A 144179-nucleotide genomic window follows, 5' to 3' on the forward strand; every position below is an offset into this window, starting at 1 on the left:
AAGTGTGCACTGGAGGGGGGTGTTGTGTTCTTTTTAAGTATAACTTCTTAGTAAACAGCATAATCATTTTAAAATGCGAGAGTTCATAGAATAATTTAACTTTCTACAATGAAATTATATGGTACATTTCTTTCTCTAGAATAGGTCTCTGAATACAGTGCTGAACAAATCCATGCCTCCCCAAGTCCCCTGCCAGAATCTATCAATCACAGCTTTTGGTGCATTTGGAGGTGCCAAACAGAGCCTGGATGGAAACCCTTTTAGGGGAGGTAGACACAAAGCAGTCTTGTAAGAGATGAACCCATGACTAATTTTAAGACTACATGGTGAAGGATTACCCTGATTTGAAACATCCGCTTCTATTCAATTAACTATACATAATAGTAATAGATAACACTTTATTTGAAAGCTTAGAGACAGTTGTCTAGACTTCTCTCTAGCGCCATATTAGACTTTGCTAATCAAAACATTTTTACATTAGAAAGCTCACAAGGGCTACAACATTATACCTTCTGAACCACTGCTGCCCAGTCAGTGCCTGGGCTCTGCCACCCTCAGGCTGCCCAGGAGCATGCCTGTGTGCTCCGAAGTAATGTCAATGCTGCGCCTGGAACTCCAGGTGAGCAATCAGCCATAGCCACCCTCAGTAATTCACGCTGCTCTTCCATACCATCCACTCAAATTCAGTGACTAATAATAAATCGGTTTCTACAAGGACAGTAGTAAGTGCATTTACTAAGCAGCCAAGTCCTTAAGGTTAGATATAAAGTAATGATAATGACCATCGTTTGACCATTATTGGCAACAGCTTCCCTTCAACATACACCCTAAAATAAGCAATTCGGGAAATACAGGAAATGTTTTTGCTTTCTAGAAAGAGATACCTTGATTTTACTCCTCAGTAACTGCAGGCTTGAGAGACGTTAAAGTTAAGATTTTTGCTCTGTTCTTTTTTACTGGTCATTTCTGCTGGGACTTCCCCTCCCTTACTATTACCAAGCACATTTGGAACCACAGCCATACAAAAAGGTCTACCTAACCCCACTCTCCAAGGTGTGTATTGGCCAACACAGAGGAAGAATGGAAAGAACAGAGTGAACATACTACAATATTTCTCTAAAGGTTTCTCCCAGCCTCAAACAGCTCGTAGCTGTGGAAGACTTGAGCCAGAAGAAATTACATTTTTGGAGGTAGGAATTGGGGTATTATCTGGCTTCTGGATAAAAAGAAAAGCAGGGGAAAGATTAAACATAGTGATCTAGCACACCTCGTATTTCAGAGATCAAAGCGTTTTGTAGCTATCAATCACAATGATTATTTTTGTTTGCTTCTACTAATAAGGGCTAAATAAAAGAAAATTAGCATTGTAAGAACTTAACAAAAGAAAACTGGTATTCTTTCTGCTGTGCCAACAGTTCAAGTGAAATGACACACAGCACATGCTAAAGAATCAGCTAAAAAAAAAAAGCCAATTTTCAAAAAGGGAAGGTTCTTGCATCTTTGCTTAGTTTAACAAGACTAAAATGACTTTTGCTTATTCCACTGACTTTGGACAAGGACAGCTGAAATCACTGCTTGGTTACAGATTCTTCTAACATACGTGGCAGAAGGAGTTCTGGAGAAAGCACCAAGACTGCTGTTTTGCCCAAGGTCAAGTGACAGACTCAGACATTTTATTTTTTTTCAGCAATGGCTTGTGATGAGATTACATAAAGCAATTGATTCCTCAGCACAGCTAAATATAGCAAGCGTGCTGTGCAGCAGAGCAGAAGTAAGAGCGCTTTTATATTCTGATGTATGACTACTGTTCTATTAAGGCAACTGAATTTTAAAAAGTTTTCAGGAAATATTTGGTTTTACTGGGTAGGTAAAGATGAGGTACCTATAAGGGCAGCAGAAGGAACATACTTTAACAGTTTGATCATATTGTCTCTCAGTTTAGCATTAATCTGCTGCTGATTTGTTCACTTTTCCTTTTCACAAATGCAAGTCCATGCTCCAAGTACAGATATCAGCAAGCTTTTCCCATGCTAATTGTTTGATTTTAAAATGTTACTCCTAACAATTAAATTAGTGACCCCATGGGCTACTTCCAAATCCTTGTCTGATGTGTACAGAGATCCAACACAGAATTTTGTAGCTAGAAACACATCAGCCTGAAGATGACACCCTCCAACTGGCCCAAAGTAGTAAGTTTTGCACAACAAATAAGGTAAAAATGGGAAATATTTTTAAATGCATTTCACAGGAGTCATTAAACTTTATTTAGCACTGTAGAGAATATCATGCTGTTGCATACATTTTCTGAAGAACAAAGGAAGGCAATTGGGTTGTGTGTGTGAAAACATGCATTTTATGTCTGTAGAGTATTGTTGCATTGTCTTGTGCATTGTATTCATTTTCACACCCTTGGGCAGTGGATCAGAGCATCAAAGTAGCTCCTGGTACAAGGAAGACCGCTTTATAATCTATCAGAGAGAGAACCTGCCATGACAGACTGGGGTGAGGAAAGGTTGGAGGTTGTTAAAGACTTGCATCACATCTTTTGACAAGTTTCTTTAGCTCGTTTCCTTTCTTACTCTAAGATATTTCACAGGACTACTATCGCAATGTATGTGGCAAACATCTCTAAAGGAGTGCCAGGAAGCAAGGATTTATTCAAGAAGAAAATGTAATTTTGGCTAAAGAACTCAGGACACAGGCGTGGCACTTGCTTATTTGGCGAAGCAAAATGAACAGAGAATATCCTGTACAGGAGAAGAATTTGGATCAGACTTTTACACAGTAGACTAATTCATTGCAGCATCTCACCAGTAGATGTCCCACTTACCTCAGGCTTCTGTTCACAAGCCTTCTCGTGGGTGGAGTTGATTTCTCAGCACCTATTATAGAATTACTCAGTATAACTTAAATCAGATTATTTGCCTCTGGTTAATGATGTATGAGCTGGGGAAATATTACAAAGGAGTTGCTGGCAAACCTGACTTTACTCATCCTGAGCTAAGCGACAGTATCTTTGCCACACAATGTTTAGATTCATTTCTGAGGTAAGCAAACAAAAATATACAGCCATCCCCATTCTGCATCAAAATAAGCTCATCGAAGTATCTCTTAAGGAGCTTATACAAGCCAGCTGATCTATTGTTGCTTAAGAAAGTGTTGGTTAAGGTAAAATAAGACTCTCCTTAAGCCTCACCAATTCTTTAAGCTGAAGCTATACAGGAAAAAAAGGAATTTCCCTATACAATCACTCAAGTTTGAAGGTAGTTAGTTGTGTCTACATTCTAGCCCTAATACAAGTATTTGCACTGTGTGTGAATCTGGTGCTGGCAAAGCTTCAGGAAAGCAGTCTTCCTCACCCAAGTAGTACCCCAGGGCATCATGACACAGCCCCTGGGTTTCTTACGGCTCCTTTCCAGTTTATCACTGCTCCAGGGTTGCTCCAAATTTTGGAAGTCCAAAGATCAGCATATGATTCTAAAAAATCACAGACCAAGATAAACCATAACAGTTCACTTATACTGCCTGTCGAAGTACACAGTATTTTAGACGTGTTTATCCCTTATTACGCCATAAACGTTAGTACATCTAGTTATTGTAACCGTATCCCGAGTTAAACACATTCTCAGGCTGACAGCTGTGGTTACTAAACTCAGGATACAGGAAATATCTCCAACCTCATATTGTAGTAATTAGTTACTGCAACATTGAAACATGATTGGGTTATAAAAGACAAGCTCCGTATGAACGGGATACTGCTACAGATCCAGGGCTAGCATCACATCTTGTTGATGCTCCTTATGATCATCCTGGTCCTATTAACCCTTTTGCACTGCAAGGCCCTTTTATTCACCAGAAGCAGCTCACCTCTGCTGACTCCTCACTAGAAGCAAAGCTATCACAAGAAAGGAAGGTTCTTTAGAAGAGAAAAACTCCCAAATGGCTCTTCCCACTATACACACGACTGTTGTCCAAAGGGGGGCTCCCTACCCGTCTCCTATCTCAGGACAGAGATGCTCCAGGTGATTTTTTTTTGGGTTCCCTTACCTACTTCCACCTATTTCAGACTTGGAAAATAGGCATTCAAGGCAGTATTGATGATTATGTATTTGACCATTGCAGATGTATCCAGCATGTACTTAAACGCCTCATTTTAAACTGCAAATCAACTGAAGATAAGAAATAGGAACAGTTACAAGAAGGAGGACATTTGTACAAGCTGTAAAAAATGTAAGCTTCAGGGCTGCACAAATGCCATAGAACATGCAAAAACTGCTCATTAAAAGTCAAAGTGTTCTGGTGTTGTTCAACTCAGCCCATATGCCTCCCACAAGAATGACTCAATTCTTAGTGCACTTTCCATAACTGATACTCCCAATAACTTTAGCTAAGAATTTTAATATAACCTCTTCTCCTGGGGTAACCAACAGGTCTTTGTGTGCAGCAGCTGCCAAAGAAAACATATTTAGAAAGCCTGCTATGACTCCTGGCTAATAGGACTAGCCCTGGTGCCCTGGAATATTTTCCTGTTGGTCACCTGGCCCGCTACATTTGCGACCCTGAATGAATCCTTAACATTTCTAGCCACCGTATGTAGGACTAATATTATTTGTTACAGACTTGATCCAGAGTTCAGTGGAAATTTTCTAACCTAAAAATGCCAAACAATTTCAGATCATGCCCATGTAAACTCACTTACAGATTTTGCATGCGCTAGTCATCTAGCGTTACATCCCATCTTGATCTTTTCCTGCCGTCTGAATAAATGGAATTCTTTTTGGGTTGTTTTAGTTCAAACTTCTGAGCAATGTATGAATGAAAATGGCAAACAATGCCCCACATGAAACAAACCAGATATGAGAAAAAACCAACTATTTAACTGGAGAAACATCACAAAATGTCTGTTTTAAGACTAACTGTAAGAAGCTGTTCACTGTTGAAACATGGAAGTCTAGCAAACAGTAACAAGTAGAAAAAAAATACAAAGGCAAAACTATCACTAAGAGACCTACATAATTCTAAAAAAAAAAAACAAAACAAAAACCAACCTGAGAGAAACAAAGGAATAAAGTCACATCATGCAGTACAGGACCGTATTTTAGAGACTTCATTTTTCCTGAAGAGTAAGTTGCTCTTTATTTTCCAGTATCCCAGTTCAGATGATGATTCCACTATGTGGAGTACTTCACAAAACGCAGACAGGGCTCTAAAGGTCCTTCAGCCTTAGAAAACTGCATAGCATCTGTCTCATCCCTCAATTCAAAGCACCAAAGTGTTTTGGAATACCAATTTCAATGGCCATACAGGAAAGTGGGGTAGGTAGGTAATGGCTATTACCTGTTCCCTCCTTTCTACTGCTCACAAAAGAAAGCTTAGATGTCTTAACATGAAACAAATCCCCTAAACAAGGAGCACTGCCATAGCTATCAGCATGGCCCTTCTTGAGCCCCCCTTGCAAATGGAGACAAGTTATGCACCTGGAGTGCCAAGAAGGGTGGGGGGGGGAGGTTAGCAAAGATTTTGAACTGCCACCTCGTGTTGAACTGCCACCCAGTCATTTTGACAACATCTTTGAGTTGGCTCCAGCAAATATTCACCCAAATATTCACCCCACCCACAAAGTTCCACTGCGGGTGTGCAAATACTGGATCATGAGGTTTGTATCTAAATTTGGAGACAATCTATTAATTCTTTATTGATGACTCATGACTGAATCCTCTCTAGTTGGCATTGCCAGTTTCTGCATATCCCATGAGAAGTTTTCAGTACAATAAGCTGATAAGAAACTTTTGGCAGAAAATTCTGTCTGTAAATCAAGAATACTATAAGCAAGTTAATAATTGTATTCAATCCCAAAGATGCATCCAATAGGGGAAATAATGTCTTTGGGTATGAGAAAGGGTTAGTTTCCAACAGAAGAACAGACCATTTTTTGTAACACCTCCAGTGAAAGGTATGGTTCATATCCCTGAGGAAAATCAGAAGGGCTGAGAATCCAAACAGTTCCTGTGCTAAGGAAAATCCTAGACATTTGCCTTCTTTCTTCACCTCTGTGCCTTTTGTAACACCAAACAGGAAATACACCTTCTAAACACAGAACATGCTACTTAGTTTGCCCTCAGCAACGGCGTTAGGCTCTGTTAATTAACCCTTACAGGAGCTTTCATCACACTCTCACAATTTAAAGTCAACAAACATATTTCAAAATTCAACTGCATAATTCTGACATTGTTCCCTTGATAGAGCAAAGAATATAAACACACCCACAAACCAATCAGTCATTACATGATTTCAAGACCAGCCCTATGGCGTTCCAATTCTCAATATGGGTTTCATTAACGACAAAATCCTACGCACCAATGGTTAATGCTAGACACGTTCTGGAGGGTTATATCAAGGATAAAATTTGACTACTTTTTTTTTTTTTCTCTCCACTCTCACTGTCTGGTTTTAAAAACATTAGGTTACCCAAAGGCTCTCAACCTTCAAATAGTCAACTGAAAAAGGGTTAGTTTTTGAGACTGTTCAGAAATCAGCCATCAGGACAGAACGGCTGTCCTGCTGAGAAAGCTATAAAAGGAATGGATTTATATCATGTATTCTGACTGCATGCATTTGGCTATGTATTACTGACAATAGATTATTGAAATAAAACATATACAGGACTTGTTAATTACAATGAATGCATAGTTCACATACATCAACAGATGATTATCTGCCCTAAGGAGTGTGAAGGACAACAGAACAGACAACAGATGCCAGGCAGTTCTCAAACTCATAAAACAAAACAATTCCTTTGGGTGTACTTACAGAATCAGTTAGTACCCAACTTCTGTCCCTCTTTTCCTTGAAAAAGTCAAAAATCAGCAGGGACCAGAACCTCCAGCATCTTCCATGCCAGTTACCTTCATCCATGTCCCCTGCACCCATGGAGCCAAACTCCCTCTGTGAGGGAGGCACATACCACATGCTGCTGCTCACGCAAGTGCAACAAGAGGAGCTCAAATGAGACCTAATGCTCAGAAACTATCGAGTCTCCTTCATCCCGCAGCCTCCTGATGATCTGCTCCACCTGCCCCTGTAGGGTGCAACCAGGCATCAATAAAATAAGCTACAGCAGTGCTTAAAGCTATTCCCTTATTGAGCCGTGTGCTGGTGGGAGAGGGCCGTTCCTTTCATCACCCAATTTCCTGCTAAGGTCCCTATTCCCTGATTGCTACTAATTTTTTTTTGCACCAAGCCAGGCACTAATAGAATTCACCCACTTGCATATTGGCTGGAAGAAAGCTGCTTTTTGTTTTTCCATGGGCAGGGAGTTTTCCAGCGTATGTTTGTTGTTTACGAGCAGGAGATGTTCTAACCTGACCCAGCTACTGCAGTCAGTACCGCTAATGACTTGTGGATGTTTTTAAGCATAGTGAGCAGATGAAACAATTCTGATAAATGCCACCCAAAGTCATATCTGCATTATTGAGATAAGTAGAAGGGAAAGGCAACTGGTACAGAAACAGATGAGGGAAAGAAGCAAAGACTCTTTAACGTCAGCCCATCCAGTTTATCTACATCCTTATAATTAAAGATTGTGCAGTAGGTTGAAGATGGTAGAACAGAACAGAAGCATCAGGCTTAGGGGCTTTTGGCATATTCCAGGTATTAGCAACAGTCTGGAAATAATATGTTATTATATTAGTTTTTCTTTTTTTGCAAGTATTTTCAGTCCTGTCTCTGATTCAGAGATGCCTTCAATAACACTTGTCTTAATAGAACTTTTTCTGTATGTTCACCAGAGAGGTGTGGTCAAAATGAACATAAGGCAAAGAAAGAGATGTGTAAAATGGAATACCCTGCATTGGAAGCGATGCTGTGGGTCAGCAGAAACTGGCAACTGCTTAGCAGAGAAGCGAGCACTCTACAATAGCAGCCATTCCTGAAGTGCTGACGACATCTTTCAAACAACTAATTCCATTAACACACCAGGTAAAATGCATCATGGCAGCGCAGCATGCCTTAATATAACATTGTCTTGCACCGATGTCGCAGTTGCTACAGGTCTCCAGGTTCATGGGGGCAATAAAATCAGCCACTATGCAAGCAGGAATGACACAAAAGTTCTTCTGTGAGAAACTATCAATGAAATATGAAATGCAATGTTTAGAAAGATGTGGTAGTATAGTATCTTTGGCTTGTAAATCTTAAATTAATTAAACAAACGTTATCTCTTAAAATAGGATCTGCTTTGTAACAAGTTTTAATTGCTTCTAGGGCACTTTTCTTGTAGGAGATTCCTGTAAAGGTAGTTATAGAATTACTGTGTGCTGCTTCAGAAAAGTTCAACTCATTTATCTTGAATTGGGGTTGTTTTGTAGCACTGTTGTTACATAATCCTTACCAAAAGAAGTTACCAAAGATCAATGGCATTTTAACCATTTCTTATGCAGATACTGGAATATTTTATGTTCATTTAAAACGGTATGTCATATCACATCCTTTTACACATGACAGCTGTTACAGTTCAAAGTACTGACACACCCACCAGAGGCAGAACATCTGGTTTGTAAAAGTAAAACATAATGAACCACATGATGTATGTTTTTTAAACAACATTAATACTGCCAGTATTAGCCAAACCAATCACAAATATTAAACTGATGTCTGAAGTCTAAAGCAGGGTTAGAAGAAGTCAAGAAGGGAAAGGCTTGTGACTTTCTTGGGGGTAATGGGGGCAGGGGTAAAATACGAATTCAGCACTTAGTGAAAACGAAGCCAATGAACCAAAAGGATGGACAGTGTCCCTCAACACGCATGCAGCATGGTCTGAGGACCATTCCCCCAGGAAATACGGTTCAAGAGAAAACTGAGGTCAAGAGTCTCATAGAGGTAGCGATCTGATTGTTTTGTCCAGATAGCCTCTCTTTTCAACCTTATAAAATGAGCAATGGAAATTAATATATCTAATTCTGTACTTTGACAAATCATTATCTGTTGAAGGAAGCAATTGCTTTCAAAAATAAATATTTTCCTGTATAACAAAGCTGACCTTTCTTTTCTTCCAGTGACCAAAGCAAAGTGGCAGGTATTTCCATGGTCTTCTGTAGAAGGAGAATTGAATACCTCAGGAAAGCAAATTCTTCCAAAAGCTGCTGACTTTAGATTTTGCAGCCTGTATGCCATTCTGGCCACTCTATGCAAGAGTGCACAGCACACAAACGGGCGCACAGTCAAAGGCGCCTGCCTGTTTGGTCAGTGCTTAATTCCTCACCTTTTAAACAGGAGTACTACAGGCACAGTAGAAAGCTAACTGCTGGTAAGTCAGGAGAAAGCCAACAACAACTAGCAAGGTGACCCTGTGACCCTGTTCTTCCCTAAAAAATACCTGCAAGATCCTCCAACCAAAAGCAAGCCTCCAGCACCCAAAGTAAGCCCCTTGCCTGCAGGCTGACGGCCAGCTGCTCCTCTGTACCCTTTTGACAGGGTGGTGATGGCAGGGGAGGTTGACAAGACCTTGGGGGTGCCCAGTCCTGCAGTCACAGCCAGCTCTTTGCCCCTTCCCTGTCTGGCAGCAGACTCTGCCCCATGTTTGCAGATCAGACTTCTGGGTGTCTACATAGCACTGTGACAGAAAAACTCACCAGCATCAGGTCAGCTGCTGGGGGCCTTACCACCTGCTCACGAGTCCACACCTCAACATATTGAAGCTGCACACTTGGTAGGGTAGGTACAACCTCCTGCACCTCCTTTCTCCTTTTCCAAGCAAGGGTTTATCAAGGTTAGGCCATTTGGAGAGTGGGGGATGGAGGGGAGCTGAGCATTCGCAGCCAGAGCTACACTCTGTGGAGGTTCTCTTTGATTAATTTTGCCTTTTGTTCCTCTTTGTTCCTGCAAAACATCTGCAGTCTTATGCATTATGTCCAGCCACGATCTATCTGTGGAAGTGAATTATCCCTACCGTTTGTATGTTTGTTTAATCCAGAATTTACTGGCAGCCTTCAATGAGAGTTTTGCCTGGGTATTAATTGCAAACTCTTACATCCTGTAACACGGCTCACAGGACTGCGGTCCCCGCTCTCGGTAGAGGCGACAGCCCAAGACAACGGCAATCAGCCAGAAGGACGCAGAAAAACAACCTCCACCCGACAGGAACACTGTGCAATGTGTTTGTGTCACGGCCTAGCAAACATAAAACCACTCAGCACCAAACACACAGGCCCAGCCAATTAGCGCCTCTTTTCCAGGGAAAGGTTCATCTTCTAATCCTGTATAAACAGATCATAAACATTAAAACTTCTTAGGGTAAAACGATCCGGTTCACACTAACTTCTTCCACAGACTTCAGTTGAAAAAAAACAAACAAAATTTCTTCCTCAGGCAGCTCCTGTTCCACCTTTGGCTGACCTGCTGGAGACTGTTAATGTCTTTTTTTGCTGGGGTCAGGGCAAGGCAGGGCCCTCCTGTCACTTTCTCCCAATGTTTTATAGCACGTGATACTTTCCCTTTAACCAGCTTTGAGTTGCTGCCCAAGAAAAAAATGACTCTTCCCAGTAAAAATTAACAAACGACAAAAGAGAAGCCCGTCCTAGTTGAGCAAAGGCCTTACCAAAATATTTCTGGCAATGCCGCGGTAGATGGCGTCCGTCCGCTGCCAGGCGGAGCGCGCACCCAGCAGCGCCTGGGCCAGCCTGGCGCAGCCGCAGCTCCTGCCCTTGGGAACAAAATCCTCGTCGTACCTTTTGCAGGACTAACAGAAGTTCAGCGACCCGCCTCGTTCCCTCCCTTTAAGTTTCAACTGAGAAAAGGTAGGATTTCCTCTCGTAAAGCGTGTTCCTCCATCCTGTTTTGTGACGATTTTACAAAGTGAATTGAAATTGTTTTTCGGGTGGAGAGTGTTTTACCCAGGTGGTATTATGGTGGCGCATGTAGGTACTTCTCTCCTGGTTTTGTTTTTTCCATCTTGTTACTTGTAGAAAAAGTACTCCTATTAGTTATGGAAGGCAGAGAAGTAAGCCTCTTCCCTCACACCGGAGGACACAAATGAGGGGAGCCCAAACTCACGCCAGCACTCGACAGCACCTCTGCCAACATCACTGCCATTACCTCAGTACGGCACTCAAAGTCGGGTCTGAGCCTAAGAGCTATAGGCAGGATCATATGCAAAGCAACCGCTATGGCTTTATCTGTCAGCCTTCCAGAGCTTTCCAAACCTGACGCAACAGTCCAATAAGATATACTTTTTGTTTTCTTCACAACTATCATAACATTCTATATAGATTGGCTGCTGTTACTGGAGCAACAGGGGGAGAAAATATTAGCACCCTGCAGCATTTAATTAGAAAACATGACTTTATCTGACACAGAACAGGCTCTTCCTTAGTCAAGAAGAAACATAAAAACCGAGGACTGGCAGCTGTGCCAGTGAAGAGCTACCTAGTCTGATTTATTGCTTGGCTTCTGCGTGATCTCCAATACTGCAGAGGCTGTTCATTTTACAGGTTCTTTCTGAACAATATATTGGAGACTTTTTAGCCTGTTGAGGCCAGAAATTAAGAAAGTGTAATGAGAATCAGTGGCTTTTCAAAAAGTGCTGGGTTCAGTTTGGCTCTTTTTGATAGGCTGTGGCACTCACTCAGGGAGTAATGTTTTCTACTGCTGCAGTGCCACGGTGGCGGGAAAAACATGGTCCAAAGATTAGGAAGTATCATAGTTAAAATGAGACATACCTGGGAATGCAAGAGACAATGGAGATTGTCTCTGTAGTGCTGTATTTTCCAACTGAAAATACAAGTCAACATTTAGGCACAGATACCACAGCGGGAAAAGGAATCCTCCCCAATAATGAGAGCAAGCAAAAAACTGTCCTAGGACAAGTATTAAATAAATAAATAAATAAATAAATAAATGATGACTTTTTCTTGGCATTTCCGTGATAGAACAATTATAGCTTAAAAAAATACTGACATCTCCAGTTTAACAGTGTATGTACACCAAACCTTGAATTTACACAGTATGAGCCACGGATGAGAAAACAGTTTGTTTGCAATCTGGAACATTTTTTGATCACTCTAGTTGGACCTCAGGTGTTCCTCTCCTGTCCCTAGCTGTACCTTTCCCTGCCAATAATTATGTTCCTAAGATTGCTTATACATTTTACGTTAAACAGAAAAGAAGGACTGCAGGGACAGGGACTAGAGAGTAATTGCCCAGACCCCGCACAGTACCTTCATCAGGACTACTGCAGTATTATTGTACTTGTTTTATAGGCCTTGTATTGTCTTTATCCCTGGACACAGGCCCAAGCAGCATGGAAAGAAGCAAGGTGGCCTACACAGAAGTTAAAGTGTGATATATATAGATATAGAGATAGGTATAGATATATGTGAGGACAGGCTGAGAGAGTTGGGGTTATTCAGCCTGGAGAAGAGAAGGCTCTGGGGAGACCTTACAGCGGCCTTTCAGTACCTAAAGGGGGCCTACAGGAAAGACGGGGAGGGACTCTTTATTGGGGAGTGGAGCGATAGGATGAGGGGTAATGGTTTTAAACTGAAAGAGGGGAGATTTAGATTAGATATTAGGTAGAAAATCTTTACTGCGAGGGTGATGAGACACTGGCCCAGGTTGCCCAGACAAATTGTGGCTGCGCCATCCCTGGAAGTGTTCAAGGCCAGGCTGGATGGGGCTTTGAGCAACCTGGTCTAGTGGGAGGTGTCCCTGCCCATGGCAGGGGGTTGGAACTAGATGATCTTCAAAGTCACTTCCAACCCAAACCATTCTATGATATGATATTCTATTTATATATATATTTTTTTTTTATATATATATATATGTAAAACCTGAGAAGTAGGATGATCTGGGAGAGTAAGGCTTTGTGAAAAGGCATGTATTCTTACTTTGTGGACAAGTTTCTTACCCTCTAGATCATTACACAATTGCCCACTAACAGCTATAATGTGACAGAAGGCAAGGCTTTGGTTTCTTGTACAGGCTGTTAAACCTCTGAATGTCCACCACTGTGCCCTCTGTGGAAAAAGGATACTTACTCTTCAACCTCCAAATACAGGTTTTTTGAAAATCAAAGTGTTCCTGAACACTTTGCATACAAAAATTGCCATTTATTATTAAGTAGACTTGCACAAAATACCTGAAAATAACAGGACATAACCCACTTTCTTTTTTTTCCAGGAACTTTACACACAATGTTTAGGACTTGTGAGAAACAGATGTGCATTTCTTCCCACTTAGTAGACTGCATATTTCAGTGAGATTTATGTAGGTGGTTTGATTTTTCACACAGTTCATTACAACACCACGCTCATATTGACATAGGGCCTGAACTCAGCAATACTGAACTCAGAGTTTTATTTCTCACCTGAAAACTATGGCCATGTAGTTTTTGTGGGGGTTTTCTTGTTTGGTTTTTGTTTTTAAACAAAGGCTCAAGGACTATTGACTTAATTGGTCTCCATTTCAGGATTATGATTAACACCAGCCAGGAACTATGAACACTTTGAGTCTTTTGGCTGCACTCCGCTAAGTTCTGTCATTTTAATCACAAGTCAGTTGTTTGAGCACTAGACAGGATACCACACTTATCAAAGGGTAAAATCAATTTTGGAAGGCTAGAATGACCCTGAGAACCTACAACATAAAAAATCACACAGGCCTCATGCCAGAGGTGTCCGGCGTATGAACAGATAAAAACAAATGTGCACTAGCATTGGCGGACTACTGCGAGTTCATAGACTCTCATCACACAAAATTGCTTCCCTTGAAAGTACAATTGTAGTGTAGCATAACATTTGTACTAGGTGCTTTATATATATTGAAATCCCCGTAATTGTCTTTCCAAAAAAACAATAACAAAGGCAACGTCAGTCTGACTGCTGGATATGTGGAATAGTCTGGAACAAAACGTTTATAACAGTGAACACACATCTTCATCCCAGAATAATAATCACAAAATTGTTCTTACATTCCCTGGTTGTCGTTATCTCCAAAAGAGTCACATTGGCTGAAAGACCCATCGACCATTATGATGAAAATTAACATTAGCTTTTTCCTGCTAATAACAAACGAAGAGTGAATTGGTGGAGACGGCACGTATTGTTGCAGTTTTTCCACAACTGTCACCCAAAGCCAGCCAAAAGTCTGAAGAACAATAGAGAAAAAAAAATAGTGCCTTGTATGTGCAGCTATAGATTGGGCAATAGAGCCACTTCTTTTTTCTTTACAGTTAGATCAGCACGGCTGTTTACTGGCTGATTACTTGCTCCCTGCTCATTGTCAGGTAAGTCCATGAAATGACAACAGTTTCAGACTCCCCCCCAGGAAAGAAAGAACCTTGTTAACTGAAAAATAATAACACGGACCCTCTGTGTGTCCCTGGCACTCAAATAAAACAGGACTAAAAGTCCAGTAACATCCTTTTTCTTGGAGATGATAAGCCAACACAGTGACTGACAGAATCAATTTACAATAGCGCATAAGCTCCCATTTGTACTGCTGTGCTGACTGCCTGATGACTGTCCGGAGGACAGGAGTACCGAATTCTCTTTAAGTTCTCATACTGCTAGAACGTGATGATCCAACATGTTGGGTTATTTTCTTTTTTAATATACATTGGCTCTGGAAATGCACTGAATAACCATTTTACAGTTTGTGACAATATATGTATAGTGTTGACCTGTCTACATGGTGAACGAAAGACACATCAGGATACGGATGCCTCAGGCCTTGCTCTGGCTCCATGGAGTGTGTATTGCAGCGCACAGCTTGGCTGCACCACACTCAAATGTTTATTAGCTTTAATTTTTACTAGTGTTTTGTTCAAATAAAAGGTTCTGGGGCCTCAAGCTCCACCCAGCTCTTATTTGTATCAGATGCTAGCATATCCCTTCCTAGTTCCTTCTTGTGCGTATGATTGTCTTCCAAGTGTGGGCTTGTAACTAGTCAGATACATTTTGTACCTACCACCTACATTAAACCCTGGAACCAAGTAATGAAGAAAATTCACATAACCTAATTGGTTTCTGCACTTTTGTCTTCATGACTTGTTCCTGGAGGATGTCCTTTATATGTGTGTGTATATATATATATATATAAAATAAATATATTTTATATATGTATATAAGAGCTAAATTGACTTTTCTCTATTGGGTGCTAATAAACCATTGCTACCAATGATGCCTTTGTGAGGTAAGAATAAAACCATGCAGTTCCTCTAAAAACAAACAAACAAACAAAATATAGCCCAATAGCAGCAAGGTGAAATAACAGTTTTCTCGGCAATGGTTTTTATTACTGTACCCAGGTCTAAAACACATACTGCTGTCTCCTGCTCCTACAAACCTGTAGTGAAGGTGAACAAATCCCCAGATCCTGCAAAATTTTAGTGTGCATTCAGCTGCGCTCAGTGGATAGTCCCAACAGAAATCACAGCAAGGATAAAGGCCCCTTACTTTCATGAGTAATACATCACTCTCTTACACAGTCACATCTGGGGGGAAGGGAGAGACACTGTACCTCAGATCATTACAGCTAAGCTGGTGCTGGATACAGAAGGGGAAAAAATTGAACTATGAGCTGTGCAATAGCTTGTGGTATCAATCAAAGAGATCAGAGCTGGAGACCTGACATTCAGTCTTCTGCTCTAGCTGCTGACTTGTTTGCACTTTCCAGCTACATCCCAGTTATGACACCTGTAGATGTGTTTGCCAGAATGGCAAAGTTTGCCAGCCCACACTCTCCTAAAAGAAAATGGAGTTCTGCTTGTCTAGCTTGTTCTTGTTTGGTCTGTCCCCATGTGCAACTTTTCAGAAACATATATAGAGTTAAAACCAGCAGTATTCTACCCATGCCCTTCCCATTTATTGAAGTTTCAAGATAGTTTTCAAGCTATTCTTATTTATAAAGCCCGTCTAGTTCCCTAACCACAGCAGAACATTTTAATTTCTTTTTGTAAGTCAAAAATACAAGAATAACTGCTGTGGTAATACTGTAAGTAGATACCCAAATGAGTGTCTCATTCATTGTTTATCATTCTGGTTTTCCCCCAGAATTATGCAACATGAAACTATGTTCCCAGAGTTTGTTCCCATTGGGGACTGGATTTATATTTTTTACCTTATGGAATACAAACATTAAAAAAAATTGACTGCATAAGGCTCATAACTTGTAACATCTCAACAGAACCTGTAAGAAATATATTGGTGATTAAAAAGTAAATTTAGTAATAATACTTCCCTCTTACAATGCTATATTTGATAGTATTTTTGCTAAAAAGTAGAGACACATATTTGTCTACCCACATAAACTTAAAAAAATAAAGTTTTGACAGAATTCCACATAGGGAAGGTCAATGAAAAGATCATAATCTAAAAATATGGGCCACGTTATCAAATCGCCTCATTGGTTGTGGAAGTCTTTATTGACAGTATGTGCTTAATAAGCTTGCTTTAAAATTTACTGAAGCCAGGGAAAGTCCTTCGGCTGTTTCTCAAGCCCTGTATTAGGAAAAAGGGGAGTATATTATCCAAGAAACAGTAGCAACAATCAGACTACTCAACCTTGCATTATGGAAGGTAACCGCAGTGCCAAATTTAAGATAGCAGTAGAGTAGCCGAGTCTCCTCTGCTAAGGCCACAGCCTTAGTTAATACCAGCACAGAAACTCAAATTCTTTTGCATCAATTCAGAGGAAAGCAAATGATTCAGAAGACTACAAACAGCTAAGCATTCCATATTTTGCAATTTCATTGCTGCTTTCCCCTTTCTTCTCCTTGTTTCAAAAAATACTAAAGTAAAACAGATGCAATTGTAAATGCCTTTGAAATAGACATTGGTAATTACTTTGCTTCATGTTTCAGCTAGAGAGCTTCTACTGAAAAAGTAAATCACTACAGTTAAATAAAAGAGGCAGTAGAGCACACATAAAAGAACTAAATACTTGCAGAAGTTTTGGACTGTTATCTGAGAGTAATATTTAACCAAAGTATAATTTTAGTAGCTCAGTGCAGCATTTAAGTGAAGACCAGTTTTAGTAATAAAAGCGGTTAAGTGCCTAAATCATGTTGGTTTCCTTGAGATAAAGAGCAGATATATGAACACAATATATGAGATATTATTCTAGTGCTTTAAGAAATTGGTTATGTCACAGAGTATCTTAACAGGAGCCTTGATACTTTGAAATGATTAAGAGGGTAAAATATAAACTCAGAGCACTATTCGAGTTTTCTGGCGTGCCATCTTCTATCAACTTGACGTGTAATACAGAAACTTCAGTTACTTCACATTCCTGTGCATGAATTATGTCAATGCACAACCACAGCTGTCACAAATCCCTTTTCTTTAAGAGCCACCGTTAAAGTTTTAGTAAGCTTGATCAACTTGAAGTGCAAATTGCTGTTGTCTACCTATTAGAGCGCGGGCAACCTCTCACGGAGTGCTGGGAGGCGTTGCTGTCCGACAGTGAGATGATGAGAAGGAATGAATGTGGCTTCCTCTCTTCATTTCCCATTCCTGAAGCTTTGGTTGGTAATGTACATCCTGCTCAGAGTGGACAAACGTTGTCCAAGTGTTTCAAAGGAATGTATGCATTTTTGTGACCTTGTCTGCTACTTTTGGAGCATTAATCTATGCATTTTTGACACCACTTTAATCTGAGAATGTGATCCATTAGCCTCAATGTGGGAGACTCCTGGACATTTGCAAGCATTGGAATAATAACTCCATAAATTACTTAAACTTGGACTTCAAATTATGGAATGGAGAATATACTTGTTGTGTATCAAATAATGAAATACAGCTTTCACCGAAAAGAAAATCCCCAAATTTCTCAAAGTCAGTGGAAAAAATAATTTATTGCAATTTGTTTTGCACATTAACATGAAACATTTATACATATATATTCTGTGCTGATAAGGTATACTAGATATAGACAATTTTTATACACAAAGTAATTGCACTATCCTATTTTATAATGCAAATACTCAGAAATTATCAGTCAGATAAGAACAGATATTATTCACATAAAAATGCACTGTATGTTGAAGTTATGGAAGGTCTGTGCATCTGAAACCTTGTCCACTTTTACTGACTGTATCTGCTGATAAAAGATGCTATGTCTCTTACAAGCTTTACATCCTTTAATTATGCCATGATGCCTAGAATATTATCAGGTCCTCCCAAGGAATAAAATAAGATCATTTCTGAAAATCAGAGAGACCAAATCAAAAGGCAACCATGACAACCATGTCCTGGCAGCATGCCTTTCAATTCTGGGGGCTCCATCAGAAAAAGAGTCAAAGCACTACACGTGCTCTAAAATTGTCCATCAGTCTATTATTAACATGACAACTTAATTTAGTTAATATAAATCAATGAGAAATACATCGCAAGTGAACAGCATTTCAGTAGAAGTACATTGGCACATGCTTCAAATAGCAGTATCAGACAAACAACTGCCCCCCTTTAATATAGAAAATGTTTACATAGCGTCTACAAAGGGAAAATGCAGGATGATATCAAAAAAGGAACCTTTTTCTAACCAGGAATTTACAGTGCATCAAGTGTTATTCACAAAATGAACGGGAAGCATGGTAACAGCAGAACTAAATCTGATAACATTTATACGATAATTTTCAGAATGCTGCTCTAGGTATTATTTTTAAAAATAGTTCTTTAGGTTCATTGTTCTGCCCAACAACTGGAATACCTGTCTTTCCGGAAATGTCACTGATTCACATACCCACTATACTTCAGAGATGAAGATGAAGATGTGAAGCATCAGACTGAAGTGGTTAGTTGTGGCGTGCATACTACAAAATTTTAGTCAATATTATCTGGTGGTAGGAAGGGTCACATGACTGACGTGCAAAAATGCATATCAAAAAAAAGGAAAGCTTGAAATACATGCTCATAGCAGAAATAAAACAATACTAAACATTAAGGGGGAAAAAAAAAAAGCGAGCCTGGAGAAAAATGGTGAGTATAATTCCAGGAGTAGGGCAAAAGACAATAGTACTGCACATGGAAATGGGAGATATGATGTGAAATAACATCCATAACTCAACCTTACTGCCTGGCACCCTAGTTGGAGACAGTATTGCACCCTATCCAGCGTCCTCTTCCTCTTCCCTCAGCTCAGAAAGCATCTTGCTTTGTTTCCTTGAGTGCATGCAAGTAGAATTTGAGAAGTAAGGGATTTTCCTTGAAGCAACAACATGGTGGGTCAATGCAGCGACAAAATACATTTTACAACTTGCAACCGATATCAGTAAATAATAAAAACAATAAAACACAGCACAGGTAACGCACGTATTACTTTCATATGTAGGAATGTAACAATTCCTACATTCCCTGATGAGCTACCAGCTCTGACTGAGATACTTTAACTTGTTCCCATCAGTAATGTGGGGACAGGGCAGAAGAAAAAGATATTTGAAAGGGGGGAACGATGGAAATTACAATCAGACATCTGATGTTCTCTGCAAGCTTGATTTTTTACAAATCTGTTTCTCAAGAGAGAAGCTGCAGATGAACCTCTGTTAAAATAATAATGCTAGTGATAACTAATCTTGTAACATGCAAACAAGCAGATGCAAAATGAATAATCCATCACAGCTGCTTTTGTTCTGTGTGTATTTCTGATGCAATTCTAATTTTTGCTGTAACGGTAACATGGAAGAGATATCTTAAGTGGAAACAAGTAAAGGAGCAGCACTCCAAGCAAACACTGATTCTTGCAAATCAGGTCCTTCTCAGAAGTGACTACTGCTCATGGTGACTGATATTAGAGATGCCAGTTTAGGAACCAAGTCTGAGGTATGCTGAGCTGCTCCAACCCTATCATTTTCTACAGGCCTAGCAGAGACAGCATATTTAAAGCCTTGGTTTCACATCTCTATGCCAGCTGTAAGTATTTTGTCCTCTTTACTCACCATATATTAATTACTGGGCTTCAGGGTAAAATATTATGCTGACAGATTTGCAAATGCTGAGCTAATCACTCTTTAAGGGATAGAATGAAAAGGAGAATATATCACTAATGTGAATCTATCCTAGATTTAAAGATATTGGAGGTAGAAAACTTCACAGTAAAAGAATAATCAGCAGAAATATCTTCAGGATGATTTAAGAAATATCTTCACATTTACTTCTATGAGCCACTTCTTGCAATATTCTGGAATGACCTTTCAGGAAATTTACTGTATAGTTTCCAAATATATATTAACATGCCATATTTATTGTTGTGAACAGTCCCCTGAAATTCATGGCACTGTACTTGATAATACATTAGTATGTGTATGTCTTTGAAAGGTCAGAGACAATAAGAGTCTGAAAAGCAAATCAAGACTACACCCTTGCCTATAACAAAGTGATAACTCCAAGGTAAACAAACATAAAAAGCTGGCTATCTGAGTTCTGCTTTTGGATTACAACTATTATGTTCAGCCTATAAAGTGCCAGAAATAACATGAAGAGTACCTTCACAAGACAAAAAGAAACTGCAAACAGTTCAGAAAATCTTAAAGGAGTAAAAGTCAGTGCAGCTTTTTGTGGATGGACAGATGAAATTGTGCAGGGAGTGAAAAAGAATTAAAATATTAGAGGATTATATTCTTTCACTTTTCAAAATCACCTCTGACAAAATGATTATCAGTTCCAATCACCACATGAACGTATCTTTCTAGTCTCCTATTATCCCAAACTTACTACAGTTTAGAAGAGACACCTGTGATGGGAGAAGTCCTTCTATCTATAAGAATCACATGTATATCTGAATTTCAGAATTAAGAAAAACTAACAAAAATTAGTGAGACTTTTTGAGTGTGCTTAAACTGTGAGTCTTAAGTGCTCCTGAAAATCAGATTGACAGTATTTTTCTGTCAGGTTTATTCCTGTCCCCATGTCCCCCTCTACAAAGCTCGATTACTAGATAATAGGATCAGCAAGTACCTCTTGGGACTGCTGTGAGGATTAACAAAACCAACTGTTGTACAAGATCGCTAAAAGAAAATTGCAATATTTAAAATTCTAAACTATCTGAACCCTATATTCATATTAAACACGTGTGAAGCTGAAACAAGGAAAATACCCACCTGACTCAGTACCTCTCTGAAATTTTACATTTAAAATTACAATGTGCCCTGCTACAAATGATACGATGTAATTTATAATGCAGAAAAAAGTTAAAGGTGTTTAATTAAAATACATTTTAAATACAACTATGGATTGGAAAGAATGGTAGCCATGTGAAATTATATTTAATCTTGATAAGAATAAAAATAGAAAAGTATTATCAAAACTGGCACCCAGAATATTATTGTAAGTAATACACACTAAAATACAGACTTCAGCAGAGCTAAAGTACAGGCTTTCCCCTAAAGTTCGATAGTGGGGGTTAATACTGGGAATCACCATTAAAAAGTCAGTATTCATATAGTTGGGTACCAGTGGTAACAAATCTGGAACAGATCTCCTAAAGAGCCCAAACAGTTTAACAGCCTAAATTTCATGTTCAGAAGCACATGAGTATTCAGACCTGTTATTAATCTCCTGTGACTTACAAAAATTATTTCAGATAAAGTAACTTATGACTTTCATTATTTTAGTCAAGAGTATTTTTAAGATTAAATACATTAGCACAAAACTTTCTTTTTGTATTACTTTGGGATAAAATTCAAGTTATGTAAATTACTTTTACCCTTTTTTCCTCCGTTTGGTAATGGCTGTAATGTATGCACCTGCTCAGCTATGGCAAATCAGCTGGCATACTGTAACCTTATTAAGTGTCTGAGTTTGTAGCACACTTTCGAGTCTAGATCTCATTGGCTTTTAATGAGATTTTGGTTAATACATGCCCAGACTTCTGAAACTGAGGCATATGCTTAAAGACCACTCAGTGCTTGAAGAGCTTTAGCCTACATCGTTTTGAGAAGAGGATTTAGGCTCACTTGTCACTTAGAAGAAAAAGTTTTCATCCTATATATTTCTAAAGCAAGACCTCTATCATGCAACAGTCTCTGAACAAGCAGATCCATCTGGGGTTAAGAGACCACCGTACGCATCAGGTGAGAACCTGCCTGCAAGCAGTCACTGGACTGTTGCCTAAATATTTGAAGGCACATTTATTCACTCACTGTAAGAAAGCAAATGGTGAATTTTGAAGTGCTGATAACTAGACATGTCTGCTAAACAGAAATGGATATTACATTGCAAATTTAGTACAGTGGCGAAATACGAAAGAAGAGGGAGTTATAAATATTTAAACACTTGGCATTCCCTCAAGGACTTTTTAAAAAAACAAAAGTATTCTTTCAGGGACTGCATAAACTGCAAAGACAAATAATCAAGGACTTTAATGTGCTGTCAAGATAGTAAATGCATTAATGAAATAGTGTTGTACGAAACTCTTTTTTTTTCTAGGGAACATTTAGTTTTGCAAATGCAAATGGATCTCAGTGGTTTAGATTAAATTTGTCATGTTTATGCCTTGTTTAAAAAAAATAAAATTACACTCTGGTTAGTCATACCTCTGTCTCTGTACTCTTTCTGGACAAAAACCAAACCTGCATTGGTTCTTTTTTACCCTTCATAGAAACTGGACCCCTGTACTCCAGCTGGAACTGAGGATCTGAATTTTCTGGTGTCATAAGACACCTGAAATTGAAAGAGAAAACATGTAAATATATGTACTGTGCATGCACACCAGGCACTATATAAAATATTAAACATGCTACAGATATGTGAGCAAATTAACAAATGAGACAAATCTATCTCTAGATCATTATTATATTTGCATACCAATAATGGTATATCATGATGCAGTCTGCCACACAGTTTCATGAGAACTCATGTACTCAAATAATGTGTTGCGGGAGTCCTGTCACTTTGAACTCCAAAGACACTTTGATGTTATGCTGACAAAGTTATTTCTTTTAAGGTGTCAACAAAAATGTCGACAAAAATACTGCCATCACTCACCTGTAGGTATATTCAGAGACATTGATCTTTCCCTTTTCCCCAGTAGTTTCTGTTCTGCTTGTTAGATTGACAGTATTTCCAAAAAGACAGTAACGTGGCATCCTTTGGCCTATGACACCTGTGACTACCTCACCAGTATGGATTCCTATTGTTATCTTTAGAGAGAAAAAATAAAGTTAGTATATTCAAAATCAACATAACTAATCTGATGCTTCTGACTAAATATAGGTATCGTGACATTTCTGTCTACTAGAGTTTATTTTTTCTATGTGCCACTCCTGCTTCTTCAAAGCCTTGCATTTTGTGTTTTGTATAACTTTTTTTAATTGTAGGGTCATGGCTCTGCCTCTCACATGAAAGAACAAACTCCATATTTTTCCAGTGTGCACCATGCCATGCTGCTATTAAAGCTCCAGTGAATTCATGCTGAGAGAGTTGGGGTTATTCAGCCTGGAGAAGAGATGGCTCCAGGGAGACCTTATAGCGGCCTTTCAGTACCTAAAGGGGGCCTACAGGAGAGATAGGGAGGGACTTTATCAGGGAGGGTAGAGACAGGATGAGGGGTAATGGTTTTAAACTCAAAGAGGGGAGATTTAGATTAGATTATTTTAGCGTGGGGTGGGGAGACACTGGAACAGGTTGCCCAGAGAAGCTGTGGATGCCCCACCTGGTCTAGTGGGAAGTGTCCCTGCCCATGGCAGCAGGGTTGGAACTAGGTGATCTTCAACATCCCTTGCAATCCTAATCATTCTATGATTCTTTGATTACAGAATACTGTGAAATTTAAAAAAGTGTAAAGAGAGGCATACTGTGCAGGTCTGTGTTTAATGAGTGCTCAGAAGATGCGGAAGTGGATGGTGTAGGTCAAGAAAAAAAGATGTTTCTCGGAGGAAACATCATGATATTTTGCATTTAAAAGCTCAAGACATAGGGCAGGGGTTTGGAGAAGCTCACTTTTACAGCGGATTACAGTTATTGTAAAGCCTCGAATCAAACCTTCTCACTTCTTTGCCCAGTGACAAAGTAAAGTACACAGATCTAAGCTAGGTGTTAGGCTATTAATATTCATATAAATAGAAATCTGCATCACATTCATTACTTATTTTGCTCTCACAGCCTTCTGATAAGGACAGGTCAATGCAGCCTCCCCAGTCCTGTATTAATGCCACAACATCTTCATAAAATCCCACAATGAGTGAACTTCCACTAATATACATAGTTGCCAGTAATCATTGCCATAACTGCCTGTGGAACCGTCCTTTTCTTTTTAATACAATATTTTCTCCTGCTGACATGAGCATCTGAGGCATGATCAAAAATATCAGTGATGGAATATTGTTGTTTTGTTCATTGAGATGAAGAAGAATCAATGAATTGTACTTGATGCAGAATGGGAATTTGTTGATTAGATTGAAATGAGCAGAAAACAAATATAAATGATGCAGGCCTAATTTAGTCTTTTAAAAGGTTAAGCACAATAATTAGATTTTAAGGTCTGGGAACTGCACACCACATCTACATGTGAGTCTTCATATTATTTGTAGATATCAGTCTCAAAATCTAACAACAACAAGGCCTGCATGGACTGGGATTTGAGCATTATCATATTTCAAAGCATTTTCATCATATCAAAGAATGGGCTTTTCACTCAAGCCCACACATTTACTAACCTGTACAGGCTCACCATCTACTTGAACTTGGCCTGCTATTTCCATCATATCCAATGCCAGGTGGCAGATAGATCGTGCATGATGAATGCAAGGCTCTGGTAGACCACTCACTGTCATATACTTGTCCCCAACTGTTTCCACCTATCAAGACACATATGTCTTAATTATCTCGATTACTTTATTATAATTCAGATCACCCTAATTCCTGTCATTTCTGCTTGTTATTGAAGATAATTTATTGTATGCTAACAATGTAACAAATTAAAATGACACTGTGATTACGTGAAATGGAGGCTCTCTTTTGGGGTCTTCTGGATTTCTGTAGAAACTGAGCACTATGTTTGTTTTGACTCACAGCCTTGATTCACTTGCAGATAAAAGTTTATATCTAGTAAAAGCTAGGCATGAATCTCGTACATATAAACACACAAGCATACACATGTACATGTATACATGGGATATATATATCTACCTATCTACCTGCTACCAGCTGCATCTGCAGCTACACCTCATTCCTAATGAAGACATTGAATTCACATTGAATAACTGAATAATAAGTTTTAATTTACAACCAGGATACTCAGATATATGACTAAAAAACTTAAAGCACAGGGTCAGCAGAACCACAAATTCCTTGTATAAGTGTTCACACCTGCTAAACGTGGAAGTACATTTATGTATCCACCTGCTGGGTGACTGTGCAGAAATCCTGCTGAGAACGAAGCCCTTTATGTTCCTTCACACATTTAGAGATAAACAACATACTCTTCTTCAGCTATGTAATATCAGGTAACACAGTTCAAAGACTGACAACATAACTATTTTTTAAAAAAGGCCTAAAATCCAAAGGATGGAAAAGAGTGACATGACAGTAAACTATTGAAAAGTCACAAATTAAATACTTCGAAAATCTTCTGCTTACCTTATAAACAAATGGATTCCTCCGTGAATCAGTCAGAATATCAAATCTCGTGTAAAGATCATTTAAAAGATTAACAATCTTCATCGCTCCCTCTCCAGAGGCATGTTTACTACAAAAGGCATTGAATCCAACAATGCCACTGAAAAGAATGGTCACATTGTCATACCGCTTAGCTGGAACAGGACGCTTGTGTCTCAGCTCATTTGCCACTGACGGTGGTAGAACAGAGTACAGTAATCTAAAAGCGTAAGAAAAGAAAGGCACAAGCAACACAGAAAGAATTTGGAGAAAGGTCTTTACATCAGCGCTCTTCAAATATTAACTTTTTACCTCCCATAGGGTTTATAGCATACTTGCATCATCAAAGACCGATATAAAGACATTTATTAAAGAATATTTTACTTGGGAAACAGGAACTGATCTACATCAGCATACCTGAAGCCATGACATTTCAAACACACGTTAATACTTCTAAATTACTACCAAAATGAGACATATATTATGAATTCTTCTGATATGATCTGTTAATAGTGTCTTGGATCATTTTTGCTTATTGCTTAAGCATTTCTGCCATCTCAATTAAGATAAATTTCTACAGGTAACTATAAAATCAAATTCATAGCATTAGCCTGTTGCAAAACTTCACCTTTACATAGACTATTTTTGAGGCTTATAAGGTATGTTTTTCTGTTCTATTAACACGTGAGCATGGCGGTCCAGAAAGACAAAGTGGTCTACAGCTGGTTTACAGAACTCTGTCAAATAGCAGCATTTGGGCATTCCTTGGGTACAAGGATTGCATGTAAGAGTTTGCAAAACTACTGTTTTAGGTCATTCACAAAGCAAAAAGGATTGTCGGTTCACTTCTCATAACTTCCCTTATCAGGGAAGAGCCATCAAAATACCTGTGCATATAACAGCCTAGACTGCAGATGACATTTGACAATCTAAATAAAGAAATACTCTATGAGGCGTTAAAGTAAAATGTTCTTTCTTGATTCCAAAATTATCAGCCCTGAATATCTCTCATATTCCTTCCAAGATTCTGTTAATTTTTGAAGAAGGTAGCTATAAATAATATATTGCTGTGACTGTTTCAGCTCAAAATCAGAATTTGGTTCTTACGTGTCTGTCTTTTTCTTTTCATCTTCCAGGGCACGCAGTGTGTGCTGCAGTCTGTCAGTCAGGATCTCAAGCTCTTGAGTCAGTTTATATTCCTCTCTGAACTGCTCTCCCAAGAGAACCAGATCACGGGTAGCATCATGCAATGGAATATCACTCAGATATAAACCTCTTCTGGTTAAGTCATCCAAGTTCATCACACTGCAATGTGAAGAAATATATAATAATATGGGTACAATTAAATTTGCCAAAGGAGCATTTAAAACTCAAATGAACAATAAAGGTTGAGGAATAACAGAAGAAAGATTATGCTCCTGAACTTCTGATGAATTGTAGAACATGTCCCTTCTACAAAATACCTTATTTATGTTCATTCATGTTAACACATGGTTCTCGATTTTTGCATCTAAATACAGAATTATCCTTGACGAGTTCCATGAATATATCAAATGCACATTCTTCAGTATAAAAATAAAAACGAGATTACGCTAAGGTAATCTCTTCCCTTGTTCTCTTCATCCACCCTCTCCCTTTTACACAGGAGATTAATGTATCATAACTGTGTAATCTGATGTGTTAGCTTAACGTGCTCTTAGCTAAAGAAGCCCTCCATTCAATCCCCCATCCCAACCACTTCTTTATAGTTATCGCTGCTCCATTATGTTAAAACTACTGCAAAAATATATGTACCGACATAGGAAACCAAATCATTGTGAAATTTCTTAGCATTCTCAGAATAAGAAACAAAAGACAAGACTTGCCAAAAATCATGTAATCATGAGGAATTCTCATTTGTACAAACCGGGCCAGAGCATCCCAATGTTTGTATTGAATTACTTAATAATCAGTCAAGTTCCAATATTAAAGGCTTCTCTCTCTTTTAGTATAAAGACATCAAAACCAATGAAATCAATACTTGAGCCAATTAATCTCTGTAGTAGTACTCTCATAAGTGTTCTTAAAAATAGTAATTGTAAAATGAAAATCATTATTATAGAACTCTTAAGGTTTAAAGTACCTTGGAGAACAAAGAAAGAGAATGCTGTCTGCTTCAGGCAAGTAGATCATTTGTCCTTTCAGGCGTAAGCAGCTGATTTCTGTGCCAGTCAGTTCATCTTCACACTCCAGCTTTTCCACATCCAAAAGCCCCTCCTGGTGATGAAAAGTCACAATTATATAAGGGCATTGGTACGTGTGTTACGCACTAGGCCGACACGTACATAAGTGCCTTCACTATAAAGGCAGTCAGAATGTTTGGAATAGATTTACAGACTACATTAAAACCCAATTAATTTCTCATTTGAACACCCTACACTACCTTTATTTTAATACTGTGATTAGCTACCTCAAAGATACAAAGCATGGTATCCTTCTTTACTTTCATGTTCGTAAGTTCTTGTTTTCTTCTGCGTGATTTCTTAACAAGAGTTTGACAAAAGTATTGCCTACTCTATCAAGTTCTGTTTGTACCTGGCAGCATTCCTAAGAAAACTTGTTGGTTTCTCTCAGATGCAGTTTTCTATAAATGAACAGGCTCCTTGACAGTAGATGCTACTCTACATGCTGCATTCATTCATATCACCTGCCTCCTCTCCTGCCCGCTCTTGAGAAAAGGACACAGAACTGTATATGAACATATGCACCCATGCAAGAACACATTTCACATTTGTCTCCCATACTGTTATGAAGCAAAAGTGAATGTAATTGCCTTTCTACGTTTACTTTGGTACGATGCCATATAATGGGTTGGTCCCTTGCAAAGAAAGCATCAGATATAAAATATATGTACTTCACTATTCCTATAAAGCATTCTACTTAACAGCTACACATGAGTTCACGCTGGTGACTTTTTCTTGGCTCAAGACTCAAAAGGAACTGAGCTTACTACTGTGCAAAGAAATTTCTCTGAAGACTTCTGAGCTTTCAGCAGTTCTTCTTATCTCTTCACAGCGTACTTACTTAGAAAATAGCCAGGTGAATATTCTCTAGTTACCTTGGTCCGCAGTACAAAAACTGTATTGATATGTGAAAGGATCCCATGGAAACTAATATCAATATGGGGCCGGACCAAGGAGAAAACTGACAACAGACTGCAATTTCCTGGCTGCAGCTAGAATTAAAAAAAAAAAAAGAAAAAAAAGAAAAAGAATTGTTATGCTTTATAGTAAAAATATACATGAAGTAATCATAGTCAATTTGCTTAGATGACAATACTGAATGGGAGATAATATATACTTTATGCATTTCTCCATTAAACACAAGGTTTTTAAATTAAGGATTTTACATCAGAAATATACTGACCTCAAAGTGCAATTCTAGGCTGCAAGATGACTTTGTAAAATTGTGTTATACCACATTTGTTATCTGTCAAACTGTTCCCACTCTACAGTAAAAAAAGCTTTCCAGCATTTTCCTCCTAAGTGACCTCCTTCAAACTCCCTTTTCAATAAAACAGGTTCTCTAAAGCATCAACTCTGATAATAAGGATTCTGATAGCCATCCTCAGTAGGCTGAGTAGTTACAGCTGTTCAGTGAATGCCCTTGGGAAAAATCTGGCAGATCTACTTATAAAGCTCTTTCAAATCTTTCTGCAAAATTCAGAGAGAAACTGCCAAAAAAAAATGGGAGGAAAAAGCAAATAACATAAAATTGCATTTTAAAAGTATGTCCACGATTCAGAAAGAACATGGTATGTCCAACATTAGCCTATATAATTGTAAATTAATTTGATGTTTTAATCATCTTACCTTTTGCTTTTCTCATATTACTGCTTTTACCTGTTGCTTATTTTTAGAAACACTCGGCTCTTTCAGGCAAGAACTGAGGTATCTTATTCATATACAGAATACATAATTTTAAACAGACCTCTGAGTACTCTTTTACTGTAAATAACCAGAGGAAATTGCAGCAGTAGCATTAAGTTCAGAACACATACATATATATCAAAAAAATAGTTTGGCTTATCTTAGTTAATACTGACTCTTTTGATGCACAAGCCAAGGAAGTATACTACAACTCCTGTTATTCTGCTCTTCGGTTATTGTGCATCTGACAGCTTAAGTATTTGAAGCCATTACTGCCGAGTTATATATATATATACACACTATGTACCTGCTGGTACACTACACAGTAGTATGGGCAAGATGACTTCCTGAACCCCAGGCCAAGTTGCACCAACTGTCTCACATCCACTTTAAAGAGTTATTTGCCAGTTTAACAGCAAATTATCTTGGAGCGAGCTACAAAAAAAAAACTGGGTATCAAGCTAACACTTGAACTGTGGCAGTGATCAGGTTTTCTCTGCTCAAGCTTATTCTCTTCCTACACACGGACTTGATCATAAGGAACAGAGCCGTTGTAGAATTAGGGCTATTTTCACAGTCCTTTTTCAAATAAGATGAGCACAATGCAGTAAATATTACACAGTTACACAAGAATAGACAGAGAATCCTAAATCTCTTTTATTCATCTCTAAAATAAACCTGTGAAGTTTTATTCCTAGCATTAGGAATCTGTATGATTATTCATGTATGAGAATCATCTAACCTGTGGAAGAACTCTGTATATAGCATTGCCACACTGCGTGACCACCAGATCTCTGTCAAATATTATGTGGAAAGGAAAGGCCTTGCAGAAAGTATAGGGACTGATGCGAGACTCTTGGGTACCGTTTTCTTCAAATCTGTCAAGGTCTTCATAGTAGTCCTCTTCTTTAGACTCTTTCTCTTCAATTAAAAACTGAATGTGGTCACATTCCTCATTTCTCTGTTGAATAACCTAGAAAAATGAAGGAAAAAATGAAAAACTGAAAACTCTGCCACTTGTTAATAGCTGGAATGCTACTATGAAGACAGGAATACATTTAGAGCAGAAAGATGAATTCAAGAATGATATTTGCATCTTGAAAAATATTATTTCTAATAAGTATTTCTGATTTTAGAGAGAAATCAGAGAGGGGGAAAGTCTTTATAATTCCAGGTGACTAAATATGGCTTTGCTTAGCCACAGTTGCTCTTTGCATGAACAACATATTGAAGATCACTCAAATACAATTTATAAAGCCTGAGTGAAATGCACATCCTGAAATCAGGGGTCAAGGCTCAGGTTATGTTTGCTTTTGCTGGTACATGCCAGAAATCAGGACTTTCTCCTAATCTTGAATTAACATATGGCATGTCTTGAATTACACAGAGCACTTGAATCTTTATTGTGATGAAAGCTGTTTGGAAGGTCTATAACACAACAGCAAATAATGCTGACCAGAGGATGGACATGTCACAGTCATCCAGAAGAAAAGTGGATGGAGCAGATGTTTGAATATACAATTCTCGCGCATTCAAGCAGTGATGACTGCAAGATCAGGAACAACAGATAAAACTAAAAGCAATGACAATCTTCTCCATGCTGCATTCCATATTAAATGAAATCACAGCAAAACCAGAGTCATCTACATCAGCTGAATCCCAAATAAGTGTCTTGAATATAGCGTTTCACACTTTAGTAATTTTACTCAAAGGTAGTAAAAAATATGAAATTAATAGGGATTATTTTGTTTGCAGTGAGAGTCATGTATTGCAGGATAATTAAAGCTAATAACTAATAGAACAACATAATTTACCTTGAGAGGCCAAATTCACCTCTTCTCAAGCCTAATTAGATTTAATAACTGGCACAGAACAATTCTATTGACACAGTATTGTTTAGCGGCAACTTTCTGGAACATGTTGCACCTGATTCTATTTTCATGTAGATTCTGATCCTAAAGCCACTGAAGCAAAAAAAGACTTCTTAAAATCTCTAGTGCATGTTGATTCTGCCCTTTACACATAGTCTAACCACAGAGATTAACAGTTACAATATGAAAACAGAATGGATACGCACAAACACTGCACTTGATCACTAAGATGTTTAGTTCATTAAATATTTCTCATCCACAACTGTCAGCCATGCTAGCTGATAGGTTGAGGACTGCTGATTCCTTTATTTGTTCCTTTACAAATGGAGGAGTGTAAAACAACAAAACAATATTTTACTGCTAAATGATGCTTAATGTAAGAAGGTAGTGTTCCTTCATCTCCTATTTGACTATTCATTTAAAAGAAAGAGAGGCTTTTCTGGAGGACAGTTCAGAGCCAAGAGTCTGATTTAGGTGTTCCATACCATGTGCTGTATTAGTCTTCTCGTTCTATTGCATACCTAAGTAACTTAGAGAAAGATCTGCCTACTAATTTTACCAGCACATGTAGGTACCTAGAGCTGGGTGTATGAACAAATTCAAATGTTAACGATGATAAAACCTGATTTCCTCAAGAAATTGCATTGGTAATCCATACGGTGGCGTGTGGCAAAGAGAAGTGGGAAATTACGAGTTAATAAGAGAAAAACCTTGGAAAGAATATGTGGTGGTCATTTGAGGAAAACGAGTTACATAGGTTTGTCTAGGAAGATGGAACATACTAGATGGAGACCTGGTTTTTCTCTGAATTCAGGGCTTAAAGGTTATGTCCTCCTCTTCTTTTAAATCATTATCCCTGAACTTGTGGCCAGACCGAGGACTGACAGAACTTAGTTTTTACTTTCTATCACTCATACACACTCCCACAGGTTTTATTTTATTATTACTGTGTCCAAAGACAGCTGAGATTATACACAGTAACTTTTTCAAATTGTGTAGAATTATCACTAGAATTGATCTATGCTTCCAGATAATTTCCAGTCTTGGATCTTACTTCAAAGAGTTGCTCTTGCCACAAGTGGAAAAAAAATGCGTGCTTTGGATGAAAAGCTTCTTCATTTGGCAAAGCCGTCCTAAAATTCATTTTTAAAGATCTAATAATTTTTAAGGAAATGTTCATATTAACGGCACATCACCTTCCAGAGATATTAATATTACGACCTAATGACCATCTTAGTCAGTGCATACTAGTATTCTCTTACCAGCCTGCACCTGTACTTGTAGGTTTTTTCCTGGTACCATGCAGCACCTAATGGATTTTTCATAACTCACCATTTTTTTCCATTTATTAAATAAGAATGATGCATCAATTAACAAAACTCAAGTGATCGTTAAAAAAATCAAATCTGTAAAAACAGAACTGCTACATGCTTCGAGACATCTAGCTAAGTTTGAGACACAACCCTCCACAGATTCTACAAGCTTACACAATGATGAAGTCAGTCATCTCACACGATGTGCTATTTTCCTAACCTTTATAGATTAGAACTGTGTCAGTAACAGTGCAAAGCTGCAGATTTCCCAGGCATCTTCAAGTTCATTTGCAAGGCTATTTTTGAGCAGACTCCAGGGCATCTAGCAATGCTTACTGTACTAGTGCATCGCATCAGTGCAGTGAATGAACAACAGGCCAAACACATAGAAATGTATCAGATCTGCAAGACAGCCACAGCGCCAGCTGCATGCTCCTGGTAAACCTGATGTGCTGTGGACGTGGCTGGTTTACTGAATCTGATTCTGGTCATCCATGCACAAACCTTTATTAACAGAAGCTGCAATCAGAAGCTGCAATCATACCTCTCTCCGGGCTAAGAAAGCTACTGATTCATCCTTAAATAACTTCCCATTGGATACTTAATTTCATGATGTCTTTTCTGCTCACATCATTTATGCACGATCTAATCTTCATATCTCATGATTTCATCCACCTTGTCAGCAAGTTTAAAATGAGCACTTCTGGACATTAACATAATATGTTAAATTCTGTCCCTTCACCCTTGCACCTACAGATCCAACCTAATTGGCCAGATACTTACCTGGCATAAAGACCTGCCCTATATACTCCACAGTAAGCTTAACTAGAACAGAATTTATCTATTGTTTCATTCTGCAAGCAAAGTTTGCAAGCCACAGAATTTCAGTATCATTTAAGTATGTTTGAAGAAGCCTCTGTTAAATGTTTGACAAATGAAAGTTCAGTGACAGAAGCAACAAAGCCAGGAATCAAGTCTAATTCGTCCTCCCCCTGCAGTCTTAGCTGGTGAAGTGACATCAGTTCACCATGTCTAAGAGCTCAATCACCATAGTAACTGCAGTTAAAAACTGAAGGGAAAAAAATCACTCTCCTGGTTTCAAAGAGAATATATAACATCTAACTGCTAACCTGCCTGTGCTTTCCAGAAGATGTATCTTCAGAGTCTGTCCTTGCTTAGCCAAGTGAAAAGACACACCAATATTTCAGGGAAGGACAATTCAGAGAACAGTTATTTTAAAATGAATTTGTGGTTTAATATATTTGGTGAGCTTCACATGAGATATTAAATCAAGCAGTATCACTGTGATACAGCACCTATAATGAACACATGCTATCTGTTAAACTTTCACCGATGTATCTGCAAGACAAGACTCAATTCTATAGACATGAGCATGTCCCCAAGATACACTTGTATCTCAGCATGGTGGAGGGATAGAATGTCCTTGGACAGGGATCTTTTTCCGTTAGATTGTCAAGACTAATACAAAGTCAGGTTTTTGCCATTTAAAGGGCAATACAGGTGAAACCCTTGATCTCTTCTGATCAAAACCGACTGTGTAATGCTACTTTACAAATTTCAATGCAGCTGTTACAGGCTGATCCTGAGGCAAAGCAGTTCACTGTGGAAATGGTACCACTCATGGCTTTGCACACCCAAAGTTAAAACTGCGGGGATGTCTCCGCCTGGCAGCTGGTTTCAAGGCAGACTGTCTCACTGCACTGAACCTCCGAGCCTGGAGCTAGTGAAGTTTCCGCCTGCTCTTGTGTCAGAATTAGAGGCTGATTATGCTCCACGGTTGACTTATCTTCATACGCAGCTAGCATTTTAATGCGTGGATCAGTACTGCTTGTCCTCCGTGACAAGTACCTAAGTAGTTTTTAGGTCAGCTCCCCAGCTGGTCACATTATGGCTTTGTTTTTTATATTGCCATTAGTAATGAGACAGTCTGAAATTACCATCTTGTCAAGGATGTCCTCTGGTCTTTTGTCATTTTATATTGTAAACCATCTTCCCTGTGTAAAAGAAACATTTTGATAGTCTGTTCTCAGATACCAGAACTGCAGAAGTCTCTTTTCCCCACAGATTTTTAGGCTTTGTAGGATTGTACAACATTCTTCATTGACCCATGCCATTTGTAGCCTTGAGGGAGTCCCTCTTCTGACGTCACCTTCACAGGTCACTCTCATTTATACATGAACAACCTCTGACAAGTGAAGCAAGAGAAGGCGTAGCCAGAAAGCTGCTAACAGAGATCTCATGCCAAAGCTGGTCACCAGGATCATGAAGATTTTTAGTTCTTATACTGAGAGTGGCAGAACTTAAATATTCTTAGCGTGTTCTGAAAGTCGATAACAATTCTTGGGACAATACCTGCTGCAAAAATTATATAGTCTTAGCTGTATTTAGCTAAAAATGGATTACCATACTAGGGAAGATAAGGCAAATTGGATTTGAAGTAATTAATCAATTAATGTCAAACTAGGCTTTCCTGAACTATTCAACTGGAATTGTGAATCCAAGTTCAGAACAAATTGCCTTCCTTTCAGTGCTAACAGAGTTTAACAAAGACAAACTGAGACCCTTTTTTTTTTTTTTTTCTTTTCTTGCCTTCAGCACACATGTACCCTAGGTGTTAAAAGAAAAGGCACATTTTCTGCAGGACACCATTCTGAAAAAAGGAAGCTCTACTGTATTTCAGAATAACATGTATGTGTGTGTGTGTATATATATGCGCATATATAAAGTAGTTCTGTGTGAAACTGCACAAAGGTGATAAAATGAAACTTTTTTTTTATTTAGCTATTTCTCCACCCAAACCAAGAACAATATGTTTTTCTCAATGCTTATTTTTCCTCTTGTGATCATGAGATTCTTTAGGTTTGCTCTGCAGGTTGAGGGAGGTGATCCTTCCCCTCTACTCAGCACTGGAGAGGCCACACCTGGAGTGCTGTGCCCAGTGTTGGGCTCCTCAGTACAAGAGAGATATGGAGCTACTGGAGAGATTCCGGTGAAGGGCCACTAAGAGGAATAAGGCACTGGAGCATCTGTCATAAGAGGAAAGGCTGAGACAGCTGGCACTATTCAGCCTGGAGAAGAGAAGGCTCAGGAGGATCTCATCCATGTGTACAAACACCTGGGTGCGTAGAGGATGGAGACAGACTCTTTTCAGTGGTGTCCAGTGTCAGGATAAGAGGCAATGGGCACAAACTGAAACACAAAAGGTTCTGTCTGAACATCATCAACGCTTTTCTACTGTGAGGGGGACTGAGTGCTGGCACCCGTTGTCCAAAGAGTTTGCAGAGTCTCCATTCCTAGAGGTAGCTGAAAGGTGTCTGAACATGGAGCAGAGCAACTGGCTCTAGGTGGCCCTGCTTGAGTGGGGAGCATTTGGACAAAATGCCCTCCAGAGGTCCCTTCCTACCTCTGTCATTCTATGACTCTGTGTGACCGATAAAACAAAATCTAACCACTTAGAATAACAGTATTATTGTAAATGATTAAGATCTGCTACCACGTTCACAGAAACTAGTAACATGTAAGACAAATTCAAGCAAAATTTGAAAATACAGACTTAGAAGCATGTATTCCCTCAATCAGATTTATGTAAGCATTTCTTCTAAACAGCCAGAGAAGAAAAGTGGATAATAAAGTATTAAACATCAAATTGCAGATATCAACTTTACACTTATATAAAGAAAACTGCAGACATTACTAAACCAGTCCTGTGCTGGGATTGTTAAGAAAATGCTTTGGATAAAGAAATTTGGAAGGACAGCTCCATAATCTCAGCTCTGTTCTTTCAAGTCGGAAGTCAACTGCCATAATAATATCAGAAACTTAGGGTTAAGCACTGAAGCTCTTACCAGTTAAAAAAAAAATAATTCTTCCTTAAGCAAAATTCTAACTGAAGTCCAAACCAAAAATTTTGCAGAAGAGGTATTGATTGGTCCACAAAAACTGAGGGGATGAAAAGCAACGCCATTGTTTTTCTGTGCTGTGCTATTTCAAACAATCCATTACTAACAGCCTGAAACACGAAAGCATTAATTTACTAAACTATGAGGCAAGGGATCGAGATGAAAGAAGTTGGTCAATTTTTTTCTCCTGTTCTCATTTTTTTGAATAGTGTAAAACTAGCCATGTACCACAATGGCAGACTTTGCTTTAAAACCCTCACTGTACCATTAATGATTAATAGATGACCTGTGGGGTAATGGAGGGAGACTTTCACTGTCTATGTGGATAAGCTGCAAATTTTGGCACTCTCACCTTACAGAAACGAGTAGCTGATTTTTCTCTGCTTATCTACCACTGAAGTTTGTACATCCCTGTGGAGTAAAACACTATATAATGTCACTAAAGGTGTCAAAAGCAAGGCATTATTAACCAGCAGAGACAAGAAAAAGTTCAGGGTTGAGCGCACATGACCTTCTAACAGGGTCAAGGGAAAAAACAGGGTAACAGAGAAAATAAAAATACAGATGATATACACTTTCTTCAGTTTAGAGGTTTTGTCTCAGAGTCTGGAAGAATAGTTTGAATTTAAAGTAAACTTTGTGCTCACTTATAATAGGTTTGACTAATACTATTAAATTTCTATTTAATTACAGAATTTTTCAGAAAAGCCTAACGAAGTCAAATGAAAATGACAAGTAAATTTAGAATCAATATTTAAACCTATTTGGAACATATATTATTTGTGAGAAGTCCTAGGTGGACTTTAGTACTGTCCAATACAATCTTCTTACCAAAGTATTGTTCAGACTGAGGACACAGTTTGACAAAAGTTTGTTCTGGTAGTTGCTTTGCACAACCCAGACTTCTCCTCTGCCCCACTGATCACTTTTGTCTCTGCATGACCCCTCGACTATGCTGGCAGAATTCCCTCTAACAGACAAGAACACCAAACCACATAAAGGAACAGATGTGGGTAAAAATAATCCAGAAAAATAACCCCACTATTATTTTGAACCCTGTTCATTTCCTCAGTGAGTTTATTTTATAGCTTGACAACAGCTGGAGAGACACAGCTGAAGAAGCTGTCGTAGGACAAGCTTGAGCAGTAAGAAAAGGGGGACTGCATAAGCTGCTTGTACTACCAAAAGAAATGCTTGTCAAGCAACAGCTTCAGTGCTTTTGCAGCCAACTTTCCAATATGGTCCTTCTTGTCTGTCTCAACAGTTTGAATAAACAGGGACATAAGAAGAGGATTGTTTTGATTCTGTTGCATCCTTCCATACCTGATTACTAACACCTGCTATAAAAGTTTGAACTATGGATTTCTACGAAGCAGAATCTAAACAAGGACAAAAGATATATCACCATCACTATACAGAACTAGCCATTCACTATAAACCTGAGCTAAACTTATAACAATAAATCTAAAAATACTCCAATATAGAAGTACAAATATCTTTGTCATTGGGTTGCTTGTAAATCTCTTATCTGAGCAAGATCGTGTTTTGGTGATACACTCATGAAACTGGAACTCATTTTCTGAGGAAGTATACAATGAAACTATGCTATAAATGCAATATGACTAGGGAATAGTTAAAAAAAAGAAAAACCTGCTTGCTGTACCTGCTTAGATTCTGTATTTTGTATCAGTTGCAATATTTCTAACAACATAAAGCTCTCATTTGCTTTTTTTCTCCAGATATAGCTGCACCTTGGATCAAGCTCTGATTTTATACCATTCTATATGCAAGGCCTGATCAATTAAATCTTTCTGTTGCTCTGTATGGAACAAAGAAGCAGCCTCTTTCCCATTTCACAAGTGACTTAGCACACATGACATTATGTAAACTCTCTGACTGAGGGATGTTTTTCCACTTCTGGGGCAGTAGGTGTATATCCAGCCGCACTGTTATGCAAAGATAGTATGAGACCCCAAACGCATCTTGGTTCTGGAAAGGACCTGGCATGCAGGCTGGGAGGAAAACCCTGCTCACCAGCCAGGCCTCATCAATGCACATCAGCCTCACCGTTTGCACATAGATGAAGAATCTAGGACACAGAGACAAAATGTCTGTGCTCTCACAGAACACAGTAGACAGTAAGAAATATATGCCAAATGTAAACTAAAGTGGAAAAAAGCACCCCAAACAACCGAGTACCTAATTTCTGTACATGTCACCTCCTTCCTTGAATAAGGGGATATAGTTCTGAACTGTTCCTGATTGGGGAAATTAGTACTGGCCTTCCCAGCATATGGCTGACCTGTCCTTAAGGCAACACAAATGACAACCTGTCCTTAAGGCAACACAAATGACGACCGACCTGTCCTTAAAGCAACACAAAAGACAGTGGATCTTCCTGAGTCAGTACTGATGCCACTGCTTCACAGAGGACAGCAGCAATGAAAATGATTGTTTGCCATCACTTCACTTTCTGTTTTCTTGATTTTGTCATAATGACATAAACATCCAATATGTACATCCCTTTAGACATTACCTTCATATCTATTTCTGTACCGTGGATCTGTTGAGCTACTGTTTTGATTATTCCAATGACAATATCCTGGAGACCTTCTCTTTCTGAATAATAATGCAGAATGAGTCCCTTCCCCTTCTCCGCATCAGTGCATCTAAAGGAAGGGGCTCGCATACCCGGGTAAATAGTAGCAAGGTGGTCATGCAAAGCATCCAGATTCTGGAAGAAGAAATTAAAAACATGATTATAAGTCATATAATAATATAAAGCATTTAAGTCTAATCTGATCATCCTCTTTCTCCTATTGCTCACACTCCTGGTGCATTTCCCTTATTATTTGTTGAACTGTCATCAAAGCAGGCTTTTCAGGTAGCTTCCATCTACTGTAGTGATATTGGGACAACGAATGGCATCAAAATTAGCACTATTGAAAATTACTCCAGATAGTAAGAATTCATGCTTGACTATGCTGTACTTTGAAACACTCTGATGATTAAAGACCTTGTGTGTGTGTTTCTCAATCCTGTAACCTCATCCATTTTCATCCCTTCCAAACTCTAGTCCCTATGATCTCCTCTTCAGATGTGAATTTAGGTGTCAGATACAAATAAGCACGCCTGAATAACCATGAATCTTTTTCCTTATTGTCAGAACAGGCTAGTTCTGACATCGTAACAGTCAACCCAAGTTTACAAGGTATGACAAATCTCAAATTTTAAAGTAAAGATTTAAATTATTAAAAGACCAACCTCAAATACATACTTTCTTTGAGAATAACTAAAAAAAATCCACAGAATATACAGAACATAACACAGCTGCTGTAATAATGTTTCAGCAAAGGTTATTCAAGAAAGGGAAGAGGCCTATTTTTCCAGCTGATGTCCTGGACACCCTATGTATTTAACTTTACATTTTGACTACACAACTTGCTCTCTGGAGAGGAAAGCTAAATGATAAATTGATAAGCATATCTAATAAGTAAATTAAAAAGAACAGTGAGATAAAAATCACACTCCAACTTTGATTATGAAGCGATTATCAACCTCCAGTTTGCTATTTACTATATCTTTAACATAGAAAGAGCAACCTAGAGCAGTCTTGTTGGTTGGTGTTGCAACCCACATAATTATTTACCTATGCTGTAAAATTCACATAACTTCTTTACATCTTAAGTCCAGAAAATGACTGCATCTTTTAAGTGTTTTTTTCTCACACCCCCAGGTAACGCCTAGCACCAGGCTTTGCATATTGTTTTCTGCCAGCACAAGGAGAAATGAGGTGAAAATATTTTGAGTGTGCTGTCCGAGCCATTCTCCACTTTTCATGAGCATATGTCCATCATCAAATTTGTGGAAGCGTACTGAACTTGATTTCATGTGGGCTGTGGAGTGCTCAAACAGCTGCCTCTTCTCCTGGGAGGCCTCCAGAGGAAATGACTCTTAGAAGTGAATTCCGTAGGATGCACTCAGCCTGGAACTTCCTCCTTCATTTTTTTAGTTTGTTTCAAATTCATGTTTTTGTTGCTATATCAACACCTTCAAACTAAAACTTGAAGAGGCAACAATCTGGGAGTCAATTCATTCCAGCTGTTAGCAGGCATTCAATTGCAAAAAGCATAATGCCTGAAGGCAAATTCTGTAAGAATTTTGAAGGTTTTGAGACAATGAAATTGGAAGAGCCTGCTTTGAAAAAATCTGAGTAAGAAAAGAGCGAGAGAGCTAACTGACTCTGAGGGAGTGCCCCACAATCTCCTTAACTGAGTGCAGAATTGCTCTTTCAGTAGATATGCCCCAGAACCAGCTGGGATATATTGAAATTTGGGAAGAAAACTCTTAAGGAGATACATGGGAAAAGATGATAATCTTCCAGTTACACAGTCATCAACACCTGAAGAATTTCAAAAGGAGTCGTTATGGGAAATGGCCAATGTCAAGGACAGAATTTTTATAAGATGGTTGTCTGATTATTAACATTTAATTCCGGCATAAGTGTTGCTAACAAATGGCAGTAGCCCCAGTCTACAAGACCACTTTGCCACCCTACTACCCCATTACTGACTTTGTCCAAGCAGTGTCACAGGGAAGCCCATGTGATATGCCCTTCAGTCTTTCTAATCATCCAGACCAGAGGACTTGCCCAGGATGTATTGCAGCTGCTTTCCAGTCCCCGATGTGTCTTTTCTCCCAGCATACAGATTATGGGGTGAGCAAAGAGCTTATTGTATTCAGAACCTTGCCACGACACATAGTCAAGAAGCAGCAAAGATGGGCTTCCAGACCAAGGAGCTGAAATCACTCCCAGATCCTGTCATTTAGACATTGTCACTGTCACTCCCACTCCTGTTTTTTGTTGTGTTTAATACATTCTAAATTGATATGGCAGCTTCTGGATGAACAAATATATCTTTCTATAGTTTGTTCACCTGCTGTGGGCCAGAGGTTCAGTCAGGTAGAGATAATAATAGGTTAAGCTCTCTCCCTGAATTGTTGGCTCCTAGGCTGCTCAAAGTTATCCCAGAGCTTGTGCTGGGACCAGAAACACTAATTCTAGAGCTTTGGGCAGCCGTCATCAGCTCCATGGTGAAAGACAAAAGGATGTCCAAGCAAGAACAAGCAGTGATACTAAATAAGGCAGATCCTGGCCTGTCTAAAAGGTAAAGAGTTGTGGTTGGTACCTGAAATACAAAGATATGCTGTTCAGCTCTGTGAGGTACAGGGCATCTGGAAACTTTTCTAAAAGAGGAACTAGTCCCCTGAAATTTACTGCACTGCAATTATAAACCCATCCCTGGAAGTGTTCAAGATCAGACTGGATAAGGCTTTGAGCAGCCTGGTCTAGTGAGTGGGAGGTGTCCCTGCCCATGGCAGGGGGTTGGAACTAGATGATCTTTAAGGTCACAGAATCACAGAATCACAGAATCTTCAGAGTTGGAAGGGACCTCTAGAGATCATCTAGTCCAACTCCCCTGCTAAAGCAGGGTTGCCTAAAGCACATCCCTCAGGACGGCATCCAGGCGAGTCTTGAAAATCTCCAGAGAAGGGGACTCCACAACCTCCCTGGGCAGCCTGTTCCAGTGCTCTGTCACCCTCACTGTAAAGAAGTTTTTCCGTGTATTTGAACGGAACTTCCTATGTTCCAACTTGTGCCCGTTGCCCCTCGTCCTGTCACTGGGAACCATTGAAAAGAGTCTGGCACCATCCTCCTTCAGCCCACACTTAGGTACTTGTATGCCATAATAAGGTCTCCCCTCAGCCTTCTCTTGTCCAGGCTAAAGAGTCCCAGCTCTTTCAGCCTTTCCTCATAAGGGAGATGCTCCAGTCCCTCAATCATCTTAGTTGCCCTATGCTGGACTCTCTCCAGTAGTTCCCTGTCCCTCTTGAACTGGGGAGCCCAAAACTGGATGCAGTATTCCAGCTGTGGCCTCACCAGTGCAGAGTAGAGGGGGAGAATGACCTCCCTCGACCTACTGGCCACAGTCTTCCCTATGCAGCCCAGGATTCCATTGGCCTTCTTGGCGACAAGGGCACACTGTTGGCTCATGGATAATTTACTGTCTACCAGGACCCCCAGATCCTTCTCCTCAGAACTACTTCCCAGCATGTCCGCCCCTAACATATACTGGTGTTTGGCATTCTTCCTCCCCAGGTGCAGGACCTTGCACTTGCTTTTGTTGAACCTCATTAGGTTCTTCTCTGCCCAGCTCCCCAGCCTGTCCAGGCCACGCTGGATGGCAGCACGGCCCTCTGGGGTGTCAGCCACCCCTCCCAATTTGGTATCATCAGCGAACTTGCTGAGGATACACTCTGTCCCATCATCCAAGTCATTAATGAATGTACTGAACAAAATTGGTCCAAGTATTGACCCCTGGGGGACACCACTCGTTACAGGCCTCCAACTAGACTCTATGCCGCTGATCACAACCCTCTGAGTTCTGTCGCACAGCCAGCTCTCGATCCACCTCACCGTCGCCTCATCTAGCCCATACTTCCTCAGCTTCCTAATGAGGATGTTATGGGAGACAGTGTCAAAAGCCTTGCTAAAGTCAAGGTAGATGACATCTACGGCTCTCCCCTCATCCAGCCAACCCGTTATAACATCATAGAAAGCTATCAGATTGGTCAAGCATGATTTACCCTTGGTAAATCCATGTTGACCACTTCCAATGACTTCCTGTTCTTCAACGTGTTTGGAGATGACATCCAGAATGAGTCACTCCATTACCTTCCCAGGGACAGAGGTGAGACTAACCGGTCTGTAGTTCCCTGGGTCCTCCTTCTTGCCTTTTTTAAAGGTCCCTTCCAACACAAACCATTCTATGATTCTATGATTCTATAACTAAATAGCCACATAAATTATTCCATAAACGAGAGAACTAACTACTACTCCAGTGTTTGATTTTCATCCAGTAGAAAGCTACTGAACATAACATAAAAGGTTTTCTTATGAGTTACCTCTTTTCACGCTGCTTCTCTTTGGCACACTGTCTTTCAATATGATTTGCAATTTTTCCAGGCCTGTGTTTTTCATAGGAAGTATAAATATTAGATTTAGTTGCACTATCTGTTTCCTCTTTCATGAAGCTTGAAGTACCTGTGTTTCATCTATGACTAAACTAAATTTTCTCTGAGATGTCAAGGGAAACAGAAAATAAATATGAGATTTATTTTCATATACTTTAAAAAGCTGCAGCCCTCAATTATTTCGTATATCCTGAACTCAGTACAGATTTCAAGAAGCACCTTTTGGAACTCTAGTATGCATTTTAAGAATTTGACAAAAGTTCAGCACATTAAAACCAATCTGCAACTATTTTTGTAACAGGTATATAAATTAGTTTCCTGACCTAATCTGACTGCTGGACATTGCAAAAATAATAAATCACGCAGAACGCTGATTTTCCATCATAACAAAAACCTAAGAAGTACACTTCTGGCACACCTACTAATACATTAGTACTGTTAAAATGTACAGAAGTATATAATAGCCAATGTCATCTGTTAACTTTGAAATTAAACAAAGCAGCTTAAAATACTGCCATTAGAAGAACATAAATGTAAGCTCTTCACACTTTTATAGAGGTTTCCTGTGCAGTACAAATGTGTCCAGTCTTTTCATCATCACATATGGTAAGGAATGGAAAGAGAAGTATACTATATGGAAAGGGGATGAGGAAAAGGAATAGGGAAGGACTGGCCCATCCATGTGTACCCGAAGTGACGGAGCAATGGGCCCGCTACACCTTTTTTTTCCTCCTCTCCTATTCTTGCTCAACCCTAACCACAACTTCAGTACATGAGTCACCTTTAAAAATTACATTTATCTGAAGGCTTGCTTTGCGGGCAGCCTGTGAACGAAGCTATGAAATATAAAGGGTGTCACATCCCATAGTCAGACAATGGTATACAGATCACATGTGGTATGCACATGTTGGAGCATGCACATACCCTGTCTGTCTGCCCAGCAATTACAGTCCGCGGGATTTGTACAAGAAATGTGGGTTGACTACATCCAGGATACTCCAGCATAATCCAGGTTTTGGGGCAGGCAGTGAGGCACAGAAGTAAATATCCTAGAAATCCAGCAAACTCTGCACTCTGCTCCTTTCACTTATTATTGCTGGAGAGACTTTAAGGGAACAGATGACAAGAGTCTGCTAAATTTCCAGTGAAAATCAATAGAGATTTGACACAGCTTTTGGTCAATCTCACATGAAATCTTAATCAGTTCAGCGTTTTTAAACTCATTACAGCACACAGTTCTCTCTCTGATATGTATCACAAATCTTAAATCCAAAGTGTTTTTTTGAAGTGAACAATTTTCAGGTGAAAAAAAGGGAAGCCCATTTTTTCTAGAAATCACACTTTAAGAGAACTCACTAAATTTCTTCCATATTACTGAAAATTTTTTTTCATTTTGTTTTGTATCACGCTGTTCCGCAGTTAGGAAAGCACAAAAATTGACCTAAACACTGCTGCTGTATCCAACCCTTAGTTCACGGATGAAGGATAATGTCTTAGAGATAAGCTGTGCATGAGCCCTAGCTCTGTACATAATGTAGAATTAGAAATAACCAGTATCTATAATTAGTCAAAGAAAACTTAGGAGAAGAAATATCATACATATCTGAAAACCACGTTTTCTGTTAGTATAAACAACATAAGTCTTTTTACTTAGCATACACAGACAATTTGAATTGGGGTTTTTTTTCATGTCTCTTGTAGTCCATACTTGTGTTCCATATCAAAGCTCCTGTTAAAAATTTTTCTTTGCAATTTCAAATGAAATTTCAGATTTATGAATGCCTCTGCAACACCAGCTTACCTGCCTTCTCCTTTTTTATGAAACTGAACAGTCAAAGATGCTATGGGAAAATCACTTTATCAAATAACTGAATAATATATTAACTAAGAGGGGAAGTGAATGACAATGCCAAAACTGCTGAGCAGTAGAGAGCTCTACAGAATACAAATACTAAGGAAGAAAGTTTTCAGACACCTCTCCACAAATAACTGGAAGATTATACAGTACAACCTATATCTGTTTGATTATCTGTTGACCATATTTCTGTCTGGTATATGAAAAAATTTGGCACAAAATTCTTACCTGCAAAAACTCTCTGACATTTGAGCCCAAGACACGTAGAATTGTATCATAGCCAGATTCTTGACAAAACACAAAAAACATCTTCCCAAACATTTGAAGAATTTCCCCAGCATTTAGATCTAGTTAAAACAGGAAAATACGATTAAGTCCAAATGCTGCATTTCACACACTTTGCGTACTACTTTGGTCTCGTATTTGTAAATAAGAAAGACAGTACCTAAACTCTAACCAGATCCACTAGGTCAAGAATATGAGAAAAACAGGATTCAGGATCCACACAGCAAATAATGAGTATTCAATACAGGAATTTCACTATGGTTTACCAATTACCATTATGACTTTGCTGCATTGTTCATTTCACGCATATATAGCGTTTCAGATTTTGATACAGATAAGAAATCACTACTTAAAAATAAAGGCACTTGGTTGTTAGTAGTGCTCGCCTCAGGGGAGTTAATTCTGGTTTACAATAGCATGAAACCACATCAGCTGCTCCAATTCAACGTAACTACTACAGTCGTCATAGTCTTATGGGTTCTTGTCTAATTACTGATTCAGAACAAATTCAGACTGCACTTGGGTCTGCAGATAAAATAAGGCTGATGGACACAATTCTACCTTTTAAATCCTAGACCAGAGCTGCAATGATTGAAACTGAATGTGATGCAAATCAATGGCAGATATGAAATGAGATGTGCCCATGCCACAAAGTTTTCTGTAACTCAGCATGCTTGTTCAGCAGAGACATCAAGGATTCAGCAGGCACGGGCTGCTCTAGCAGCAGTGGTTGAAACCTGGGTGTATTGGCAATGTAGTTACAGTGGTATATTGTTACTTCATGACTTCTTGTAATACAGACCGTGCTCTGTGGATAAGATATATTACTGCAGTTTAAGATGTACCTATGACTTGGAATACTTTGGAAGCAATAAAAATCACTTTAAGGAATAAAAGGAATAAAAATATCTCAGATAAATTAAAAAAAAAAATCCTTTCTTCTGACATTTTAAAAAAATTCTTTGACCAATACCTTGTTTTCATTTCCTCTCTACTAAATCCTGTTTCTGTCTGCTATGTGGATTTTTTTGGGGGGTTGTTATCACTTATGTGATGAATGAGCAAAGATATCCATATTACTTACTAAGGACCTTGCTTGCAGCTGCAACCAGATCATAGGTTTTGGAATCATCATAAATTATTCTGACAAGAAACTGTCCTTCTTCATCCAGCTGTGCCTCCTTCCTAAAAAGAAAACAGAACAAAATCTTTTTGGTTGAGGGAGAAGCACCATATCAATAAATAAATTATATATTGTTTGGTATTAGTCTTTTAAATAAAATAAGTTTGTAGGTTCTACTTTTAAGAAGTTACTTAAGATAGAAAATTAGAAATAAATCTGTAGCATATCTCAGAGTCATTAAGGTACAATGCAAATATTTCATACCACATGTGTTCATAGAATCATAGAATCGCTGAGGTTGGAAGGGACCTTTAAGATCATCGAGTCCAACCTTTAACCTACCCTGACAAAAACCACTTCTAAACCACGTCCCTAAGTACCACATCTACCCTTTTTTTAAACACCTCCAGGGATGGTGAATCCACCACCTCCCTGGGCAGCCTATTCCAATGTTTAATAATCCTTTCAGTGAAAAAATGTTTCCTAATATCCAATCTAAACCTCCCCTGACATAACTTGAACCCGTTTCCTCTCGTCCTATCACTTGTCACCAGGGAGAAGAGGTCAGCCCCCATCTCTCTACAACCTCCTTTCAGGTAGTTGTAGAGGGTGATATGGTCTCCCCTCAGCCTCCTCTTCTCCAGGCTAAACAACCCCAGCTCCCTCAGTCATTCTTCATAAGGTTTGTCCTCCAGACCCCTCACCAGCTTTGTAGCCCTTCTCTGGACATGCTCCAACACCTTAATGTCCTCCTTGTAGTGAGGGGCCCAAAACTGAACGCAGTACTCGAGAAATCACATTTATTTTCTCACAGCTAATTGTTCTGAAAATAACAATTAGCTGTGAGAAAATAAATGTGATTTTTCAGTACAGAGCCTCACAAAGAAGTTGCTGAACTAGTAAAGACAGAATTTGCATTCTAAAACAGGAATATCCAATAATCCAGCCCAGGATGGGCTCTTTAAACACTTTTAACACTTCTTCAGCAAGCATTTTCGTTCCTTCCAATTTTGATTACACTTTACTTACGAAAGGCACGGGATGTTTTTAGCAACCATTTGCACATATCTTCAAAGAGGAATCTAAAATCCAGATATAGGTACCTAATCAAATACCTTTTTTTCAGAATTCTGCACATGCCCAGTAGATAGAAATGCAAAAAAGGATGCTAGGATTTAGTAAGGCCTTGTGCTCGCATTGCAGGTCAGTTCTTCGTGAGTGAAATGTCACCACTTAGCTAAAGCACGATAAAAATATACATTTCTTCACTAAGGAAAACAATTCTTAACCCCAGGTTTGAGACAAGGCTCATGCACATGTCACGTGCACACTTACTACTGCTGCTAAGTAAAAAAATGAAACAAAATGTCCTTTGTTTTTCAGAATAATATATTATTCTCTTCAGCTTGAACACTGAGTCAGCAGCTTGTCCAAAAAGCAGCACAACTCTGTAGGGTACTTTTTTTCCCTGAGAGCAACAAGCTGATATCCCTATTGTGCCTTCCAACCCTTGCATTTGACAAGAGTTACTATGGGAAGCCCACAAGTGTCTTCCTGTTACCCCACGTGCTTAATACAGGAGCCAGGCCACTGGTGCTACAGTGGTGGCTGAGTCCCAGCTCTCTGGAGGAGGACAAGGAGCACTACCACGGTCAGGCAGACCCCAGGGCCCTGATGGGTCAGTTGCCCCGCATAGCTGGTCCTGCTGTGCGCAGAGCATGCCAATGGACGTGGCCACAACTCTGCCCTGTTGCAAGTGCAAGTCATATTCTGTATTTGCTCCTCATTCCCTGGCACATTCTCCTTCAGAAGAGAGATGGGGACATGCAGTGGGCACACTGGTCTCTGATGATGCCATGCTCTGTTTATTGAAGTCTCCATCTGGCAAAGAGGCACAGCCTCCTTTCTCAGTATATTTTTTATAATAGCTGTTCACCACCTTCTGTGACCTCGCCTACAATGGCTGCCTATAGAGACAGTGGGCTTTGCAGAAATAGTGACAAAAGAGGAGACATTTGTAGGTACTCATGCTCCAATTTATGTGCTTAGAATGCGTTTTGGCTCAGCAAAACTGTTATCATCATGGCATGGATAGTTATCTTTGCAGGTGGAGGGTCACTGATACACAGAATCACAGAATGGTAGGGGTTGGAAGGGACCTCTGGAGATCATCTAGTCCAACCCCCCTGCCAGAGCAAGGTCACCTGGAGCAGGTTGCACAGGAACGTGTCCAGGCAGGTCTTGAATGTCTCCAGAGATGGAGACTCCACCACCTCTGTGGGCAGCCTGTTCCAGTGCTCTGCCACCCTCAAAGTAAAGAAGTTCCTCCTCATGTTTAGGTGGAACTTCCTATGCTCAAGTTTGTGCCCATTACCTCTTGTCCTGTTGCCGGGCACCATTGAAAAGAGCCTGGCCCCATCCTCCTGACACCCACCCTTTAAGTATTTATAAGCATTGATAAGATCCCCCCTCAGTCGTCTTTTTTCCAGACTAAAAAGACCCAAATCCCTCAGCCTTTCTTCATAAGAGAGATGCTGCTGTCCCCTTTCATCTAAACGCAGATTTATGCTGCAGAACATTCAGAAAGACACAAGAAAGGCAAAGAGGTAGAAAAGCCTAGAAGACAATGACTGAATCACACCTTATGTCACACCAAAATAAAAATTAGTACAGGGTGCTGTTCTTCAGAAAAAGCCTTAGAAATTAGAAAAAATATCAAAAAGGCAGATAATGAGGTAGTTTTTTTATAAAAACCTAAGCATATGTCATGCAAATCAAGACATTCATCAACTTAGGACTGGAATAATTATTTTTCTAATGTAGAAATGAAGTAGAACCATGAATAAAAAATTATTTACTAGTACCATGGTAATGAAGAGCTTTTACAAGACTAGGACAGAAATGCTCCTTTAGATAAGGCTGAAATATACAGTTTAAGAACCAATAATTCTAACTGCTCTAAATCGCTAATGGTCATCAGAGGAATTATAAACCTATAAAAAGTAGATTCTAAATCTACTATGTAAAATCATACCTCCTCTTTTACATCAAAATCTTTGTCTCCATCATCATAACATGATCAACCATCAATCAAACCAAAAGTCTTTGACTGAAACTTAGATTCTGATATTCTAGAGCTGGCATAATTTATTTTAAGAATGAAATAATACAAAGTAATAATGCCTGCACAACAATTCAAGCATTTACAGTTGTAGTGGAACTATCCAGCCATATAAACAGAAACATTTTCTCTGTTACTCAAAGGGGAGAGAGGTCTGACAATTAAGTACTCTTGTTCATCTTAAAACTGCTACATGGCACATGGTACTGCTGATAAAACCTGATTCCAGTCTCATATGGTAGTACTCTATTGACCTAAATGAAATTACTTGTCATTTAATCCTCCAATTAGTAATCCTCAGTCTTTGATAAACTATTCACTTATCAATGGAAGTCTGGAATGCATTATTTTCTTCTTCCTCTTCATCTTCCTTTAATCTTGCTCATCATATTCTTACTGCTGATCTAAAATTATATTACACTGGGTTTATATTTCAAAAATATATCTACTTTTTTTATTAGTTAACGAAGTCTTGTAACTGCTATTTGACATAGACATTTTTATACTCACTCTATGAAAAGGCATAATGAGCTAAAAACAAGCTAAGCAATTTTCCCAAAGAAATACAACAATGCTACAAGTGAGTCCAGACTAAACATCCTATCTAATTCTACATTAAAAAGAACATAATTCTCTATTCAATGGCATGAAAAACTTTAATAAACTTAATGGTTGGGTTTTTTTCTTAAAGTCTTTGGGAACTTCCCAAAAGGAATGAAAGAATGGACACTAGCAAGCAGAAGAAAACTGCAAGAGTGTTCTCAGAGACACAAAAAGATAAAGTACAGTATTATTTTTTTCAAATAATCAATTATAATAATTTATTCATTATTTGAAGAAACAATGTAAGGAAGCAAGCAGAAATGGTATGTGTACATGCAGTCTCCTAAAACACTCTTATTTTCATACTCCAAAATAGTACTTTTGGTCCTCTTCCCCAGCCATTCTCTAAAACTTCAGATGAGCCTGCAGGACATCAAGTCTCACTGATTCCTGAAAACAGCTCCCATGCCACATATTCCTTTTGTTCCTAAGTAGGAGGAGAGCTAGAGTTATTAGTGGGAATGCTGTCTTGAAGCATATCAGGTCAGTCAGGGACAAGAAGGCAGGGTTTATATTTCCTAAGAACTGAACTGAAATCAATATGAGAAAAGAAAACCATCTTGATTCTTTGATTCTCATAACATGATATGTAACTGGAACTCAGCTACAGTTTGGAGGGAAGTTTGCAACGGGTGAACAAACTTTCCCACATCTCTGAAAGACACTGTGATTTCTTTAAGTCTCTCTGATCTCAGCCAAACCACAAAGGATAACACACACATCCGGAAAAGCAATGAACATCCTCAAAAATACTGCATACTTGCACAATCCAGTAGACATAGTTTCTGTGTGTGAGAATTTTCTCTATTAAAAATGTACCCAGTTTGATGATGCTGGTATCTCTTTCAAAACTTCTTACTTTTCTTTCCAGTTACATTGATTGGAACTTTTCCTGTTTCCTATTCTGTGCCAAACCATGCTTCCTTTTTTCTTATTTTAATTGTCTTTAATTTACTTTGTCAAAGTTTTTCTTCAATGCCTGCAGTTTCTCTGAGCCACCATTTTTTAAAATCACCACTGGTTATTTCAATGCCTATTCCATTTAGATTATTTTAGCTATTTTGTTTTTCTCCATTTTTCTCTAGATGCTTTGGATCACAGAGCAGCCACCTTCTCTGTAGCCTTAATGATGTATTTACCATTAAAATAACTTTATTGATAAAAGTTAAACAAAAAATAGCTCTATTAGCAATCACATCTGCATTTCTTGGATATAGTTTTCTGGGGTGAAATTCACTGCTCTAAGGCTTCATTCTCCCGCAGTATTAGCAGTCCTGCTGGGCATTCCAGCAGCACAGGAAAAAGACCCAGTGCTTGTACTGCAGGCTAATACTCCAAAACAAACAAAAAGATGTCCTGCCTTTTAGTTATTTTCATTTTTAAAAGACAGAGAAAAATATATTTAAAAAATATGATTCAACAAAAGCCAATCTCATTTGGGAATTTTTTTCTAGAAAATTTGTCAAATTAAATATTTACTCCTGCAAGGGATTAATTCAAAACCATGTGGGCAAAAATCTCTTTGCTTGTCCTACAAACACGGCAAATCCCATAGCAATCTCTGATCTAAACCTGTGTCAAAAGAAAAACTGCCTTTTTTAAAGCCTGTGCTTGAAAATTATTATATTCCAGAACTTCTATTTTCCTTTCCAGCCAATTCCTTCTCCATACCTCTATGCCCTGTTGTGCTAGTACATCCCAATCATTTAGCTAGATGTTGAGCTGAAATACAGTTTGGTTAGATATTTGGTTTTGTGGATTATTGTTATTCACATTCACAGGTGATGGGGAAATGCTGCTGCAAGCTTATCCAATATGGTCAATGCAATGTGAAAACACTCCTGTTTTTACAGAGGCCCTTGTTCTTTAGCGAGTCTACAAAATTGCAGGTTGTCTAATAAACTTGTATCAGAGAGTGTAGCATCACAGCTATCAGCACCAGAGAGGCTGACCATGATGTGACCACCAGCAGTCGAGGAAACAGGACAAAGTAATTGAAATGTATATTCAGGTGAATGGGCAATCCCTAAATTGTTTCCTCATGGCTGCAGTTTTCTTACCTAACTACCTGGCCCCTACCTGGTCTATCAAACCTGCCTGCATTTACACTGTAGAACTGGTTCTACAAGAAGGGTGATATGAAGAAATATATGATAGTGTTGTGAAAACTCTTATAACTAATACTAAAAGTGAAGCTGCTTTGTTAGCTTTGTGGAGTTGCTGTGGTTGGCGGCCCATCAACTGTAATTCCTCCAGTGTGACACAGATGTTTTTAAATCCATAATCTTTGAGTACCACATATGAAAACAAACCTGCATGTGTGGAACAACAAACTATGGCTCCAAACATGGGTATGTGAACTTAAAAAGACCAGAAGGCTGCAACTGTTCTCATCTGAACAGCTTCCCTCTCCTGGCCAATGGTTCATGATGCTGGGATTAGAACTGCAATATAACATGCCATCCTTAGATGCAAAGAATTTACATTTGGCTTACCATATTTCATAGAAAACTTCATAATCCATAGCTTTATGAAAAACTGTGGCATTTCCCTTGAAATGTTTTGCTGCAATCTTTATTCTCTGTTTTTGACCAGATAAAATTATGGGAGTAAATTAGCATAGCCCTAACGTTTTCTGCAGACTGTGGTGTTTGATCACAAAAGCTTTAACAGCAATAACATGTTGGTGGCTTTCTTAAGGGCTTGACTGGAAATGAGCCAAAAGCAACAAACTCTGACAAATTCCCAAGCCCTGGTTAATTCTTTGGTGAGGTAGCAGCACTATAGTAGCAAAATTTTAACTTCTCTATGGCCTTTCTTTCAAAATAACTTCTAAGTCAAATAGAACAGAATTTACAGTTAATGTCTCACAATTCTAGAGACAAAAGAAGAGTGTGCTTTGCTCCCCAGTAAGTTTATGTTCAAAACATTAAAAAAGCTCTTGCCCAAGCTGACTCCTGTTGTCAGCACATGGGATGTGATATGTCATGGTTCAAAATTTACATCCTCTGTTATGCCTGTCCTAACTGCTACAGTCTGGCAGCCCTTTTTATTTACTCTAGACTAATTTTGAATGTAATCACAGAGTTATTCGAATTGTGGGAAACAAAGATTCCAGACCAAACTTTTCTTAAATGCCTTTGTTTCCCTCCAGAATGTTTATGTTACCCAGGTTAATGTGAGGAAGTTTACTTGGGAAAAAAAGAACCTTAACCGTTGCACCATGGAAAATAACACAGCCATATAGAGGCCATTTTTCACGTACAGGTTTGACCTTGAAATCAATGGAAAAATTCCTGTTGAGTAGATCAAAGCAGGATCAAATCTTAAAGCAGCCTTTTCTCCATCAGTCATGCTAACACCCCCCCAAACTGCTGTTGGTCTAGCAGCACAGAATAGCATTACAGGTGACACTATGTGTGTACAATGGGCCCTTTGAAAATCTTTCCCATTGTGAAACTAGTTTAGTATTTGAAAACACACTATGAATGTTCAAAGGTGATGTTAATAATTCACAGAGATGGATGAAATGTTAAGTGCGGACAAACTTTTTTTGTTTTGCAGTCAGATTGGAGCATTTAAACAGAATTTGAGTAAATCATAATCAAGAAGAAGGTTGCTGCTGTCAGAACGTGGGAAGTAGCACTTGCTATCCTTTCTCTGTGGTCAGTCATAAGCTCAAATTTAAAAAAAAAAATAGAGAAAAAGAACCCTTCCTGTTAGAGAACTTTGCATGCAGTAAATACTGAGAAATATTGAGAAAATGTAATGGATACAAACAGGAAAAAAGGATGAAACAAGACTGCAAGGAAGGATTACTTTGTATCCTGATGATACACAGGCTTCTCTGTGATACAGCAACATGATTTTTTAGAAGCTCCTGGTATCCCTTTAACAGACCATCTAGTGTCCCAAAAGCACAACTGGATCTCTTCCTATCAAAACTCCAGTCCTAAGTGCAGGCCCTGGGTGTGTCACCTTGAACACACCACAATAACAGCTAGTTCCAAGACCACCTCTAGGACTTCTTCCATGATAGGTATTGTTTCTGTTGGGACATTTGCCACCATTGTGCTTAACTATTCTTGGTGTACCAAGGATGGAAAAAGTTCTCATTAAATTGAAGAGACCAGTCAAAACAATCTTAATGACAAAATAACACTACTGCACTTAGAAACCCCACGTGGTTCTGATCTCACTGATAGGAGCACGTCAGGTTTAATTCTGTTCCAAGAGTAACACTATTAAACAGAACTACATGTGTCAGAACTAAAGATGGTAGCACTGAAACCAAAATCATCGTCTTTGCAACTCTTTTACATTGAAATAGCAAACTCACTGCTCATTATATTACTTCACAGATGGTTTGTGTTTTCAAAATGCTTCTCATCTTTTTCTCATGTATTTCACAATGACGTTTTGCTAAAAATTATTAAAAATATTGAACTACTCTTCTCACTCCTCCCAAAAGGAAAAAAAAGAAAATAGACTTGTACATGTTGTGGATGGTCCAGAGATATTTTAGAACACCCAGCTGGGAAAAACATAAATTATATTAAGTTACAAGATTAAATAAAAATGGGAATCTGTCCAGGAAAATGACGTTCTGGGTAAAGTAAATAGGTGTATTTATAGACTTCAGAGCTCTGAGCTATTTCCCAGTTTTACAGGCTGGATATGAGAGTGTTTAATGTAGGTTTTCAAAACAAGATAATCCTAGAAGATACAGTTAACAAACATACAAGTTCTTTGCTACTACTCCAAATACTAAAAATATTATTAAAAATATAACACTAGCATTATTTCGCTTCCTTTTACATAAGTGGACTAAAAGGAATGGTATTTACAAAATACTCTTTTAAGCTTTTTAAGAGTGACTGATATGTTTCTAACACCAGGTATCCTGACAGGTCTAAAAGCACTTCCCAGTTCTGGGAAAACTGCGAAGTACCTGAGAGATACTGCAAGAACACTCACACCATGTTTCACAACATGTCATTATTTGCTTTTAGCCAAGTCTTTCCCAGACGAATTAAAGAATTTGGCATCCACACGGTTTAAACTCCTGACCTCCAAGCAGGTCCTTCTGCTGTGAGGAACTGAAGGAGCAGGAAGTGTAGTGTCCTGACCCCAGAAATCTTGTGAATATTAACCTCCAGACCCATGAAGAACCATCTCTTCAGCATCAGTTTTAAGAAAACTTAAAAAATACTGCTTAGAACTTCGGAATACTATGAAATAAGGACTTAGAAACATAAACAACAATAAATGTTCCTACTTAACACCACTTTCTGGATAAACACGCATTAATGTTAAGAGGTGTATGGATTAAAAAAGTTATCTATTGCCCTTTCACCACTAATGGCTTTCCAAAGTCTCTTTCTGACATCGATTTATAAGTAATCTGTATTTTTTTCAAAACTGTTATGAGATTGATAGAACAAAACACTCCATCTTCAGCCCTGGGTAAACGCATACAGTGTTAAGGAGGCAGTGAAAAATCAATTTTCATGTTTTTTCACAGACCACTGCAATTAATTACAACTGAGTCCCACATGACTCAAAATAAGTATGGACTTCCAATCTAAAACTCTAGCGAAGAATGTGTATTTTCGTCAGTGTTCACAGTGAGAAGACAATTAAGGTAATTAACACACTATGTCTGCAAAGTTTTTGAGCATGAAAGAATCAGTAACTTTAGGTAAACTGTAAAGAATGCATTTATAATAAATTAGTTGTGGGCTAGGAAAGGGAAATACGAAGCAAGATCACAGCAGTTCAACAAAGCAGGAGGGATGATTCACATAGGACTGTGCCACCACTGCAATATACAGCTATACGTGCCTATGTGGTAAAATCCATAACCCACTTGTTAGCTACCTGGACTTTTTCTACAGATCCTGGGAAGAGAAATACATAAGAAAGGATCAGGAAAGGCAGCAATTTGATGGGAGAAACTCCAAAGGCATTAATAGGACCAAAAAGAAATTAAGTCCTAGGCATATCCAAACCTACACTTAGATGTTTAAAAGGAGTTTATCACCAAGGTTCTCTTGCAAATCAGTCCTTGTTGAGACATACCACAAATAACTGGGAGGCCTTTCACTTGCTTCAACTATACACGATACCTAATTGAAATGCCACACCTCACATTTTGTACAGATCTTTAATTCTTATCTTCTGTTTAGTATGCATTTTTATTGCCCAGGCCACACTGCAGTTAAGTAGACATAATATGTACACACACATATACAGAAATATTTACATGCATATGTAGCTACACATACAAATATAGTTTCTCCAAAAATTTTACATTCTAAACTGATGATTATCCATCTTCTCTCAGAAGAAGTGTAACAGAAGTGACACTGTTGACACTGTTAACACTGTAGATTGGTATAGACTATGGTACTGTTTTACATTTTATAGGATTGCCCTATATGCAGAAATGAAAACTTAGAAAACAAGACATTTTCCAGCATGATTATGAAGAAATAAAACTACTGTCTCATAAAGAGCCGTAAGCATTTGATGAGGGTTTTTTTGTTATTTTCCGAAAGCAGGAAAGATGGACTCTGATACCTCTTGTAGCAACATTAGAGAAGCATGCTCCAAGCCACATTTCCCTGCCTGTCCCTGGGCCTGCAGGACACAACCTACCAGTCACACCTATGAGCGCACAGGACCTGTTCCTTTTCCTCCCCGTTACTGGTTCTTTCAGTACTGAGGCCAGATCCTAGCCAGTTAATACACAACTATTCCGTATTTTATTGTATCCCATTCATCGATATATAACCTCAGGTTTGATTTACACCATAGTTTTCAAATCCAGCTCTGAAGACAAAATTATTCCTTTCTAACAAGCCTTCCTGTGGAACTGATCCCTATACTATTTGCAGGCACAAGCATTAATTAACTCTACAACAAGCTCTTGAAGCCAATTATACCATTTCCATTTTAAATGGACAAGACTACCACAGATCAAAAAAGTTTCATTAATTTTGGGTGCCCAGTTTGAGACAGGTAAGTTTCTTCAAGGTACTTGGCACTTTTTATGCTCAAAACACAGCTTTCATGGACTTTACACGCCACCAGCATCAGACCTACAACTTATCTGAATTCCAACACCACTTAAGAGCTTATTGTTGCAACTTTTAACAACGGTCTTTCATTACAGCTTTTGTGCGTATTTTTCTAGGTTTCTGAAAAGGCAAACTATACTGTAGTATGAATTACTATTACACCTAAACATTGTGCTAAGCAACAGTAATAGGCCAAAACTTTGATTTTTACAGGATTTGTCAACAAATGTAAATTGTGTTTTGCCATATTAGTAAGCAGAAAAAAACATCTTTGACAACGTGACATTCTGAACTCAGTATAGGGACACAGTAAGTCAACCTACTGCCTTTATTCTGCAGCTACAAAAGGTTTTATTATTTGCTTTGTTTAAGAAGCATAAAAATGGACAGGTTTTGCTATGTGAGAAATTCACAGGAAACAATGCAAGTTTAAAAAAATATGCAAGTCTGTTCCCTGAAAAAATATTGTAATACATATTCTTAAAGGCAGAGTTGAGTAGATTTTCATTATATTATTTGATTTTGTACTACCTACTATTTTGGAATATAATTGCAAATAAAATTAATCAGGATATCACATCCTGTCAATGAGTTCCTATGTACCTAAATTCTAGTCAAAGTCAGTGGAGGACTTTTTTAAATGCATAAATGAATAAAAGCATCTACCTCTCCTGACTTAACTAGCCAACCTGCAACAACACTAATGTACCTAACTGCCAGGAATGCTTCTGAAAATTTACCAAATAAATATGTATTCTTAAATCACCTACATTTTACTGCAAAAGACACACTGAGTAATTAAAGTCTGACCTATGTTAACCTTTACCAATCAGATGCAGAATTTTCTGTGTCTGTTTAGTTTTCAAAAGGCAAGTGATAGCCCTACAGTTTATTTCACTCCCCCAAACTGTACAGGGTTTTCTACCACTTCAGCTGAACCCAATTTGAAACTGAGGAGAGAAGCTTTACACTTACATTGCACCAGGATAATTTTTCAACCCTCAGTGTTTCACCATTTTAACTATAACAGGACAGTTACAAAAAACAAATTCTATAGAGTCAACTAGCCTGCAGCCTTGGTAAGTGATCATGTGTGAAGTCTGGGGGACAACAACAAAAAGTTGCTTCCTCACAGGACAGGCAATTGACTTTTGCTCTTCCTTTGTGTGTACCTTCAGACCATTGTAATGTTTGTGCTACCCAGCAGACTCCCTGGACCTGGAGTCTTGGCATTTAAGCGCAAGCGTGGCCAGCACATGCCAGCCTAACCCACAAAAGGAGGACGAAAGGCAGCTGCCTTTTGTAGAATTAAGGATGAAGCATTGAGCACCAGCAAAATAAGACTATTGCTTTCTGCACCCCACACTAAGGTACAGCCAGCAAAGGATACATGGCTCTTGGTGCACCAAATTCCTATTTTGCTACCATGCAAGTTTCAACACAGACATTATTTTCTAGAATCAATTTAAAAGTAGTTTTGATGTTTAGGTTTAGAGTTTTCAACTTTTGTTCTGTTTTTCCATGCTCATCAGGCTACACATGTTTTTGTGGGGACTCCTACCGTAGAAACAGAAGGAAGACAAAGGCTGCAGTTAACCGGTCATGCCATTTCATTTCCCAAAACCAGATCTTTCATGTACCTCTGTGGGAAAAATACTAATTTATTCTATGGTCTTGTGATGAAGCATTTTAATGCATTTCTTAACAAGATATTTGAGTTCTTATTCCTTTTCTTGGCAATATATTTGAAAGTATCACATTTTGAGCATCTAACCTGGCCTAAATTCAGATTTAGGAGCCCGTGGGAAAACCCTGTATTCATTTAATCAAACACAGAGGGATACTGTTAGGAAACACAAGATAAATGACTATGTACATATTCCCTGCTGACAACATTGCTCTAGCTCCCACATATTGTCCTGGAGCTGTTTCAAGAAGACATCCCTGTTAATGCTTGTTACACAATTAAACCTTTAGAGCTGCTAAATGGAGTGCTCAGAATTTCACATATATTGCCTCTTCAGCTCAGCCAGATATAACACCTGTTGCAGAAGAGACCAGATTTTTCATGATAAAAGCCACTTTTAGAACTATGTAACCACAGACCTGTTTAAATATGTCCACCACAAAAACATACCAGAGAAGACAGAACTTCATAAACCTTGGATTTTATTATTTATTTATTTTTAATGTGGGTAATCTCTCTGTTTTGTTTTGGACAGGTACATAAATAGTAAATTCACAAACACTACTTACCATAACATTCACACACTACCATATCGCCCAGCAGCACAAATTTCGCGTTGATCAGACATGCACGTACAACTGTGTGTATGTGAGAATGGTCAGGCCTGACAATTTTTAGTTTATGTTAGCTAGCGTTTATGTTGGCTGCAGAGGAACTGAAGATATCTAATGCCAATGGAATCTTGAGAACCATCTTTTCAAGCCACTGCAATTATGGCCACACATCTGAAATACCCCTCTGGATGTAGCAATAACAAAATAAGGGTTTGAGAGGTTTTCTCTTAAGCAGGGAAAGGACAAATCAAAAGTGTCTTCTCAGTAAAAATGTGGTTACCAGCTCTAAGTAACAGTTTATTTACTAATAACTCTTTGCAGAGCTAGTGGAGCGCTGATCAAAGAAGCATGTCTCCATGTACTAAGTCTCCCCTTTCAAGGACTGAAGGAGTGAACTACAATGAGAAGTGTATATGCAGCTTACAACTGCCAGGAAGCAAAATAAATTATTATGCCGAATGATCTTCACTTTCCACTAAGAAAATTCAGCAACTGCAGAATTCAGCAACTGCAGAAGGACTCTCCTGGTTGTCTCTCACTCCCCCTCTCTCATCCAGCTTCTCTTCTGCTTCTAGGGTTTCATCATGACAAAACTGTCCACAAGCCCAAATTCTCAATTCTGTGAGTGGTAGCCAGAGAAAGACTAAGGAGACAGAAATTTTTGAGACTTTGCAGTTGAGGAAATGAATAAAGGCTCCATAAATCAAGAACACCTTTCATCGTTCATATGCCATATCTTATTTTCAATTAAACCATGTTGATTCAGAAATAGATGGCTTTGAATTGTTTTGGGTTTTAAGCATTTTAATTTTAGTTCTTTAGCAAAACCATTGAGGCAACAAAACTGATATTCAGTAAAATTTCAGAGTATATACTGATATTTTTCCATGAGCTTAGTGCCTCATTGTAAAGGTTGCCTGCCATGCAAAAAAAAAGAAGTCTATTGTTTAGTTACGCTCAGTTTTAAAAGTGGAGGAAAAAAACATGGAGTCTAACTTTACCAAGAATTTCACTCTGGGACATTTAAAATCAAAATCAGTATGTATCTTTTTCAGATAGATCATGGTTTCATCAGAATGTTGAAAAATCAATGAAATAGCAGAAACAGAATCTTGAAATCATCATTCTGACTCAATTAACAGTAAATTACAGCAAAGAAAACACCACTCTCAGAAGAGCATCAAATTTGACTATTTGGTCTCCCAAATTCTGTATTTAAGAACTTCCTTCAATGTCACTTTTGACTGAAGAAGCTACAGAAGAGTTTTCATGCTTCAGATGGAGTATACCCTTTCAATTCAGTATTTAACTTTTCTGAATGTACTTTTTTGAAGAATGACCTGTTTTCATTACTTCAGTTTATTTAGTTCTATGTGTTCTTTTCACTTCCATCAATATTAAGTACAAATTCACCCACTGGCATTGAGAATCACTCGGCAATCCCAACCCACCACTCTGCAATGCTGATTCACAGCTTCTGCAGTGACTTCAGGGATAACAAAACAGCAATATGTGATCAACTCAACATTAAAAAAAAAAAAAGCTTAGATGCCAAATTTTGTACTGAACTACCCAGAGGTCTTTCTGCTTCACAGAAATGCTTAAGTTGTTGCAAATTCAACCACACCAACAGTGCAAAGTTCCTCTCATTTTTTTAAACAGCCAAAGACTGTTGATTTCAACAATTACACCTCCAATTCAATCATCAGTGATTCAACTGGTTCAACCCAGAATGCCAAAACACTGGTCTATATCTTCCCATTGTTTCCTAAATGATTAACAGTTCTAACAAAGCCTTTCCAAGAAGTCTGTATTTGCTTACATAAGGTAAAACATCTAACCTCTTCCACAAACCTCTGTAAGTGCACCACAGGAACTTAAAGTACCTAAAATAACAAGCATTTAGTGGCTATCAGTTGACTGTGTACCACACCCTAAACCAGCACTGCTATAATCTGTTCCAGTGAGATATATAAGTCTTTGCTTGCTGGTTTCTAAACTCTAGGATACACTGCTTTTTAAAATAAATCCTGCTGAATAAACAGCCTGTTGTGAACACCTTTTACATAAGTATCATCTATGGCAGCTGTTATATAAGGAGCATATACATTGGCTCCTTCTTGTAGACCATGTTCCAGTCTTCGGTTGGGGTGGTGGTGTGGTACAGTTTCCAGAAAACCATCTTTTCTGTGAGTTAATAGCAGAGCCTAGCTGTCGGGCTGCTGCAAGACAGGAATGTTTCTCAGCCGAGAAACAGAAACAGGATGTACCAGCTTCCTGAACTTTCATAGCTGACCTTAGCAAAATATTTCATAACTTTCTATTAAATTTCTCCAAAAACATTAAATGAGTAATACTCCTCATAGGCTCCAGTTACCTTCAGTATTCTATTAGGTGTGTGTAAAACGTTAGAGAAAGGATGCATCAGGAACTATGGCTGGGTTCTGACAGTCTGCAGCATGATCTTGTACTAGAAGATGAAACTTTATATCTTCTCAGATGGATTAATCTTAAAGACAAATTCTGGACAAAAGTGGACCATAATATTTAAAGGCATCTTTGTAAGGGATGGCATGCTAGGAGACAGTGAACATTCTTTATTAGATTTTATACATATTTTATTCTCATTTTAATGGAAAATGATGTGTGTATCACTATTTTTAGTGAAGTCTCTTATCTTGCATGTGTCATATAAAACCAGTAGCAAACCATATGAATTCAAAAGAGATCAGTGTGTTTAGATGAGGTATGTAAGAAAAATAAACTTACATAGCTCATTTAACTTACAGCACAAAACTGGGTGGCATTCACTGAAGACTCATCTATGCAATCCAGAGAACTGCATTTGCAGAAAGTAATTTATAGACTAACTGTCAGGGATCACTGGAACCAGAACTGTGGACTCTCCATCTTTGATGATTTTAAAGACTCAGCAAGACAAAAGTCATACCTGAGCCCTGATTTAGTGCTGGTAACAGTCCTGTCTGGAACAGAGACTGGACTAGATGATGTCCAGAGGTCCCTTCTGACCAACATTTCTATTTTCTCTGATTTCATGGTACTGTGTAAGATTACTACATTCTTAATGAATGGATTAATGAAAAAAAGTGTCACAGTCACAAAAATCTCACAGTCAAGAGCACTCCTTTAACTCCAAAAATTGTATTAGGACAATGGCAAGACAGCTACATTGACATATCAAAATTGGCCCAAAATAAACAGGAGACAGGAGTATAGATGAAGGTGTCCAGTTGAAAGAAGGCTACTTTCTCCAAGTTGGAAAATCTATTTCTCCCTTAAAACACATGCTATCAAGAGATCATATTAAACCCTTTCTTCTAACTACATAGTTACCTGAAGACTTACAAAGCAAGTTTACAACTCCGTAAGCATTTAAATCTTTTTAAAAATATTTCTTGTAGTTTTACCCAAGTATCAACATTACCATATTTATGGTAAATAGAATTTTGTTTGCACTACCCATTTCAAACTTTTTTTTTCAATCCCACAATTCATCACAAGTTTAAAATGAAGACAGTCATCTCCTTGGAAAAATGCTATACTGCCAGACAAGGAAGTGTTGGACATAAGAAATCAGGTTCAAGAGAAGAAAGGCAAAAAGCATTCCTACACATACATTCTTATATGCACATTCTTATACGTATTTCTTTATAGCAGTGACTTATTTAAATTTCAATCATCTCACACTAGTTTCAGATAGAGTTTACTAGCTAAAACCTGTATTTCAGTTCCTTCGGGAACGCAAAGGGATGACGCTGTTGCATGGTTCATGTGGTGGTCTGACTCAAGGAAGGACTCCTGTGGTTTCTGGGACGTTTTCCCTGCACATCACTTCTGCCATATACTTTGTATAATCGAAGCAAAGGCAGGGACTAATGCCATCTCCGCCGCGGCCCCTGGAGGCCAGTAAAGATGGAACAAGGAGGGTCTTTGCGGCGTTAAGACAGGCCCCGAGCGGGAAGAAAGGTGGCAAGAACCGCGCTGATCTTGTCAACGGGCCTGAGGGCCACCTCCCGGGGGCCGCTGCCGGACAGCGGGCGCTCACACAGACCTGCCGGTACCGGAGAGCCCGGCGGGGCGGCAAGCGGGACCGCGGCCGCCCTGCCCGCTCCGCCCCGGCCCAGCCCGCCCCCGCGGCGTGGCGGAGGGACACGCACACGCGTGGGGTGACACACACACACACACACACGCGTGGGGTGAGACACACACACGCACGCACACACTTACTTGATGTCCTCCCAGACGGCGGGGCCGTAGTTGCGGATGACGAGCAGCTCCAGGGCGTGATTGACGAAGCCGTACTGCGGGGCAGGGCGAGGCGGCGGCGCCGTCAGGCAGCGGGCGGGGGGGGGGGGGGAGCCCCTTCCACCGCCCCGCAGCATCCCACCCCTCCCACCCCGATGACAGTCACTCCGTCGGGATGTGACCTCTCCGAAACACTCCCCCCATCTCCCCCCATAATCTCCCCCAAAACAAAGGGCTGGGGTCCAGCTCCCCTCACGGTTCCCTCCTCCCAAGAGGATTCAGCCTCTTCCCTCCCACCACGGTCCCGAACCACACCACACCAAGCCAGGCGTCCTCCGCCAACCCCGGTGTCTCAGGCAGGGAAGGTGGCCCGGGGGAGCTCACCATGGTGCCGCCGCCACCCCGCCGCCGCTGCCGCCGCGAAGATCGGTCCCGATCGCCTCACCACCTCCCCCGGCCCCCACCGCCCCGAGTGGCAACTGCCGACAGCCAATGGCGAGCGCGGCCGCTGCTCTAGCATCCAATGGCGGGCGCGGCCGCCGTGCTCTTCTCCAATCAGAGGCGGGGGCGGGACTGCGGGCGGCTGAGGGGATGCGGCGGCGCGCGGGGGCTGGGCGCGGGGCGGCGGGCGCCGGAGCCGCGGCCCATCGCCGTCGGTGGAAGGGGACGGGGAGCCGCTGCCTTCGCCCGGCGGAACGTGGAGGGCGGCAGGCCGGGCCCGTGCCCTGGCAGCTAGGTGGGTTCGCTGTGCCCACTGCCAGGTCTGCGGCTCGCCCTGCTCCTCCTCAGGTGCTGAGGCGACAGCGGTCGGCGCCCCGGGCCGGCGCGTGTGGGAGAAGGAAGGGGGGACAGACCTAGGCAATGCACGCATCTCTCTCCGGGTTATCTTCCCCGAGGCTGGCCTCAGCGGGGAACCCTTCGAACCTCTGTCTTACGGTTCTTCCCTATGCATCAAAAAGGGTTTTCCAAATCCCTTTCTCCATCTGGGTTTGTTGGGAGTCACCTGACACAGCGTCAGAAGATTAATCCACATGCCTGGCAGGTTCCCGGTGGTTAGGTAGGTAAGTGTAGGGCAGGTAGGGTATGTGTACGTCCTGGTGTCAGTGCTCTGTGCAGTGGTTGCCTTCGCAGGAACAGAAACGCATCCTCAGTTGTTTCATATCCCAAATGCACCCGCTTAGCTTTTAGGAAGATAAATGCCCCCTAAAAAGTGAAGAATCTGAGGGACAAAATGATCACAGACATCTCCGTTTCTGTGCATTAATTTTTCAAAGGCTAGTGAAGTTAAAAGCATAATAATAAGTGTTTTCAGTGATTTTTTTTTTTGTTGAGCCCTTGTCAGTAGCTAATGTGGATAAACACTGCAGTGTATCAACAACCTGCTGCATATGGATCCTCAGAGGGTTCTCCACATAAGGTGTGAGCCTTACAATAGGAGTTTTTGAGCAGAGGATTGCTGACAACGTGCCAAGGACAGTTCAGAAATAACATGCTGTCATCATATGTTATCATATATATGGGGAAAAAATAATAGTGCAGCACTTGGAAAACCCATTTAGTTTAAAGCCCTGTGTACCATCTAAAGACCTGGCCTCAGCATATGAGATAAAAATCCAAACGAGACTATTGAATTTTTTTGCTTGCTTAAGAAGAATCAAAATACATTCAAGGGATAATGAGAGAAGGATCCCTAGGAGCATTATAGGACAAATACTTGATGAACCACTACTGTAGTAGCTCTTGGGCATAGACCTTGCTACATTAAGTTAGTAAAGCCATAGATGCTAATCAATCCAGATGGATTCTAGATGTAGGTAAAATTGCAAGTTCAGACCTTAGTAAGATAGAGCAAAATAAGATTAAAATTTGAACCGTTCACATACTTTATGAAAAAAAAAATAGGAAAAAAACCCCAAAGATGGAGTATGTGTGCTGGAACTTCCATGTAAGTGAGTTAACAAATGAGAAAATTTAAAATCTTTTGAAATCTCATCTTTTGAATTTGTGTTAAGATCTGTTAAAATTGCTAATAAGTAAGGAGAAAAATTACAGGTGGATAGCCGTCAGAAATTTGGCAAACCTCATCTCAGTAGGCATTCCAAAAACAGTAGAGGGAAACCCTGCTTTTAGGTCATAAAGGCATAATAATAAATTCTACTTAGTTTAACACATTCCAAATCTACTGGGAAAACCAATTCTAGATTTTTTTAAGGATGACCAAGAACAAAAGTTTCAATATAAACAGTTAAAACCATACAAATAATATGCTAATTTTGAAGGAAGGAAAGAAAATTTTTAGAAGAAATAACTAATCTACTGGTTGAAGATAGCTGTGTGGAAGACCAAACAAAAACTGAAAAGATGCAAATCTCTAGGAATCTCCTCAATCTCCAGGAAACTGGCAACAGAGATGATGTAATAAATCATGCTGTTGTAACCAGACAAAAGGCTATGTTTCCCTATAGCTGAGGAAGGGTCAGCTTATATCCTCAATCCTCATAATCCTCAAATCCTTATAATCCTCAAATTAACTAGGATTTGAGTATATCAGATGACCATCTACTTCTCCTGTTTGGTAGGAAGTAAGTTTGGGAAAATGGGAAAACATATCCTACAATACAAATGTTGTAGCTGCATGAGCTTTGTATTCTTTGTGGGCCTACTGGGATAGTCAGTCTACGATACTGGAAGATGTAAGACAACACCTGTGAGTTTTGCCCTCTGATGTTGTGTAGTCTTCCTCTTCACACACGTATAAAATAGTTTTGAGGATACAAAACGTCAAGGAACTCCTGACCGCACATCCCACACAGGGTGTGCTGGCACAAGGACAGGAAATGACAAGAGTGGATTGCAAATCAGTGTTAACAACATCCCCATTCTTCATAAGCTTCAAGGGAAGCCACATCCTCAGTCTGTATATGGAGTAAACCGCCATGCTCATAAACGTTACTAGAGAGATTATATAAAATTCATTTTGGACATGGTTTTTGGAAAGTAGATAATCCTGGCAATTTTGTGTACCTGAGTGACATTTTTTCAAAAGTGCTGTTATCTGCAAAGGTCAAAATTGCTTTAGATAATTGGGAAAATTGCCTTTCTTCTTCTGATTTGGTTTGGGCTTGGTAGGTTGCATTTGTACACTGTTCTTGTGATTAAGCCATTGTAATACAAGTGGGAAGTTCTAGCGTTTGAGGTGAGATTTATAAAATGTGAAGTGAAAACAGCACAGGCAGAGTTAAAGCAGACAATGACTGATTTAGTTTTCTATAACAGGGATTGCCTTTCAGAAGTTTGGAAGATGCTGAATCAAAGAATTCAATCAAGTGATTTGCTGAGAGGGATCAGCCTGCATTCCAGATGCCTGCTGAATCAAGACTGTCTGGTAGGTCTTAAGCAAGATTTGGTTTCAGATGAAGGAAGGGATGTAAGTCAACAAGATAAAGTACACGTCAGACTAAGCTGTTAATACTGGTCTGTTTTTTCAAGGCCCAACCAACCCTATCAGTATCAGGACTGTTAGGTCATGTGCATTATGCACATCACACAACTATTCGGACTGTATCTGATGCGCTTCCATGAAGCCTGCAGCTTATTCACTATAGCACGTAATAGCATTCCCATTTGGGGATCCTCTTGCACTAGGTACAGCTAATAACCTGCTGCCCAGCTGCTTGTTGGTATTCAGGAGTGGGAGAGTAGCTGTGTCACTAGCCACAACCAGGACGTGCATGGGATGGAATGCTGGTGTGAAAGCCTTTTAGAAAGTGTTTTCTGTAACTAAAATCCCACAAGGCAGCTTCTCCCCTTTGTGTCCCCCTGAACGTTATTTGCAGGAGGAATTTCCTGCATTGGCCGTCAGAAAGCCAGTCAGTGATTACAGGGGAAAACAACTGCTGTACTTGTTAAGTGATGGTATACGTGTTTTTTCCTGTTTTGAGATGCTAATTTCATCTGGAAATTCTTGTTGAGATCCATGAAAGCAAAAAGTAGCATATGACCCTTTTATGCTGTATGAAAGGGCAGCTGCTGAGACAATAACTTTGGGAAAACAACTAGCTGGCCAAGAACGTCTACATTCAGTTCAATATGGTTTGTGTTAATATACAAGCACTATAAAAGAAAGTATTTTAATAAGTTGCATTTTTTACTTTGGACTTTGCTCTTACCGTTTATATTGTTACTGTAATTCTGAATAAAAATGCTGCCTTATATGGTATTCCTAGATTTCACTTACCGAAGATGCAGTAACTTTACTGACATCAAACTGAATAATGGGTATTTTCTATTTATCTGTTTCAAATCATAATGGTCTGAGACTTGACATTTGGAATTGTCATATTAATACTTCTCAGGTGCAAAATAAGCTCTTTTTTTTAAGATCACGTCAGCAAGATTCATTATTTCTAACATACCACTATACACTATTTCACTATACTTTACATTAATTTTCCAATAATGGTATTGACAAGCTATGATTGAAACAGCCCTCGATATGTCAATGCTGTTTTGTAATGTAACAACTTGTGTAGATTTGAGAAACTCTGTGGGCTCTGTTGCATCCTCCTGTAAGAGGAATGTAATCTTAGCCATGCAGAGCAAACTAATCATATGTCCAAATCTTCCCTAACACCTTCTGCAATCAGTGGAAAGACTCCTGTTAATTCTCAGAGGCTTGTAGTCCAAAGCTCCTGGGAATGTTATTGTTCTTGATATTTCTGTGTCAGGTTTTGTTTGGAAAGTGTACCTGTGACGTAATCTGCCCCTTTTCACATCCTTGGGATGTTACTGCATGTATTCCTCTAGGTTATTTCCCATTACTTGCTGTGTGTGCAGGATACTCATAAACATGGCATTTGTTGGTGTAGCGGTGCAAGAATTTTTATCTTTGTACTGCTCAGATAATGAGAAACAATTTCAGCACAGATCTTCAAAGGAGGCCTTATAATAGGGCTGCAAAGCAATGTGCTCATTTCCATTTATATTAGGAAACTACTGGCTCAACTTGACATTACTGTCAGCATCAAAAATCTGCCGAAGCAGATGAGACACAACTTTATAAGGTTGTTTACTTTGTTTTAGATTCTTTCACAGTTTATTATTTCCTTGACTGGCTGTCCAGCTTCACATCCCAGCCTAACTGCATATTTAACATTCAGATCCTACTTTGTGCTCAGGAGAGTGAATATCTTTAAACTGTTGCATTTGGATGTAGCAGAGGTTCCAGAACCATTGACCATCTTCCATCTTTTTTTTATCTGTGTTTCAGTATAAGAGTAATGCTGAGTAACATAAGACAGTGAGCTTTAACTCTCTCCTTTTGCTCTGCAGAAAAGGACTGCCAGTGAACTCATGCAAATGGCATTGAGAAATTAAAAAAAAAAAAAAAAAAAAGCTTATATCTGATTATTTCCTTCCTATGCAGTTGTGAGCAGTCATACCATCAGAGATGGTTTTAGAGCTCTCTAAAGATTGCTATGGCAGAATGAAAAGTAGAAAAGAAAGTCCTAGATTTCATTACAAGAACAGCCTCGAAGTTAAATTTGGTTCCTACCAAGCCGACTTCTGATAAACTGGAACAGGGCTTTGAAAGCAGCACAGTCCCTTGTATGCTATATGGCAAATAGCCACAAAAATTATTGCTGTTACAGGAAACAAAACCTCCCCTTCCACTGCTTTTGCAGAACAATGAGCAGGCATAAAGAATGGTAGCAGCTAGAGTGGCCTGCTAGGTTATAGGATGGGTGGGGTTTGAAAGAGAGTCCCCTTGCCAAGTTTCAAGAGAAAATCCCCTCAATTCTGATGGCTTTCGGCTGGAAATACTGACTTTGCCTCCTGTACTATCTGTTGCAGCTGTTTCTGCAGAGAATGCAAAAGAAAATGATGGCAGAAATAAGCTGGGTTTGGGGGAATTCTGTTCTTCCTTTGTAAGATTTCACAGGAAAAAGTAGATCTGTCCTGGGGCTCGATTACAGGTGTACTTCACTGTTTTGTCAGTTTCTGAGTTCGTTTGCTTTGCTTTTGCACAGTAGTTCAGAGAGAAAGAAAACATCAGCTCTGCAGTAATTGCACTTCCTCTGACACCAGCAATGAGGCTTTTTTTTTCCAGCATCTCCCTGAAATCTTATCAGGTCTTGCCTGAATGAAATACAATTAGTTAAATTCTTTTGCTATAGCTTTTACTTTAGCTATGTCACTGTTAAGATTCACAGGACCCACTTTTTATTTATTTCAAGGGCCATTTACACCTTTTTGGCAAATAAATTGCAGTTATGTTAAAAATGTATCTTCCGTCACATAGTGTAAATGTGAATAGGAACCAGCCCCACGGAATCTTCATGAACTAATAAAATAAAAATTCAGATAATAACAAAACTGTTTCTGGACTTAATACTAAGACATTTTTATACTTACATAAATAGCATTGTGTAGTCTCTGAAAATTTTCACAATATCATACAACATAATACTATACAACACATCAGCTTAAAAACTGTTTTATTTCCTTGCAAAATCTCCCAGTATTATATCAGTTAAATTGCCTTCCTTTTGTTTATCTCAACAATTTGCTTATTGGCTGATTCCTTTTTTTCTATTGGCTTTAATTGAAGTGAAAAGATTAGTTAAAAATAATTATCCCTTATTAAATACATATTCATTCAGCAAAAAACTTAAAACAGAGGAACAGCTCCACTGAGACCTAAGTTCTTAAGTTATGCTTAAAGCTAAATGTAGACTTGTGGGTTTTTTTGCAGAACAGGTCTGAACACAAGTACATTTTAAAGAACTTTCTTGAATCATTGTCTTAAATACATGCCTAAATCCTATTTACTTCACTGAGATTCAAGCATATTGCTTTATGTGTACACTTAAGTGCTTTATTAGGATTATTCTCTGAACTAAGGCTGAAGTAGACATGGGAACATTTTGAACTTTTCAGAAAAAAAAAATTAGTGAAATAAAAAAGAATTCTAGAGCAATTCTATCCTAGCTGGTAATGTAGCCCAGGGTGTAATAAAAAAAAGGGAGTTATAAAAAGTAATGTTGGAAGATGAATTTTATCTGTAATAAGAACTTTGGCCTAGGGCACATTTTATTTTACAGAGATACATTTAGGAAGGTGTCAGGAACTGCCACGATGAACATGCTACTGCATGACAGATTTATATAAAATCTGGCTTTGAGAATAGCCATCATCTAGTCCAGCAATAGTTCTTTCCCAGGACAAAAGGAAATTCACTCCTTAATCCCTCCCATTCAGTAGATATGGAGAAAGAAATCCTTTTTAATTAAAAGCCTATTTGTTTTTTAACATTCAACAGATGACAGGGAAGGATAGATTCCTGCTGACTTCAGTCATTACTGGCTTAATATCACAAGCCTACTGAAGAGTCAGTAGTCAAATACTCCCACATTTCTAAATCCATAAGCACCCACATGGGACTGCTACTAGCCTCTGCATATTTATGTCAATAGAATAGAATTTTCTGACCAAAATAATATTGCAAAGATCAGTTGCCAAGATTTGCATAGTTCTTGTTTCCTTGAAACACTACTATTAAAAATATTACAAATATGTATGCTTGTACATGTGCGTGTATATATATGGCGCATGCAAGAGAGATGTGTATATATATAATATAAAGAGAGACTTTCATGTTCCATTTTTGTGTCACATAATTATTTCTAAGCATCTTGGATGCTTAGATACTTGCATGGATATAGGAGACCTGAAGCAATGGCAGGACTCAATGTTTCAAGTTTGAACAAAATTCAGATAATTCAGATAATTAATAAATCTGAATTATAATATGCTTTTAAAATGTTCTTAGTGGTAGTCCCTTATAAGGATTTTTCTCAAGGCTCTGATGATACATGCTCTGTACGAGTTTCTACTGAAAAATAGTAGCATAAACAGTATATTGAGCTTCAGAATGAATCAGTCAAGTTCAGAAAATTAACAGAATGGCACCTTAGTCTAATGTAATTGCTCCCTGTAAATATTGAAAGAGTAAAATCTGATTCAGTGGCAAGTAGCTTGAAGAGAGACTTCTATGCATTGATATGCCAAACCCCAAGAGTTTAAGAGATAAGAATAATGACTAATATTTGATAATACTAGAAATATTTGCATGTGTGTAAGCAGTGCAGTTCTCCAGCCTAAGGTTGGGATCAAACTGCGGTACAGAGAAATTTCAGTGCAGATGGGTCTGTTAGAGAGGCAGAATCCTAAACTCAGGACTCGTAACTAACTCTATTCTGCCAGTTCTAGAGTCAGACCCTTGAGAGTTCTCCACTAATGTTCCACCATCCACAATAGAAAAGCTTGTACTGTACTATTATTAATACTCTGTTATCTGTGTTCATATGTTTTAAAACATTTCTGTTCATCTGTAGATTCCCCTGGCAACTTTAAGTGAGTATACAATAAGCATTTCAATAACATGTCATATCCACATTGCTGTCCTTGAATAAGGATCCTAGCTTTAAACTGCTGTGCTTTTGTTCCATTTTATACAGTCTGACTGGAATTTTCTTTCTAAGCAAACAGTCCAAAGCATGTTTTATTACACTTCTTTTAAAACATTTCAAATTTAAATGACAACAAAAGGAAAACATTTATTGCTCTAATACATAATAGCAAGTGGATATTATTATTTTTTGTAAAGTATTTTAAAACCCCAAGAACAAAAATATTGTTTGATGATTACAGAGACTTTAGTATGTGGTTATACAGTGTTTTAATCAATATTCATTTTATACACAAAATAAAGTTCATGAAACAGTAAGCAGCAAACTCTGCTATGTATATGTGCATTAGCTACAATTAGCAGCCTGATCCAGAAGATGCTGAGCACCCTCAAAACATTGACTCCACTCAAGTGTTAGAAGATGGTCAGCAGCTTCTAGGATGGGACCCGAATGATGCACTGGAAGAAGTATGTGATAGCAATTACAATATTTCAGTGGATATTTTGTTATGGAATCACTAAGAAAATACATTTTAATAGTAATTGATAAGCACCAGCTCACAACACTGCATGTGGCTGCATCACTTACACATTACATTTCCTGACACATTGCATGTAGAATACATCTAGAATTCTCAGCACAGAGAAAACTGAGAGTTGTTACGTAGCACTTACAAATTACCACACGGAAAATGTAGGTTTTAGTAGCATTTTCAACAGTGAAGTTGCAACATTATTTTAGTGACTATGTTCCTTATGCAAAGGAAAAATAAAAAGTAGTCAGTGACATACTTCCTGAAATTTTAATACTGGCTTTCAGGTGTTAACAATCTAAAGTGCTTTCATGTTTCATACATTTTTAAAAATTTTCAATTTATACAAAAAAAAATCAAAATATTTATAAATTCATTCTATACAGTTGTGAATGTACAATTTAGTCTATTCCTGTTTCCTCACCCAAAAAATTGGCATTGCCATCTCCCAAATCTCTCTTTTGAAACCAAGTCTGTGAGTTTGTTTCTTGAACATAAGAATCCAGAAAATAGCAAATTCCAGGGATATCACTGGGAAAATTTGGTGGAAGCTCTTCTCTTGAGCGAGGTGTGAACACGAAACCTGGATATTCCTTTAACAACCTGGAACAAAAATGAATCATCTTATTAAAAATGAATCAGTCACTAATTGTTACTACAAGTGGAGACATTCAATAATTCTTCATGTACAGCAGGGCAGAATGTAGCAGAGCAGAATCTAATTTAATATTTATCTGTTATTTACTGAAAATATAAAAAAATACCGTTTATTTGGTAACCTTAATAACCTATTAACTTGTGCACCAGCGCAAAGAGGAGTATTGCCTCTCTTTTTTTGTCTTGTCAATATTCAGATCCTCTTACCAATTCTAATAATCTTGTTTTTTCACACATAAGTCCACTAAACCCAGTGGTCCTCCATATCTGAAACACAGATTGCTAATCTCTAGGGGTAAATACTGATGACTGGTATCTAAGCTTCCAAACAATTATTGCAATATATAGGAGTTGAGCAAGGTGCCATAATGTTCTCAATATGTTTTTAGAATTGGTGTATGAATCAAAAAGAAAAAATCACTAAACAAAAAGGAGGTTAACACATCATTCACTCAGGGAAAAAAAACATACCACAGCAATAATAATAATTTACCCTTTAACCAAATTGCCTATTTTCTAGGCACTCAAAGAATTAATTCTCTCTTTGTTTCAACAGCATACTCATTTCAAATATTTTCTTGAGATGAATACACAGTCATGCAGAAACCTACTTATGCCACAAGTTATAGGCGAGTCTTGTGGTGACGAAGTGTCCAATGGTTTTAAGAAAAGACAGTACCATTCAAAATGATTTTCCATATGGACAGCGGAAAAAAATCACTGTTGGCCAGCACTGGTCTTCTGACATACATAAGCACTGTCGACACTAGTGCTACCTCTATATTGTTAATGATCTAAGAGGTTATTTGCTGTGTGCCCTAAAACCTGTGATACTTTTATTTAAATCACCTTACAAGATAATCTAAAGCTTGGCATGCTGTAAGTCACATAGCACATGCTGCAGGGGATGTCCGGATCCTGTCCCAAATTCTCTCTCTGACATTGGCTACAGAACCTTGCCACAAGGCATTATCGGATACATGGCAGTGGGTACAAGCTGAGTAGGAATAACTGACTGTCCAGGCTACAGTGAGGGTAGCAGAGCTTTCTTGAAAGGAAAAAATAATTTATATCCATATTTCTGGTTATTTTACCCAGCCAGCCATATCACCTTCTACTAGTAGATTCACTCTCTCCAGTTCATTCTTATAAAACTTTTGGCCACTCTGGAAGAAATAATGATCTCCATCAGCTCAGTGGCATAAAATTCAGACCTGAGCCTGGAGTTCAGATGTAGACTGTTGTTACCATCAAATTCAGAACAGTTTCCTATTATTTTGCCTGGCACTATAAGACACTATTACTTGGCCATGAACATATTGTAAGGCAATTTATCAATACAATATAAAAGGTAGTACAAAGAGAGTATTAGGCTGAGAGGACAAAGGAAATATGCTGTATTTCCCACGAAAGAGCCTGCTAGCTGTCTGCATAATCACATAGTACACATTACGAAAAATGTGGATACACTCAGTGTACAGCCTAAGTTCCATACTAAAAGGTTGGGACTGAGCTGGGGCCAAGATCTGTATAAACTAAACACTGGCCTGGTTGATTCATTGCATCCTATTCATTCATCTTCCCTAACCAAAAGAGAATGAAGGTGTGTAGAGTGATGTTTAACAATTCTTCAGTTCGGTTGTTGTTTTCAAGAGCACCTGCAGCCAGTTTGGCATCCAGTTCACGCTGAAAGCCACATAGCTCAAAGAGGAGCTCTCTCTATGTGAGAGAAAAAACAACAACAACAACAACAACAACAACAAAACCCCCAAGATGTATACAGCTGTAGGGTAAGAAGCAAAATTGGCCCAGACAGTCCATTCATTTTAAATGTAACATCTGAAAAATCAATATCAGCTATTTTGTTTCACCCTTTTTCTTGCTGCTGCTGGTTGCATTCTGACTAAAAATAACAATGGTGCATTCATGAGCAGTTAAGATAAAAAGAGAAAAAGGAAAAAAAACAGCAGTGCAAACAGAGGGAAAGGAAGATCACTAACTGTTACAATAACTACTTCAGGTGGATATTTTACAGATATGAAGCACTATACCTGTAGGTTGTTGGGCTGACGTTTATTTTTCTAGGTATACTGCATGATTCAAACTTGTTGGCAAGGGTTACATTATTTCCAAAAAGGCAATAACGAGGCATTTTAACCCCAACAACTCCAGCAAAGACAGATCCAGAATGAAGGCCAATACGCATCTTTAAATAAAAGTCAGAAAACAGCATTATTAGGTAAAATGAAATGGTTAAAGTCAGTTTTATAAATTCTTTGTCTAGTAAAAAAAAAAAAAAGAAAGAATGAGTAACTAATACGCACTGAGTTAGTACAGTCTCCTTAAAATGTTTGTGTTCTGGTCATCACTGCTCATGGAGAGGAAACTAGCTGAAGTTCACCCTACTTTGCCTTTTTAGTAAGTAATCCTTCATCTGATATGATTGTGATAACGCTGGCCTCTGCAGCAGTAAATTGATTTAGAAACATCACCAGGAGTTACTATGACACTTGGATACTTTCCTGAGAGTAATTACATGACAGAATGTTAGACTGATGACAGTTAATGGCTAGTACTTGTTTTGCTGTTAAGGTCAGAAGACAAGTCTTAGGGAATAGCAAAGACAGTATGTACATGCTCTAGTTCCAACTGAACTCCATTGACAAGATCACACATAGAGTAAATCCCAATCCCAGAGTACAGAATTTTAATAATTAATCAAATTATACAGCAGCTGAAACATTTTGATACCTCTTCTTTGTAACTCATACTCAGATTTTTGAGTTTTGCTTAGCTGGTACTGCTTTCTATGTTCCTTTTTTTTTTCAGATGTGTTCTTTTTCTTATGTGTGTTATACATATGCAGACATAGCACTCTGACACAATAATGGCATGATGTCAGGAACCTTGCCTATCTTCTATGGGTGCTACTCTTTGCATATCAAGAAAATATCATATCATTATGAAGTCCCAACTTCTAATTTTGAGTGGAAAAGCAGAAAAGCCTGCAACAAAAGTAAAATCGACCCCTACAGCAGATGGCTGAAATATGTACATCAATATACAAGTCTGACTTAAAGTAAGCAGTTTGCAGTCATGCCTTTGTCTTTGACAATTCATTTATGACTGTAGACTGTGACCGTTTTGCTGCTTTGCAAAACAGCCAATGCTTTCATGAAGCATTTCATTAAAATAGATGCATGTTTTCATTAAAAATAGAAAGAATTCAGTTTTCTTCTGAAAAGCTTCTAGTAGGTACTTCTACAATACAGTTTTTTCATCCCTATTTTAAAATTACTTTTTAAAATGTAATAGCATTCCTCATCCAAAATTACAGAGGTAGCGTTTGTGTGCAAATGATAAACATGTTATAACATTGTCAGGATGTTTCCAGATTTTTTAAGTGTAATTTAATTTGATATTGTGAAATACAAAAAGAACAACATTTATTTATAATATAATACTGCTGTTCTCTGTGATAACTCTGGAGCATGTAATCTTCTGAATAACCATTTTCTTTGTCTTGGAATACAAATATTCCTTAATCTAAAATCAAAGAAGCCCAAAGTTTTCTAAAGGAACAAATGAACAGATAAATGTTAAAAATGAGCAAATGTAAGACATAATGAACAAGACACCTGTATTAAAAATAATATGTCCCCATTCCAGGACATTTGAACTTAGTAGAAGGTCCACACCATTTGTCATGCACCCAGGCCTTTCAATTTTTTTCTCAGTGAGAGGCTAACCTACATGAAAAGTTCAGTACATGCATAAGTCCTCATTGAAAGGGAGCCATAAATATAACTACCACTGAATCTAACAGTTGCTTTGACAGCATCTTATGGTAGTGGTTCAGTATCTGGCTGTAAAACAAGAAGAGCAATAGAATCCTTTAAAAGATGGGTGGATTACTGCAATCAGAACATGTCTTTGATGATTCACATTTATACCTGTTGCCTCAAAAGACTTAGATGTTCCCATCAGGTCTAATCTTGAGACAGGATTAGTCTCATTAGAAAACAGTAACAGAATATTCCATGCCACTGACAAATGTATTGGTACTGAGACAAAAAATGCAGCATGTCAGTATGCACCTATTGATTTCACTGCATTTCAGTCATTTGGGCTGATTTTCAGATCTCTGTTTCATCTTTACTTCTCCACAATACTCTCATTCATAGACCTAAAAAAGTCAGTCTCTCCAGCCATACACACTTGTTTCCCGAATTTGTCTGAGCTGATGCAATGATGTGAATGAAATTTCCTTGAGACAAAAACCCCAAAAGCAACTAAACAAACAAAAATGCCCACTTTAACCATATAAAATACAATAAAATATATGACCTTGATAGGCTCTCCATGGGGAGACACCACCTCATCTGACAGCTCCATCATCTTCAGGGCCATCAATGCTATTTGAACAGCGTGTGTTTCACTTTCTTTGTGTAAACCTCCAGCGACACAGTATGCATCTCCAATAGTCTCAACCTAAAACAGGCACATTTGTTCCTTAGTGTTATACTGTTTGACGTATAAAAGAATAGCCTGTGGTTTCAGTAAGAATTGTACCTACATATTGACTGAGTCTTATTTGTCCCACTAAATTATTTAACGCCTGGGCAAATCCTGCAGTATCATTCAAAAGGGAAATACAACTTGTATTTATTGCTGGGCATGATGCTAAAATATTTCCTTCATCAATATCTACATTAAACACCTATTCACTCCAGATTCACATCATTGTCATTAAAAGTAATTTTAAAAATTAACTCTTAAGTTTTGATGGGTTTCTCTCTTGGCTGCATAAACAGATGATTCTGTTGGGTTTCTTTGTTTGTTTGTTTTGTGATTTATCTTAATATGTATTTCTTATAATGAGGGTTTAGGGCAAAAGAATTTTTGCACTTCTATTGTCTTCTGTCCGATTTAGTCTTCATTTCCTTTACTGCCCCAGAACCCCATAGAAATGCAATAAATTGTGTACCTTGTAGACATCTAGCTCTCCACATTGGTAATCAAAGCGAGTATAAAGCTCATTAAGCATGGTGATAACCTGCATAGGTGAGCACTGGGAACAAATGGCAGTGAATCCAACAATGTCAGAGAAAAGCATTGTGACATTATTAAATTTCTTGGCTTGCACAACTTGTCCCTGCCACAGCTGCTGAGCAACCTCTCCAGGAAAAATCGAAAACAGAAGATCTACAGTCTTCTTCTTTTCTTCTTCAAGTGCTTGATGGGCCTGCTCAAGGGTTGCCTTTAGCTTTCCTAACCTCTTCTTCAATCCATCCTGAGCTCTGGCCTGCTCTCCTATCAGAACAACATCTCTCAATGCATTGTGAATGGGAATATCTGAGAGGTACAATCCACGTCCTGTAAAATCTTCTAGTCTATCCACACAAGGAGATCCCAAGAATAGGATGGCACTGGATTCAAAAATATAGATCATTTGGCCTTTAAGATCCATTACCTGAAACAGTTAAAGAAACAAGAATTCATGCAAAACATGCGTGGCAATGGTTTAGAAGCAAGAAGTTCTAGAGGAAATACATTTTGCTGAAATGGAGGAAAAACAGACCAGTCAACAGTCCTCACATTTTAATTTAATTGCTTAAGAGAAAACATGGGGTGCTAAATCATAGAGCCATCAAATAAGTTTATTTTGCTTGAGCCTTCTGGTAAAAAGTTAGACCACAACTTAAGGATAAACACCTAATTATGTTTGAATATCAGTACCAGTTTTGGCTTAGGAAGAAAAAACAAAAGAATAATGTGCATTTTCATGCATTGATAAAATGTTGCTGACTATAGTGGGCTATGAATTTCTGCTAATAAACTAGTGTTTAGTTCATGCACCACTTTCCTTGTAAGATAATGTTAGAAAATCTGCTTCAGTTTTATCACAGGATGTTCAGTACTCACTGCAATTTAAAATTAAAGGCATGAATGGTAGAAATATCCCATTTTAATCTAAAAAAGTGAAGTGTTTTTATGTCTCTTCCGTATTCAGTTGTGTAATGTCCAAGGTGCTGCAGAGCTCCGCTTAACATTGCTTTGACACATCATTTTTTGAAAACCTGCTACTTGCTAATATACATTTGCATGTGTAAGTACATGCAAAAGCAAAGCAGTGTCTACTACCTCTTGTAATCATTAAATTTGCCTAATGCAGAAATGCATCTGAGATGAAGTAGCTAATTAGTGCTACATTTTTTTTCCCACTTCATTAATAACTGGGTGAAACCTTTATTACTGTTCTTCATTTAAGTTCTTGGAGTGTTCAGTCTGAACTGGTAATTCATCCTGGAGTGCCTCAGGTGTATATAAGCTGGAATTCAGCTGGGGCCAGTGATGAATAAAAGCAGTCATTGAATATTCAGTGTTTTTTACTGTCACAGGTCATTTGACACAGACCCAGCTTCAGCAAAGCTAGTACATAATCCCGTCAGCTGAAACTAAGTGGGACCTTTGGCAATTTCATCTCATGAAAATATGAGAATATCAAAGATACCAAAATACCAAAGATACCAAAGGCTGAACGAGCACAGGAAATGTCTACGTCTTTCCCCAAATCCTACAGCTGTTGTTTCCAGATGATCGAGGGGCACTTTGATAAATCTGTCTTTGTGTTGGAGATGCCCTTATTGTCAGCAGCATGGCATGTCATTGACTTTATCTCAATTTACTGAGTTTATCTCAGTATTTCAATTTTTTTTTTTAATATAAAATCAATTTAACTGTCAGATTTTACTTATGTAAAAGTCCTAAAGCAGAGTTTTGACTGAATATTGGCTTCAGAATCTGAATTATTTTAGAGTGTCCTCAATAAATCATTATTATTCAGTTGTATTAGATTTGAGAGGTAGACAATGCAAAGTGCACCATGTTTTGTGGCTATTTTAATCCTATCTGAAGAAAACAAATTCCTCACAGAAGTAATGGTTATAAAAAGTCTCTTACCATGGATGATTTCATATCAGTATTATCCCATCTTCTGACTCGTACAGTAAACTGCATATTTAGCATTGTCATTATTCCACTAAAAGTGCAGCTTACTTTGGGGGTAAGAATTTCAAAATACTCTTCAAAATTGGGCTTAGCTTGAAATTCTCTCCTCGTCAAAAGTCTTCTTATCCCATTTCCAATTTGAAGAACTGACATATCCTTGTCAAACATAAAATGAAATGGGAAAGTCTTACAGAACACTGAGGCAGGAATCACAAGTGAAGACTGTGGTTTACATGGAGATAAGGAAGGTTTTGCAGTTTTGACTTGTATAGAATACAGCAAATAAGGCTGATTAGCAAACTCAGTGCAGTCATTATGGAAACAAGGAGGCATGAGCATCACTTCCACCTCAGTTTCATACAAAATATGAGCTGCTGCTTTAATAATACCAGACAGAATAAGACTCGTGATTTTTTTAGGAAAGAAATAATACACATTTAAGAAGTCCTGATCTTTCTCCAGGCATAATATGGAGGCATCTTCCAGTCTGTCCTTTTTTCCTGCTTCTTGGCTGTGGCTACTCTGCTTCAGCAGAGTAGTGAAACTGTTCAAAAAGTCCTTAAGAGTTCCTCCAATAACCCCTAATATGTGTTCATCCTCTTCATAGCATATTTTGAATAGCTCTTCACCAAGAGATTCCCGTAGCGATTCCACAGGAACACCTGCAGGGAATCACATTTTAGTCAGAACTGCACTCATCACGCTGAATCTCAGGCTACCCTCCACTTTTTTTAATGCTAGACCAAATGAAATTAGCAATATCTTTTCCTAGTCCAGCACTGACACCTGAGGACCCTCTCATTTAGGAGTCCTGCTGTAACCAAGACATAATCTTGGTGCCTGGAAAACAGGGAGACAATAGGTTGTAGTTTGGAAAGATCCAAGACTCAGTGTTCTTTGTAGAGATGTAGACAGAATGAATGCATGTTTTGGCACAGGATTTAACCCAGTTCCCTTAGCTTGATATAAAGAAATAAAATAAGAATTCAAAAACTTTAAATGACAATAAAAAGTTAGAATAACATAGCATCTGTGTACACATGCAGATATAAGTACTATGCCTGATCCAATAAGTTAAATGATGCTAGGACTATTCCAGGGCACTGATGCCAATTGGCACAGAACAGCTCTTATCTTTGCTAGTAAATTTGTTTTAACAGGATAGCTGCATGCAGACTGACTGTTGGGAATGTTCCAGCTCCCCAACTGTTACTGGGAATCATTTGGAAAAGTGTTATCTGTCACAGGCCAACTGTTTGCCAGGACCAGCTTAACAGTTTAAGTGTACAAAAGACCACATTTCAGTTCCTGGAAATATTAATTTACAATTACAGATGTAGCCAGAGAGTTCCCTGTTACAAATTACAGCAGTTCTCTTCTGACAGACTACAGTTCTTCAGAAGATGAAAAGGATCAAAAAGTTTTTCATGAGTATAAAACTGTAATTTATCACTGAATGTATGTTATAATTCCCTCTAGTTGTTGGATCTCAGGAGTGGATGATTCTATGGCAGCTCAGACTTGAGAAACTTGTCTTTTTAGCTCAAATGTTGACACTCTGACCTGTTAGTTGCAGAGATCACAGTTTAGGCTCTGTGTTGTCAGCATCACTGCAGCCCTTACATGGAGGAAATTATTTCTTAGTAACAAGACTAATTTATATATACACATATTATTTTATATAAAAATTATATATAATCTCTATATTTTTATATATATCTGTTACTAAACAAGCTTACGTTACCTGCTGCATTAGCATGATCACTGATTATTTTTTCAAAATCTTCTCTATCCCCAGTTTTTCTGTAAAGATGATAAAAATATAAATAAACCCCCTGAAAAATCAAGATAAACATGGTAAAAATAGTAAGCAACAGAGATTACCTACCCTGCCTTTAATGTGTACAGACTGAGTTTCCCGATCAAATAGGCAGTTTTTCATTAATTCAAAATAGGGTCTTGGTAGGATCTTAGATTATCCTATGCATTTGTGATAAATTGAAAGTTTTAGTGGTCTGAGCTCAGATTATGGATTGAGGCCAAATGTTATAGACTGTCATTGATTAAACTCTTTTAGGTTGCAACAGTCCTGGGTTTTTGTTTGACTCATTTTTTCGCTTGAAGCCATAACTGTATTTCATAGCATATGGTAAAATATAATTTGAATTTAGAATTCCAAGCATTTGGAATTACATTGCATTAAATTCAAAGGAGGTGAGAAAGTATTTCTGTTTTGAGAGGAAATACCAATAAAAACTATTAACTTGAAAAATTACTTGTTCATTGGTAGAAATCTAGATCCTGTGACACAAAACTGAGTTCTCTGAGGTCAATAAATGTCTACCTGAATGTCAGACCCAAAATGATAAGAAGGGCATGTAGCTTAGATTAACCTCCATATAAGTATTTGATACATTTTTTCTGAATTTCTTTGCTTGAAATATCTTAGATATATTTATATGCAAAAGCAATACAGACATTTAGATCTGTTTTACATTTGCATTATTACATCATTCAGAATAGCATAATAATTTTTTGTTTCAAACAAATACTCCAGGAAGAAACACATAATTAAAGACAGGGCAAATATTCACATCAATAAGCCAGTCAGCAATTGCAATGTCCATCTGACCAGCTATCTTTGATTCAGTCAATGCATGTAAACTGCTTTAAAAATATGAAGTGTAATTTAAAAGATATATTGTAATTATCTATTCTTGTCAAGGTGAGCAACATTGTAGTTTCCAACTTCATTATTTTTCTCCACTTTTGAAAGGAGATTTAAACTAAGAAGTGCCTTATTTCTTCAGATGCATTCAATAAATTGAATCCTCAATGTATAATGACACGCTAGGAAATTCTCACTCCCTACAAAGCTCAAACGATTATCGGATATCAAATAATATTGGATTAATACCAAGGAGTGCTGAAAATCAAGCTGAGTTCCTCAGAAAGAGAAAGCAGGAGCTGAGTGAGCCCAGTGAAAATATGTATGTCAGTATCTGTAGTGTATGATTGTTCACTGTATCAGAGGCCAATATTTTTTGTATTATACTAATTGTTTGCATTTAAAATTCTTTTCCTGGGATCATAGAAACACTGGGCTAGATCCATACACAGCCATGTCTACCTTTCCATCTATTTGAGTAGTCACTGAGTTCCTCTAGAACACTTGCTCATTTTAAACAAAGTCCTCATCTGTTTCCCTGCACAAATGGCTAAATTTGCCCATTAAATGAAGTTTGTGAGGGATTAAAATATTTGTGAATATTTTAAAATAAACCAAATCATTATCAACTTAAATTACATGAAATGTTACACACCAATTTGACAAGATAATTGAAAACAGATTCCAGAAGTCCCGATTCCCACTCACCACCCCAGTTCTTATGAACTGTTTGCAAAACATTTTTGCTGTGAAGTTAGTGGCAAATCCATTATACATACATACCTGGTTTCTTTTATTCTGTGTTTTGCAAGTGTTCTCTGAAGTGCAAGATTTAGCCTTTCAAACTGGGGAAGAAAAAAAGGTATGTTGATTAAAACATCGTTGCTGAAAATTTAATCATACGAAATATATTTTTATACAGAGAAGAGTTACTTTGCTGTCCTTGGGACTAACATCTTTTTTCAAGATGGTGTAGTGGTCAGAAACAACATGTCATTTCTGCATTTAGGGTTTAGTTTATGCTGATGTCTTCAGCTCCAATACCACTATAATTAAGCTCCTTAGATGACATGTGCCAGTGGTTGTGCATTTTTAATACACTGATGTGCTTTACCTCCAAGTTGTCAGATAGCACAGATGGCAATAAAGACAGTGCTGCTAACAAGCACGTATAACTAACCCAACTTTCTATTATTACAAAAAAAAAAACAACCCCACCCTACTATGGATGCAAAATGTAGAAAGAAATCTTTCCAGTTTAAAATATATTATCCTAACAGAAAACGCCAGTTACATTCTGCATTATGCCCACAGCAAAACATTAAAAAGGGGCTCTTCTAACTAGTAACTTTTCTTGGAATGTTAAGAGTTAAATATTTTTTCAGGGCAATTTTCAGAAGTTTCAAGATTGAAATCGCACAAGGTAACAGAGTTTCAAATGTAGTTTGATCAAAACATCAAGATAGCATTCTGTGCTTCAGATTACCTTCTTTTCTGTTTTCAAGGCTACAGCATTTCAAACAATGTTAGAATAATTTATTTTATATTTGTAGGAAAAGAAGAATTTGCCTATGTATGCTGCAAACCCATGTATCCTCCAGATGAAAATCTAGTCACTGTAGATAACCTTTGTAAAAGGATTCCATAATAAAAGAACCTTTAGAATACCATGAAGATTTACCTTAATTTACCTTGATCCCATGGTTCCATATCATTTCTGTAGTCCTGACTGGACCAAATACAGCACTTTCTAAAATATGCATATTTCAAAGTAAAGCTGTCTGATGTGTGTAGTCTCTGATCATTGGAAACCCAAAATTCCCATCAAGAGAGTGACACAAAATAGTACTATACTGCCATGATAGAATTTCTCTGTGAGGCTTGCTATGCTCTGGCTTTTCTTTGGTTCTCATTCCCTGAAGAAACTAGTGTTTTCTACTGCATCTTGTAGTTTTTGTATTTTCAAAAGCAAAGTTTACACACACGAGGGAAGTGTCATGTGAAAGAAACACAATATATTCCGGAGACTTTTTCCAAGCAAAAATCTAAATCAAACAATTGTTCTACCATGTATATGAACACAATGTAAATTAAATCTGTGTATAAACTGGTACAGTAAGTGGAATGCCATCCAATTCGTTACTTATCTCCAAGCAATGTTCTCTATATTTCTGTAAACACCCAAAGAAGCAAGTAAAACAATATCACACACACCACATTATATCTCAAATTTAATCAATACTTATTCTGGATTCACTATGTCCTGTACTTCCATGCATTACTCGTTGTTTTCATGAGGAGTTCATGAATCAGTTGGGGTCGTGATGCAGCCCCCTGTTTTGGAGTTTCCAATTGGAAAGATTATGATGTTAGTCACTGATGGTGAGTGAAGTCAGGCACTACAAAGTAGATAAGCAATGAAAAATATGTTTTTAAACAAGCAAAACCCTTCTATGGAGAACCCAGACTGGGAAGATGCTTAGGTCTTGACCCCAAATCAGCATGAGAACCAACTACTATACTTGGAAAGTTCCAATGAATATGACTTGAATAACTGTAAATAGCTGCCACAATAACCTTGAACTTCAGTAGCTCCTGGTCATAATATCCTTGACTTTACCAAGCTTTTGTCTCAGCTGATGAACTATGATATCGTGATTATATGATGGGCAGCTGCATACATTTTTACCACTCTTTAAAGAAAAAAAACAACCAATTATTTCATTAAAAATACCACCAACAAATATATACTAGAAAAGCAATATAGCAATCATGACACCATAGGAAGGGTGCTTTGCCAGTTCATCTTGGCGTTAAAAGTCTTTTCCTTTATATGTTTAAAGATCAATTTAAAGGAATTAATTTCTTCTGTGTAAGTGCAGCAGAGGTAAAAAGGGGTCTATCAAAAATTGATAACGTGAGTTTTAACAAAAGGGTAATGGATGAAAAGTTGCAAACCAGATCTAATAGATTTAACATATTTAACAGGTTTAAAATAGATTTAACAAACTCCAGCACATTTCGTAAGGTATGCTGAATGTCAAGTACTAGAATTGTAATCAATTGGGTATACAAAGTTGGCCATTTGTAGTCCCAATATATACCGGTCAGTTCCTTCACACTTTCCACAGAACTGAGGCAAGCCCCAGTGTTCAGTGTTACGGAGCTGCATTTTTCATGTTCTTTTTACAGAGATAAACCGTGGCATTCATCTCCACTCAAGCAAACCACTGTGCATGCACTGTACCTATTTTCAGCTGAGTTGAGCAGAGACATAAAAATACCTTTGTGGTAAACACAGACAGTAATGTTTTCAAAAATAGTATGGCAGGAGATTAGCATCATAACAGGTGAAAACAGCTATTTAATTTTTTTCGTGACAGTGACTAATGTACATAGCAGTATGGATTCAGTTAGGTGAACTGATGAGGTGACCACATAATTTACATAATTAGGTAACAAGGCAGAGTTTCTCTAAATGTATCTCTATGTAGAAGATTGTTACAGAAATACATGGTTTATACAGAACAATTAAAATGATCAGTGGAAGGTTGCAAAAACAAGACAAAAATATATGGAAATACAGTGGAAGGGATGACATGAAATTGTACAGAACTGATTGTGGCAAAATTGTATCCAGAAGGAATGGAAGAGGACGAAATGAGGATTTAAACTATGCAGAACTACATAAGAACACAAACTTTGAAGTCAAACTTTCTAAAGGCTTACATCTAAAGGCTTGCATAAAATGATTTTTTAATATTTATAATTTAATGCTATTCAATTACTATTATTATGCAGTATCTATTTACCTCAGGAAAGATTAGTTTGCAGATGCTTTCAGTTAATGTGTGCAGGTAGACTCTACTTCTGCTCGTTTTCCTTTGTGGAAGGTTTCCTTGAGCATCTTTTTCATGGACTTCTTTGCAGATGGGCAAAGCTGCTCCAGAGCTGTTTTCTGTGGAGTCCTTGTCATGGTCCTCAGTAATGTGACTTTGATTCAGTAAGGAGAAAGGACATTCCCCTGTGATCTTCAAGTCTTTCAGTTTTGTACAGAACATACTGTACGAAGTCTCTCTCTTGAGATTAAGAGTACTTGGCTTTGTGTTAAATAGTTTTCTTCTGTTTACTAACAAGAGCAGAAGATGCCAGAATAGTAGATAAGGCAACCACTGTTGAAGATTATTGGTAGCTATAAATCACCACAGGAACAAATGTGTGCCCCTACAAAACAAGAAGAAATTAAAAAAAAAAAAATTAAACCCATTTATTTTCTCCTATAAATTCCTGTGATATGACAGTTTTATCATATGTGCATTAAAATAATGGCTTTTCTAGGACCTTGCTCAGGAAAGCACTTAAACTCGTGCCATTTTAAGCATGTAACCCCTACTGACTTCAGTGCTTCAGGTAATTAAAGTTACGTGCATGGTTAAGTTCTTGGCTGAATTGGTTATTAAGGCAGAGGAGTTGTTTTATCTGATATATCTTTGGTCACATTGATGGATGAGGTCTCTGAAAGAGCAGAGAGCAGAATTCTAATGAGAAAACCTTTTTAATTCTTCATGAGCAGCTATTAAAAACTGCCTGATACGGCACAATGAAACTGATTTGGTATGGATACTTACATCTCAATTTACTTGATGCCCAAGCTATCCTTTTTGTCATAGAGAAATATGTGACTAAAGTTGCACTTCTGGAACAGCAAACCATCCAAGACCAGAGGTTAGCTCCTCGTGTAAAAGCGACTGACTGGTGACAACTAACGGCATGGGTATTTGACCACATAACTGATGAAGTTGCTTGGAAACACCAAGGGGTTTTTATGCTTTCAAAGGTGATATCTTTCAATCAACACATTAAAAAGAAAGGCTGAACTTTTCATTTTAATAATTGTTCCCTGTTTGTTACATTTATTTCAGTAAAAATCTGAAAAAGGCTCTTCCCTTAAGTGCTTCATTTTGTATTGACTGAATCAGATCCTCTCTTTCTCATGTAATACTCTAACAAGGTAATCCTTGAGAGCTTTTGGTGACTCTGGAAGTAGCTGACGAATTACATTTGTCTCTCTGGACATAGAGCACAGTAACTATTTCTTTCAGATGCACTATGGCTTTAATCAGCCTGTGCACCACACTGCTTATTTCTGCCCCTGAGACACCCAAAGGGCTTTTAGGGTCACACAGCAACTGTACCAGGGTTAAAAATAACTAATTCCCCGATACAGGTTATCAGCTGCTTCTCTTGAAACAGCTGGAATGAATGGCACAGCAGAGGAGTGCTGCTGACCCAGCACGAGTGGCACAGTTAAGAGGAGAAACAGGCAGAAGCTACTTTGGCTGGACCTGCTGCTGAAAAAACATATTTGGCAGAAAAGGCTCTTTTAAAGTATGCTGTAATTCTGATGGTGTCAGGACAGCTTCTGGGGACCATCTATCAAAAATATTAAAGTATTATTTTAAGAATCAATAAACACAATGCTAAGAACAAGAGGCTGAAGAATGTTTACATAACATTCTATATTTCTGATTTCAGTTTTTACATAGAAACTCATTTGTTTCTACTGCATGGATATCAGTAATGCTTTATTTTTTATTCCTGAATAATGTTGTGTAGCAAATGAGGCAGTGAAAAATGTCAAGCAAGAACCACACTCTCAATACATAAATACACATAATACTTTTCTGTATAATGCAAACATTGTTATATATATGTAAAAGTATTTTTATTCAGGAGCCATTTTATAACCATATATTATTACTTTACTAAAAAAGAAAAGCAGAAAAGAACCACCTTTTCTTTAGTTAGACTGACCTATGTACTGACATAAACTGGCAAGAAAAATAGTAACATAAATGCATACGTGCACCCATTGTCAAAGGATAAAAAATGTATGGCTTTCATGGATCTTACATGTATACTTATGTGCTTTGCTGAATTTGGGCAAGTTCAAGATAAATCTTGAACTTATAAAATAACACTACGAAAACTTTTTCAACGAAGTATACCAGCATTTTGGAAGGAAAAAAATCTGAAATACATTTTCATGGAAAAAAATTATAATAAAACATTTAAAACATCTCCCAGTGAATTTAATACTGCATGGATATGTGCTGCTATTTTAAAAAAAAAAAAAAAAAGTTTCTCTCTCTGTGAAGAGTGAAAGACCAAATTAATGGCTACATTAGATACCAACATATATTTACTGCATTTGCAGTAAACTAAGAACATAGGAAGCGAATGACCTTCAGCAGTTACCAATAGTTCTGACGTTTGGTTTTTTTTTCCCTGATGGTGAAACTATTTCTCTGTTTCTAGAAGACAATAACCTGGAATTATCTGGGGGTTCACCTCCATGCTAACATATTGCATTTAAATTAAATTACATTTGATGAGGTAGGAAAAACATCCAGGTAGGTAGAATCAGCTCTGTGAAGGAAGCGATGCCATTATTTTAGACCTGGAAAACCTGAAGTCCCCAGAAGCTGCCAGGTGGGAAGGAGAGGTCCCAGAAGACAGTCATGGGCCAGGATTTATTCAGGGGCAAAAGGGGACTGATGTGAAGATCCGTGAGTCAACAAAGCTGCTGGGCATGCAGCTACTGTGTCTGCAGCTTCCTTTTGCGATGCAGCCTGCCATCCTTTGTGCTGCAGGACACCCACGTTCAGCCTCTTCCTGCCCTGGTAGGGACTGGAATCTGTGCCCCTGCTCTGAACATGACCTTGGGGTCCTGCCAGTAGCTATTTATGACAAAATCATAACTGATTTGCAAAAAAGTGGAGATCCGTGGTGCTTCTAGTAATAATACTGTTGTACAAAACCAGTATCGTGAATGTACAGATCTTCAAATTCCAAATAACGATGACACAGTTCCTAAAGAAACCTTCCTGCAGAACTCTTCTCTAAAGTATCCTGAAGCGAAGTTTTCCCAGAAACAAATGGGGTGGTCCTTTGATAAGATATATCCCAGCTCAAAACCAGTATCAACTTAATAGGCACAACAATTTCCAAGCAGTGACCAATTCAAGACTCTTCCTGACCTCTGCAATGACAAGACCCCTAAATCACATCTTTAAAGAAACAAAGTGGAAAACCTAATTCCATGACACTTCAGGGAATTCAAATACTGAAAAAAACCATGCATATACTAGGTCTTCCTTTATTAAAACGTCAAGTTTGCATCTGGTATACTAAGTGCATTTTGCACTTAATATAACTAATATACAGTAAAAAAAAAAAGCCTATTGTGTTATAGGAAAACCTGTCTCATTCAAACGGTAATTAGTTTTAAAGGTCTGACAAGAGAATGATAATGAATCGACAGTGTAGAGATTACAAAAGGAATTTCAGCAGTATAATTGACTTTAAAATGTATGAGAAAGATGATGGCACACATCACAGGTTAGGTCAAACATTTCCAGATGTGTTTCAAGAATGAGGAACACCAGCCCTCCCGTTGTTCACAATGTTTAAAGACATTTTCTAACGAAAACAAAAAAAAATAAGAAACATGAGGAAACGTGGGAAAAGTTTCTGGTTTTAATTCCTCTCCGAACATGCTTTGAGAGAGCTCATCCCAGGGGAGCAACTGCGTTTAATGTGAATGTGAATTCTCCATCTCTGCTATATTAATTGCTGTCATATTTACCTTGGGAAGCAAACTGAAAATTAAAATTAAATAATCTGCTGTGAGATCAAACTACAAGCAACCAATTTATTTAGTGTCTGGCTGAATGCAACATGGCACCGTGCCACTCAGAAAAATGAAGATGACTTTACATAGTATAGTCATAGCAGCAGAATAACAGCGCTCAAAATGCTTTGTGCAAACATTTCATTGTATATTTACATCTACACTTGTCTTACAGCCAAAATGCCTTCCTGCATGCTTATTTTTACTAGTTTCTTCTGAATATTTTCCTCTGCTAAAACACCTCCTTGACAGTGCCACAAAATACAGTGCAATGAATCAATCATACAGTAAAACCCCCTTATATAAGGGGGGTATATAACACAGCCATTTATAAGAACTAAGCCATACCACTTGTTAACAGTAGCTAAAGGTGGTTTGTAATCTTAGCTCATGGACATGGCATAAAAATTAGAAGCAACATTAAATACTTTTTTCTTATTACAAGCAGAGTCCTTTGCTCAGAGTAGGTCAGAAAATGGTATTATGCTATAATGTCACTTTTTTGTTTTTAAGCATACATACCACTTTGTTAGGTGAACTGCTGCATGTTGAGCAAGAATTAACAATCAGTTTGTTTTGCAGCAGTCACAAGATAGCACTGACTGGATCTAACTTTCTCCAGCACAAGAGTGATTGCAGCACTTGCAGGAGCTCAGCGTGGTTTGGGAGCCATTGCCTCAGCAGAAGTAGCTGTTAACTTCTGTTTCACCTTTATGTAAAACGGAGGCTTGCAATTCCCACTCAGCTCTAATCTCTGTGGGATTCAGAAACCACTGCCTTTTGCCCCTTGCCAGCCAGTATACCTCTGCACAGAGCAAGGCAGGCACTGTTACTCTTACTCACAGGCAAAACACAAGCAGCTTCTAGAATGACAGGTTAGTACCCATCACCCTATCAGTAGCAGCTCATTGTGGATTCAGCTGTTGTGCCTGTCAGCAGACAAACACAGGGAAAATAACTAAATCCTGTCATTTTGTCTTATTAATCTGAAATGCAATATCCGCACTTTGCTGCTTCTACTTCAAGTGCTATGTGTAGCAACAGAAGCAAAGCCCTGGTGATTTGTCCGTTTCTAAGGATTCTAAGGAGGCTTCTAAAATACTCAGAGAAAACTGCTCAAGTCCACATCAACATATAAGTCAATATTTTAAGAAGTCAAAGTGAGTATTTATTAGTCTTATTAAATCTTGTACAAACAGTAAACTTTATTTGGCTGCTTCATTGTTAATTTAAACCCATTCAGAGTGCACAGACCTTCAAAGCATTAATTTGTTTGGGTATTGCTGCTTTGGAGTGCACAAGATGTAAGCAACGGGAGCAGATAGGCAAATCTGTTTAAAAACTTCTAAGTGGCAGTGAGTCATACCTAATAGAAAACTGCCAATTGTTGACTTAGGTAGAGGACATCTTAGAAAAGATGCATCCGTGTGAAGAGGAGTGAGATGTTTCTAGAGACATTCAAAACCTGCCTGGACATGTTCCTGTGTAACCTGCTCTAGGTGACCCTGCTGCGGCAGAGGGGTTGGACTAGATGATCTCCAGAGGTCCCTTCCAACCCTACGATTCTGTGATTCTGTTTTCCTGCAACTCCTCAGTCAGAGACTAAGCCATCAACTGAAATTTCAGGATGCCTCATTTACCCCTTGCCAGTAATTTATTCCTGTCGTTAACACAGTAAATACATTTTCTAACCTACCTGGGGGTAACTGTCATTACACAAGAATAATTTAAAAAACATATTGTGTGTAACTTGCATATTAGGTAAAGTGCACAGTAGGGATAGGAATTCTACATCTGCAGCAGCAACACAAATGTACACACCACAAAATTGCATAAAGAATATAACTCTATAAAAAGAAAATTGCAAAGCCAAGGAGTTGAGCTCTAGGAAATCCCAAATATAGGTGACCATTCAATCCTAAATCATTACCACCCTTGAGTAAGATGAGTACTTACATCACAAACTAGTACTATTTTTTTTCCAGCAAGATTCTAGGCTCTTTCACGGCACAGATTTTTGCTACTTGAGCAAAGGCAGTAACTGATTAAAAGGTTGTTGTTCTCTCTGTAGATCAGGATGAGACATGATACTGGACAGTGGATTTCACAATAATTTACTGGTACCCAAGAAACTACTAGATTCATCAATCTCAAAAAGAATATGCTTTGTCAGGCATTAACTTCTCTGCTTGTTCCCCCAAAGTTCCACCCATCTTTCTAACAAGTCATCCCTAGTTCTGATCTGTCTGTATACCAGAGCCCTTTAGAGTAGTCTTACCATTTTTTTCTCCAAAGCACTAATTGCCGTTGCGTCCTGTGCAAGCCGGTTCTAGTGTCCTTACTGACAGACATAACTCTGTTTGGGGCTATTTCTAAGAAAAGTATACTCAAAACCTTTCTGTAAGTCACAGCATACTTTTGAAAGGAAGGAAATAGCACAGCACACCACAGCACTTACTCAACCATCTAGTGGAATTGCAGCGATTACCAAGCTAAGTACAAGGTGGTAAAGCAGCTATGATAAAATAATACAAGTCATAGCAATCAATTATTAACAGTCCAAACATTTTAGTAAATCCACATTCAGTGTTGTAACTCATCCCAGTGACTGTCCTATATGGCTGCTTAGGGCAAGCTAAAAATCTAGACCTTGCTTACAAGAAAGACTTTCTCCCCACATAATGTGCAATTTCCTCACTTTTCTACCTTTTTTTCTTTACGAGGTGTTTTAAGAAACAGAGAAACACAATCAAGTGTTTTCTCTGTGCTCCATGTTAAACGCACCTGTGTTGCTAGACAGTTACCAAACCAGGAGATGAAGAAAATAATGACCTTTGTTTTCTGAGAAGAAAATAAGTTATCTCCTTTTCCATCTTGTCTCTATTGTAATCAGCAATAAGGAAGTTTCATGGAATACATAACTAAACTTCAAAACTGCTAATATGTCTCATTTTAAGGTCATCATGAGACAGACACTTTTGCTGCTTTTTTTAAAAATGCTTTTTTATTAGCATTTGTGTAATAACACCAAACTCTATACCCTGATACAGAAACCAGTGTTCTTGAAGACAGGGAAAACCCCTAGTTTTAAAGAATTTCTGATACTGATTTTGTGACTGACTCATTTCCCTCTAATGGTCTGAAGTAAATCCCTGTATCCAAATACAGCCCTGGGAGATGCCCAGACTCCAGATGTGAAAGTTATATTGCAGCCACATCTCTGGTTTCAATTAAAGGCAGAGGGGGAACCCTAATCACTGCACCCATGTTTTGGCATGTAGCTAAAGGAAGGGCTGATTCCCAAATGCTGCTTATAAAATGTATATTTGTCATTTTAAGTATCACATGTACTTTCATAGGGTAAATATTTTTCCTATGCTAGGACCAACTAACAGGGAGGCATGCTGAGAAGATAGCGTGGGAAAAATATTCTCTTCCTGTGAGTCAAAGCCTATCTGTGAAAACACTCCGCAGCAAGCCCAGCAGGCAGCCTCACAGCACCTGATTCCCTGCTTCCCCCCTCACGCGCTCAGGCGGAAACAGCAGCCCTTGGATGTGGCACATCCCCACACCCTCACCCCTGGTCCAAAGCATGGCTTAGACCACCAGCTAAGCAGCTTAAGATGGAGATACTGCCCATTGAAACCCCAGCCTCCTTACACTGTGGAGCTCTTGAGGTTCACTGCTCATGGGCATTTTTTCAGAGTCAGAGCTAAAGATACCTCACAAAGACTAGAAACAACCTGCCGTATGTAACCACAACACATTATTTAATTTTTTCTTTTTTTCGCGTGGGGGGAAATCCTGATGTTGAACTGACAGAACTGATGATACCTTAAGTGATCTGGGTACCCAGATGAAGAAGAAATGGAAGTGCAGGAGGGGCTGCAGTGAGGACAAGCAAAAGCAAAACCAATCCAAAGTACCTGGAAAGCATTCTCACACTTTAAAGAAATATATTTTAAATATAGCATTTAATCTGCAATTGCAGCCTGTGAAAATACAATACTTTAATGAAAATAGTAAGAGAAAAGCTAAGAAATCTATTTATGTCTTCAGAACGCCTTCTTTTCAAGAACTGAAATTTGTCCTGAGGACACGTGGTGTTCATGACAGTCAGCAGGAGTTAAATGTAAAGATCAAAGTCTTGCTAGAAGCCAATGGAATATAAATTAGAATCCACAAAAGGAGAAGTGCTGTGGCTCTAGAATATGAAGTAATTCTCAATTGTGGTGTTTACTAATTCTTTCCAAATACCTACTTACAGTTGAATCTCTTAAACTTACCAATGCATATAACTGTACTCATTTAAGTAGGCCTCTAACTTCAAATGTCTGCAAAGTCTGATTTTTATTTAGTTCATAGATCAAAAACATTTTTAGGAGCAAAGAAAGTAAAAAATAATTATAATTATTCTGTAATAAGAGTGAAATCTAGTAACTTTTTATCTCATAGTGTTTTTCACTGAGATCTTTAGCTAGTATTCATGACTTACACAGGATTGCTGTATCTTCTATAATAAATGAAACAATAGACTATTTAAAATTTCCAAATTTCTAACACATGAAGTAACTTCTAATTTGAGAACCACGGTCTGGATTAACTGCGAAGCATCTGCATCATGAATTCTCCTACTTCTTCAAAGACGCTTATCTTGCTGAGACTTGTACATGTGTGTATTCATCTGATTGAAGCTGAATGTGCGTAACTGTTTATGCAACTGGCACACAGGTTTGCATAAATACCATTATTGTTACTGTTTTCCCAAAGATACTGGAGCATTGTAGAGCAATATAAAACAGTGATTGTAGTGTCTTATGACAGTGCATATGGTTAAATATTCCCTTTGTGTTCACAGCTTAAAATCATAATGAACAGCAAGTTTTATAAATAATGGGGTATTAAAAGTTTCTCTGAACTCTACAGATGTCAAGAACAGTTTGAAAACTAGGTCTGTAGAAAGCAAAGTGTTTCATTAGTAGATTTCAATTGCAGAGTTTTCGGACTGAATATTTGCCAGCTGCCACTTCTGTTCACAATGTCTACAAAGTCATTTTCACATTGAAAATCACTGACAACTACCTTTCATATTTATTCATAGTTAAGCACTCACGCCAAATCCCGTTGAAGTCAATAGCAGGTTTCTGGATATAGCAGGAATAGGATTAAACCTAACAGTTCTGTGACAGAAATACTGATTTGCATGTTTTCTTATTTTGAAGCAAAATACAGCCTTGGTTTTTTCATTTTGGGTTTTTGCAGGTAGGTGTGCAGATCTGTTGGTAAACACAGAACTGAGGTCATTTGAGATTCTGGAAAAGTTAAATACTATGCATGGGAAGCTAATAACAGGAACTTCTAATTAGTGAAAATGGTTTATCCTACAGCAGCAGGGTCATGGCCTTGTAATTTTTCTGATAGGGAAAAGAATATATTGATAGAAGAGGTGTACTCAACAGAATAGATGGCCTAAGAGGTGTTTTCACAGCCATCATGCAGCTACTGATTCTGCTTTAGCTAGGGCCGATGGCAAAGAAAGCCGCTCTGAAGAAGAGGAGAAATCAGCTACTTTCCCAATTGTTCTCTTCCACGGTATCTGCAAGGCAGGACCAGCAGGCACCTTCCTTTTTGATTAAATGCTTCCAGATGGTTTCTGATACAAAACATGTTTAAAATAAATTAAACTGCTGATTTGGCCATGTGCACTGTAAATTAGTACCTTCATTTTTAATTTCACTGATTGGTCCATTCACAGCCTGTCCCTTTCAAAATCTGCTATTTTAAAAAAGATTTGAGTACACAAAAGCAGTGGATCTTACCTTTGTAAAGCACAGTTCCAAAGGCTATCAGCACATCTTGTGAGACTGAATGCTCTAGGAATACATTACAGTATCAATTTCCCTGTTGAGTGTATCACTTAGTTGCTTTCTAATAGTCTTCTGGAAAATACAGCAGATATGCATTTACAGCAGAAAAAGCTAGGTAAATATGGTAAATATGTGAATTTATATTGTCTTTAAAAACACAGACTTTTTTTTGCTAAAATAATGAAGCAAAGTGAGGTGTTTTTTGAAATACTGAACTTGCACATGTGGTATTAAGATAAATTAACGTTGTTAATTAATCACAGTAAATATGCACTTAATGACTAATATTAGCCAGCTATTAGTGTATACCACCTCTGTAACAAAACTAAAAATTAAATAAATCAAGAGGCAGATTTTGGCTTCCTGTAGAATGTTCAATCTGTGATGGTTGTTATTGTCTCCAGTGCAATTGCGGGAGTTATCACAGCTACTGATCTATTAAATCCTTCCGTTCCATTTATTCTACTTTTCTTTTACGCATGTGGAAAAAATCAAATTGCACAGAGTGTTTCCCAGATGATGTTTGCACAGCAAAAGTCAGCACATGCAAATGACAGCAGGAGGGACAAGGCAGCATGCAAAACTAACTCAGAGATAACTGCCACCTTCACCACATATTCTGTGTGTGGAACTTCCCCTTGGCCTTGGTGGCAGTTTGATGCAAAGACTGAGGTGAAAGTGTGGCCCTGCGGAAAAATAAACTGAAAATATTTACGGGTGGTTATTCATCTTTGACACTTCTACTTAAAAAAAAAAAAAGGAACGTGTAGGACAGACTATAGCAGAAATCTAGGTTATTCAGATCTAGAAATGTGAGATCCTTTACAAAGGAATTTCTCAAGTCATTATTAAAAGGTAGTTTTTTATTTTAACAATATTTTCAGTGAAAATCAGAGAATCATTGAGGCATTGATCATGAGGCAAAGGAAAATACCTGACATACACGCTACTCTTCCAAACCTTCGGTAGTGCTACACAGCAGAGAAAAGATTCACCCTTATAGCTAAAAAATATCAAATAGTAAAAGCCTCAGTGATTGCTGGTCCCCCAGTTATAACAGATGCATTTAGAAAGATTTAGCATGTTCCAAACCATGCATTATACCAATTCAAGTGCATTAGCTGTTGAATTGCATCTTCTTGTAGCAATATCAAACTTGAATACTTAATTCTACAAAAATAAAAATAATGCCATCCGGCTTTTTTTAAACTCTAGTGTCTGCTTCTGTTCTGGATATTTTAGTGCCAGAGCACCAGGCACAGACTGGCACAGAAACATACGCTTGGCTTGAAATGTTTGCAAATTCCGTTGAAATTGACTGATTTCTGTGGCAGGCATTTCAGATTAACAGAGATTAAACCGATTAAGAGATTTGGAGGATGGAAATACAAGAAAGGGTTAACAACGAACACAGTGCAGAATCTCTGATGGGATGTACCAATCACCAGCCTCTAATTTGAGGTATAAATTCAAGGTTTAAGTATGGAGGTAAATTAAATGTAGTTTAACCATAAGGATTCTCCTGCTACTTTTTCCACTTTTGTGAGAAACTTCTGTGGCTTTCTGGGCCAGGCCCTCAGGTCTTTCTCTCATTAGGAAAATGCAGATAATTTTTCCATAAAACAAGGGAGATGATTTCACCAGAGGACTTCTTGGATTTTCCAAAAGACGTAGAATCATATGAAAAGCTCTTACCAAAAAAATATGTTTGTCATCCAAACGAATATGCTTCTGTGATACAGAACCCGAACTTTGTGCATTGTACGAATCACAGGGTAATCTTCCTGGAGTTATTCTAGGTAGACTACCTAGAAATGTCCATGGTTCTTCATCTCACAACCTGTATAACTGCATTGACTGCAACAATGTTAACATCACTGTATTCTTACCAAAGTCTGAAAGATCAAAGCTTTGCTCCATTTCTCAGATAGCATAGTTTTTTCCTCATTTATTGTAGCATTATTTTGCAATATCTGCTCTTCTTTAATATGTGAGAGATAAAAAGGAGAGAAGGGAGATACAGACAGAATAAAGGAGCAAAGAGGGAAAAACAGAAGAAAGTAGAGCAGGAGCCTACAGAAGGACATGAGGATTAAAAAATCCATAAGAAAGAAGGGAAACATGGGCAACAGAATAAAAGAATTTGCAAAGGCACAGACAGTTCTCTTACTGATATATTGCTTTTTCTCTACTACAAATCCACTGAAGTATGGTCGGTACTTATGCAAATAATTTTTGCTAATCTGACAATATAGTCTACAGAAAATGTTGAAATGATAATTTCAAGGAGCTTTTCAACAATATTTTAGATTTTAGGGGAAATTTTTTTGTGGTATTTACAGCTTGCGTTTCAAAAAACTCTGTTGTTCCTACATTACTCTCTGTTGCACAATTAAGGAAGGATATGTCTTTATTGCCCTGATTTGGCTGCCAACATCCAATTTCTAGTTTCAGTGTTTTGCCTCACTAGCGTCTAATGGGAGGCAGGGAGTGACATACCTTGTTTTGCTGCATTGTGTAATGAGGTTACACTGTGTTAATAAAGAAGTAAAAAATTCAAAGACTTGGACATTTCATATGCTGTTTTCTAGTGTTTTGTTTTAAATGGCATTGATTAGTAAGTTAAAAGACAGATACACATTGTTACTGATTTAATTAAGATATCATAGTTTTACATTTTATTTTTTAAAGATATTTCACTTCTCTTTTATAATATGCCTATAAGGAACCTCTTTCTTCTCTCCATCAGGCCTTCTGAAATACCAGTTGGGGCTGCACATGCATCTGAGAACCCAGGATGGAAGCACAACTTACCTGGCTTCCTTGAAGGCCCTGACCTGCACTCCAGCGAGCCAGCATGAAACTGCACGAGTGTCAGCAATCACCAGTAACGGCAAGCCAGACCTTCCTCCCACTGTGCCACCACAGAAGGTAAGGAACTGTAAGGGCACTCAGTTCTAAGTTCAAGGTGTGGGAATTTATGCTTCAGCGCTGGGAGTTTTCGGGTTTCAGCCCTCACGCAAAATGAGCACGGAACACAGTTTGAGAGTCTTGCTCTAGAGTCTAGGGCTCCAACTGAGAGCATCAGCTAAAGAGAAGTGGCAGCAGATAGGCATGTGGAAATGACAGCTGACCAATGGACGTTAAGTGCCAGTCATCCTTGAAGGCTGAAATCTGAACCCTGAAGTGTCAGGCAATGACTGTAGAGGATCTCGGCTGCATTGCCTTCACTGAGGTAATGGGGACATCTCAGATTTACTTTGTTGAGAACCAAAAGTAATATGAAATGTAATTGATAAACATCTTTGTCTCAACACTTCAGCTTGTGCAATGACAGACAAACTACCCAGGTACCAAAGCACTCATTTTTAGCATAGGAGCTGTCCCACAGCTAAGGCCCTTCAAGTACTATTTCCAACCAAAATGTGAACAACTGCTCCGTATGTGCCGTTTTCTGAATCTGTAAAATGGCTATTCATCACTGAACACCTGGTTTTGTCATTATATTAAGAAACCATGTTCATTTCAAATGGGGACGGATAACAGGATGTCTCCAACGTGCTATGTTGCATACTAGTACTGTGAATAGTAGCTCCAAGCCAGCACAGAAAACAGTTCAGCTGTTTCAGAGGTGAAAGTGCAGAGACACTGGGCAGTGAACTGTGGGAGAAAACCTAAAAATGAGCAAAAATCAAATTCTGGCCCTAGCAAGTCCAGTTTTGAATGTAATTTAAATATTATCCTGAAAATAACTCCTCCTTTGACTAGAAAGTTAAATTTATTGTTAACTGGGTTCTTGATAAAAGAAATCCCATAGCAAATAACGGGTTCCACCTCTGTGTTTGTGTATATGCACAGAAAGAGGATGCTGCATAGCAAGTTCCCCCTTTTTCTAGAAATGTATGGAATTCCATGATGAAAAGGCTGAGAGACCACGTCTATAGTTGGCGCAGAGGGACAGACTGAGAGGCACAAGTTCCTAGAGGATAAAACCAGAGACCCAAGTTTAAGGATAAAGAAAGGTAGTATCTCTTTCATGAAGAATTTTCTGCCAAGATGAAGACAATGTTTTTTTAAGCCTTTGGTATTCTGGCGCATCTGGAAGCACCATGAATCTTGCGGAGTGTGCACTCTCGGCAGGTAGAAAAAAAACCAAAAAAACAGGGAGGAAAGAAAGTTTGCTGCACTGTGTATAGTCTTCCTTTACATGGGGTCGGAAACCTTTGACATTTCTGCTTACGGTTTAAGTGATGCTGAAAATTCAAAACATTTGTTTTAAACATTTGTACCTGGCAAGTTCCAACAAGACAAATGCACTAACTTTACAAGTATCCTGTGACAATGGAGAAATGAAGTTCTCACAGTATCACAAGTGTCTTTGCAGAATATTCATGTTGTAAACCTTTGCTCTGAGTTTTCAACTCTGTTTACAACAGACATCCAAATCCCACACTGCCCATAATATATTAAACTGACAACAGGACTGCATTCCTAAGTAGTGCAGCTTCTTTGTTGAAAAAGTACCAAACCTAAGTTTAGCATTAAAGATCTGAATACATTTATTAATATTTTACTAAAGATTATGAGTGTTTTCCATGGTTGTAGAGTAACAGCTGGGAAAGAAAACAGTGAGGATATGTTATATAAATACTTGAATAAACATCCTTTTTTTGCATATTTATTCCAGCATTAGATAGATCAGCCATTTACAATACAGTACATTACAGCGACTGAAATAAAATCTAAGTGTATTTTTTTAAATACATCAACCTCATTAGATGCTTCTCTGCAACTACTACTCTAATTTCAGTTTCTTATCTTATTTTTTCCCTATTCCATTTTATTGCTAAAAAAAATCTGCCCACAACATACGCAGGGATGGATGTTCTTTTTTAGCTTTTGCTACATGTAAGTCATAATCCTGTAGTCCATCTGTACTCCTTGCTCTTCACCATTTCAAAGCCTATTTGAAAAGATACTTTTACATTTTAATTCCCCTCTGTTTAAACCTATTTTTGCTTAGAACTTAGTATTGCTTAGAACTGCAAATTATTTTCAAAGAGAAACTGGAAGGAAGTTATCATGAAACCAAATTTCATGATTAATATATTATATTAATCAACAGTTTAAAACATTTTTTACTGGTATTTGCTAGTGCCAGTCTCTAATCTTCTAAGAGAATAATGATTCTGTCATGATGCCCACCACTATCATCTCATGTACGGTATAGCTGCACACTTCAAACTTTGACTAAGCTATGACTCCGTTGGTTCTAAAATTTACCGTTGTTACGGTCAATGACTTTTTCCACATATAGTTGACTATCATGCTGCATCTCTCACAGATCCGGAGCATGTGACGTGCAGAGTAAAGGCAGAGCTGATCTAAGTTGATGCTAATGTTCAAATCAGCTTTAGGTTTACGGTGTCATACTACAAATGTAGTCCCTGCTTCATGAGACTATCAAAATGTTCTGCAAGCCACGCCTAACTCGTGACTGGAAGACTGGCCTCCTCTATGCTGTTTCATTACAACCACACAACCAAATGTTTTTGTCTGGGAAGGGAACTATTTCATTACCTTCATGTAGGCCACCATTCAGTCAGTGAGACTGATATTTGGTCAGCATGTGAAGATCCTTATGGAGCTTTTGCCTAAACTCAAATACTGGTATTTAACCTTCTGTCTAGTGAGTTCATCCTTGGGCAGCTTGTTGAGCAGAGAAATTGTGCCAATATTATCATGCATTCTGCTTTTTCTCTATCGATGTTGCTAAGTGTATTATTTGTTTATTTTAACCTCCAAGAAGGGCCAAGTTAAGATCAGGGCCATACACAAATATACAGTAAAAGATGATGTTTGACCTGGAAGGTTTGCCCTCTAATAGCTAAGACAGAAAAATGGGATATGAAAGGAAGCATTACGATGCTTTGTTCAGAAGCGGGGAAATAAGGCATGCCAGAGATCACAAAAGAAATACTGCAGCTGAGCTAAGAAGTGAATCCAGATCTCGTGAACAGTTGCACAAGTTTTTTTGGCCAGGAGTTTAGTAGATTGGAGTGATTTACAAAAATCAGGTCAAACCTTACAAAAATTTGCAGCCAGATTTTAAAAATAAATATGGGATCTAAACACTTGCACATTTCTACAAGTGAAATTCAAATAAATTTTGTGGATAGGATTCAGAAAAGTGTGTAGGTGCTATATATAAAAGCAGAACAAGGAAGGTGTCCTCACCTTATAGTTTCATGCCTAACACACACCAGGTTTAACTTAATTACCTAATTTCTGAAGGCTCTGTAATTGCATATAAGAAAAGCATTTCCTCTTGGCTGGTTTTATTAATGTCATGCAACCTGTTTGGGAACCTGTAACTTTAACTGCATCAACATAAGCATTTAATTAAATCTAAAATTAATTGTAATTATTCCTGTCATGATTTCCTGAAGTTTTTGAGAAAAAAAATAATCAGTTCCACATTGAACAAAAGCCTTGCTAAGTTTCTTAAGCCACAGAACTATCCTTCCCTTCATACTTTTCTTCCCATGTGGAAGTCCTAAAATCCTACCTCTAAACACGCTTTGTGAGTTCTACGGACTAATGGCTATATTTTCACCAAAATTTGAAGTTTATCAATCCACAAATATTTTTCTCAACATGAGGCAGGGGGTTTTGCACTCTCAGCTTGCCAGTGCAAACAGACAACTATGACGACAATTTCAGCAAAAAGAAAAAAAAAAAAGGAAATTTAAAGTTAGATTGATGCATGCTTTCTCCAAAGACATGGAAATTTTGCCATTTTTAGCAGTACTATTTAAAACAGGAACTGCAATGAGTATTTTAGGCTCCAGGGTGCCTGCAGTCAGGGCTAGGGAGCCACACAGTTATAAATATAAGCAGACACCGCTCCCTATTAACAGCAGCTGGACATAATGTCTTGTGTTTTCAAATCATAGAAATAATTATGAGCAAATGCAAAAATCCCAGTTTTTCCAAGACACAAATTGGAAATCTTGTTGAGGTGCTCCTCCATTGTAGGCAGCCTTTTACTAATGCTCTTTTGCGTGTGAAGAGTTTCTGTATTTGCCGAGGAGGGAAGTCAGCTTTCCCTGAACAACTTTTGTCGCTCTCCATTTGTATCAAGTGCCAAGTGAAATGCAAGGTCAAAATGAAATTAAACACACATCTACCTTGGTCAGCATTAGAAAGGCAGTCATCATACTCCTGTCTAATATACCATACAGAAACCTCTTTCTGGCATCTCAAAAATAACTGTGCCATTATTTATTAAAAGTGGAGAGTTAAGCAGCAACTACTGTATGTGGCATCACAGAAACCATAATTTTTACCGTACCCTCTGGAATTGATGACATTCTAGACTTACACCAGGAGGATTCCCACAAAACATATTTTCCCCAAAAGAGTGATACATTTTTTTTCTGAATACCCTAGAATGAAGCTGAAGAAGAGATTCACTTCATAAATGTATGTTTCTTTCAATTTTCATTTGTGGAGGAGAAAATAATCAAAGGATTTTAGCACATTGCCTTATAGTAAGACATTTTTACTCACACTGAAACAATCGGATGACTTGCATGGGATATTCCCTGCAACTCTGTCATACAAATATCTGTCTAAGGGCCACATTCCACAGCGCTCGATAAAATCTTTGGAACTGGTTCCAGCCTCCTCCATGATGATGCACACACCCAACTTTCTAGATTACAGCCCACACAGTTAAAGCTCTCTTCCTGAGCCACTGCATGGCTGACCTGTTTTTCTATCTATCTGGACTTAGCTGAAACAATCAATGGGCATAGCCATGCGTAAAGTGCAAGGCATCACCAAACAGTCCCAAGAGAGGGTTTCAGACAGCTCTGTGGCCTGTACCCCCATGCTGGGATGCAAGTCTTCAGGCATTTTTCTCCTTGCTCTCAAGCAGTGACAGCATAGCATTCAGTTCACATTCAGGCAGATACATACACATAGGAGGCACAGACAGGGGGTCTCATGAAAGAAGTACCCTCTCAGAAATAATACATAAGCTCACAACTTGGTTATCATCTAGTCTTAGCGTGCTGCCTGTGAGAAATTAGCCTACTGGTGCTGACTTGCATGAGGAGGTGGCTTGTTTGAATACTTCTACTAGCAGGGCACCATTCTCTTGGAACAGCTACTTCTAGTGTGAATATGCAAGAAGAAAATCAATTCACAAGTTGGCTTTAAGTTACACAAAGGAACTAATTTAAAGAGTCAGAACAGTAAAATCAAGAATAATGGCTACCACAATACTGCCGAGTTCAAGAAGCAGGGAGGGTGCCTAAAAGTAGCAGTGAGGGTCTGAACTATGGAAGGAGGCATTTCAATCAAATGAGAACCTTAGTTAAAATACTCTGCAGTTCAATGTGAAAGCAGTAATATTCTTAGCAAGGCATTGATTCAACTTAACAAAACTATCATATAATAGGAAATATGAATGAAAAATAAGTGGAAGTGAATATCACAAAAGACTGTGCTCTGATAGGGTGAGATTCTCCCAAAGCTGAAGGCCTGTGGAAGCCCTAACGCTCAAATTTACTTGGGGTCTGAAGTAACAAACAGGACTTGGTGAGGTGTCTCTAGGGCAAAGTAAAATTAATCCCTAGAGAATGTATTTGCTCTGACTTAGGTCATGAAGCAGCAGAACAACTGACAGCAGTGAAATGAGCACTCCTACGAAAAGGGAGTAGATGTCAGCTTGCTCCAGACTCCACATCTACAAAAATAAATAAGCATCCTGTATGAGCTACAGGTCATAAATGAGGAGCCAAAATGACAAAGCAACACTAGCACTGACCTAAGAGTGGCATCACCTCAGGAGGACAATCAAAAAACTGGAAGAACAGCATGTTACCAAATGAGTAGCAATCAATGCCTGTGTTACAAGTAAAAGGCTTCATTAGAGGTATTAACATGCTCTTTTCAATTGTTTCACAGCAGGTGGATCTAAAAGCAAAAACCTTATAAAAAACCCTGCTGTCTCTAGCAAATTTGCTGCCTTTTTAAAAAAAAATAAAAAATTGTTGTTTATGCCCTAGCTAGAAGCCCTAGCCCATTTATGCACATGCTTAAATCCTATTGGAATTTTAAAATTAAGTAGATACCAATATTCTGTCCTGAATAGCCTTGAACAAAGACTTATGCCCTGAATTAAAAATATTAATATCTGTTCAATGATAAACTTGAATCTGTACTCCTGGTACAGCTATTCATGCAAGACTTGCTGAATATGTATCACATATATTAATGCCACATCTCAAATGCTCAAAACATGCTGAAAAGAATATTCAAAGTAATGTCAAATGTGAGATTTGGCTTAGTTTAAATTTCAAGTGCTAAAAATCTTAATTGCAATGCTAAGCATCTAAATAAATGCAGTGAATTTTAATAAACACATAGACAATAAAGATCTTTAAAAAGGAAATAGTACAAACTGTGCAAGGAATTCCAGCAAAGAAACTCCAATGGCAGCTCTCCACGGCTCAATTTTCATTTGCTAATAAAATGTGCAAGCTGAACCGTAGTCATTTCTAAATATCATTACAACAAAATTCTTTCAAACATGTCCTGTAGTTTCCAATAACTATTTTAAAACACTTATTTTTGCCTATACTGAACTTTTCTTAAATAAATAATTTTGTATTAAAAAAAAAGGAAAACATGCTGCTCGTCTACAGTGTAGATACAAAATACGGCCAGTACCTTCTAATACATATTTCCTTGTTGCTAATTTAGAATGTTGTGTCTGTTTCCTTAGATTACTGAGGTGCTTGATTTATTTTTTTTAAGTAAGATATAATTTACAACATCTTTTGGTTTAACAACTCACTTCAGTTAAAAGGAAAATAGCTGTATTTGCTACAAACTGCACCTTGACTTCCTTGGATTGCTTATTTTGAATCTCAGTATTTTTTTAGAATTTCAAACAGATGGCATTTATCTTCATAATGGCTGTGATATTTTACCTTTTATTACATGACACAATCAGGTTTTGACTGCTACTGATGCTTTGAGTATTATAGTTTAGTATAAACTCTTACTTATGTTTTGATTTCACTATGGGATTCATTTTGAAACTGACTTGTAGAATGGTTAAAGACAGATTTTTTAAAGAAAGCATTAATCAGAATAAGACAAATATACAAGACTTTAGTACTTAGTTTTATGGACACAACATTAAGGTCTAACCTTTACTTCTCATTTTCGATGGTTTATTGAAAACTTAATTGAATAACTTAAGTGAATACTCAGCAAGTGAACCAGTGGGAGAGGGGATGGTGAGCCATTTTATTGATAACGTCAAAAAGGCTAAAAAACCCACTGTAGAACTTTCTCCTTACTTTCTCTCCAATGTTTGCCTCATGATCTTGCACTGTCATGACTCTTAATAGCTGCAAGCTACGTAATTCCACAGAAAAAAAACAAACAACCAAGAGCTCTTAAGATGTGAATTCCTTCTTTCTCCTTCCTTACTTTTCCTGCCTGTTTTGGATCAGCATTATTTCAGCAATTGCTTTTCTCTTCTGAGAATGTGGAGCATAAAGTCTTTTATGTCACCATTACAGTATTCCTCACGCTTCCTTACAATCATCTAGTTCATTTAAGGTTCTTGCTATTGGCAAAGCAAAGAGAATAGTCATCAGAGCTGCAGAATGTATGGCCATATGTAGCACCCCAGAGCAACACAATCCAAGCAAGAAACTTCTCGACAATAAAGAGAACTTCCCATGCTTGCATTTGTAACATACTTGCACACATTCTCCGGTTGCTTAAATTGCTTAAATTCTCTGGTTAATTATGTAAAATAGTCTGTCACTGGAATCTCTCTCCAGCATGGGCTGTCACCACCTTTTGTTCCTAACCCTAGAAAAGCAGCGGACCCGTTTATGTGTTTTAAAGTGTATGCTTCCTTGCGCCTACTTTCTGTAGTTTGGAAAGAAATCATCTTGTTCATAGCTACAAGAAAAGGGAGTGGCTCCACTGGGAGTTTTGTCTTAAGGAAAACTATAAGATTAGACCTTTTCCAAGTAAGTAAAACACTTTGTTCTATTCACAGAAAGATAATTAAACTCTTACGGTTGTTATAAAAAATGCTGTTACATTTTTCTGTAACTCTGTACTCTGAGACTTCACAATGGAAAATTTGAGTAAATATAAACTTCTTTTTTTCCTACTACTATTTCTGCTATAAAAAGTCTTACCATTCCTCTTTAGACCAACGCGTATGCAGCACATGTAACCTGTAGTCCAGTGAAAGCGCGTAGCCCAAATACAGCATTACAAACAGTTCATTTCACCGTAATACTCATTTGTAGTAATACTCCATCCTTGCTTAGGACTTTTTTCCCTGTTAATTCATCCTTCAAACCTAGAAAGCCGTCTCACTACATACACAGAATAAGTGACCAGCTCTGGAAATAGAGCCATGTTAGAGGCAGCATTAGATCAAGCTTGAGAGAGAATGTAAGACATATAAAAGTACTCCTTCACATCTGAGAGGAAAACTTTTCAAGTGTCTCATGTTTATACATAGAGATGATTTTATAAAGGCCTAGGCTAGTAATGGTCACTGAACTTTAGCCACAGAAACAACTCTGTCCACTCAGAAAAGGAATTACAAGCCTAATGTCTTGAAGAAATAGAATAACGGAGCTAAGAAAATTGACTGAAAAAGTAAACTGCCAATCATAACAAATGCAGCACAGTTTGGGGTTTCATCTATTCTGCCTGGAAAAAAACAGAATCGGAATAACAAATGCAAAAATGAAGTTATTGTTAGAGCACCAAGTATGTGATTAAATATGAGGTTTGCATCTAATTTATGAAGTTCAATGATATGAATTACTCTGAAAACCAGGTAAGAAACCTTACCGAAGCCTAATGCAGTAAAACTAGCCTGAATGCGTTCAATTAGCCTGACGGGCACCATCAGTTAGCAAATTCTTAGAAAGCCTCACAATGCACAAAGGCCGCCGAAGTCCCCTCCTGGCTGAAGACCTCAGCGAGCTCCCAGCTCACTTCCAGCCCCGAATCCCTACAGATTTCGCTCAAGACCATATTTGGCTCTGGTCACGCTGCAAAGGGGGCTGGGGGTGCCGAGGAGAGGGGGCTTCCCGCCTCCCCCCCCTTCCCTCGCTCACGGGGCTCAGCCCCGCACCCCACGGCGGGACGAGCGCGCCGTCCCCGTCCCTGCCCGCCGCGCCCCGCCGCCCGCGGCTCGGCCGGGCGCCCCGTCCCAGCGCTGTCCAGGGTCCCCGCCGGGCCGCGCCGCTCCGCGCCCCCGCTCCGCGCTCCCCGCCGCGGGCGCCGCTCACTCACCATGGCGCCGAGGGGGTGGGGGCTGTCCGCGGCCGCGCAAGCCCCGCGGAGGGGCTCTGAAGCAGGGCACCGTTGCCGATCGCCGACGCCGCAAAGGTGTATTTGGGGAGCGGGCGCGGCGCGGCGGCGGGGCCGCCCGGGCGGCGGCGGGCGGGGGGGGGACCGGCGGGAGGGGCCTCCCCGCGGGCCCAATCAGGGCCGGGGCGGGCGGCCCCGGGCCGCGACGGGGGCGGGGGCGGTGGCCCGGGGGAGGTGCGCTGCCCCCGGCCGCAGCGCGACGTTCCCCCGCCGCCGCCGAGCGCCGGTGGGACGGCGCGCCCGTTGCGCGGCGATCGCTGTCGGTGCGAGGCTTCAGCCGGGGTTCGGAAAGCGGGTGTCCTGCCCTGCTGCCCCACGCTCCCGCGTCGGGCGTGCGGTGCCTCCCCGTCTCCGTGCAGCGCTGCACGAACCGAGATTTCCAGAAATGTCCCTCCACGCAGAGTCGGGAGCTTCTGTTTGCAGCATCCGCACGAGTGACGAGTCTCACCAGCCGTGGCAAGGCGTTGTGGTTACAGATGTCTTTTCCACACAAGTGTCCTTCCAAATACTCTTCAGTTTGAAAATTCTGTGCTACCATATTTGTTTTATTTGCACTTTTTCTACCACGGCTTTGATTTTCTTGTTCCTAGTGATATTCTGTGCAATCTATAATATATACTGTATATATATGTATATATTACTGTACTTATGGAGTGCAACTATTATAAAAAGTGGCTAAGCAATGACAGAAGGAAACAATACCTTTCCAAATAAGCACAGAGAACAAGAATCATTCAAACAGCTTTGGAATATCGGAGAGCCAAGTTCAATTTGTAACACAAATTCATAAAACACTTTTTATGGTTGCCCACGTCTGAAATCATACTTTAATTCTTGTATGTCACCATCAAAACAGAACAACAACTCCACAATTTTTAAATCTTCATAAATGCCACAGAATATTCATAGTATTTTCACTGTGAAACCATTGGATGGTTTTTGGAAGCCCAGGTTCAGAAATAGTTATTTTGTTGGAAGTGAACAATTAACAGTGACTGACCTCACAGTAGGATTTGTTGCCTTATCAAGTCACATGGAAGCAAACAGAAGATTTCACCAAGAAAAACGCTGTTCTAAAGATGAGTTTGGAGGAGCACCATACCTACACGGCAAGAGAAGAAAGACAGATATCATTTCTTGTAGCTCTCTGTTGTAACTTAACAAGCTAGTGCAAGAGAGAGAGCTGAAACCAACCAAAACAAAAGCAGCACATCTCGAAGTGGTTTTGAACAGACCAGCTTCCCACAAGAGAGCGTATCGAAGCTCAAGGAGTGAATGTTTTGTTGCCACCTTGACTGTCAGAACTCAAAACCAGTTTAATAAATATATCTGCTTCACACCATGCTTCCCTCCCTGCAGTGTTAAAAGAAGAGAAACCTGTCAGCTAAAGAACTGACAAATTCCTTCAACCAAGCCAAAGCCCATTTTTTTGCCATTTCTGAATTTATTGACAAGCAATGTGAAGCTTAATTGAGTGCTAAATAGTCTAGGACATTGTGTACTTCATAAGATTACTGTATTAATAGAGAATGTATTTGCAGCGTTATCTGTTGCCTCCAGAAGCAAAAGATTAGTCTCAAGGCAAGGCGCTGTCTTGCTAATGTTTGCCCTCACGTGCAAACTACCCTACCTCTTGCTATTCAGTCTCACTTTTCTTGCCACAGGGAACCACCTTTTTCTGTAAAAAAAAAAAAAAAGTAGAACCAGCTTCTAAGCAACTGATATAAATGAATTCCATCATCAAGTTTCTGTACCAAAAAGGAGTAAGAGCTTATGTTGCACAGAGAATGCCTATTCCAGGATGCACTGTGCGAATTGAGATAATGATGATCGCTGCAATGTAAACCTGCTGTGCCCAGTGCAACAAATTAATGCTGGGTAAGAAAGCTGAATTTGGACATTTGGTGAGTAACTGGATCATCAGCACCCAAAGGTCTCCCAGAGTTCTTGAAAAGCCACTGTTCATCCCTATCACATCAATTGCTATGTGCGTACTAGTAGTGACTTGCAAACTTGCACCAAATAAAAACAAAGAAAACGCTTATGAGTAAGATCTTTGCAGTGAGTATTTAGAAGAAGAAAATAATATTTCAAATTCAATTCACTGAAATTTTAATATGACAGTATTCATTTTATTTTAGCCATTGAAATGTTAGTTCTCTAAAGAAAATTAGATTAGATGAATTGCTTTCATAAGATCTTACAAATACCAAAAAGATAGCATGTTTCCATCAAGAAACCCTTATGTCACACCTAAAAATGGATACATATTCTTCAGTTTCTTCTTTAAATTAAAGGTCTCTTTTTTGACCAATAAAATATAAAGATTATATTATATGTAATTATGCTAAGATGTATGTATAATCAAATATAAGGGCATCATAATTCAGAGCATAATTAGCACTCCTAAACTGCCATTTACTGGCATCTGCTGTATTTAAATCAAGTTCTCAAAATCAGATGCCTTCAAAGAAGCACCTCTCAAATTTATCATCTCCCCCATGGCAACTGAAATTTCTGAAAATACAGAAAGCTGCAGCCCAGAGCTGTGGTGCTGAGCAGCTGATGGCACAGCCTTGATGGTTTCAGGCACCAGCACCGTGGGATTGGAGATGCTGGCACATCACAGAACTGCAGAAAGACTGAGGTTGGAAGGTACCTCTGGACTTCAGCCCTGCTGCTCAAAGCAGGGTTAACTAAAGCATGTTGTTCAGAGCAGCGTTCAGTCAGGTGTTGAGTATCTCCAAGGATGAGGACTCCACAACCTCTGTAGGCAGTGTGTTGCACTGTTTGACAGTCCTCACAGCAAAAAAAGCCCTTTTTCCTGTGTTTAAATGGAATTTCCTGTGTTTCGGTTTGTTCCTAGAGCCTGCTGTCTTTTCACAGGACACCACTGAAAAGAGTCCAGCTTTCTATTCTTTTCTCTCCCATCAGGTATTTATACATGTGGATAAGATCTCCCCGAGCCTCCTCTTCTCTAGACTGAACAGTCACAGCTGTCTCAACCTCTCCTCATATGTCAGGTGCTGCTGGCCCTTAAACATCTCAGCAGCCCTTTGCTGGACTTGCTGCAGGAAGTCCATGTCTCTCTTGTACTGGGGAGCCCAGACCTTGGCTTAGCACTCCAGATGGGTTTCACCAGTGCCGAGTAGAAGGGAAGCATGACCTCCCTCCACCTGCTGGCTGTGCTCTTCCTAATGCAGGCCATATAATGTTTCTTGCAGCCCAAATTATATTATTTGCATTTATCACTGACAGTAGAAATAGCATTGTTGCAACAGTGCAGTGCTCCACTTCAGTTAGTAGTCCATTTGGCTGTAGTATTATGCTCATTTAGGTTTTCAGCTTTTGAATCCAGTCTTGTCAATCAGAGTCCTCATGGACTCCCTGGCTCAGTTCACCTCTAGTTTGTGTATTATTGAACTCAGGAGTGATGTGGCTATGCTGTGTGTCTTTTTTCAAGGCATGGGCAAACTTCATTCTTGCCTTAACTATAATACTTAGCTTTGTAGCTTTGATTTATTTTTTTTTTCGCCATGTTTCTTGATTGTAATTGTAATTTCTACTCCACTCCATAATGATACCTTTTCAGTATTACCATTCAATGACTTTTATTGGAGTCTCGCATGAGGAACACATCAGCTTTTCATTCCAGTGCAGAGGAGGTACACATGACACAGAAAGGTGACAGTCACCTGATCCATGGCACTAATAATCAAATTGGGTTTTACAGAGCAAGAAATGGCAATTATTCCTGAAGGCGGATGAGAATATGAAAACCTAAAAAAAATTGTATCATACATTGTATCTTTTTAAGAGCCTTCTACAATCAGTCTAAGTGCAAAAGGTATACTGAGTAAATTTAATTTTGCACTGTCTAAAATACATCTGAATTGAGATTAACTGTGGATTTTGGATAGCTCTGCCACCTGGTTAGTATTCTTTTATTGCTTCACTTGTTCTTGCTATAGGGAGTTGAAAAGACTGTGGAAAACGTACTACCATTGATGTGCCTGAAGGTCTCTACTGGACTTCTTATTAAAAATATATCAAATTCAGAGAAGGTTTCAGGGATTTATCCACATCTAGTTCACTTCTCTTTCTGGACAATGTTAAATCATCTCAGTTAGAAATTGCTTATCCGTAAGATTCATAAATACCTTCCTCGGGAAACATGTGTCTTGCTGTTTGGAAATATACTGCTTTTCAAATGGCTACCAATATTAAAATGTTTTTCCTTTGCCGTTTTCCACTGAAAGACTCCTTTTAAAATAGTAAATGTCATATTCTTACTGTTACTCAGCTTTGGTCAGTTAGATCTGAGTATCAGGAGTAATGCCTACATTTTCACCAAAGAAAGTTTTGTGCGGAGTTTCAAGTCTGCCTTGCAGAAGGGTATAATTTCAATGAATGAATAAAAGCACAGGTTCCCCATTCTTTCATAGACTTCATACACATGCAAGCAAGCTGTCCTGAACACAAGATTTCTGAAGATCAAAAGGATTTTGGTTGATGTTGCAAGTTTTCTTGGTAAACTGCTGCTTCCTGAAGGGCAGGCTAGATTTACTGTGTGTCTTCTGACATTATGTCTGAATCTTGTATAGAAAGGCAATTCTGTTAAGTCACAGAAAGGACTTTGGAAAAGTTTTGGAAAGTCACAGAAATACGTGCAAATAAGGCCTTCGACACCGTCCCCCACGGCATTCTCCTGGAGAAACTGGAGAATCATGGCATAGACAAGTGTACCCTCCGCTGGATAAAAAACTGTGTGGATGGCCGTGCCCAGCGAGTTGTGATTAATGGAGCAAAATCTGGTTGGCAGCCGGTCATCAGTGGTGTCCCTCAGGGCTCAGTTTTGGGGCCAGTCTTGTTCAATATCTTTATTGATGATCTAGACAAGGGGATTGAATGCACCCTTAGTAAGTTTGCGGATGACACCAAACTAGGTGGGAGTGTTGATCTGCTTGAGGGTCAGAAGGCTTTACAGAGGAATCTAGACAGGTTGGATCAATGGGCCAAGGCCAATGGGATGAGGTTTAATAAGGCCAAGTGCCGGGTCCTGCATTTTGGTCACAACAACCCCGGGCGACGCTACAGGCTTGGGGCTGAGTGGCTGGAAAGCTGCCCGGCAGAAAAGGACCTGGGAGTGTTAGTGGACAGCCGGCTTAACATGAGCCAGCAGTGTGCCCAGGTGGCCAAGAAGGCCAATAGCATCCTGGCTTGTATCAGGAATAGTGTGGCCAGCAGGAGTAGGGAAGTCATCGTGCCCCTGTACACGGCAGTGGTGAGGCCTCACCTCGAGTACTGTGTTCAGTTTTGGGCCCCTCACTACAGGAAAGACATTGAAGTGCTGGAGCGTGTCCAGAGGAGAGCCACCAAGCTGGTGAGGGGTCTAGAGAACAAGTCCTATGAGGAGAGGCTGAGGGAACTGGGCATGTTTAGTTTGGAGAAGAGGAGGCTGAGGGGAGACCTCATTGCCCTCTACAACTACCTGAAAGGAAACCGTAGAGAGGCAGGGGCTGGCCTCTTCTCCCAAGGGAATAACGACAGGACCAGAGGAAATGGTATGAAGCTGCGGCAAGGGAGATTTAGATTAGATATTAGGAAGGATTACTTTACTGAAAGAGTGGTCAGGCACTGGAACAACCTGCCCAGGGAGGTGGTGGATTCACCATCCCTGGAGGTATTTAAGAAACGTGTAGACATGGCTCTTCAGGGCATGCTCTAGTGCCCAAGATTATTGGTTTGTGGTGGGGTGTTGTGTGTGGGGTTGTGGGTGTGGAGTTTAGTTGGTGGGTGCTTTTTTTTGTGTGTGTGGTTTGGTTTTTTTTTTTTTTTTTTTTAATGTGGTTGGACTCGATGATCTCAAAGGTCCCTTCCAACCACTAAGATTCTGTGATATTCCAGTGCTTCTAACAGCAGTAACAGAGAAATAGGATTCTCAACCTTCTTCTTTATTGGAAGTTACGAGTAGCCAGACTTCCTGTGGAAACACCTTCCTGCCAGCTGGATTTGCTTTCTTGCCCAACATTCTTATTTTCAGTTGAAAGATGGGTGTAATGCTTGTTTATACTGATCAAGTATTAATACCTCTTTTTAGACAAGGAAGCAGTAATAGTCGGCAGGGTATAAATTTATTTCATTTCTGAAGTCACATTTAGGAAGCTCTCAACTTTAAATACAAGTTCCATCTTGGGTAATTGCAAACTTTCTGCATCCTCCTGTAATTTAAATTGTTATGGCATCCTTCCTGTCCTGAGCAAGTTGTTATGAAATCTTTGTCATGCGTTCTACTAAACATTGGCTATGCCTATGCTGCGTGATCCGGAATCATTTTTCAGCTCCCTGCTCCAGGTGCGTGCCCCAACACCCTGACTTCGTCTTGGACGAGCTCAGCAAATGCATGCTTTTCCATTATGCCTTGATTTCCATTGAAAGGAAGCCTAGGCAGGCAGGAAAGCAGCTGCAGAATGCTCCCGAAGGGAACCCAGAGCTCAGGGAATTAGGAGTGCAGGGAATAAACACCATAAAGTGCATTTAGGCCGCAATAAGTTTTAGCGTTTTTCACATTTTGTCTTCAGACTAGTGAATTGATTCCTGTAGGTACAGGAATTCAAGTCTAGCAAAAGTTCCGGTATTTCTTGATGTATAAGAAACTCGATATATGAAGATTAGATTATTCATCTGTTCAATGCATTTCTTACAGCTAGGAAAGACATGGCTATGTTAGATAGTGGTGGAAAACTTGTGCTGAGACAAGGCAGCCATTCCTAACTGATTTCCCTGCTAGTGAATAGCCTTTCACTGATACTGTAAGTCAATTATTTTACAGAAAAAATATTTATTTCTAAACTGCTCGGTTTTGAGAAATGTTTGGGTCTTGTGCTGTAGTCCGCTGCTGTAATACCACCCTTTCTCCACAGTCTCTGAATATCAGCTTAATTCAGCTGTTAAAATTATGTGAGAAGAAATAATAGCCTGTGCACAAGTTGGCAATCACATCTGAGGCATTCATTTTATCTGCTGTTTTAGCATTATTGAAAATAAGATCAAGTATTATTCTTGTGCATAACAGGAGTTCTCATTCAATATTTCAATCTCTGATGTTCTAAATTAGATAAAGTTGCATAATTACATCATTATAAACATTACTCATTTTCTTTTTGTAAGGAGATTCTGTTTGCGTTGTGTCAAGTACAATGGGTTCCAGTCATTTTTTACATGTTAGGATGCTATGAGAGTACAAATATATGCTAAGATCCAACTTCCTGTTCACATAAACTCTCAGTTTTGCAAACACTGGTTTGTATAGATAAAGGTTTCTCTTTTATTCTAATTACCTGCCAAGGCAAAACTTACTGACCGTACTGCAAACAAAGTATCATTTCTTGTTTTCAGTGTTTTTTCCTGGATCATTTTAGTTTGAAACCTCTTAGCTTGGTTCACATGGAGTTAAAATAAATGGGCTACTTTTAGCGCAAAGGTATTACCATCGACAGAGTCTAGCTCTCAGCAGTTGTAACTGAATTCTGGAAATTCTGAATAGGGTCATCATGCTGCAAAGGGCTGATTGGAGTTGGCTTTCTAATTCATCAGAAAAAGCCTGCAGACACCCCCTCCTCCCCGCCTCCCCCCTTAAACGGTGTTGTCTAATTTTAGTAAATGCAAATAAGTACTGAGCTACAGTGACCTCAGTTCATCTAGTCAGAGAAATCATGGCTAGGTAATGGAAACCTAGCTCAAAATTCATATGGAGAAAAAAATAATAATTCAGTCTTTTTTCAGGTTATTCTTTTTGAGAAAAATAGAAAAACACCAAAGAAGGAACGTCTTTCTCACAAGACTTCACATGTGGACTACACACATGCAAGCAGTACTGTTTTCTTGCCTGGGAGCACTCAAGCAAATGGGAACTGCACTCTCAAGGAGTTTCCTGTAGTTTTTATCCTCTTGCCTGTCAGATCTTTCTTTTCCCTTTCACTTCCCTGCTCCCTGCCCCATCCCCCCCTCCATCCACCCATCCCTTTTTTTTTTCTCTCTTACTTCCCAGCAATAGTGCAGGGTACTGTCAGGTAACTTTCCTCTTCTTTCATTGCTTCTTTCATTACTTCTTCATTTTCATTTTCCTCTTCTGGTAAGGAATAACATGTTTATTGTAGGGAGATAGAAATGGAGTGGCTTACAGAGAACTGATTAAGGATCTGCCTCCTGCTTCTCTCTGTGGCAGCATCGGAGCATTTCCTATGAAATAACACCAGGAAAAAGTTACTCCAATAATCTTTCTGAAGCTCAATGCATTGTCATCTGGGCACTGATGGAGCAAGAACAATCACAAATTAGTTCAAGACTGACTACAGATGAAAGTGTATTATCATCTGAATTTGACACATTAAGCCCATTAAGCTTAATTTTCTACAAAATAAAATGCTGATTTCTCTTCAGTCCCCCCAAATATGTGTCTCTCCCTCATTCTAAAATGTACTGAAGTCATTTTTAATATGTCCCACATCTCTACCGAAACCTTCTGGTTTATGTTGAACATTTGTCGTTTTCCCTTCACCTCACATTTCTATTCATCACAAATAATTAGTTCTTTGCAGTGCACATTGTCCTATAATGAGCCTGACACTCCTTTTATTCTGTAGACCTTGCCACGGAATAAGTCTATGAGTAGGTTCTTTGTATAAAATCAGTACAAAGTAACACTTATGCTCTCAGTTTTGAATAATTAAATATGATAATAAGACAACAAAAGAAGGAAATCTGAAATTGACTTAATATAATGACTACAACCAGAATAAGGAAAAGAGAAAAGAAGCCGAGTTCTGAAAAGCCAGAAGAGCTACCTGGCAAAAGATAAAAGTATAGGTAAGAAGAATAAAAAAATGTGAATAGTAATGAGAGCAGCATCACTTGAGTGATTTTATTGTTTTGCCTCTGAATTTCAAATTCCATACACATTAGCTGTTCTATGAAAATTTCCACTGCTAAGTTGCACTAAGTGCCACTGCACTTGCTATGAGATAGTCAAGAGTAAAAATATGTCCCTGCATTGCCTGGGCTTGTGCTGTCCAAACTGCTGCTCACAAAGGTAACGGGGAGAAATTCAAAAGCGTCAAAAGTGTGTTTTGATATTGTCAGTCTTATAAGAACTAGTTTGATATGAAATAGGTCCTGAAAGTAAGAGCTCTTTGTTAGATGAGTTTTGCACAGATAGATCATGCATCCTTAAAACTGAAGTTAAAAAAATCCTTCATCCAGCAGAGTAAAACGCATTCTTCCTCAAATAGTAAAGATCATACCCACCTGCCATTAGCCTCATCACTTCCCCTAGAACTTATTTAGTATCATTAGGTTTAACATGATTTTCTTGAGGTGTTTTCTTAGCCCTAGCTGAAAAATATTAAGAAAATGAGGTGAAAAGTACATTTTATTATGTTCGTAATATTTTCAAATTATATCCTTTATACTAGCCACCAGGAAAATGCAAAGCACATGCATGCTCCAATGTTCACTTTCTTCCTCCACACCCAGATGCTGCCCCCAGGACCACCCTGTGACATCTTTTGTAACGGAACCACAGTTCCCTCACCTTGAATCTGAATTAAAAAAATCTTCACTTCAGACACTGATTTTCTGACCTCCTGTGAGTTGTTCTGTAAGGTCTTGTTCTGCTTACGGTGGGTTTAGGTGTCTGGGTAGGTAAACAAGGCTGGAAAGTTGGCTGATGTTCCAGCTGGGGAAATGAGCCCGCTGTATAGCTATCGTAGGCAGCATCACCATGGACTAAGTTATTTACAAAGCAACGGATTTTTTAGTTAGCAAGGCACTATATAAATATCATTGTAGCTTAATTGGTATCATCTGTAGGTGGTATGTGAAAGCTTGTCTCTTTATACATGCTTTTCTAACCTCAAAAATGTATTTAGTTATCTTTCCTGATTAGGAAAAACACCAACACATACCACAAAACACACAATCAAAAGTCAAGGCAAAAAAAAAAAAGTGTTGATGAAGTTAAAGACAGTTTTATGATCCTAATCTGTCCTGGTCTCCTTAAGTTTGATTTTTTAGTTGCAAAACTTATTAATAGACCTTTCCAGCACATATCCAAATAAGGAAAAATATTTCAGGACCGGGGAGAAAAGATTCAGAAAGATTGTTTACCTGCCATCCTTTCAAAGAAAAAATCTTAATTTAGTAAACTTTAGAATGAAGAATCACTTTGGAAGTTCTAGAGGTGGTAGTTCATCTATTTGAATAGCTGCAGATAGGAATGGCAACTTGGCCTCGGCAGTGATAGAATTTTTAATTTTTCAGGTTTTAATATGTAATTTAGTTTCAAATGTAATTAAACTGTAAAAGTTTCATTTTATTCAAATCTAAAATTGCAGATGTCTTGAATGACATTTTCCTAAAAAAGAAAATAATTCTGCGCTTTCTGAAAAAGTTATAATTCTGATACAGAGTGGGCTGCTGAAAGCATATGAGAGGATATACGGGCAGGAAGCATACAATAAACTGGATGCTAAACTTTCCAAATGGGAAGCACTGGCTTTACAAATCTACCATTTTTCCCTCCTCCTTATGTATCCTCAGCCACAAGCAAGTAATTCCTTCGTAAGTGTAAATTTTTGTATCACAGAGCAATAGTAATTTAAAAAGCACAAAGCACTGTAACTTCCTGAAAGTCAACATATAGAGTCTAAAGGCTGCTTAAAATATTAACTCAATATTAACCACCCTATTAAAAAATTATAGGAATCAAGGATCAGTGGAAGTGTCAGAACTGCCATGTTGGAATTATTTTTAGAGGTGGTCTATTCTGACTTTGAGCACAAAATCTGCTTGTGTGGCAGAATGGCCACACCTTACGCTCAGATCAGAACTTTGGAGCTGGTGCTGTTGGAAAAGAGATTTTTGTGGTGATGGGATTTGATTGTATACTAAAATAACTAAAAATAAAAATATTCTAGAATAGGTTGAGAATTTTCATCCACTTCTTCCCCCCCCCCCCGAGATGTTCTATGCTTAGTTTGTACCATTTGCTTGTGTTTTTAAATTCTTTGTAACTACTATGTCAGTTTTCCAAGTTAACATAAGATTGAGCTAGATAACCTTACAAGCCAGACTGCTTGATGACACTTACTTGTATACAGAAGCAGAGTATCATTTCAATAGCATATTCCCAATCCTTTCCTACTCTCAGGAAAAAGCCTGACAGAATCTGCTCTTCCTGTTCGTATAGTGTACACTTCCAGTAGCCAGTTCATTTTGTTCCTTTACTCACCTGCACAGATAGTCAATCCAGTTTCTGACCTGGTCCATACTGAATGCGTTATTTATAACTGTTTATAACTGTTCATGAGTTAAAAAAAATATCTGCTTGCTGCTTTTGGGAATGAGCTGAAAAATAGAAAATGTATTGTAATCATTTTTTTTCTTAGTAGCCCCAGTTTTAGAATTGTCAAAACTGAGATGTTATTGCATTTCTTCCTTTCTTTTAATCTTAATATTATCACAGAGCTCACAACAATAAAGAGATCTCAAGATGAGACAATTCATATGCATAAGACATTCTAAGCAGGGGTCAAGTTTCCTCCATCTGTTTTAATTCTATTTCTGTTATATATATATCACCTCAACATATAAACTCCTGCAGTCCCGCAGGTGGTTTTGTCATTTGTGATGCAAAACAGTCTCTTTTTAATATCTCTCTAACAGTGCCAGAATAACAGGTGATGGTGTCCTGTTGTAGAAATCCATATGTGGGAAACTTCTGAAATAGATGACTTGACTAGTCTGTGGTGTACAGTTTTGTATCTACCTCTCTGTGAGGGTGTGGGTCTGTAAAGCAACAGCTGAAATAACTACTTAACTTCAGCAGGAATCTCAAAGCATCTAAATGGACTTCCTGCCTTGGGTCCAGGCATGACACTGTCTTATTCACACAAAGAGTAATAGCAGGTGGTATTGACATATGAGCATATTTGAAATAAAACATTCACAGGTGGGTGAATGTGAGATAAAGGCACAAGAGATGTTTGATGACTGGAAAAAATAATGGAAAAATATATGTAACTAGCTACATTCTAGTTTTAGATCTTAATGTCTATGGGGAGAAAAAAATCCCACAGCCGTGTTCTTAACTATCCTGTGACTTCTGGGCTTAATTATTCCATGACTTCTGGAAGGAGTGAGCACTTGAGATGTTCCAGTGAAAAACTCAATAACCCCTGGCAATGAACTAAACTGGATGGAACAATGTGTTGTCTTCCAATCAAAGTACAAAAGATCTATTTTTTTTTTAACAGCGTTATTCTGGAAAAGTCTGATTGGACAAAAAATAAGATACCCAGTCTCCTATGTTTCTGCTAAACTGTTAGCTCCCATTTAACTGTCAGTTTTATTATTAATATGCAAGTTATTTTATTATCCCGGACATTTTGTCAACATTAAAAGGGATAGCTCAGTGTAGGATCCCATATTGAGAATAAAGACACAGCAGAAGCATACTGAGGGATGCTTGTTCATCACTATGGACTGTCTGTGGCTACAGAGAGTAGGATATGTGTGTTACAGTAGGGTTACTGCCAATAATAGCTTCCAAAGTGATGTACAGAAATGCAGCAAAATACAACAGCGTACTGTGGTTTGTGTTGTACCTTTTGCTGTACCTGTGGAATATCAGGCAGAGAAGGAGGACACTGAGCAACAGGTTTATGTTATGGAATTCCATGCTACTTTCTTCGTTACCTTTTATGATAAATTCAGAAAGAACTAAGTAATGAATTTTAAGGTACAACAACAAAACCACTAAAGTCCTAGTCCAAAGAACACTAATTTTTTTTTCCCTGGTCTTCTTTTTCCTAATTATTGTAAAATATCTGGAGGGCTACTGAAGGAGGGGAAGGAAAAAAGGGTAGCTATGTGTTTGAAATATGTTTTTAAATAAGCAACCTATATTATAGGGGGGACTTCACAAACAAATGACAAATGACGAAACAAAGCAGTTCTCAAGATAAGATTGCCATCACTGGCTTTGCAGTGATTGCTACTGCATGTGTCAGAAACTGATATTCAGCATAAATGGTTGGACTCAATGATCTTAACCCAAATGATTCTATGATTCTTCAATTCTATAAATGCCATATTTGTATTTATGCTGTATTTCTTTGTGTAAAAGAAAATGTACACAAAAATGTACACAAAAAATTGTGTCTGTTTTGTCTATGCCCTGAATCAAACCCATCAGAAACTTAAAAGGATACTATTTTGTTGTCTTAATATCTTGATAGGATCAAGGTAAGGGCAGAACTTAAACCAGTTGACTGTAGTCAGTGGAAGAAGGACTAAAATAAATGCAAATAAACCCATCAAAAATATATAATTGAAATATATAAAATGTGACATATATTATTATACAAATAGTATACTTTCAACAGGTTTCCAAGCAGAAGGGACAACATGAAATGTGATTTTCAAGGGGAAATAGCATCTTTTACTGGAATATATCAATTTCTACAGATATCTTGAAAACTACACAAATAGGTATTTCAGGCCAGAAGGCAGATAAGGTCAGCACCCACAAACTTTGCAGGCTTACTCTGTTCACATGCAGCTTCCATGCCTCTTGTCCAAAGACCTCCTCCAAGACCTGAGTCTTAAAGTGATTAATTAGTTTATTAATTCCAGGTTTGGTTCAGTGAATATATTTTCCCATGCTCCATTGGAATAGATTATATATTTTTCCCAGTTAAAAGAAAATAAATCCAGCAGAAAAGTACGTTTAAAAATGTAATTATCCTCTTCTATGGGAAATATATTACTTCGTGCGATAGACAATTTAATATACTAATTGAATTGAAGCATTGATGGGACCTATTTGAAAGCTTATTATGCAATTTCAAAAGGACTCTATTGAAAGAGAGATAAAGGCTTTTAGTCATAAGCAAAAAAAATATTTTTTTCTTTAGTATCTAGGATGGCAGTACTCTTTTGTACCTGTCGTTCACATCTGTGTTTCGTAGAGCATTGCGCAAAATATTCAGCTTAGCGGAACAAAGCAAGCTCTTTTGTGAATATCAACAAAAGACACATTGAGATGAATACTGCCTATACCTGGGAGGAACCCTCTGGAAATTTTTTAAGTGATATCTCTTGAGTGTCAAGCTATTTTATGACTTTTGGCACCAAATATCTATCCACTGACATTAGAAGGTCTATTCACAAACATGGACTTTAATGTAGTATTTTAAAAGTTTGCCAGTGAAGGAGATTGACACAAGTGTCTTTTGCCTAACAAGACTACTGTAAAGTCCAAATTTTGGCCCTTCATTGAAGCTCCTAGAAAATTAAAAGAGTTGATTGTTATAACCTCTTGTTATATCACTTAGTAGTATTCCATGTATTAATAGAAGGGATTTGGATTTGAAATAATTATGATACTAGCTAAAGAAGAAAAATATTTTAAATAACGTGTTAAATTTTCTTACGTTACTTGTATCGCCTTCTGGTTTTCAAATGAAAAGTGAGATTTAGATGTAACCTTTGACTCCAGAATTGTAAACTAAAAGAAAAACAATCAAATAACAAAACACTGTGAAGGTTTAACAATAATGTTGTTTAGAGGGCCTGTGCCTGCTATTCTCTGAAATTTAAGAAACTTTGTGTGTCTTACGTATAAAAGAATACTAGGTTTTATGGAAATTACTGATTACCTAATGTGTGAATCATGACTTATATTTCTGTAAGTTAGAGAAATTTTTGACCTGTAGAATCTTTACTATCAATGGTATAGCAGAAAAAAATACAATCTAATGTAGGAGCTTTGGTTGAATTTAAAAGGACACAGATTTACTAGAAGTAGAAGAAGTAGAAATTAAACAGAACTGACAGAAAATGGGAAATGTGAAAGGGAGGGAGGAGAAGACATAATTCTGAATATTTTTAGTTCTGCTCTTTGATCTCTCTATTGACTCTGTAAAATATCATCAGCAAAAAAATCGTGTAAAAAATTTCATGGAAAGAAGAAATCAAATATAGGTTAAATGCAGATACAACCTGTAGAGGGGATTTATCATATTGTTTTCTTCCTGGTGTAGTTAAACACATGGATAGACATCTTTTGAAATGGATTTGAAAAATGGCTGCTTAATACAGTTTTATGGCCACTGAACTTCTTGTTCATTAGAAAAGCTCCATCTGTAACCTCCTGAGGGAATAATAGCACATGGGCAAGCCACTTTTTAAACATGATTAGGGAAATACACTCAATAGTGTCATAAAAGTTTAGGAAATGCAGTTGTGTATCTGGGGCAAATCTTATCTTTTTACAATGCAGCAGATTGGTTTAATTGCCTGACTGTGACTACCTCATTCCTGGCTGGTCACTTCCCCTCCTGCTCTCCCTTGCCTTGGACGTCTCAAGGCTACTGCCTGCCATGGGAAAAGTCACCAGATGTACTTCTTTATTGGCCTTTCATATGGACAAGTTGTTTAAACCAGACCTTGCTTGATAAATTGCATGTGCTACTCTGCCAGCCTACATCTGTACAGACATCTTTCTTTTCACATGTAGCTGCTTCAGGTTTTTGTGACAACAGCAGCAGTTGTTTCTGTAGCAGACCAGCTTTAGGAAAGCATTCTGTGTATTTACAGTCGCCACTAAAAAAGTGGAGTAGGCAATATCATTAAGTCGGCTGAATTTCTGCAAACCACCAGCAAGCACTCTGTGAAGCCCCAGTGGTTCTGAGGCTATAGTTTGTGAAATTCTGGTCTGTGAAAAATCTTGTGGTCTGCCTACATGGGGCTTAGGGGGAAGTTTTGGCAGTATTTGTTTGCATTCAGTGGGAAGTCTACCTTTGGTCTGGAAGAAGGTATTCCTTAATGTGATGATCAGAGGAATCTTTGCTGAAGATTTTGCAAAAAGTAAACTGTAAGTGTGGGAGACATTGACAGGTCCTGCCAAGTAATTTCTTGCTATGATCACTTCATTGTTTTATTTGGGTGAAAGATTATTGCTCTTCTCCATTGTTTCCTTTAAAGAACTAGGATACAACATGACAGTGCTATATTGCTACTGCACTACCATACAGCATACTGTATCTCAGGTTTGAAGTGAAAAAATTATTTCCATATGATTTCTGTGTTCCAAAAGGTGATTCACCGTGTCCTGATCTCATATGCATAGACTTGGAGCAATGTTTACATTTCTTTTATGGATGAGCATGAATATGCACATTGTAATGTTTATAATGAATAAGCTTTTTTTTCTATGTAAGGGAATATTTCACAGGATTGAACGTAGCTTGCTTTATACAAGGGCTTGAAAGGCACTGACTAAAGCTATTTAACTTTCCTGTCCCTGGATGATGTCAGAACAATTAATTTATTTGTTATCTCAAAGGAGATATTTTTACTTCTGCAGTCCTTAATGTAGATAAACCCTTATCATATGAAGTGGTAATTACTTAAACCATATTTGAAGTACTTATCCTCATATTTCTTAGTATTGTGTTAAATGGATTGTAGACACGAAGTGCTTTGATGTTCCCAATGTGAAGTGTAGGTGTGGATATTTACAGCTATGTCACAGACTGAGTCATGTCACAACTAAATGCTAACCTTGGCTGTGCAGTCTTAGGTGATGGAAGACTATAAAGCTCCAGTTCAGAAATGTTCGCCTGCTTTCCCACCACTTACTTTTCTTAACAGGGAGGATGTCTGAGCACTGTTCACCAGTCAGCATATACTGTATTGCCGTAACTATCTCATAAGACCACATCTGTAGTTACCGCATCATACTCTGACAGCCAGATACTCTTAAGAAAGATAGACATTTAGTTTGTCTTGTGATATACTGCTTTGGTCTGGATTAAACATTTTTCCAATGTTTTTCTCATGGATTTTTGTTAAGAAAAAGACACAAGACAACAAAAGCAGTTGTTCCATTTCTGTAGTTTCAGGTCTTATGAACTTTGCATCCATTTTTCTGGCCTCAACTCAGGTAATTACATTTCACACTTAAAGTGACAAAGGCTGTTTGACACCATTCATTTGTGTTGTCTTCTCTCAGGCAGCTGTTCTGGCCATTGCAGGCACATGAAATTTCTGGTAGATAAAAAGGGCTACTGCTTATGGGCTAGTTCCACACTCACCCGCCATTATCATTAGAGTCAAAAGAGACTGGCCTAAGAAACTGAGTACAAAAATCTCTTCACAGTACTGAAAGGTTAGGTTCAAGGCCAGTCATGACATATGCAGAGAAGGCAAAGATGTAAGGCAACACGAAAATTTAATATCTGCTCTCACTATTTTATTTCTACTGAATGCCATTCTTCATTGACTTCATTATTGCTACTCCTAGGGTAGATGGATGGTAAACATGAAAGATTCATTCACTATTTTTCTGTTTTAGAAATTTTAACTACTGAAATGAGAAGCACAGACTGTCAGAGACTCATGATCTGCGTGCCTGCTCTTGTAGACAAGAGTAACTTGCAATGCCCTAGTCGGCCCGTGGCCAGTTCTGCGGGGGTGAGCCTCATAGGCTGTCTGCTTTCTCCTGAAAGGGCAGGAACGCCTCAGGAGTTGCAATTTGGGAACCTCTATACCTCATTATAGTGTACCCTAAATAGTGAGCAATCAACCAAAGCCAGTATTGGATTTCTGCATATTTCTGTTGCTGGCAGGAATTAAAGTTGTAAGACAAAACAAGACTGCAGTTGTTGGGATTTTTTCTGTGTCTGTGAGCATAAACACCCAGTTATGATCACCACAGCTCTTTTATTAGATGTTTTGCTTAAAAAGACTGTTTCTTAAACAAAAGCTTTCCTTTCTCTCCCTTTGCTCCTTGAAGAATTCCTTTAACAATTCAAATTTTCAATTTGGTTTCTAATTTCACTTTAGCAGAGCACTGTTTTCACAGTTGTTAAGGCAATTCTAATAAAAAATCTTGACTGTGTGCTAACAGAGAAAGTAACTGTCAGTCTTACGAAGCAAGCCTTAGCACACTGTCTTTCCTTCTAAGACCCAACAAATGGGACACTAATTGCACAGCAAACCCTTGGCAATTATCTTTTAGGCAGTACATATGTGTTTAGTCAATAGCTCTTTTTAGCTTTGTGCCTTAATTGTTGTTTTAAAATAAAAGGCCTGAAAATGCTAGAGAAATTAGTTTTGCTATAAAGCAAAAATGGAAATTAATAATTTTATCTATTTGATATGTTCCCTTTGTGCAAACTTGTGCAAACAATTAAATTTGTGCAATCAAAACATCATTATATCCGTTTTCCCTTTAATGATTTATTGTTACATTAATTAATCTGCATTTTGATGATTGTAGGAATGTTGATGAGTATAGAACATTGGCATATAATTCCCATAGATCTCATTAGGAGTTGAAGGCAGGATTTCTGAGATTTACCTTTCCTCTTTCTGCTAGTCTTTATCTGTTCTTCCCTATCTCAGTGCTGGAACTCATAAAATCCCCATTTCTTGTTGTTCCAACACCAAACATGACCTGACGTTGAAAGAGTAACCCCATCATGTTGCCTGATGCAGAGCTTCAGGAGACATCTTTGTAACAATGTGATCAAGGCTATACACCTCTTCAACAAAAGAAGGGCACTTCTGTCAGGCATTCATAACTTACAGAAACCAAATTATTTCCATTGTAGCTAAAATACATAGTGCATATATTCTTGCCCAGCAGCAAGTTAGATTCTTTTCAATTTTAGGATAAAATTGTGTATAGAAAACCTATGGGGAAATACAGTCTTTATACCATCTCTGTAAATCCAAGATGTGGTATTATGCATATTTTCTGAAGCCACAAGACTTCATGAAGAATGCCCAAGCTGCTAGCACTTTCCTCCTATGAGAGGCCAACTTCAGAGTCAGAACCATGACAATGGAACAGTTTCACCATGAGGACAATCAGCCAGATTGTCCAGGGAGGTTGTGTAGTGTCTACCCATATTTTAGATGCAGGCACAGGGGCTCAGACAAATGAAAAAAGATGCTTTTCCTACCCCTGTCTTTATATGGCCACACCAGACCAAGTATAACTTTTTCCCTCACAAAAAGCTTCATCTTCTGTGTTTTGGTTTTCAAGATGCCTTTAGATCTTCCATGTATACATCTTCCCATATAAACAAGGACGAAGTAATTATATCAAGGCTTGAACTAAACAAAAAAAATTGTAAAACAGGCACAGATGTACAGATGTAGAAAACTGCATCCTGTGATGCAGCTGCTGGAGAAGAACCCTCAGGATCTAATGCCAAACTTATCGACCTGTTTTGTAAAAGGAAGGGACATCCTGCCAGCACTAGGTGCTAATATAACTCCATTGGCGTGAATGACTGTTGGCCCCACTGGATAACACTTTGAGATTGCTGGTTTCAGTTCTGCACAAAGTTGCAGTCAGCTGGAGCTTATTCACTTGCCATATTTGAATAGGTTCAAGGTTGCAACCCTGGCCTTGCTCACGTTAGTGGACCAGGATCAAACCACTGCATACCAGCTAGACTTAGACAACACAGATAAAAGATGGAGGAAAAGGAAACAGGAAACTCAAGAAGTCGAGGTAACTTTAGATGTTGGGGATTCAGGAATATTCATTTCACCTTTATTTGATGGCTTAGTCAAATCTGATCAGTTTAATGATTATTTAGCGTAATCGCTCCAATTTTAATGAGGTGATTTGGCATTTGTACGGGTACCACCAAGATCTATCAATTCTAATTGCCCTTGCATAGTGGGCCTGATATAAACTGTTCCCAGCTTCAAATCAGACTTGGCAGCTGCAACACACACACCAGATTTCTATCCCTTCTAGGGGGCAAGGGGAGCTATGAAATCCTGATCGCTGCTCTGAGCGCCAAGTCCTGCCAACAGGGAAAGCCAAAGGCTTGCTTCAGACAAAATCTTGTCAGCTAGCTGTCTTTGCATAGCTTATCTTCAGATATTGTGCTAGCTAAAATAAGTAACAATAAGTTACATAAGCTTCCACTTAAACTGTGAAACCTGAAGATAAAGGATATGATCATCAGTTTTGAAGATCCCTGTCTAGAAGGTGACAAATTCCCCTTGTTTCCAAAACAGGTTTTTAAGGCTGACCAAATATGTCAGATGAACCCAATGTACAGTAAACAGAAAGAGATTGTCAGTCTGAACTGTTGGGTCCTAAGAACTATGCTGGCTTGACAGGCTGTGTTACCCTCTGCTTCCTTATTACCCTTGTGCTTCTCTCCCTTTCCCCAGTAGAGGAAATAAATTAGGGGAAGGAATAAATATTTTTGGTGAGAACAAAATGTAAAATGAGACAAGAGCATCACATAAAAGTTCGCACGACTAAGTTACTACCAGTGTTACATTCTCATCCCTTTTTTAGCACTGGAAAGTATTAGCTAGAAAATGTTTATAAAAGACACCTCAATTATTTCTAAGGAAACAGGAAAAGGACAAAAGATATGAAATACTGTATTAGTGTCTGTGTCTGTTATGCATTCTGTACAGCTTCAAAAAGTTTAAGTTAAAAATGGAGGCTTATATTTCCTTCCCTTGGAACAATGGAAACATCTTTTGCCATTTCAGTAAACCTGGATGAGATAAAAGCAGAAAATGAAGAAAAAAATTCCACTTCCTTGAGTATTCTGGTCCATTTGGGGAGTCTAGTTTTTATTATGTGAGAGAGAAAAATTATATATTCATTACATAATAGAAATATTTTCATTCACACTGTTTCTTTTTTTTTCTTTTCTATGAATAACATGCACGTTGCAAGGCAAAATAGAGTAAAAAGCAATAGTTTAGATTTCCTTATACGCTCCAGTGATATACTGAAATAAACCTGACAGTTTATTATTCTTACATCCTCCTCAAACAAATCTGTATTAATTCTCTGTTTAAAATAGAACACATCGTGTGTCCTCATAATGGGCCATATCCTGCTATCAATATTTTAACAGATTCCCCATGGACTGTAATATGGAGTCTGCTAAAAAATTGATGGCACCATTATGTTCAACTGCAAGTATATTTATAATTAACTTATTTTTCTTTGTATTCATTCAAATATCTGTTCATGAGAAACAAAAGTGCCCCAGTTAAACTAATTAATTGTGAACACATTGTGTTTTGTTTATTTTGGTAATGTTTGCTTCAGTCTGAAAACCTGTCAAGAATGTTCCTGCTTTCCTGCTATGGATTAACACACAAAAGTTCAGCAGTTTAGTACAGATTTAGAAGACATTGCAAGAGCCATTTGCCATAATTATACGAAGCAATTGTTGTAACAAAGTATAATATAAGTAGAGCCGTGTTGAATAAAACTACAGAACAGAGAGGAAGGAAGGCTAGAAATTGCAGAACAGTAAAGGTATGATAAAAACTGAAATAATTCTCCATACCATTTAAAGCACACGGATTTATTGTGAAATATATATTGAGAAATTTATTTAATGGGGAAGACCTTCCAGTGTAAGAGGAGGATTAGGGTAAAATTCTGGGTTATACTACATTGGAATAAGCCTTTTAGCTACTGTTTTCCTTTACTGACCACCTCAAATTCTTATTTCTGATTATTTCCTACCACTGACAGACAGAATTAATGTATTACTAGCTGGATTTGAGCCTGCTCTTTTTTTTTCCTCTTTTGTTCTGTTTCTCTTGGTAGCTTTTTGAGTTTTTCTTTCCTTTCTTCTCTTTGGTGCTGTGCAGTTCCTTTTGCCATGTTTGCGCACTTCAAAATCTTTTAATGTAGTAATTTTCAGAAACCATCTGGAAGATAAGGTGTGACTGGGTTACTGTCAATGCATAAGATGATCAAAAACTTTGTGAATACAGTCTTTGTGGTTTGGTTTGGTTTGGGTTTTTTGTGTTTTTTTTTTTTTTTATGATATCTGCTAAATATAATTGAGGCTTCTAGCCTTTCACACATAGAAATACATATGTAAGTCTGTTCCCAAATGTAATATTTTGGGGTTTTTTTAAAGCGTTCAGAAACAGTATATCATTATAGTAAGTTTATATAACTATATATAGGCTTATATATTTTTTTTTTTTAAAGCACCTAATTTTGAATGGCTAGATTATTATGTTTCTCTCAGAAAGGTTTTTTTTCAGCCCATAATAGAAAGCAGGATAAGCCGACTCAGCAAAACTGAATAACAGAAAGAACATGTTGCTTCATCTTTCTGCAGTCATTTAGAAAATATGGGAAGCATTGGGGTAGGCTCTCTGAAATGCTGACTGCCTCTCACACAAACATTAGAGAGACTGAGGCGTTCTGAGTATCTTGATTTTAAACAGAAAATTTCTTCTTTCTGGCAAAGTTTCTGACAGGAATTGAAAACGGCAGTTTACGAATGACAATATAATAGAATGGAAAACAGCTCCATCATAGCTTCCTCTCTTCATCATATTAAAGCTGGTCTTTTGTACCCCTTCTTGGATGCAGCAGGAGGACACATATAGTATTCCTTTTTATGCTGCAGTGCACTCGAATCATTATTCAGTAAATATCACTGGAAGGATCTGTTGCAACGACAACATATAGTTTCAATGTTGATCACCCATAGCATGACTCAGTTGATGTACATAGATCCATTTGGCAAGTGGTTTGCAGAGGCACTTACTCCCAAAATCAGACCTTACCTTTGTATGGCAACTTATTAATTTATGACAGAATAGGAGCTAAGCAGTAAATCAAAATAAGCATGCAAGTCTAGTAATCATTTCCCTTGCTTTGTACAGTGCTACAGGATCAATATAGTCAAAGTCAGTTGCTTCATGAATTCTTTGGTCTTGCAAACCAGAGAAGACACCCAGGAGTTTAAACAGTTTTCTTGTTTATTTATAGATGTAAATTTATAAGTGCGTGTATACGTGTTACTCATCTAATCCATTTATTCCAGGTTATAAATGAAGTCTGTTTCATCAAATTAAAGAATCCAATATCCCATAGTAGAGGAAAGCTCCTTCTCTTTACAACTGCACAAACAAGGCGTCAGTTGCTCAAAATGGGCAGAATGAAGAAAGGATAATCCTCTGTTCCACACCCTGGTGCATGAGAAGTGCTGCTGCAGTGTGGGTGGTGTACTCTTGCCGTGTATTTTTGGGCCATCAGTATGAGACATGTCTCAGAAAGCTACAAAAATATTTGCAGCAGGGTCTTTTTCTGGAGTCTTTATCTTTACGTTGCTCTTTCAGTCTGCTAGTTGGTGTAAACCTGCAATATGCGAAAATATCTTGAAAAATCTAAAAAAACCCTATATACAAAACTAAATTTGTACAACATAGTGCAAGTGGACATGCCCAGTCTGGTTTTCTTATAGTTTCTTTCAGCAGATCTGCTTAAAAGTGCTGTATGCTAATAAGTCTTACTGTTAAGAGACAGGGCGGTAAGAATCAGAATATGCAGGAATTTTTATGATTATCAGAGGCTTGAACTTTTTTAAAGTAAAACTTTTTTAAAAGGCTGCCCTTTTTTACCTACAACTTAAAGATGATCCTACTTTGTGTTTATGCTGCAATATAATATTAGGTAAATAAATCAAAAAGCTTAATTACAATTTTCAAGGCAGAGGCACCAGTGTCTGTTACTGTTGAGATGCAGATTTTGTACATGTGCAAATTTTGCACTAAAATGTAATACGGATGGAGGATGATCTTTAATAATATTTAGGAACATAATACATTTCACATAAGCTATTACGTTTCCTAACTTTAATAAAGGCACTAAGTTTCTGTGATAAAGCTGATCCTACTAGCTACATGATGATAAGCCTTACTTCAGCATCATGTAAATGAACTGTAATTATAGTTAAAGCTAAATTCCAAACACCTACCGTAGATGATTACAATACAAAATCAATAAATAAGCATGGCTTCAAAGGAATAAAGTTAAACCTGTATCACCTACCAAACCCCTATGAATACTCCAAAAAAGCTGTGGGAAAAGGATTATAAAACTATTTAGTGAGATATGTTGTGAGACAGACAATATAATATTACTTTTGTACTACATGGTGGAGCACAGAAGCTTTAAAGCTCATAACTGACAGTTCAGCCAGAATTGCCCTTGGCTGGAGAAAAGCCAAGGGAACAGGTTCTGCATCTTACTTGGTCCTCTATCCCAAACAATTATAGGTAGCCATATCCTACACTCTTCGGATATCATCATGTAGAGGGCATGAAGAGGTAGAAGAGGGCACAAATAAAGCATCCAAGTTTCAGGTATTTACAGCTTCACCTGTGGTAGAGGTTCTGAGATAGATTGATTTTTGTCAGTTTGAAAAGAAATTACATGCTCCAGATATGGGTAAAGTAGAAAAAATTCAAATAACCAGTCTTGTACTGACTATAAGAGAGCAAACACTAGTGTTATCTAGCACATAATGTTAACTTATCAATAGCAGTACATACCTATGCTTTTAATGCACCACTCTGAGAAATACTGTGGACTTTAACTGGACAGGACTTTTTTTGGGTTAGAATCTGATGCAGATTTTATATATCAATCATGTCTTAAAAAGGGATCCACCTAATCAAAGGCTTACATTCACCTCGTCATCTCTTACTCTAAGCTTAGCATTCAAGCAACACAGCAGAACCACCTTTGTTGTGAACTCTGTGGGATGTGAAATGCCAGTATAGCAAGAAAACACCATTTCACCACGTAGAAACAGACCATCAAAGATGTCAGGATTAATTATAAAGTGGGCTGTCAGAAGTACTATCTGCACTGAAAAAATGGATAGCAAACAGATTTCAAAATGGAAGTAACATACTTTTTTTTTATGGATTAAAGACTAGCTATGAGTTCATTTCTGTGTCATGAGCCAAAACTATGCCATCTGGAAGGAGAAGGAAGCTCTTCAGGTTCTAGTCAGAGTGAATACAGTTGGCTCAGCTGAAGACTCCGTCTGTGCTACACCTTGCAGTACAATGTAGAATTGCCAGCTTTATGTATAAATGGAGGAGCCTGAATACTGAGAGTAATAAAACCAAATTAGTGAAGATTTCTGCTTGGATTAATATCTACTGCTTTTCATCATAGGATTTGTACATTAAAATGCCAGTTGGATTATCTTCAGTGGAAATGTTGCTATATTGCTTCAAGTCTCCAGTCTAGTGCCAACATGAGTCTATGTCAAACAGCTGGAATATCCTAAACCTGGTTTTGTATGTGCAATTAATATAGATCATTATCTTGAATATGTATTACTTGCTATGTAAGAGTCAATTTACCTTACACTAGTAATCTCAAGTCTGTTGCTTGTCACAGGCCCAGACTGAGGATGTTGCAGAGAAATTGTTAAGGCAACCTCTCATGGGAACCACTAAGCTTTGCTCACAAAAAAGCACAGAAAGCATGCTCAGGAAGTTAACAAATGGTACTAACCTCAGCGTGCAATTTTTATGCTGGAGTGTACCTGTCCACTTTTGTGCTCCCAAAGACATTGACAAACTGGAATGAGCCCAGTGGCAAACCACCAGCATATTTGGCAGGCCAGGGCAGATATTGCATGAGGAGAAGTTGAAAGACCTAGATTTCTTCAGTTCTGGAGAAGAGGTGGCTCAGGAGGGTCTCGGTGGTGTCTTTATTATTTCATGGAAATCTATAAAGAAGATGGAGCCAGAATCTTCACAGTGTGCACAGCGGAAGGAGGTGAGATAACAGACACAAGGGAAATTCTAACTACTGAAAGGAAAAATACCTTCACAGTGAGGGTGGTCAAACACTGCAGAAGATGATCCAGAGATGTTGCAGAGTCTCCATCTTCGGAGATATTGAAAACTCAAGTGAACAGGGGCTTGAGCAATGATCTAACTGAAGTTAGATTTACTATGAGCAGGGAGCTAGATCAGGTAACTGCCAGGGGTCCCTTAAAACTGAAATTGTTCTGTGTTTCTGTTATTTTTAATGTGCCACGGAGTTTTCTCTGGCCCCGAGACATACATACTCATGTCCGTGCATCTAAACTCTCTTACCCTCAGAAGGTGAACACATGCAGACCAGATCCCTGGGAACATTCCCTGGCCCATGCTGTCAACTGAACTATTTGGGAAAAGGTTAGCTGGAGTCAGTCCAAATCACAGCAGGGAGTTAGGTAACATTTAAAACTATGGAAGTTGATCAGCCATTGGTCAACCCTGTGGTATGATTGCCCTCTTTGGTTATTAGTTTGTGTGTAATCATACTATTGAGGGTAAATAATATACTTTATAATCAGATGAGATCATCTAAGTGAGTTCATCCCATCTGTATATGTTTTATATATAAAACATTTAAACAGTTGCTATAGTGTCTCAATCCCATTAACAGGCTTTCTGCTACCAGAATGTAAAGATGAATTAGTAAAATGTGCTATAAATATAATTAATTCCTATCTAGCTGAAAATAGCTATTTAGGTCATGGGTGTTTAGAATTCTTCTCATTTGAAAAAAGAAAAAAAAAGTATTTTAGAACAAATATATGATTTTGTGGTTTTCCTAAAGCAGAATTGATTTGAAAAAACCTAAACAGAAAGTGTAGTGATTCGTTTTGGTTGAAATACAAAGGCCTTTAGTACAAAGTATTTATCCATCAACTGGTTTGAAAGGCTTCTTTCTGTTTTTAAGTTGTCAAAGAGCCAAATTCTGCTTTCAGACCAAAGCATGTGGCTACCCTGCAGTCAGCAGATATGAAGTCATTGGAAGCTGTGTGTAAACTTATAATAGTACAATTTGGCTTGAACCTTTTAGTACTTGTGTCTAGTCTGTTTCAACAAATTGTTAAATAATCTCAATGCAATGCTTTATTCTAAATGCTTTTTGATATATTTTGTGCAGCTGACTGATACTGAGCGTGTAACGGTAATGAGTGGCTGACCTTGCAGTATGATCAGTGATCATTGTTTTTTGAGATGAAATGCCCTTTGGGCTGAGCCTTGCAAAGAGCATAGCATTATGGTTTCAGTTCTGCCAAGTTGTTCAACGTATACTTGATATTAAACATCTGAGTCAGCTCACAGAAATAATGAGGTTGCTCTTGTATTCAAAGATAAACACACACTGAAATGCTTCTCTGGGTACATACGGCACTTCTCTGGGTACATATCTTGCCACAAGACTGGCTTTCTATCTTAGGTACTTATGCATAAGCATCAACTTGGCTGCTACTCTAAAAACCTACAGTGTTACTCTTATCAGAATGGCTGACAGCAGCTTGGGAAATACGGATTATAGTACCCGTCAAGATTTTATACTACTGTTTGCTAAGTAAATTAAAAAGGTCATAACCACAGCTGATGTTGATGTACAGGCATAACCAATTGTCTGCATTACAGATTCATACAGCAAAGATCAACTCAGAGGAAATTTCCTGTAGGTTAATAGCTAGCTGGTGGTCCAAGCCCACTTACAGTTATAATGAAAAAGATAAAGTAAATTTGATTTTAATAGTGCTGCAGCTACAGTGCTAGAGGACATGATATCCAGAGCAATGATAGAAAATAGAGACTGTGGGATTGAATTCCCTCTCACAGTTAAGAGTGAAAGATGCTGTTCCAGTGAAGATTCAGTCAAATCCTTCTTTCCTGGCATATATATACAAGCCATGTTTTTTGGAGCTTGTCCAGAAATGCAAGTTGTCTTTCCCCTGTTTTGGCTTTTTGCGGGAAGATCTACCGCATTGCATCAGACCCAAAAAGACTAGTGAGGCTAAAGTAACATGAGGTCCTCCACTCTGTCTTATCACTTGCTACTCTTATTGCAAGCTCTAAACATGAATCGCATCATCACTTTTCGTCAGGTTATTTTATAAACCAACCACAGGTTCACACAGAATGACATTCAAGTAACCCCAAAAGCCTGCTTTTTTCATTAGGTGTTCCCAAGTGGCAGTGAGAAGATTTAGAACAATTTACTGGTTTGTAGCTGATGATACATAGGCATCATGAGTTGCTGTGGTACAGGGTGCCTCTCTGTCGTCTTCTGCAGGGGCTGGCTGAGTGTCCTACAGTAAAGGTTGGGTTGTTGTGCTCACTCCTCCTTTAACGCTTGGCTAGCAAATTGGCCAAGGCACACTTTCTGAGGGTACATTATAAAAGACTTTTCAAATTTGACAAGCATAATGATGAATTAGCATATTCACTTCTGAAGAGGTTGCTGACTGAAACTTAGCAAGTCACAGACCTTTGCTGCTAACTCCATCATTCATTAAGAAAACACTTGATCTCTTTCTCTCTCTCTCTGTCATTTCAGAGCACACTGTGGGAAAGAGAAGTTCCAATTGAAATTCAAGCCAAGTAAAACAGAGGAGAAGAATGTTGTTTTCTGTGAACTGAGAAACTGGGTTACAAGTTTGCGTAGATGGAGGGGGCTCCAAAGGATCAAACTTTTGAAATCCTTCATACTGTGTGACAAATATCTAAAAATACCAGTGAACTTAAGACTTCAGGGGTTTTTTTTGTTTGTTTGTTAGTTTTGTTTTTTTTTTACTTCAGCACTTCTTCTAGACTTTAGAGTATTTGCTACTGATTGCAGTAAAGAACTTATCTATAATACGATTTATTTTTTTTAAAAACCTAAAGTCATCTGGTTAAGAAACCAGTGTACTTGCTCATTTCCATGTAATATATATACGTAAATATATATATGTGGAGAGAGAGAGAACATTTTAATATCACCAAGAGCATTGCTGTGCCCATAGCTACTATTAGTGGATACTGATGACAGATCCTGAGAACTGTTATGGAGTATTGCCCAGTTCATCTGGAATGCACACACTAAGGGGTCTGAGACAAGCTACCATACTTAATAGATCCGTAAAAAATTTGCCAGAGATCACTCAAAATCCGCGAGAGAAACACTATAGCACATAGTGGTAATGTGACATACTGAATAATGTACACTCAGAACATTTTTCCTGTGGTTTGCAGCCTTTAATTACATTGACTAATTGTGTAGCAGGCTTCAGGGATAGAAAAATGAAAAAAAAAATATTGGCAGATCCTAGTAATATTGCTAAGGGACACAGCGCATTAACGATTAAAACATAGGACATTTATGATTAATGTAGTTTGCTTATATACTAAGTGTAAACAAGAAAATATGGTTGGGCAAGGAATTCAGAATCTGCTACTATCCATTTAGGGTTGCAAGGCCAGTACTTGGGGCTTATTCTTAATTTTCTATCAATATATCTTTTGTGTCAGAAGTCCCCTGGCGTAGTTAATCATTGATCTTTATTTACACTGGCAGCTATGGCTGACCTTAAGATCTTCCTCAAATCCATACTCGGTGATCCTTAATGTTGTAATGACTCCTGCCTAGTCCCCCTGCAAAACCATTTTAATTTCTGGTATCAGGTCAACAATGTTCCTTTTTGCCAACTTTTTAGAATTCATGTGTAAGAGTTTACTTGAGCACAGCAAGTTTTTAAGCATAAACGTAAAAGTTCAATCCTCCTGACTTGTAGCACTGTTCCCTATCCCTTCTCTTGACTGCTGTAAGTAGACATAACTCAGAAAGAGTCACCCACAGACTAGTTACTGGAAGAGTCTTACCATAAGGGGTAAATGCAAAAAAAGTCTTTGCATGAGGGACAAATGCAAAAAGCATTTGCGAAAGCAGTTTTGCATACATTCCTGTTCAATCAGGTACATAAACAATGTAATTTAAAATACCATTGAGCAATTAAAAATAATACTACTTAAGAAAACTCAGAGAGCACACAGAAGGACTGCTTTTTCTGACTTTTTTAATTTTTCCCGAGAAATATCAAAACAGTGCATTTCTTTTCAGATTATTTGACTTGAATTGGTATGTTTCATTTGACTGTCTCCAAACATTTAAGTTGGTATCATTTCCATACTTTCAGAGCGGGGGAGGCCTGCAATGGTGCCTACAGATTTTGTATTTTGGAGAGCAATGCCCTTATTTTTTTCTTCTAGACTGACATTTCTGCCTGAACTATATCTGTCTGCAATAAATCCAAGGCAAATTACTTTCTGCCTGAGCATCAGAGAGCACAGCAGAGTCATCACAGGTGATTGTGAACCCTGGAAGGAGACAATGCTTTGACTTTAGCACACCTTAGCTGCTTATGGGGCTGTAGCTGAATTAGTACTAACCTAACCATCCTAGGTACTGACAAAATGTGGCTAAGGCAGCAAATAACTCAGTGCATATTGACATCGCCTGACAAATTCAGTAAATACCTGGGAGGTTAGTACACACCGACATCTCTGTTGCTATGACTACACGCAATGACATCTTCTAAAACCAGTGTCATTATTTTGGTCCTTTGCTAACGCTTCCAATGGAACAAACCTGAAAATAATAAGACAAAGTAAATTTCATTTCATGTGCTGCTTGTACTCTGGAATATGAGAAATTACAAAAGTATAATTTGTCTTAAAAAAGAAAAATCACCATGCAAGGTATTAAAATACCAGAGTTGATTTCCACGTTTGCTTAAATTGTATAAATGGTTTATCAAGATTTGCAAACATTGTATCTTGAGTACAACTGTCTTTTTCACTTGCAGCTGTTCAAACGTGACAAGTTTATATATAATAGGAGTAGCATTTAACCCACGTAAAAATAATCATGATCTGTCAAAGTGCTAAGTAAACTTTATTAGTCCTTTTGACAGGCCAAGTGAGACTATCCAGAAGCTTTCTTAAGATACTGTTTAGTACAGCATTTTAAAGAAAGAACTCACTGAAGCGTATGTAGCACTATGGAGCTGGAGAGGGACATAAGGCCCTGCTGACATAAGATGAGAAAATACAAAAATATGCAACTGATTATAAAAACGTGGTAGAAGAACTGCCTTTTAGGTTGTTTGTTAATTGTCAAGCTTAAACAGTCCTTGGAGACATAGCTGAAAAGAAACTATGGCAATATGAAATTACTTCTACCAGACAGCTGGCATCATTGGTCTACATATTTTGTGGCTAATTAATTATTATATCCCCAAATTTGAGGAATAGCAGACAGAGCAAGAATCTATGACCGGAACACATAGACAAGGAGCCCAGTGTGACAGTGTTTTGCCTTCCTGGAAGCACTGTAAAGGTGGGACACTCCTTCTCCAACAACAGAGCACTGAAACATAAAGAATACATTATTACATGGTTTTATCTTTTTTAATATTAGCATAGTCTCATAAATTTAATTGTAATCACTCAGAAGAAAAAAAAATAGGAACTTTTCAAAGTAAAACAACTCAAAGCTGCTTCTGGAGCTGATCTGTAACATGCCTCATTTGCTGCTTTTGTGACTATCCATCTCTTAATTAAAGTATCAAGACTCAATTGTATTAAGAAGTATTTAATTCCATAAACACCTGGGAAACTGTGTTTTTAGGGGATGATCAGCATATGTACAAGACCTGAGGATAAAACACAGTGCCAGCCGGAGATATCGTATCACAAGAGAAACTCAGGCCTGGTGGTCACACTGGAGGATATCAGATATTTATATAACTCTTTTCCATCTTTATGGAAAATCCAATAGAAAGTTTTCTGAAATTTTCTCCTGATTCTTGCTGGAACTGGGATTTTTTCAAGCTAAGATCCTGTTTTCTAGGGCTATTGTGTTGCAGTAGAAATCAACTTAGATCAGCCAAAACTAACTAGTAGCCAGTTGAGTTGCTCCACAAGTCTGCTAGTATATGAAGTAAATAACAAAATACATTTCTTTTACCAAAATTGGAATAGGTGAATAATATTATTAATAGAAACCAGGTTCTTCTTTTAGCTAACTTTGGCTCAGGAATGAAATCAAATTTATTTATCTGACTTGAACCCTTAAAGCCTTCATGAGACATCTACTCACCTCAACCAAAACTTAACTACAGGTGTGCTGTTGACCTGCTACAAGCATTTGCTATACAGATGAACAAGTCTAATATCTATGCAAATCTGTGTCCAATGTCTCCTCTTGTTTGGCGCTAGGACTTCATGATAACTTTTAACCATATATGTGTAAATTCACATAGCTTTATATTAGGAGGTGAACACATCAAATGAATTACTAATAGAACAGAAAAAAATAACTAATTTGTTATGCATGGAGTGAAACTTGTGCTTATATATAAAAAGTTTAATCCTATGATTCATTGGGGCATATAAGGAAAATATTTATAATCTGTTTGAAGGGTACTACCTCATTAACAGAATTCAATAGGTAAAAGAAAACATTCTTTATTAAAACAGCACAGATCACCCATAATTCATACCTGCACTTTCTGATACACTTCTCCATTATTTCATAACTTTTGCTTTATCATATGATGAACTTGAAAAGTCAGCGTAATATGCAATAAAGAAAATCATAGAACCGTAGAATCATAGAATTGCCTAGGTTGGAAAGGACCTTTCAGACCATCTACTCCAACCATCAACCTAACACTGACAAAAACCATCACTAAACCATATCTCTGAGCACTGTGTCTACCCGTCTTTTAAATACCTCCAGGGATGGTGCCTCAACCACTCCCCTGGGCAGCCTGTTCCAATGCTTAATAACCTTTTCAGTGTAAAAATTTTTCCTAATATCCAATCTAAACCTCCCCTGGCCCAACTTGAGGCTGTTTCCTCTTGTCCTATCGCCTGTTACTTGGGAGAAGAGAATTACATGTTAAGACAAATACATTTGCTCTGCTGATTTCACATCTAAGTCTAGCATTAAAACTTGAATTTCCTACCCTATGCATAGCATATAGCATTTGAATACAATCAGCTTTAGTAAAAAATTTGACTCAGAGAGTCAAGTTTTGTGTGACTTTGACAGAGTTGTGCAGTGGATATGTCACTGTAAAACTTGTCTCAAGAAAGTTCTAAGTGTCATTTAGGGAATTTAAAATAACTATAGTTGAATCAAAGAAGAGCTTTGATGGCAGCTATTATGACAAGTTATTTAAGTGAAAAAATTACTGGTGAGAACTGAGGAAAGGTTCTCACGATAATTAGATGTAATAATAGAAGTAGCTGGCAGAACAACATAGCATTTTAATTTCCCTACAGTTATTTTTGGACTTAACTACCCAACCCCCCCCCCCCCAGCAGATAATAGATCCAAAAGCAAACAGTATGCCTCTTCAGAGGCAAGGGTATGAAATTGGCTGGTTTACATCCACAGTTCGTGAGACTGCTCCATTCCTGCAGCATTGTTTAAAGTACAATGCAAGGCACTGGGTCAAAGATAGTTAAGATTAAATCCAGCCCCCTAGCAATGGCTGTCGACCATTTCATTGAGGACTGACATTGTCTGCTCCTATGTAAATAAGCTTCCTGTGAACAAGGATCTAATATGAGACTTACTTTATGCTTCCATTTATTAATAAATTATATCTGGAAATATGAATCCCATGAGTATTTGCTAAGTAAAATGTAGTGCTTTCAGTCTAGCAAAACTGTTAGTCAGAGACAGCAAATTCACTTTTAATGTATAAACTAATGATATTGGCTGGAGCTCCATTCAAAAAACCCAAATCCTGGATGACTCCCCCACATAGCAAAGGTTGCATATACACACTGAGGCATACCCACAGACACAGATCCCAGGGAGACAGGAGAGAGGCATGTGATAAATTGGAATGGCTAAAAGCATAAAACATTACCAGCCAGCGTGGAAACAAATTAAGCAGATTTAACCTATACTACCACTTGTTTTACTTCCGTTCAGGCAAGCTATATGATTTTTGTTTACAGAGAATGAGGTTGAGGTTAGGTCTACAAAGAAACTTCGTAAAATACATTTGGTAGCTTTGGGGAGATGGGGCTGATCAGTGACTGTTTGGTACAGGTTGGAACAGTTTGTCCTCCTTCTGCCTGGGCTTGTTGGGCACTGCCAGAATTACAGTGATCGTATTCCAGAGGACAAGCATTGGAAATGGGGTAATGGGAATATACCTAGTACTTCTTCTACTGCCTGTGCAAACATCCTTATTGAAGCTCATAGCAGAAGGTGTATACAATAGCTTTGATGATCAGGCTATATGTCTATCCATGAAATTTCTCTGTCAGAGGATCAAAGGATTGTACTCAACAAAATTGTGAGTAATATCTATTTTCATATCTATACTTAAGAATACGTAGCAATGCATGCCAGGATTTCTCAGTTTTCGTTTATTGTTTTGACATCAGCAAGAAAAAGTGGGTGTCTTACACCACCATATGACAAACAGCAGATGATATTGCGTGGTCACTGTGGAAACCGCATTGCTGAAAAAGAGGTTCATATTTGTACTTTTGTAATGAAGATAAACCATGTAATGAAGATAAACCATAGCATGTTTTAAGTGCCCCTATTGTTACTTTGACGCCAGGTTGCCAGAGTTACAGGTGAAAACAAGGTGCAAGAAATATCTGGGATTCTTTTCCCTTTTTTTTAACTGAAGTCATTAATATAATTCAAAGTTTAACATAGGAAACATTCTACATGGAAGAAACAGATTTTCTATTAAGAAGGTGGCAATTCAGAGATGTTGATAAAAGTTAATTGAAGACAACAGAAAGCACTGACCACTTTTCATGGGAAGTGGTCGTCTGATCTAGGAAGCAGATTCAAAAATAT

The 144179-nt window shown here is 38.3% G+C and overlaps 2 protein-coding genes across 3 annotated transcripts; both read right to left on the minus strand.

The window, feature by feature from the left end:
* Positions 1-17829: 17829 nt before the first annotated feature.
* On the minus strand, positions 17830-64733 carry GUCY1B1 (guanylate cyclase 1 soluble subunit beta 1). Of its 2 annotated transcripts, none has more exons than XM_054203405.1 (14): positions 64651-64733; positions 64249-64322; positions 46855-46955; positions 45714-45832; positions 39132-39329; positions 30234-30464; positions 28681-28797; positions 27706-27839; positions 26691-26888; positions 25566-25803; positions 24644-24784; positions 22974-23128; positions 22523-22649; positions 17830-19154 (listed from the first exon to the last, which is right to left on the minus strand). In XM_054203405.1, exons 1-14 carry the CDS (start codon positions 64651-64653, stop codon positions 19131-19133), a joined length of 1860 nt encoding a protein of 619 aa, XP_054059380.1. In that variant the 5' UTR covers positions 64654-64733; the 3' UTR covers positions 17830-19130. The 2 variants fall into 2 exon arrangements, with proteins under 2 accessions (XP_054059380.1, XP_054059381.1); XM_054203406.1 differs by lacking the exon at positions 64651-64733 and adding an exon at positions 64587-64608.
* Positions 64734-70746: 6013 nt separating this feature from the next.
* Positions 70747-109665, minus strand: GUCY1A1 (guanylate cyclase 1 soluble subunit alpha 1). The gene is made up of 9 exons (XM_054203639.1): positions 109523-109665; positions 87418-87829; positions 84389-84450; positions 82682-82740; positions 80890-81599; positions 78914-79399; positions 78274-78417; positions 75978-76132; positions 70747-73872 (listed from the first exon to the last, which is right to left on the minus strand). Exons 2-9 carry the CDS (start codon positions 87664-87666, stop codon positions 73671-73673), a joined length of 2067 nt encoding a protein of 688 aa, XP_054059614.1. The 5' UTR covers positions 87667-87829; positions 109523-109665; the 3' UTR covers positions 70747-73670.
* Positions 109666-144179: the final 34514 nt, after the last annotated feature.

Source organism: Rissa tridactyla, chromosome 5 (assembly GCF_028500815.1).
Source record: "Rissa tridactyla isolate bRisTri1 chromosome 5, bRisTri1.patW.cur.20221130, whole genome shotgun sequence".
NCBI classification, from domain to species: domain Eukaryota; kingdom Metazoa; phylum Chordata; class Aves; order Charadriiformes; family Laridae; genus Rissa; species Rissa tridactyla.

Excerpts from the sequence above, each read along its gene's own strand:
- GUCY1A1 (XM_054203639.1), bottom strand. The coding sequence starts at position 87,666 with ATGTTCTGTACAAAACTGAAAGACTTGAAGATCACAGGGGAATGTCCT. Across the intron at positions 82,741-84,388 it reads CACAGAATAAAAGAAACCAG|AAAAACTGGGGATAGAGAAG; the intron begins GTATGTATGTAT and ends TCATCTTTACAG. Across the intron at positions 79,400-80,889 it reads CTGATATGAAATCATCCATG|GTAATGGATCTTAAAGGCCA; the intron begins GTAAGAGACTTT and ends TAACTGTTTCAG.
- GUCY1B1 (XM_054203405.1), bottom strand. Across the intron at positions 27,840-28,680 it reads TTTTTGTACTGCGGACCAAG|GAGGGGCTTTTGGATGTGGA; the intron begins GTAACTAGAGAA and ends TTTCATCACCAG. Across the intron at positions 19,155-22,522 it reads GAAAGAGTACAGAGACAGAG|GAAACAAAGCAAGATGCTTT; the intron begins GTATGACTAACC and ends CATGCACTCAAG.